Genomic DNA, 130735 nt, shown 5'->3' with positions numbered 1-130735 from the left:
TTATTGGATATCAGACTGTCCTAGGCACTGGGGATACAAAGATCAGTAAAATATGGTCCCTACTGTTCAGAGAGTACAGTGAGGGAAAATAGATATGTAAAAAATTATAATTCTGTACAACTTATGTGCTATTAAAGAAATATTAATGTACTAGAGAGCACAGAAGGAACAACATACACGAAATAGCTCACAAAATTTGGGGTCATCCTCGTGTAGTGGTCATAATATTTTCTATTGTTTTAGGACATTGTGATTTAATACAGTGGGGACATAGACATGAAGTGATAAATTCTACTTTAAAGGTGACATTTGATAGGTAAGATGTCACTGATTGAAGGAGAGGTGAAGAGAGGAAGAGAAAGTTGTCCAAGGATAGAGGTAATCCCCCTTCCCCTAATTTTCAGACCTACACTGTTGAATCCATACCCCTGCTCCTTGGAGTTCAGGTCACTTTCCAAAGAAAAGTAATCGAGACTGTCCTCGCTATTATATGGCGGGGTGGGGGGGGGGGGGTGGAGGGACGCACGGCGGGAGGGAGCGGGAAGAGAAACTTCGGAGTTCATTTCTCTGTGGCCCTAAGTTCAACGATCTTAAAGTGTGTGCTGTGTTCATAGAACGTTCACAGAACGTTACATCTGTGCTTCATGAGAACATAAGGTTTCCGGGGCCGAATGAAGGGAGGCTGCTAAAAAGGAAATGGCTGTGTGGAGCTCAACCAGATTGAAAAATTTTGAAGCCCACGATGATTATACAGACAAAGGGAAACCATCAAAGTTTTTAACAGGTGAGTAATGTGGTCAGATTTTTAGTTTGTAAATCAGTACCTGCCGCCAGTGCGGAAAGTGGGTTGGAATAGAGGAAGAAGTGTCAATCATCAGTTTCTAAGTATTGAAAACAGTCCTGGGAGATGGATGGCCCAATCTAGGGCATTAGGGGTGAAATGGAATGGAGGGGATGGACTCCAGACATTTTTTAAAAAGATTTCACCCTGGGCGTGGTATCCGGTCTGTGAAGTTAGGTGGATGATGCCGCTCTAATGGAAATACGGAAGCCAGGAGAAAAGGAGGGAAATAAAAAGGTAAAGTTCCTTTGAAATATGCTGACTCTGACGGGCTCCTGGGACATCCAGATAGACAGAAGCACTAGGGCGACATAAACCAGGGCCTGGCGTTCAGGAACTTTAAAAAGGCTAGAGAGAACGCTGCTCTGGGCATCACCTGGGTAAAGCGGGCGTCGTCCTGGGAGGGGATGCATTTCCAAGGTATGGGAAAGTGGAGGAAAAGACATGGACGCCTTTGGAAAAGCACCCAATAAGCGAACCGGGATAAAATTCTACAGGTCTTCCCACAGCCTAAAGAACCCAAGCGTTGGTTCCCTTGAAACAGATGCGGGGCGTGTCTTCTCTGCGGGCCGCGGCAGCAGGAAACCACCTCACAACCAAAGTGGATGCAAAGCGAATCCGGCCTCACACCCTGGGCTCCAGGGCCTGTCCCACCCTCAGAGGCAACCTCCAGCACTGCGGACCCCAGCCCAGCAGTGTGTGACCACTCCCCACGCTTGCACCCACCGAGCTTCGTCCGTCGCGCGCCACCTCAAGCCCGAGCCCGGGAGCCAGCAGGCCCACGCGCGCATGCGCGCACCTCCTGGCCGTTGGCGGCGCGGAGCCTGCCGGGACCCCCCCTTCCGGTCACCAAGGCAACTATCTTGACATGCCCTCCACCCTCTTTAATAGAGTCGCTCGTGCTTCCTCCCTGCGAGGCAAAGAACAGAGAGAAAGATAGAGACCCTCGGTTTTCGTTGTTATCGCAGGCCAAGGGTGTCCCTGTTCGTTTAAAAAACTTACTAAAAACTCTCCTGGTGGGAACGCAAAACGGTGGAGACAATTTGGAAAACTTTCCCTGATAAAGAACCACAGTTACTATATGACCCAACAATTGCATGTCACATATTACATATTATACATAGATAATATGAGAGGGAATATAAAACATATGTTGACACAAGAACTTATATGTGAATTTTTATAGTATTGATGTTGATAGTATTATAATAGCCAAAAAGTGGAAACAACTGATAAATGGGTAAATAAAATGTGGTATATCCATACAACGTAATGTTATTTGGCCATAAAAAGGAATGAGGTCCTAATATGTGCTACAACATGGATGACCCTTGGAAATACTATGCAAAGCAAAAGATTTAGCTAGATAGGAAAGGCCAAATACTGTATGATTCCGCTTATGTGCAATGTCCCAAATAGACAAATCTGAGAGAGAGAAAATAGATTAGTGGTTGCCTGGGGCTTATGGGGTGACTGCTAATGGGTATGGGGTTTTTTGTTTTTTTTTTAAATTGTGGTAATATACATAAAACTTACCACTTTAACCATTTTTAAGTGTACAGTTCAGTGATGTTAAGTACATTCACATTGTGAAACCTCACCACGATCCACCTCCAGAACGTTTTCATCTTCCCAAATTGAAACTCGGTCCCCGTTAAACAATAACTCATTTCCCGGCTCCCCACTCTCCCACCTGCCCCTGACAACCAGCATGCTATTTTCTGTCTCTATGAATTTGACTACTCTAGGTACCTCATGGAAGTGGCATCATATAGTACTTGTCCTTTGTGACTGGCTTATTTCACTTGACAAAATGTTTTCAAGGTTCATCCATGTCATAGCACATCAGAACTGCCTCTTAAAGGCTGAATAATATTCCATTTTATCTATATACCACTTTCTGTTTATCCACCCATACAGGGTTTCTTTTCGAGGTGATGAAAACGTTCAAAATTGATTGTGGTGATAGGTGCACAACTCCGAAGAAACCAAAAGCCAGTGGATTTGACACTTCAAATGGGTGAATTCTAAGGTATGTGAATTAAATATCAATAAAGCTGTTAGCAAAAAGCCAAAACTTGTGCTGAGTCCTCCCCCGTTAGTATTACTTGGTACAGTTATGCATGGGGGTGGGGCATTAGGAGGTGGAAGGTTGGACCACATGCCATGGAAAAGTAATTGAAGCCACCCCCTTCAGTATTTAACAGGGTTGACAAAACACCACAGAATTTGTTTCTCTGGGGGGAATAAAATCTATATGAGTGACGAGGTGAGGAAAATATTTTGATGAACTAGAAATCAATTTGCAACAGCAAAGGGCTGTTAAAACTGTCTCGTACTACAATTCTGTGGTCATGAACACTATTGATATTTTAGATGAGAAGAACTAGGCTATGGTCTGCTGATGAATCTTGTGTTTTATGGTAGAATCAATTCTTCAAAAAGGTATTCATATATAGTTTAAAGTTTTGCAGGGGAACCCGTGTCCCCTGCATTGGCAGGCGGGTTCTTAACCACTGCGCCACCAGGGAAGCCCGCCAATCTGTTTTTAATAAGGAAAGCAGCCGCTCCAGTCCTCCTCGGAAACCCTGAGGAGTCTTCTCTTTTCTCCCTTACCAGTCAAATAAGAAGCATTGAAATTTTGATTCTAGACATCACTAGCATTTTCAGAGAGTTTGCAATGTGCAGTAGTGGACTGAATACTTAAAATTTTAAGTGCTTTTCTTATGTCTAACATATTTTAAAGGATTATTAAAAACATAAAAACCTATTAGAAGATTCTACTGGACTTGGTTGATTTAAAACTCCATCATTACTTTGGCATGGAAATGAATTGTTATGGTTAACTGATTAACCAAAACTTATTGATACATTGCTGTAAATACTCAGCATTTTATTATTACAGAATATCACTGAACATCACAAATTTTCAGTGGCAGGTTGAGAATTAGAAGCCCCCCAATAGGTTGAAATTTTAAAGTAGATATCCCATGTGTAAAACTAGTAACTTATGCAAGAAGCAACATTTATTTTTAGGTACACTCATATAGGGCATTTGTTAGGCAGATTCATAAAGATGAATACTTCATAAGTGATAGGTTCACTTTAATTTTTTAACTTGGGGGTGGTTGTGTGGAAGAGGACTGTTTTATGCAAATCAAAGTCCTTTCCCTTTCCATTCTCATCCCCTCTCCCATTTTTTCTTTTTCAGCAGCTACACAGGACCTGCTCTCATGCTTTTTTCTTTTAATTTTTTAGAGTTTTTAGGTTCACAGCAAAACTGAGTAAAAGTTACAGAGAGTTCCCTCTGACTTCCCTTCTTTTTCTAGTTTCCTAAGGTAGGAACTTAGATGATTGATTTTAGATCTTTCTTCCTTTCTAATTTATGCATTCAATGCTATAAATCTCCCTCTAAGCACTACTTTCTTTGTATCCACAAATTTTGATATTTTGTTTTCATTTTCATTTAGTTCAAAGCATTTTAAAATTTCTCTTGATATTTCTTCTTTGATCCATGTATTATTTTTAAGTATGTTGTTTAATCTTCATGTATATAACTGGGACTTTCCAGTTATTTTTTGTTATTGATTTCTAGTTTAATTCCATTGTGGTTTTAGAGCAGACATTATATGATTTCTACACTTTTAAATTTGGTAAACTGTGTTTATGGCCCAGAATTTGATCTATCTTGGTGAATGTTCCATGTGAACTTGAGAAGAATGTGTTATCTGTTATTTTTGGATGAAGCAGTCTACAGAAGTCACTTCTATCCAGTTGATTGATGGTGTTGTTGAGTTCAACTATGTCCTCGCTGATTTTCTGCCTGCTGGATCTGTCCATTTCTGAGAGACGGGTGTTGAAGCATGCCTAATGTAGCTTTATATACCCTGTTGTTAGGTGCATACATATTAAGGATTGTTATGTCTTGGAGAATTGACTCCTTTATCATCATGTTTGTTTTACCTATCTATCTGCGCCGGGTCTTAGTTGCAGCATGTGAGATCTTCGTCGTGGCATGTGGGATCTTTGCTGTGGCACGTGGGATCTATTTCCCTGACCAGGGATCGAACCTGGGCCCCCTGCATTGGGAGTACGGAGTCTTAACCACTGGACCACCAGGGAAGTCCCTAATGTCCTTCTTTATTCCTGATAACCTTCCTTTCTCTGAGTCTACTCTGTCTGAAATCAATATAGTTACTCCTCCTTTCTTTTGATTAGTATAAGCATGCTATATATTTTCTCCATCCATTTACTTTTAATCCATATGTGTCTTTATATTTAAAGTGGATTTCTTATAGACAACATGTCGTTGGGGCTTGTTTTTTGATCCACTCTGAAAAATCTCTGTCTTTTAATTGCTGCATTTAGACCACTTATGTTCAGAGTGACTATTGATATAGTTGGATTAATATCTACCATATTTGTTACTGCTTTCCATTTGTTGCCTTTTTACTCGTTCCTATTTTTGTCTTTTCTTTTTCTGCCTTCTGTGATTTTAATTCATTCCATTTTCTCTCCTTTCTTAGCTGTCAGTTACACTTTTTTCTTTTTTTTAAAATTTATTTATTTATTTATTTATTTATTTATTTATTTATGGCTGTGTTGGGTCTTCGTTTCTGTGCAAGGGCTTTCTCTAGTTGTGGCAAGTGGGGGCCACTCTTCATCACGGTGCGCGGGCCTCTCACTATCGCGACCTCTCTTGTTGCGGAGCACAGGCTCCAGACGCGCAGGCTCAGTAATCGTGGCTCACGGGCCTAGTTGGTCCGCAGCATGTGGGATCCTCCCAGACCAGGGCTCGAACCCATGTCCCCTGCATTGGCAGGCAGATTCTCAACCACTGCGCCACCAGGGAAGCCCCTTTTCTCCTTTTTTAAATTGATTGTCCTAGACTGTAAATATACATTTACAACTAATCAAGGCCCACTTTCAAACGACACTGCTTCATAGTATAGTGAAGTACCTTAGTGTGAATACCTTATAATAACAAAATAATCTTACTTCCTCCTCCTCACTCCTTGTATCATGGTCATTTGTTTTACTTACGTAAAAGTATAAGCAAGCATATTTATATGATATATATGTAAGCATACATAATCAAATACATTGTTGTTATTTCAGTTATCTCTTAGATCAATTAAGAATAAGAAAAAATAAGTTTTTATATTACCTTCACTTATTTCTTCTTGGATTCCTTCTTCCTTTCTTTATGCAGATCTGAGTTTCTGAATTATATTATTTTCCTTCTCTCTAAAGAACTTCTTTTAAACTCTCTTGGAAGGCAGGTCTACTGGCAACAAATTACCTCAATTTTTGTTTGTCTGAGGAAGTCTTTATTTCTCCTTCACCAAGTTGGTGGGGTTTTTTTTCTCTCTCTCTCTCAACACTTTAAATATTTCAGTCCACTCTCTTCTTGCTTGCATGGTTTCTGAGAAGTCAGATGTAATTCGTATCTTTGTTTCCTCTGGCCTCTTCCAGGATTTTTTCTTTGTCTCTGATTTTCTGTAGTTTGAGAATATATGCCTAGCTATAGTTTTATTTTGTTTTGTTGTCTTTGCATTTATCCTGCTTGGTGTTCTCTGAGCTTCCTGGATCTGTGGTTTGGTGTCTGACATTAATTTGGAGAAATTCTGTCATTATCGCTTCAAATATTTCTTCCGTTCTTTTTTCTCTCTCTCTCCTTCTGGTATTCTCATTACATGTATGTTACATCTTTTGTAGTTGTCCCACAAACTGAGTGTCTTTCTCAGTTTTCTTCTTCTCCCCCCGCCCACCCCGTATTAGGTGGGTTAGGATGGCTAGAAGGAACTGGAGTTGGGTATTTCCTTTCCCCCACCTCAGTTAGGCTCTGATAAAACCCTGCCGGTCAGGTTCTGATTAACCCGTTTCTCCTGAGGGCAGGCCTTGTTCAGAACACAGTGCTCTGGCATATTTGAAAATGGTTCATTTTCCCTCCTCCTGCTGGAAGCACAAAGGAATTTTTCTCTAATATTTGTGAGAAGTTGGTTGAGCCCCGGGAGGTAAATCTCACAAAATTGTGGGGATCCCTGTGACTAGGTTCTCCTGGACTTTTGAAGTCTCAGAGTTGTGCACTTAACCCCCAGCAATTTGTCAATACAGCTCAGATCTTCCTACCCCTGCACTGGCTCCTGTGGTGGCTGCCTCTGTTCCAGTAAAGCCACGGATCCCTGTATTTGCCCGTCGGTCTCTCCAGTCTTGGGGGCAGCAGTCAGTCCTGTGTCGTCCACTGTCATCTGTATCCAAGAAAGGTTGTTGATGTTTGTTCAGCTTTTTTTACCTGGCAACTTCTAAGCTCCTTCCATGTGAAGCTGGAAAACAGAAGTCCCTGTCATGCATTCTTGCGTACTTGCATTGCTTGGGTTATGCTATTTCTACCTCTTCACCACTTTAATTTTTCCTTTGGACCAAATTCCTGATTCTCTTCTCTGTCATGTGGTACAATGGCTAAAATACTTAAGATGACAGGATTATGATTTAACTTTTATTTTTGTCTTACATGTAACTGACTTTATTGTCCCTTTTAGTATTTTTCTTTGAGGTTTAATTTGCTGTATATATAGCAAAGTGCACAGCACTCAAGTGTTAAAGTCATAAGAGTTTTGACAAACACAGAGCTTTGCTTCTGATATCTAATTGAAGCACATCACTAGGGGCTATCTTACTAAAGTAAATTACAGAAGTGTCAGTGTGCAGCATCAATGAATCATTAACAAAGTAAGCTGTCATTGAGGCATAAGAGAAAAATTCAACACAGCAAGGCTATATAAACTACTACCTGGAAAGAACCAAAACAACACACTGAGACCAAATTTGACCTTGAGTGGGTCTGTTTTACTGTATATAAGCCTTCTGGATTCCAAGAGTTAACTAATAAAACATAAAAACATTTGAATATTGACAACTCATTGTTGACTTGCCCACAAAGATTTAACTAAAATTGAGTGGAAATCTCTGCTCCCTAATAAGGTAGAAATACTGAAATTTTATTAGAAAAAAAGGATGAATCTGAGATATATTCCTGCAAGAGAATTTACAGCAAAAACTTCAGTCACACTTAAACACAAGATTAGTAAAAACACCAAATGGGCATGGTTCTTACAGTAAGCAGGGTTATGTAGAGTAATGTAATTCTTTGTTTTACACTATTCCCGTAAGAGTCATATGGTGATCCATCATTTTCAGTACTTATTCAGTACATCATTTTCATAACTTATCTGTAGGATCCTTTGATTGGCTACTTCATTGCTATAAATACCACTCTGAATTTATACTTCTATACTTGCTTTTTTTCTTTGTATAATATTGCTTTAAACTATTCTCTACTATCTTGATTTTGGGTAAATTACCAAAAAGTTACCCTTTTGAGACAGCTGTATTTCTTTCTGACTTAAGTACCTCTGTAAAAATGGGCATAATGCAAAGAAATAGTGAAATAAGAAATACTTTTCTGTAGGGGGGGTCCCTTTAAGGAATATGTTTAAAGAATTACAAATGGGTGGTTATATAAAATTGCACCAAAAATGCTAAATAAGTGATATAAATCTCCAACTGGAATGCTTTCAGGGAAATGAGAGAGCAAATGCTCTCAATATTAGGTGAGTGAAGGCGAACAAAAGTGGCAGAGAAGAAACCCAGTCTTTTTATAGCACTAAATCCTTTTGATCATCTAAACAAAGCTATGCAGCACTCCCTGCCCCAAGTCGATTTTATTTACACACAGAACTTGGTATATCTTTTCAAGGTACTCATGCCACTTGAAACTCATCCACGTACACTCTGGGGTTTCATATAAGTGAACAATCTCCTTGGGATACAGAATGATCTGTAAAAACCAACAAAAGTAGAAACTGCTGTTAGAGGTAAGTGGCAGAAAATTCCACTTCAAAAACAGAGCTAACTTCCAAACTACATACATGAGGAAATAAGTTATCAATTTTAACACACTTTATTGAAAATCATGCCAGCACTACTAAAAATGTTCCCACATACAACTCCCACTTTTCATACAGTATGTGATGTACAAAAGAATGAGTCATAAAATATCTGTGTAAAGGTCTGTAATATTATGCCTATGGATATGGATAATCACTATAAAAGTTTCAGGTATGCCAAAAGATACTGGTAATGGTAAATTTTTATAGTGATAAAATTTTATGGTAATAAATATTTCGAATATTTAAATCACTTTTGAAACATTTGCCATTGCTGAAATTATATCCCAACAGTGTTTGTTGGCTCATAAGTTCAAAAATTATTTTGGCATAAAAAACTTTTGAGCAGGGTACCTGCTGCCAGCATCTACGTCAGCTGGCACCTCTCCCCAGGTGTGCCAAATTTTGTAATTTTCAGTGTGTGCTGTGACATGACAATGGTTGGGAAGCCCTACACTGTACCATAGGCAATAAGAGGTATGTGTAACATGAAGAATGTCAGGGCTTCTTCATTTAGATCCTGAGTTTATTTTGGCAATAACCATGAAATGGTTCAACTATTCAAAGGGCAGACCTTTTTCTAAAAGACTTAGCATGGTCTGAGAAAAAAAATAAACTTGAAACTTGGAAGAGATTTTGTTCCCTGAATATTAAACATGTCGGCCTATGATAATCTAGAAATTTCTATGTATGCCCAAATATTTAGTTAAAATTTTATACTTCTCCCCCTTACATATACGAATAATTATTGTTTGTAATGACTATTGTAAGCATCACCAATTTTAATTTAAAATAATGGCAGGGGGCTTCCCTGGTGGCGCAGTGGTTAAGAATCCACCTGCCAATGCAGAGGACACGGGTTCCAGCCGTGGTCCAGGAAGATCCCACATGCTGTGGAGCAACTAAGCCTGTGCGCCACAACTAAGCCTGCGCTCTAGAGCCCACGAGCCACAACTACTGAGCCCGTGTGCCACAACTACTGAAGCCCACGTGCCTAGAGCCCATGCTCCGCAACAAGAGAAGCCACCACAATGAGAAGCCCGTGCACCGCAACGAAGAGTAGCCTCCACTTGATGGAATTAGAGAAAGCCCGCGCGCAGCAACGAAGACCCAACGCAGCCAGAAATAAATAAATAAATTTTAAAAAATAAAAAATAAACAAGATAAAATAATGGCAGGCATTAGATGATCATTAATCTTTTTGCTAGTTTTTATTATACTATATAAGATTTGTATTTCTTGTGATCTGAGAAACATCAATATTCTATTTAAAATTTATTCTTAAAAATATACAATATTGCACTTTAATTTTTGGCAGTTTAATTAAGGAACGGCTGAGTAAAAAAAAAATCATACAAGAAACTACAGTTTTTGTTTTATAATAAGCAAAGAGCTTTGTATAAAAGCAGAACTTACAGTAGTGCCAAATAAACCAAATATTTACAGTGTCGCTATTAAAGTCTTACCTCTAAAGGAAGATTCAGTGTATTGGATGCAAATATTACTAATCTAACAGAAGTACACTCTGCCCCCCCCTCTTCTGCTGAACAATTTTACGCTAAAGGGTATTCGTGTGAAAAGTTTTTGTAATTTCTTTCTCAAGTGAAAACACATGGAAAGTATGCTTGTTCCTGAAGCATCAAAACTGCGTCACTAAACTCTTTCACAGTTTCCTACAAGACCTGAAAAATCTCTAAACTAAGAATCAGAATCCCAAGGTAAGCATGAGTTTTAATTTTTCTGTAGATATTCTTTTTTACAATTACAAGTATACAAGTTAGTTGGTTTTTAGTATGATTTTAAGGTCAGCTTCCTGTACTTTTTCTAAGATACATAAGACACTGACTATGCATCTGCCTAAATTACTTTTAACTTTTGTTACATTGTAGTAAAACTGTATACATTTATACTGACCCATAATTTGCTATTCTACTTTTTAATTCCCAATTAGGTAAATACTCTAGACAGTGCAATATTTTTTACTTATCAACCAATTAGGAAGATAGTTTTGAATAGCTATTTGCAAAAGCAAATACCAAGATTTAGACCTACTTAACAATATATTAAATATTCAAAAGACCAAAAAGAACATAAATAGAATGTATTGGTAATATAAATACATGACACAGAGACATTCATTTTTGGCACCGCCTCAAAAAAAAATCCAGCAGTACTTTATTTCCCTTCAGAGCTTTGGGAATACTTAAAATTTCTAACTATTAAACTTTTACTTTTCCTCCAGAGGAAAAATAATTCACAAATTTGAACTGGTATTTGAAAAGCATAGGATTTCCTTTTGTTACTTCTTAATTTGATCTGCAGAATGAACAGTTACTCAAAGCGTTAGCTAGCAGCCAATGAGTTAACTATGCTTTTATATTTTAATCCTACCAAGAAATGATTATGTCAAACAGTGATTCATTATGGAAAGATATGGTTTCTTCTTAAACAACCATGTACCAATTGCATAGTTGTGATCTGAGAACTCAAAGTAGAGAGCTATGAAGGCATTAATGTATGTTAACTGAACTGAAACAGACTGTTAAATACAGTCTATCTTGGGTAGATGTTAGCATAAACCTAGAGGGAAAAAAAACCAGTCATTAGCAAAAAAGTTTTCTTTAAAAATAGGTTAATGCTAAGAACAGTAGCTTTTAAAATTTCTGTTTAAAAATAAGCTTAATAAACAAGAATACAAATTTTAATTCAAAACTTAGTTCTCTGAAATGCCCTATTTTCTCGCATACAGCAGAAAATACATTTTTCATAGTTTTTAACATTACATGTAAAAATGAGGCACTAGTTAAACATATTTGAATATATTCACACAAACAGGAGTTTCCATCTCATCTGTAGGCTTATATTTGCTCAATGGGTTCTTGATGGCAGACTGCTCACAAAAATAAGTCTTCTGAAGGAGGTGCGTAAGAGAAACCAACAAAGGCGTCGTCAGCCTCCAGTACGCTGGCGTTCACTATGGAATAGTCAGAAGACACACACACGGAATATGGAACTGTTTCTTCTGTAAATGCTGCATCAAAGTTCCTGATATCATCTGGTCCTGCCTAAAACGTCAAAAAGCATACTATTACTCACCTTACCTTTTTTCCCCTTACTTCAGTCCCTCATTAAAGCCCCTTCATGAATTTGTCTATTTTTTCCTGGCAAGTTTAGATGCCTTCCTACTCCATCAGTGTCTTTGAAACATTTCCTGCTCTTCCCTTCCCGACTCTCATTGTTCAGCTCCTTCTTACAGTTAGGGCTCTCGTTGTTGGGTGGGGGGAGGAAAGATAAGGGTGAGGAAGGCTAGCGTGACAGGGTCCTCACCTATGTTAATTTGAATCTTGGGTCTGGCAACTGACGCACTTTCTCTCTACCCATCACCACCTCTAAATTTAGAAAAGGGGCTCAGGGAGGTTTTCAGGAGAAAATTTTGCATCTCCACTTCCATAAAATGCCTGCCCATCCAGTTTCTCAATTCTGGGGAGGTTGAAGCCTTTTGATGAAGAAATGAAGGGACAGTAAGTAAAATTATGAAAGGTGACTCTTGTGCTACAGAGGTCATTCACTGAGCATTCGGCTCTGACACCCTTAGCTCTAGAGACCTAAAGGGACTGGAACCTGGGAAACGAAGCATAGTGGCTACTTAGGCTCGAAGGTAGCGGTCAATCTTCCTTCACGAATCTGATACAAGCTAATGGACTCTCCCCTTCCAATTTATTTACAGATTAAAACTGGGATACAGATTTAGGTGATTTACTCTTAAAGCCCATCTCTGAAGCTCTGCGTTATCTCTATTCTAAGAGGAAGGGAATCCTTAAAATGTTCAAGTCATCAAGTCTAACCGAGGTAAACAGGTTCAGAGCACATACATAAGCCAAGGACACAGTTAGCCTGGTGGTCTACAAACAGCAGAGCAGAGACCAGGGAAATTCAGGATGCTAGATTCTTCCATATGAGAAATTCCCCAACAGAGGAGAAAGAATGCTAGAAATTATACTCATGTATATATAAAAAAGTCATGAGGACTTCCCTGGTGGCGCAGTGGTAAAGAATCCGCCTGCCAATGCAGGGGACGCAGGTTCAATCCCTGCTCCGGGAAGATCCTACATGCTGCAGAGCAACTAAGCCCGTGCGCCACAACTACTGAAAGCCTGCGCACCCTAGAGCCCACGTGCCGCAACTACTGAGCCCACAAGCCACAACTACTGAGGCCCGTGCCCTCTAGGGCCCACGTGCCACAACTACTGAGCCCACGTGTCACAACTACTGAAGCCTGCGTGCCTAGAGCCCGTGCTCTGCAACAAGAGAAGCCACCGCAATGAGAAGCCCGCGCACCACAATGAGAAGCCCGCACACCGCAATGAGAAGTAGCCCCCGCTCGCTGCAACTAGAGAAAGCCTGTGCACAGCAACGAAGACCCAACGCAGCCAAAAAAAAAAAAAAAAAAAAAAAGTCATCAAATTCTCATTTATAACCTTAGAAGCAAGGGCACTGGAACAAGACTAAGGTTTGAATTCTGGCTGTGAAATTTGTTAGCTGTAATTCTTTATATAAACTACCCTATCTCTGTGAGCTTGTTTCCTCTTCTGTAAAATAAGAATACTGCCGTCTACCTGTTAAGTTTACTGTGAGGACTGGATGCGTTAATACATAAAATTCCCAAAATTTGACACGTAGAAGGTGCTTAATAAATGATAAAAAACGTTCCTTCACTGGACTTTATAAACATTCTGTGAACGCCCTGATGGCTCCTGGCCAGTACTGAGGGGGATAAAACTGTACGGCTTACGTTAAGAGTGAGAGAAGACTCTCTCCTCAAAGCACCTGAGCTCGAATTCTAGGTCTGCAATTTTAACTTTAAACTTTCGGCAAGTTATTTAACCTTTTCTGTGCCTAAGTTAACTCATCTGTATTATGTGGAAAATAACGGTACTATTTCGTAGGATTGCTGCCAGGCTTAAGTAGAAGGATACAAGTACTGAGGGCAGCGTAGGAGCTAATTTTTTGATCTTTGTTTATCTGTTAGATGAGAAATGGCAACACGTTAGGGTTTTATCTTGCATTCCTTAAATGTCAGTGAGTTAGAACATCTTTTCATATATTTAAAAAACCATCTGCATTTATTTTTCTGTAATTGAATATTTTGTGTCTTTTGTCCATGTTTCTACTGGTCGTTGGTCTTTCTTCTCAATGACTTATAAGAATGCTTTATGTGTTAGGGAAATTTCTCCCAGTTTCTTATTTGCAGTGTTTTTTTCATGCAGACATTTCTAAATTTTATGTGGTCAAATTTATCAGTTTTTTCCTCTTACAGCTTCTCGGTTGCAGGTCTTGCTTTAAAGTTTAATTAGTTATAGACCAGCAGGGATCCAAACGTGGAGGTGCCTGACTCCTCTGAAGTCAACACTGTTCCATTTTCAGTGTTGCTTAGAAGGGGCCCTAATGCTTTAATGAGCCTGATGACACGTTCATCTGAGGATAACTAAACGGTAAGACTTTCAACATAAGGAGAAAATACAATAATTCTTAAAGGTCCTGGGTTCCTACTGCAAATTCTAGAAATTAGGACAGAAATTATTGCCAATGGAGTCACTTCTGAAACAGTCACTTCTGGATGAGCTACATGAAATAAATCAGTCTACAAATATTGTTACATTTATAGTGTACAATATCACATCTATTAGCTGCTGATTGCAGCTATCAGCAATGTACTGAAACTGACCTTGAATGAAATCTGAGTACACTAAATAATACTTTGCTGAAGTGATTTTCTTATCCTGCTCTAATTTTCCAAAAAAAGTGTTTCACGAGCTTCACAGCAACACCAAAAAACTTTAAATAAAAGAAAAACAAATTCAGCTATGATCCTGCAATCTCAAATCAGTCTTGATTTATATTCTCTTCCCGTCCTTACCTGTTACTTTTACTGCTGTAATCTTATGTCACAAAAATGATAATTACCATGTTTTCATTTAACATTATAAGGATTTTCCAAACATCTACTCATTTTATATTTATTATCGTTATTATCATTTACTTAACAAGAAAAGGCAATAGAGAGTAAGAAAGCATAGAAAAAATAATGACCTTGGGATCAGACACAGATCTGAATCTCAGGTCTGCTACTTTTAACCAGCTACGTGACATCTCTGAGTTTTCATTTCTTCATTTATAAAACATGTATAATAAGAATAGTAATAGCAGTAACTTGGTAGCTTATTTGAGGCATAAATTACATGTTGTAATGCATAAAAAGTATATATGCCTACATATAGGAAGCTATCGTTAGTAACATCATTATTGGCCTTCTGATGATTTATTAATAATCTCCCTATCATTATATATTTATTTCCAAACATTTCAACATTGTTAATCCTTTAAGTAAAATGTTTCCATCAGTAGATTTAACAAGTCAAACATTATTTGACTTTTTTTATATCAATCTAGAAAAAAATTGTGCATTAGTGTTACTTAAAATGTCTGTTGGTTTATAGGTATGAAAATGATACCTCACAGTTACTTTAATTTGCATTTTTTAAAACCTGTTGGGCTTTCTTACACATGCTCTTAAGAAGCACTTCACAATTACTGTTCTGGAAGATATTCTGCTCAATCTAATGTAACTATAATCTTATGGGTCATCTTGAAGTTATCAGTTGTACTAGACATCCTGAGTGACATGTTTCATAAGTATTAGGTACTGATTCAATTTGATTCAGGTTAGATTTTGAGATCTATTCCTACAATTACGATGAGCTACAGTTCTATATTTCACTATTGTAGAAAGAAAGATTTGGATGTAAACATACCACATTAGGATTAAACGGTGGTGGAATCTTCTTTTGTACAAGATCAGTCCAGCTGAGTGATTCAAAAAAAGGATGATTCTGAATTTCAAGCTAGAATAGTAAAGAAACAGATTTTTTACTAATGCTGAAGAATATATTAAGTACTCACTGAAGAATTTTATGAAACCGAACCATTTCTACTTTGTCCCTCAAAAGCTCTTTTTAGGTACATGTTTATGTTATTCAATTTGGCCAAATGGTGTAGTGAAAAGACTCCCAGAGCAGACGTGGGAGAGTTACTCAGAATGACGGACTTAAGTTACATCCTCTTCACAGTCATTGTTTCCTCACAGGTACAGTGGGGTTAACCTTTCTGCCCTAGGTATTTCATAGGTTGTTTCAAGAATCAGTGGAAAATATGGAAATAAAAGTCGTATGAAAAGAATAAAGCACTACATAGGTACAAAGAATTATTATTATTACTGAAAGGGGAGGTAAAGATGTTAAATGAGAGTTTTTTACACAGTGGGGCAGGGGTAAAATCAAGGTGACAAGCTCTACTACCAAAAATGATTCCACTCTGGGTTGCTACTGTCAAAAGTCGGCACAGTATTGATTCTAGCTTTTCTTCCTACAAGGAGCCATGAGAGTGTATAAAAAGTAGGATCCAACCTAGTTTGATGGGTTTAAAAAGACTTCTCAGAGAAAGTGGTATCTGACCAGAGTTCTGGAAGATAAGTAAAAAGTAGGCAGACAAAAAAGAATGAGGGGAGAACATTCCAAGCAGAATACAAAGGGCCTGAGACGGCAAAGAGCTTAGTTTGGTCAAGAAAATGAGAGCCCCATATGGCTGCGGTACAGGAAAGGATTGGGATTGTCACACAAAGAGGATCTTAAGAGGTAAATGGGCTCATCACACTGGGTCTATGCTAGGAATTTTGGATTTTATTCTAGGGTCATGGGACTCCATCAAGGAGTTTTAGGAAGGGGAATGTCACAAATGTGGGGTTTTTTTGTTTGTTTGCTTTTTAAGACGACTCTGACTAATGGGGGAATGGACTGGGGAGTCATGATCAGAAAAAGGAAAACAGCTACTATCGTGGCCAAACAGAAGATGACAATGCTAGGAAAAAAGTGGTAGCAGTGGGAGTAGAGAGAGGTGTCTGGATACGGGAAAGATCTAGGAGGCAAATATACTAGGGTCTGGCTGTTTGCTGAATACGGAAGAAAGGAAGAGAGAAGAGTCAGGAATGACTCTCAGATTTCTGGCCCGAAGAGCACAGAAGGAAGACAGCAGGAGTTCTACTCTGAACACGCTGAACTCTCCAGAATCCACGTGGTGGTGCTGAACAGGCAGGTATTCTTTGAGTTAGAGCTCACTAGAGAGGTCTGGACTGAAGATATAAATGTGAGATGAAGACACAACCAAAGCCATAGGGCCAACTGAGATTGTCCAGGAAGAGAGAGCAACAGAAGAAACAAGGGTCTGGGGCCAACCATAAGGAACTGCAACACTTAAAAGTCAGGGTGAAGAGGAGGAGCTTACAGAAGAGATTCTGCAGGAGGGCCCAGAAATACCGAGGAAAGCACGAGATGAGTGTGTGCTCTTGCAGAAGCCTAGGAGAGGGCTGGAGATTTAAATGCTGCTGAGAATGCAATCTGAGGAACAGAAGTACTCAACAATTCTAGCAGCTACTGTGGGGTAGACTGAGAAGTGAGAAGAGATTGGAAAAGGGAGAATGAATATAGAAACTTTCAACTTGGTTTTCAAGTCGAAAACTTTCAAACTTTTCCCTTGGCTATGAAGGGAGAAAGGGACAGTATTGGAGGATCCAGGACAAAAGAGACCAGTCATCTGTGCGGAAAAAAGCATGCACAGGGTTCCTTGCAAGGGGTCAGGATCCAGTAAAGGCAGAAACTGACCTTTTCCACTATACTAGGAAGAAGGAAACAATTGGGGCCGGTGCAGGTAGGTCTGCAAATCTGACAGCAGGAAGCTGAGTGAGTTCTGCTCTGCTGATTCTATTTTCCCTATAAAATATCAATAGAAGGCAAGAGCATCTGCTAAAAGTGAAGAAGAAAAGGAATCTGGAAATTTGGAGAGAAGGTCTAAAATAGTTAATACAGAGAGTAGGAGCATAAACTGGAGAAGCACTGACGAGACTAATGACTAGACTTCCCAGCACTTCCAATATTCCCAGCTGTGCAACTGTCATCAGCACTGTTCAGCAGCCCAGGGGTGACAGCTGGATTCATCTAGGGGTGCAATTTCTGCCAGTGAATTCAACAAGAGGACCAAGAGACAAGGAGGTATGAAGCATTAGCAAGATTGCCCTGAAACAATGGACTCTGGAGTCCAAGCTAGAGAGAAAACTGGACAGAGCTACCTGCTGCACTGGGGAGTGCAGGAGGGGAAAAGCAGCAGCAGACGAGTTTATTATTCACAGCTCAAGTTCAAGACTGGTATAGAGCCCCCAAAAACTCCTGAGAAATTTTACTGAATTTAAAAGTTCATGTTCCTCAGTAGTTCATGAATTCACTAACGTAACACTGGTAACTGCACTAGCAATTAAATTACCCTGATTTGAAGGAAAAAAAAAAAAAAGCAAACCTGCAGATCCCATAATTATTTCAAGGAGGTGTCACATTTAAATTCTCAGGAAAAAAGTGATTTAATGATAGTTCAAGCAAAAGGTATTACCTCATGCAGTCAGGAGGCACTTAAATTCTTGTTAAACAAAATGATCTAAAAGTTTAGGCAATCAAAAAATGCATGCCACACATTTTTTTTTAGAAGGGGGAGGAAATTCTAATAAATAATAGGGTATGAAAGCTGGATATGAGGGATGAAAAGGACAGGATCAAATTGTTATGAAGATCAAATGACAAAAATGCTTGTACAGGAGCTTTAAACACTGTACAGTTCTATATAAACACTGGTGAAAATTGTTGGAACAAGCATGCTTCTTTTTCATGGTGCTATTCTTTAAGAGCTGCATTCATCCCATTAAATACCACATAAAATAAGGATTTATCTTCAAATTATAAATAAGCTTAATAAAGAGGATACTGGGAAAGATGTACATACGAAGTCTTCTTTGGCACCGAGTCGGTTTTGCCTGTCTTTTTCTAGGAGTTCTTCCAGAATTGACCAGGCTGTAAGGCTCACTCCTGGCCTCAAACTTAGGGGCTTGTGAAGAATATTGTCATACATTTCAGCAACATCTCGGCAATAAAAAGGAGGCTGGTGTGGGGAGGGGGAGAGGAGAAAGTTAGTACTAATTGAATTATGCACAGATGGGGTTAAAATAGTTAGATTTGGCCTTGATGTACAAACAGCAGTCTGGCTGCACAAGTACAGAAAAGCACAGGCCTCTTTGGGCATATGAACATCTACAGTGTGGCCTTCCATGTGAAGAGATTTTAAAACCCAGCGCGCTATAGAGCTTAATACATGTTCACTAAATGAATTAGGGTCAGTTTGTTCAATAACACCTGCAGAGAGGTGTAAACTGTATAAAAGTTGCAATAGGATCTGCTTTAAAGAAAACCACTACCAACTTCATCATTAGGCATAATGATAGAGTTACTGGAAATAGAGATTCAACACAGATCAAACAAATAACTTCTTGAGACTTGGGAATAAACTAATTTAAAAAGATTTCTAGTGGAGATGGAGACCTAAATTGTGGCAGTGACAGTGTCCTGCAGAATTAAAATTCTACTCTCACAGCTTAAAGACCTGAGGTACAGCTCCAACATGAGAATTAGCCAGTTAATTTTTGAGTTACAAGTTTAAAGTAAAAATAATTTTTAAAGTTAAGGGAGTTACAGGCTTGTTATTTTTTTCTTTTGTATAGGAAAGAAAAACTTCATTTTTTAAAATCTAATTTTATTTTTAAATTGTTAATATAAGTCTCATTAATGAAGTATGTGTTTCAAATGTTCCCTTTTGAATCAATTACATTCTATATGCAATGATAATATTTTATACTTTCAAAGTCCTCTAAAGAAATACAAAGGATTCGGAAATATCAGGCTGACGAATACCCAACACTTAAAGAAAGTAAGGTATAAAGTGGTTATCAGGTCTTCTAAGTCACCAGCATAACCAGAAAACTAGATCTTTTAACAAGCAGATCATGGTCAAGGGCAAAGAAGAGACAGCATTGGCTGTCACTAGGAATCTATCATTCAAAGTTAGCAACATGAGACAAAAGATGCTCTAAAACATACCTCAGGGACTGAATTTCACTGAGATTGCCCCCATTTTCAGGGCAAACACACACACACATACACACACAGAGCAAAACAAAAAAGCCAAGACCAGCTCAAGTCTCAGCGGATGGCGGATTTAGCTTAGTGGGAGCAGCAGTGTGGGCGATGACAGCCTGGTCACCATCCTGAGGCTGCTGGCCACTCACGGGCCCATAAAGGGAACCTAAAAACTATTCTGAATGTTTAAAAAAGCCTAAAGAAAAACATGCATTATTCCTGCAAGGATATGTAAGCTAATTAAAGTGCCTGAATTGTCTGCTTTTGGTTGGAATGATATTAACTCAATGTAGTAAAACAATTTAACTTGTTAATCAGAAGCTCTGGCTAATTGTGTCTTTAATTAATAAAAACTGGGGAAACGGATTACACAGCAAACATCACTTTTTTCCAATGAAATATTTAAGACATGATGTTTATGATAAAGGGAATAAAGGGTTCCCAGTAATTAAAAAAAGCAGAGCACCAGTATACTTATTAAATCCTATAAAAACAAAATACGAGGCAAAACCAAAAGGTATTATTATCTTCTGAGAAATAAAATCTTTTTCTTTCCATCTTCTTGAAATTAGGCACAGAATGACTGGAGCAAACTGAATGAAAGTAGGTAATTTTAATGTTACAACTAGGTGTCTATATCTTAAAAATGTAGTGGGATGAGAACATTTGAAGTAGTGATTAGTATGATAGAGAAATAATTATAAAAAATTAGTAAGAAAATGAAAAGTTTTTTTTTTGTGCATATCCCTAATGTGGTTTTGGATTCATTTAACCAGGTTACTACTGTTCTGTTAGTGTTATCTAAGTGTCCACGAGATTATTGAAAGAAAGAGAGAAAACTGAAATCACTTATAACATATTAGAATCATAATGACAGAGTAGAAATACATACCAATCCATACAGCATTTCATACAGAACAGCACCAAGGCACCACCAATCTACAGTATTGTCATAGGGCTGTTTTCTGATTACTTCAGGTGCTAGGTACTAGAGAAAAAATCAAATATTAGAGCAACTCAATAAACAGTTGAAGACAAAATCTAGGAATAATTGAGAAATTTAATAAATTTTAGGTGTAATATCACACTAAATTAAACATGTTATCTAGATTTTCAGTTGGCTGGGTATTCTCATTCTATACCAGGGGTTCTTGGGTGGTGCTACTCTTCAGAATCAATTGGGGTAATTTTCAAAGTACACAGATTCAAGCATTTCTCCCCAGAAACTGTGATGTAGTTAAGACAAATAGAGGACAACAAATGTACAAACTGTAATACTAAGTAGGTAAAGTAGGTATTTTTTTGGGGGTGGGGAGCGGGGGGAGTCTTGCACAAAATTAATTTTAGAAATTCTTCTGGCCATTATTCATAATTGATTCTCCTGAAAAAAGAATTTTTAGTGCGGCAATTACAATTCATTTTTTTCTTTTTATTGAAAGAAAAAAGAATAAATTGCATTCTTATTTAAGAATTACAATAGCAATTCTTTAACATATTATTTAGAAAAGTTGCTTAAGTTATTATATGGCTATTTACATTTCAAATTGTAAAAAATTTAAACATCATGATTTCACACATATAAGATGGTAAATTTGAATTTTAGATTCCAAAATATATATTTCCTCTTCCCACATGAAATATATATAAGGAAATACATTCTTAAGCTTTTTTATGTGATCCAAAGAAATGGCAACATATATAAAAAGGGTTTAATAATTTCTGATCATATTTAGGTTTAGATGACCAAAAAAACTTCTATTTCCCTTCTAAAAATTATAGGACTTAAAGATTTTGTTAACTATTAAATGAATATACATCCACGAAAAATGTTTCTTCATATATAAACCAAAATAGAATTATTACAAATATATACAAGAGCTAGGGTTAGATTAGAGAGAAAAAGGAAGAAAAAATACATTTCAAAGTAAATAGTTGTACTTATAGATACTTTAAGTTTCTCATCTTGATTAGAAATCTGATGTGAGCTATTTTATCACACATTTTTAACATGATATTTGCAATTACGCCACAATCTTCATTACTCTTAATTAATTGCAATTAAGATCACAATTAATATTTTAAAATTAGAACACTTTAAACTAAACGTATGTATGTGTAAAGTTAGAATAACAAGGCTTTCACATAAATTTTAAGGATTATTATTACTGTCTCAAATAGAAAGATACATTTTCTGCTAGTTAAAATGATTAGAGAATAGGATGTTCTGGTTAATAAATTCTGATTTGTAATTTTTTCCCCCATATCCACTGCTTTATTTTCTTCCATTAAACAATTTTTATTATAAAATATTTTAACCATACAAAAAGTATAAAAATATAATAGAAACCAATAGTGCTGCCACCCAAATAAAGGCAATGTTAACATTTTGCCATATTTGCTTTAGCTTATTTCTTTTAAAAAACAGCTTTATTACGATATTCGCATACCATGCCATTCACCCATTTAAAGTATGCAATTCAGTGGCTGTTAATATATTCACAGAGTTGTCCCAACATGACCTCAATTAATTTTTGGACATTTTCATTACTGATTCATGATTTTTTTTTTTTTTTTTTTAAGAATTAGAAATGTAATCAAATGTTTGAAGAAATCTAAGGTAAACTTTTAACATTAAAAACAAGTAAGCAGGGCTTCCCTGGTGGCGCAGTGGTTGAGAATCTGCCTGCCAATGCAGGGGACACGGGTTCGAGCCCTGGTCTGGGAAGATCCCACATGCCGCGGAGCAACTAGGCCCGTGAGCCACAACTACTGAGCCTGCGCGTCTGGAGCCTGTGCTCCGCAACAAGAGAGGCCGCGATAGTGAGAGGCCCGCGCACTGTGATGAAGAGTGGCCTCCACTTGCCACAACTAGAGAAAGCCCTCGCAAAAACAAAAACAACAAAAAAAAAAAAAACAAAAAAAACGGAAAAAAAAAAAAAAAACAAGTAAGCATAATTTACCTTTGTTGGGTTATCTGTGGTATCTCAAAATCACAGTTAAAAAAATATCAACTATCAATAAACTTTAAATGTTCAGAAGGGATGCTTATCAGATATTTCCAGCTGGCTGGAAGCTGAAAATATTTTTACTCTACTTTTCTGATTTCAAATTTTATATATACAATTTGTGATTCATTTTTGCATTTTATACATGGGTACCATGAATGAGACATAGTTCTTACCTCTGGTGTCCCACAAAATGTTGTTGTGGTGTCAGAAATAGCAATTCCTTCTTTACAAAGCCCAAAATCTGTTAAGACAACATGTCCCTGACAAATACAGGGGCAGTAAGATAAAAGAATGCATGGACATAAATTGACACTTATTAAAACTATTGGAATTTGAAATAATCATAGATTAAAAGGAAATTGCAAAAACAGTACAGCGTTCCATGTCCCCTTCCCCCAGCTTCCCCCAATGCTGACATCTTATATAACTGTAGTAGTGTCAAAATCAGGAAACTGACATTGGTATAATACTGATAACTAGACTGACAACTTTATTCAATTTTCGCTATTTTACATGCATGCATTTGTGTGTGTGCGTGTAGCCCTATGCAATAGAGATGTATAGATTCGTGTAACTACCACCACAATCAGACAGAGAACGTCCATTATCCCAAAGGAACAAAGGAACTCTCTCATGCTACCCCTTTATCTTTGAACTCCCCTATTCCCTGAGTCCCTGTCCCCTTGCAACCACTAATCTGTTCTCCATCTCTATAGTTTTGACATTTCGAGAATGTTATCTGATGGAATCATGCAGTGTGGAACCTCTGAGGTGGACTCTTTTCCACTAAGCATAACAACAACAAAAATCATGAACTAGTAAATGGAACGTAATGAAACTTAAAAGCTTTTGCACAGCAAAGGAAACCATAAACAAGACCAAAAGACAACCCTCAGAATGGGAGAAAATATTTGCAAACGAAGCAACTGACAAAGGATTAACCTCCAAAATATACAAGCACCTCACACAGCTCAATGTCAAAAAAATAAACAACTCAATCCAAAAATGGGCAGAAGACCTAGACAGACATTTCTCCAAAGAAGATATAGATTGCCAACAAACACATGAAAGGATGCTCAACATCACTAATCATTAGAGAAATGCAAATCAAAACTACAATGAGGTATCATCTCACACCTGTCAGAATGGCCATCATCAAAAAGTCTACAAACAATAAATGCTGGAGAGGGTGTGGAGAAAAGGGAACCCTCTTGCACTGTTGGTGGGAATGTAAATTGATACAGCCACTATGGAGAACAGTATGGAGGTTCCTTAAAAAACTAAAAATAGAACTACCATACGACCCAGCAATCCCACTACTGGGCATATACCCTGAGAAAACCATAATTCAAAAAGAGTCATGTACCACAATGTTCATTGCAGCACTATTTACAATAGCCAGGACATGGAAGCAACCTGAGTGTCCACTGACAGATGAATGGATAAAGAAGATATGGCACATATATACAATGGAATATTACTCAGCCATAAAAAGAAATGAAATTGAGCTATTTGTAGTGAGGTGGATGGACCTAGAGTCTGTCACAGAGAGTGAAGTAAGTCCAAAAGAAGAAAACAAATACCATATGCTAACACATATATATGGAATCTTAAAAAAAAAAAAAAGGTTCTGAAGAACCTAGGGGCAGGACAGGAATAAAGACGCAGACGTAGAGACCGGACTTGAGGACATGGGGAGGGGGAAGGGTAAGCTGGGATGAAGTGAGAGAGTGGCATGGACATATACACACTACCAAATGTAGAATGGATGGCTGGTGGGAAGCAGCTGCATAGCACAGGGAGATCAGCTTGGTGCTTTGTGACCACCTAGAGGGGTGGGATAGGGAGGGTGGGAGGGAGACGCAAGAGGGAGGGGATATGGGGATACGTGTATATGTATAGCTGATTCATTTTGTTATACAGCAGAAGCTAACGCACCACTGTAATTATACTCCAATAAAGTTGTTGAAAAAAAAAAATCATGAACTAGTAGATTTTTAAAGGACAATACTTACTACTGAATCCAAAAGAATATTTTCTGGTTTCAAGTCTCTATCGAATTAAAAGGAAAGAAAAGGAAAACTGAATATGAACTGAAATAAAATAATAAAAAGACATTTTAGAAGTGAAATTTTTAAATTTTACCTGTACACTATTTTGATGGAGTGCAAATAACCCAATGCACTGGCAATTTCAGCAGCATAAAACCTAGCTCTGTGTTCAGGAAAGGACCGTTCTCTTTGTAAGTGAAAAAACAGCTGTAAAATTGAAAAAAAAAATGAATATTAAGATCATTCACACATAAAGTGAAACAAATATATTCTAATACAAAAACAGGATTTATTTTTGTTACTTTGAACATGAGATAAAAATGCACCAAAGCACAGAACCGTGACTCCCCCTTGCCTATGTCTCCCCTCCACCCAGCAATCATGCTCTCTTCAACCACAAATCTTTTCCTATCCGTGCTTACTGCTCGCTCATCTCCCATTTACCCCTCAACCCTCAGTGTGGCAGTATCCTCACACCACTCCAGGCAACCTCCCTGGAAAAGATTATTAATGGAGACCAACGATTTTGATACTGCCATGTAATTATCTTACTGGACCTTTTTTGACTGTTCTTTCATTTGAAAAAACCAAACGCTATTTAGAGATCGGAAACTAGTGGCTGGAAGATCAAATCTAACCCACAGATATAATTTGTTTGAACCAAAGAATGTTTTCAGAAAAATCTAAAATAACTGGTAACATTTAAAAACTGGGAAATTTTTTTTTTTTGGTTAAGATTTATAGTTTTGGTTTCTTCTGGGGGAAAAAAAAGAGGTGGGGGGAACTCTGCACCATTAAGCCTAAATTCAATATGGTAGCAACTGGCTGGAGCTCACTGGCAGCTGGACTCTCCAGTTCATTTCTTACACTTCCTAATTCTTAATGTATCTCTCACAACCTGTCCTCTAGTCATCAGGTTACCTGCCTAGGCAAAGTTTGCTCTAGGTCCTTACTCTAAGTCTTTGGGCTTCTAAAACAACAATCTCTCGTTGGGGGCTTTCTTCTACCTTGGACAGTTCCATCTCCGCTCCTTTCTGGGCCCTTATGCTGCAGGGATTGACAAGTTGTCTGTCCTAGGTTTCTCCACTGTTATTCTTTCTCTGGATACCCTCCCAGGCAACTTAATCCATTCCAATGATTTTCACCACCACCTCTATGTTGATGTCTCTCGTGTGGACAGCCCTCTGCTTGGAGCTTCTACTGCAAAAATCTGCTGCCTGCTGCTCTTTCTTGAATATTTAACAAGTCAACAAATTCAATTTGTCTAACCCAGAGCCCCTGGTCTTCTCTTACAGACTTACTGCCACTGCTGTATTGTCTCATTTAATGATATCACTTTCTACCCAGCCCTCTAAGCCACGGGAGGCAGCAAGGTAAAGTGGAAATAGATTTTCAAACTGAAAAGCTAGCTGATCAGCCTTGGGTTCAAATCCTAGTTCTCCTCTTTTTGTGTGTAATTCATTTAACTTCTTTGATTTTCAAAGATTGTCCCCAATTTTTTCTTAGCCTCTTCTGAAAGGTGATGGTGAAGATCAGTTACAATAGATCCTGACAGAGTAGATAAATGGGGCTGACCTGGGATTCACCTCTACTGCTCCTTTACCCTTAGTCCCTATATCCAAACAGTGAATAAATTCTTCTGTTTTTATCTCTTATTTATTTATGGAATACTCCCACCTTTTAACCATTACCACTGCTTTTATTAGCTGCAGCTTACTCTATAGTAATACTTTATTTATTGCTCTTCTGATCACATCTGCTAATACACTACTACTGATGAAAATTATCCCAAATGAAAATCTGATCATTCACTAATAACAGCTAACAACCACTGCTTACTAAATCAAAGGTACTATGCTAAAGACTATATGCTTGTGTTATTCAATCCACCCACCTATTTTGAAGTAAGAATTGATGAGGAAGCTGAGAATCCGAAAGGCTTGTTTACATGCCCAGTATCATAAAACTTATTTGTTTATACTCTACCTGACTCCAAAACAGATCTGAAGTAGTATACAAAAATAAATATCACATGTCAAGGTTAAAATGCAAATATGAACATTGGGGGGAAAATAACAGTAATAATAGGAAACACATAATGAAATCACACTCCTCTTGCCTCTGTCCTTTCTCATCTTTATTCCTCTTCTACCTGTTGCCCCATTCAACCCCTGCACCTTAACATTCTCTTTTTTCCCCCCATTATCTTAGTCAACTCTATCTTTTAGAAGACAAGCCTACTTCTTTCCACCTTTGCCATCCAGTTTATGAGCAGTCACTGTGTAATAAGGGCTCAGAAGCAAAGTCCTAAAACAGCATTAACAAACTACAGACAAGCAGGAAATGTGCAGCCAGTATCCCACCTGCAGTTAGATTTCTGCATGACATTTCAAAGACATAGGTGGTACTTAAGAATGGGCTTTGCAGTTGGGATGTCCAGGTTAAGTCCGGGGCCTGACAAGTACTAGAGCATGGTGACACTGAGAAAGTTACTTAACCTCTCTGAGCCTTAATTTCCTTACCTATAAAATGAGTATAAGAGTGTTTATCTCAAAGAGTTGTGATGATAAACTGATATAACACATGTAAAATAATTACAAAGTGCCAGGCCCTCAATAAATTCTCGTTATATGTTAGCACTCACCACATACAAATAAAACAACACCTTCAAGGTGGGAACAATGTGGGGTCATCCACATTCCTGAATCAGGTTGCATGGGGGATTCATAATCCCGCTTCTGAGGAGTCTTAAGGCATATTTGTCGTATATGTAAGAGGCTGAATAATGATTCTTTTTATGACCGTCCCCAAAATGATCTAGGTATGTCTGATCTTTCAGGTTTGCAGAATAGAAATTGGTCTTCTGTGTAGTTCCTTTATTCTACAGATAAGTGTACTATAGTAAGGTTGAAATACACTTCTCTTCTCTCTTTGCTCTGGGATTAAGGGATGGAAGATCCTTTTGTAAAGATATGATAACATTTACCAGTTAAAATAATTTTTAGAGACATTAACAGGTCTGAGATCAAACAAATTAGAAAAGTATGAGGATTAAGAAGCAGAGGAACAGGGGGTGGTCAGCTGCATCGATCCTGGAATCAGACTGAGCTCAATTCCTGGCTCCATACTTACTAACCCACATGGCTCGATCAAGTTACTTAGCTTCTCTGTACCTCAGTTTCTTTGTCTTATGCAACACAATTGTTGTGAAGATAAAATAATATATATAAAGAGCCAGAGTGCTGGGCACATAAGGATGCTCAATACATGTTAACTACTACTGGAATTATTACCTTAACAGCAGCATTTCCCAAAATGTATTTCAATATCCCTCTGATTCAGAGTTTTGGGGAATATTATTAATAGACTTGGTTCAAACAAAAAATGGGACTGTGTGGTAAAAAAAATTTTTTTTTAAATAAATCCAGGCTTTCAGGCATAATTTCTCAAAGTCTTTAACATGCTGAAACACTGTAAATACCACGAAGCACACTGTTAATCACCAAGGGGATATAACAGGAAACATTTTCCAAACTGGCTTCACCACAGAACCCTTTATTACAGGATCATCTCATCTGATTAATAGTTTGCACATTTTGGAAAATGACAGGCTAGAGTAATATTTATATGCAACTATTGAAATGATAATTACCAAAAATTACAAATCAAGTTTCATTCTAATGTTTCAGTATATATTCTTGCTATATAGCTCAGTGACAAAACTACCCATGAAGTCTGTAGCTTCGTATCAAGGTTCTTTTATGAACCTTCCCACCTACACCATAAGCTGCTTAGGAAAAGAGCTTTATGTCTCACTTCTCCACATCCTGCATTGTGCTGATTAGCCAGTGCTTTAAATACTGCTGCTACTCAACAAATAGCTGTTTATACTGGGCTTTGCTTCCAAAACTGATAAGAGAAACTTGAACTCTACTGTTTTTCTAAACATTATCAATACCAGAAAACTAATTATAAAACTCACCTCCCCTCCATTAATAAAATCCAGAACAAAATAAAGCTTTTCAGTTGTTTGGAAAGAATAATGTAATCCAACCAAAAATGGATGTTTCACATTTTTCAAGAGCACATTACGTTCAGCCATAATGTGTTTTTGCTGTTAAAAAAAAAAAAAAAAGTAAAAAATCAGCTTGTATTATACACCAGAAAACAATTCTGTTAACTGAGAAAATGGGTTTAGGAGAAACAAAGCTATTTTATTTTACCTCTTTTCTGTTGAGAACTATCTTTTTCTGTAACACTTTGACAGCATAAAATTTTCCATCCAGTTTCCGTTTTACAAGAAGAACCTGTTATAGTTAAAGATTGTACCTACTATTAGAAATTTCAATGTTTTGATAGGAACAGTTCACTTATCAGTAAGTCAATACTTAAATTTTATAAAAATAAAGTCCACAAAGGACCTAGATAATGTGGTGTTTTTATTTTGAAAATTGAAAATTACTTAATTTATTTCTCCAATTCCACTTTTCCTTAGATATTTTAATAAAACCAAAAAATGTTGATGATTTAAATGGCCAGGCATCATTTCTTTGTCACTTAATGTGCTAATGTTTGAGGTTTTTACTAAATTTAAGTGTCAAAATCTATACTGCTTGAGAACTCTGTGTGTGTGTGTGTGCGTGTGTGTGCACGTGCGCACGTGCCAGCCCTGAGTCCTGAAGAGTGTTTTTAGAAAATACTGAGGCTATAAATTTCATGTCTACATAAAAAAAGGAGAGGAAAATGGTTTCTAGGTGATCAAAATGCATTTTTGTTTTAACATTTGGGTTTCTCTTACAGGTTTCAAATTTAGAAGCACTCAGAACAAGAAGCACCATGTATAGCTGACATTCTATAATGGGCTGGGGTGCATGCAGACACTTCATGGATTTGAAGAAACTTAGAAGATCTTGCCCCAGAAAAAAAGGCAGACATACTCAAAGTTTTACAAACAAATTTTAAGGGATTCAAGACACCCTACAAGTTGTGTAACTATTAGATGATATATTCTAAAACTTTTTGAGATGATCTGCCACTAGTGACAAAGCTGGGCATTACTTTTGAGTACATCTGTGGTCTTCCTCGATAAAACCTGTAACCACAGTCTAATCATGAGAAAAACACCAGGCAAATTCCAAAAGAGGGACACAATATACCTAACCAGTGCTTCTCAAAACCATCAAGGCCCTCAGAAACAAGGAAAGTCTGAGAAACTGTCATAGCCAAGAGAAGCCTAAGGAGACATGACAACTAAATGTAATGTGGTGTCCTGAATGGGACAAAAAAAAGGATATTAGGTAAAAACCAAGGAAATGTGCATAAATGATGGGCTTTAGTTCATAATGGATCAATATTGGCTCACTGATTGGAACGAATGTACCATACTAACGTAAGATGTTACTAAATAGAGCAAACTGATGGTTTGGAAATTCTCTGAACTTTCTCTTTACTTGATTTTTTTTTTTTTTTTTTTGTAAATCTAAAACGGTTCTAAAAAATAAAGTCTATCAATTAAAATGTTTGTTATTCATAAAAAAGGAGTCAAAACATCTTCAGGGTGAAAATGTCCTGAGTTCAATTGTTGGCATCCTTCTCATTTCTCAGGCTTTTGTTCTTTACAATATTTGACTCTGTTGAATGTTCCTTCCTTCTTACATTTTTTCTTTTCTCAACAGCTCCCCACCCCCCTGAACTTCACTTCTCTACTTTGATTGGTTCATCTTCAAGTATATTCTAAGAAAATAATTCAAAGAATGTGGCCATTAGGAGGTACATTGAAGGGTAGACATTTTTTCAGCAGATTGGTAGATTTGGAAAATAGACAGGTGGTTAAGAAACAGATGGGCAAATGGAAAGTGGAACCAAGACCACCCTTTGCAGAAAAGCTTAGAATAAATATGAGATTTCCATTATTTATTTTACTTTATCATGTATATTTTTCTATTTTTCAAATACATTGTGAATCTGTATTTCTGCTTGCTTTTCCTTCTTTTCTGTATTCTGCTTTTCTTTGTTTTATTGTACTTTGTTGGTTTCCAACTATTTTGCAAGATTTAAAATTTTTATTAAACATAACACGTATATAGAAAAACTCATAAACATTACAGCTCGATAAGTTACAAAATGGACACATTATGTAACCACTTCCAGGTTAAAAAAACAAACACTGTCAGTAGCCTGAAGCCTCCCATTTGCCCTATTCCAGAAACTATCCATCCCTGTTCTTCCTCAAAGGTAACCACTATTTCCATTTGCAATAACACAGGTTAGGTTTTGCCTGTTTTTGAATTTTATGTAATTAGAGTCACATAGACAAAGTGGTCTCTGCCTGACTTCTTTCACTCTAAATTATGTAATGTGCGTTCACGTTGTGGCATGCAGCACAGTCTTCATATTTTCATTACTGTGTAGAGTACTGCATTCCACAGATACCACACACAATTTATCCACTCTCTGACATTTAGATTATGAACAATGATGCTTATGAACATTCTGGCACACGCCTTTCCTAGCGCATATGTGCATGAATTACTGGTGGCTACATAGCTTGGAGGAGAACCAATGTGTCACAGGTAATGCATATATTCAGCTTCAATATTTAACACCAGTTTTCACAGCATAAAAAATGGAACATACAGGAACAAATCGAATTAAAGATGTGTCAAAATTCTACACAGAACGGTATAAAACATTATTGAGAAAAGTTAAAGATGAATTAAATTAACAAAGGGATATGCCATGGTGACAGACTGGAAGACTTGATATTGTTAAGATGACAATTCTCCCCAAATTGATCTACAGATTCAATGCGATCCCAATCAAAATCCAACAGAATCTTATGGAACTTGACATGATAATTCTAAAATTTAATATTGATATGCAAAGAGCTAATAAGAACAGTCTCTTGAAGAGGAACAAGGAGGGGAAGACTCGTTCTGTTGGATATCAAGCTACATTTTCAAGACAATGTGGTACTCGTGCAAGGATACACAAATAGATTAATGAAACAAAATATAAAATCTAGAAACAGAAATATAAAACAAAATCTAGAAACAGATTCACGCATATAGACACTGGATATATGATGAAGTCTACCATGCAGAGCAGTAGGGAAAGAACAGCCTTTTCAATAAACTGCGTGGGGTCAGTTGAACATCCATAGGGAAAAAAATGAACTGCGACCCTACACCTCATATTATAAGCAAGAACCAATTACTAGTAGACTCTAGATCTAAACATGAAGTTTCCAAAACATTAATGCTTTTTGTTTTTAACAACAGACTATCTCTAACATTCCAACAGACTGTGAGCAATCTGAGAGCAAGATCTATTTCGAACTTTCTATTGCTTATGTTAGCACAATGCCCAGCATGTAGCAGGTGGCAAATATATATTTGCTGAATTAATGAACACACATGGGTGTAATTTTATGGTCGCAGTTTCTGGTCTCTAGGGAACTCAGGAAAAAAAACTACATCTAGATACCGAAAGCTATGAATACAGCACACTATAATTAAACACGTACATATTTATTTTTACTACAGATTGAAGTATAATGCAAAAAAGAACTTAAATATATTTGATGATTCTGACAACTCCATCTATGATGCTTCTGCCCTTAGGGATTCTTCTTGCTTGGTATGGGCACACTGTCAAGCTACGTGCTTCATCTGACATTCACTGCATGAAGAGAGACAGGGTCCTCAAACCTCCCTTTCCTTCTCCAACTGCTATTTACACAGCTGCTCACTGTTGTCTTTCCGGCCTCAACTTAAATAGCACCTCTTCAAAGAAGCCACCCTTGACCAATTCATCTAAATAGGGATTTTCCTCTCACTGACTATTTTCCTCGGTCTCTTGACTCTAGTCTTCATTTCCTTCATAGCTCCATTGCTACATGTAATTATTTACTTGACTGCATACTTTTAATTGACTATTTCCCCCACTAGGTTGTAAGCATCACAAAGGTATTAACCTTGTTATTTTTGTTCAGTACTATCTAACTAGGCCCCAGAACAGTGCTTGCCACATAGGAGCTCAACAAAATACTTGTTCAACAAATAAATTTTGGGTTAGAATTTGAGTAGATGCTTAGTATCCTAAATTATTCTGTCAGTACTTGAAGGTAGAGAAAGCATCTTAATTCCATAGCCTGCATACCAACAAGCCCCGTGGTCTTGCATATATAAAGCATACATTCCTTAAGTACTTACTTACTGAATGAAAAAATAAAAACACTCTTACCTTGCCAAAGCTGCCTTTTCCAATAACTTTTAAGAAATCAAAGTCTGTTGGTTTAGCACTGAAATAAATGAACAATGACAAGAATTAGCCTCCGAGAAATGGAAAGATGTTAACTTTTCAACATTTTTTAGCACCTCACTCTTTAATAGGTAAATCTTGGGTACACTTCAGCATGATAACGCCAGCTTTCACAGTGGTAGTATCTCATCTTTAATATAAAATAGGTAATAATGAACGGTAATAATATCTACTTTCTGATAAGACATTTTATAATTTTATTTAAGCCTTGTTAAGTTTGGCTTAAGAAGGACTTCAATAATAGTCTCTTTGGGAGAAAAATATCTATCTATCTATCTATCTATCTATCTATCTATCTATCTATCTATCTATCTATCTATCTATCTATCATCTCTCTATCGTTTTGTACTCAGTGTAGCAAACCACTTTTATTAACCATAAACCTCACCAATGCTCTTAATGAGGAAACTGAGTAACTATATAAATTAGTGATACATTGCAAGGACTAAGTAGTCTGGTAATTATTCTGAAAAGGAAGTTACTAGCTGGAATACCTAGTAAAGTCACTAAGAAAATTTTCTGATGGAGAAAAAAGTCATCACAGTGTTTTACATATATATCACTTGTATGTTAAAGATAAAATAACTCTCTACTTATTCTCTTAGATGGTAATGTAGAAAAGCCAGGAGTCCAGAAGGCAGAAGGTTATTTATTTTCACCTCAGGTAAAAACAGCATTGGCTGTACATAGGCAAAAGCACGTGGCTGCAGAAAGATGAACTTAAGCAGCCAGAAGAGCTGTTTTCTTTAACGTGGTATGAATTCCTAAGTTGTACTAGGGAGAGTGAAATGACTCCATTTAGATTTTAAATGTCCTTCAGTTCATTATTGAAAGAAATAGTCAATTCAAACATAAGAGTAACACCAGGCCTGGGTTAAATAATAACAGGTCAAGATTAGGGAGATAAATACTTAACTAAGCTTAGATGTTTCTCTTCTTCAAGAACCTGCTCTTTGGACTAGTTATTTTGTTCTTTAATGATATGCTGAAATACTGAAATAATTTTTTGAACGAACGTAATATAGTGAAAAAACATGCAAATCCCTCAAACAGTAAACACGCCAACCGAGGCTATACCCAAGGCCCCACTGTTAACTGTTGGTGATGAACCCTAATTGAAAGCAAACTTCCATTTTGTGCTGCCTGACAAGCTCAATGCAACGATGATAGAAAAGATGCTCAAAACCAAATTTCCTTTCAGTTACCATCCCGTTTCTTTGCTGTCCTTTGCAGCAAACCCATCAAGTAAGTTGTCTAAACTCACTGTCGGTACCTCCTGTCCCCTCCTGAACCCTTTCCTGTCAGAGTCTTCTACCCACCGCACCACGGAAACTGCTCACAGAGGTCACCAATGACTTATCAGTGGTCCATTCTCAATCTTCATCTTACCTGCCCCATCAGCAACATCAACAGAGTCATTTACTCCCTTTCTTCACCTGCTTTTGTGACACCACATTCCTGGTTTTCCTACCTTACTAATTATTCTTCCTTTAGTCTCCTTTACCATTTCTCCTGTCTATACTCATTTTCTAAGTGGACCAAAAGGGTAAGGGGAAGCACAGTGTCCTGTGATAAAAGATAGAATACTTTAGAATTAATCCAATAAGCCTGTAAGGATAATTACAAGTAAGGATAGCCACACTACACTCCTCTTCCAACCCACAGGAGCTATCACTCATCTGTCAGGGCACTCCTCAAACTGAGCCAAGAAGTAGCCTTGGACTCCTTCTTTGTATTCCAGTGAATTGCTGGAGTTGACACTTAGGATGAAGTCTACATGTGTCACTCCTGGTGTTCCTCAAAATGTTTCCCCTCTGCTCAAGTAAATATGGGACTATGGGAGAAACTGGATAAAGAAAATTTAATAGCCTTTCACATGCTAATTTCCATCAAGACTCCTCTGGAACAAGCTGGCTAACAACTAGGGTTGTAGTTGTGACACTGAGCACCAAGAGAATATCAATTTGGCCTCCACGGATGCTTTTGCCAGAGTACTTCCCAGGTACCTCCCAGGACTTATGGTCCCCTGGGAAATATGGTCTACTGATCTTACACACACACACACCAGGAAAGTAACAGTGGCAAAATAGCCCAACCCAATCAACAATCTGTGGATTAAAAACTCCTCAGAGCTCTACTAAAACAAGGAGAAGCTAGAGCAGTAAATTAGGCAAGCATACGACAGTACTATATTCACTGTAACTATAGCTCTATTTCACAGGCTTCCAGTTAAACTGGTATAATTATGTACATCTGCACATTTGCAAAAAATCTTCCTCAAATCCAGTGAGATTGTTTGAAACAAATTAAACCTACTGAGGATTTCCAGATGGTCCCAGGTTAATGTTCTGTGAGGTAGAGTGTAGCTGTTGGGATGGAAAAAAAAAAAAAAAGAATTTAACATTCTTACTGGAGCGTCAGAAGTTACCGGTTAATGGATATTTTTGAAATAAAATACACATAACCGTACCACAGATATTTGCCATGTTAAAGAAACCTGAAGCCCTAATGCTTAATAAATGTACAGACTTTTGGAAAGATACACAATCAATATAAACAATCATTTTAATGATAAATTTCAAGAGCAGCTATAAGGAAAAAGGTAAGGCAGAAATCAAGGTCAAAGTTGGCAAATGAATGAAGTAAACTGGGGAAAGCTCTTTGGAAGAGCTGGGCATTGAAACCACAATTGAAGAGGAATCATTTTTTACATTAAAAAAAATTGGTTAAAAATAGCTTTTGTTTTTAAATTTTCAAATATTTTTAATAAAGCTATTATTAAAGATAGGAAATGAAAGTATGATGATGATTAAGACTGCAAATGCTGGATTAAAGTTTTAATTTGAGAGGAAGTAAACTTATTTCTAAAGCAAATACATAAAACCAGGAGTGCTTTTCTTCCTAATTCCACCATTGTGATAGTATCAAATTTTTAGATAGGCTTTTCTCTTTACAACAGTTAACAAAGTAAATTTAATCCCTGTTATTAACGTAGAAGCAAATCTTTACTCACCTAATATACCATAAAGCAACTTAACTAATTAAAATTCTAGCTCACTAATAATCAACTAGAAATTTAACTCAAAATCCCAAAAGATTAATCTAATGATCCTTCTACAGTGAGCACTTCTCACAAAAGCCAAATGTAAGTGAATTCTTCTGCACATAAATTCACTATGAAATTCTTTATACATTCAGAGAATTAAATCAGAGATGTCTCAAATATGTACACTTTTACTAGAGCTCTATATAATTATACTTCATATAAGCTATAGATATGAAGTAAGCTTTTAAAAACATCTCTTTAAGTTCATCAGAATTAACAAATTTTATCTAAGCAATTTCTTATTAGAGACATATGTCATATATATTCCCACTTAAATTCATTTGTAACTTATAGACAATCTCCAGAATACAAGTTATTTTTTAAAATAAAGGGCAAAAGATCTAAAGTATATTTCTTATGAAGTAACAACGTCGGCACCAACTTTTTAGCGACAAATCAAATGTATTTCTTACTGACACCTTTACATGAAAAATCTTCATTTAATAAAATTTTAATCCACAGAAGACAGAAATAAAAGGAACCATAACAGTCTAGCTCAAGACAAAAAAATATATATAAACACTCTGGTTCATTAGATGAGATCTGTCCTGTTGTAGCATAATTTTAACATGAAGTAATCTCCCCCTGCTCCCCAGTTTTTCTGATATTATATAACTGACATACAGAACTGTGTAAGTTTAAGATGTATAGCATAATGATTTGACTTATATATATGATTATGTTTAAATATTATAGTATTCTATACAATCTGATAATGTAATCAAACTAAGTTGTAATTTCAATACACTTATTCTTTTAATGAATGTGCAGAGAACTGTATCATTTTCCCATTCAATGAACTTTTCTATAAGATGAAGAAAGTGAAGTAAATAAGTGTGGATTAAACAATAACAAGGATAACCTGTCCCCTGAATTACATTAATATGTAATAAGATTTTATTACTTGGCAACGGTTTTTCTAATGGAGCACATTTCTGAAATAATAATGAAAATTTCTGGGGTATATAAGTAGATAACTTTTTACTCTACCTATTATTTTTAAAGATTACATCTAATCACTAAACTGAAGTTGAGGTATATTTCTTAACAGAATGAACACTAATCAAGAGAATAAGTTTCTTGACTTCTCTTGGTCTCTGTTTTTTTCTCTATAAATAAGGTCCAGATGCCTTCCAAGATATTTTCCAGCTATTAAATTCATTTGATTATCCACTTAGAAGTCCTTAATAAATAGTTACAACTGGGGTGGTGGGAGTGAAGGAATTGGATGAAAGCAGTCAAACGGTACAAACTTCCAGTTATAAGAAAATAAGTACTAGGGATGTAATGTACAACATGACAGATATAATTAACACTGTGTATGTTATATATGAAAGTTGTTAAGAGAATAAATCCTAAGAGTTCTCATCACAGGAAAAACATTTTTTTCTATTTCTTTAATTCTGTATCTATATGAGATGATATCAATAGATATTCACTAAACTTACTGTGGTGATTATTGCATGATGTATGTAAGTCAGATCATAATGCTGTACACCCTAAACTTATGCCAGTGATGTATGTCAATTATACCTCATTAAAACTGGAAGAAAAAATAAATAAAAATAAAACTGATGCATTTCCTAGAAATTTTAATTTAAAAAATAATAAAAATAAACAAATAGTTATAACTGTAAGATGAAGTATGGCTCTTTCTTTTTTTTGAAAAGGTTTTTTTTAATCAGTATTTTAAAACAGGAAAAGATCCTAGTCTAAGTTCCAGATTTTATGGATGAAACGAGAAACAAAGTTCAGATCGAAAGTCAACAGTGGGAGAACAGGAGCCAGAACCCAGGAATTTCTCTTAGTCTGGTTCTTTCTTCAAAAACCATTCTCCTACAGTAAGGCAAGACATTCTTTACATGATCTAAACCTACATACTCTCTACGTGATTAACAAACGAAACATGGAAAATCACGGTTACATAAATTTTACTTTTTAAAATATTTTTTGAATAGTATTAAGATGTTTTTAAAAATCCATAACCTTACCAACAGATGATTTACAAATATTTATAGTACTTTCATATGGTCTTTGCATAACTTCGAAAAACTGTGATCACACTGTGTAAGTTTGCATAAAAAGTTTTAAACCCTGATTTCATTTAATGGTATGTCAAAACTTTAAATATTATCATCTTTAGAAATATTTTTTAAATGTACAATATATAGGGACAACCACTATTTGATTGATGACTATTCAAACTGATTCTAACTTTTCATTTTAAATCATACTAAAATGAACATCTTTGTTCTTTTCTGTGAAGGGTTATTTCATTTGCATCAACTCCTAAGTGACATGAATTACTTTCATGTTTGATACATGTTGCCAAATTGCTTTCCAAAAGAGTTGCATAAATTTTAACACCAGTAACACCCAAGGATGCCCATTTTACCCTACCCTTATTAGTCCTGGCGTATTTTATTTACTTTACATTTTTGTTAATTTGGTAGATTAAAAAACCTCTCATTTAAAACTTTCATTTGCTACTGGTATCAAGGTTGAACATTTTCCCATATATCTGTTTACTAACAGTATTTCTTCATGTCCCTTTTCCTTTCATCTACTGGGGTCCTAAATATCATTCTTTTCAAAAATCCATATGTATGAGCTTTTTTTACATAGACAATATTCCTTCTTATACTTTGTTACATGTTTTCCCAGCTTGTGGCTTCTCTTTTGACCGACTGCACAGATATAAAATTAAAATATCCTTTTACATTGTCCTAAGAGCAACCATGTCACAGACGTAAGAGATAAATCTGTTCTCTTAACTGAGAATCCTCTTAGAGCATCAGAGAAAGAAAATTACTACTTTCCAGTAGTCACATCTATTTTTCAAATGAAGATTTTTAGCTGTGGGACAGTAATGTTTCAACTCATGACATTACCTTTTAAATCACAAAAACAGAACCATGACAAAATTAAAAGACATTATAAAGACAAAAACGTACATCTCTGATTTTCATGTATATATTTAACAATAGTATTAATCAATTTTAAATTATAAAGGTATTATCATATTTATATAACACTTGTAATTATACTTTTAATTGCTACATAATAATCCTGAGTTAAGTTATTGTAATTTACCTTTCTAACATAACTTTCTAAAGTAAATGTTGAAAATATCTTCATAAGAAGGCACAAGCTTATGATATTTATCACAATTAATTAAAAAAACAAGAATATCCTATTCTTTATTCTTTTCGGAAAACGTATTGATTATGTACATATAGCTACAGCAATACAAGTAGTTGATACCAACCAGCACATGTATATTGATTGCTCTACATCTCAAAACCTGACAATGCAGAGGAAGAGGTATTTAATATTCTGGTTGAAAAGGCCAGGCCTTTCCTGCTCGCCAAAATTCAAAACAACAGTGGCAATGGTGATAATCATGATGAAGATATATGATGATCAAAAAGGAAGATGTAAAGCAAAGAAAGCAGAACACAAAACTTCATATATTGTATAATTGTATACAACAAAAAAAAACTTCATATATTGTATATTGTATAATTAAATAAATTAAAAAATTTCCACAAATTAGAGAAGATTAGAAAGAAAATCACTAAAACGTTAAAAATTACTAGGTCTGGTTGCTGATAATATGGGTAATACTTCTAAATTATTTTCAAATTTTTCTTTAATTGACGTATAACTTTTTATTATAAAAAGTACTCATTTTATCAATTTTATAAGAAATAGTGATAAGTAAGAGGTATACACATTTGTTTTTATGTACTCTACAAAGTAGAAAATCTACAATGGATGAAATTACTTTGTTTTAAGTAAATGTGGTCCTAAAGTTGCCAATAATTTCATCTCTGGGGAATGGTATTTTTTTCTGTTAAAAAATACAATTCCTCTTACTACCTTCTGAGTACTTCTTTCATCCTCATCTTCAGATGGATCTGACTGATGTTTTGGACTGTCCATTCGAAGGAATGCTCTGACATCTGGACTAAAAACAAAAATTAACTTTATTATGACTGCATTTCTACAGCTTTTCTTCCTTTTAACATGAAAATAAAAGTAACTATAGTAGCATTTACAGTAAGAAAGTCAAACAAAATCCATTAATAATCATTATTATAAAAGGAATAAGCAAATTAATTTTAAAAATAGGGAATCCAATAAACAAATGGGCAAAGGTATCAAAAGTCGGTTCACAGAATAGAAAACCCAAATGGTAAGGAAATTTATGAAGATGCCTAACTTCACTAATAATCACAAAAAAACAAATTAAAACAACAATGAGATATTACTTTATGTCCACTAGCCAGCAAAATTTAGAAAGACACATAATACCAAAAGTTGGTAGGGATACAGGGAAAGGAACACCCTCATGTATTGCTGGTGAAAATGTAAAATGAGGCAACTTTTCTGAAAAGCAATTTGGCAATATTTGGTTAAACTGAGTATGCATTTTCCCTGAGGCCAGAAATTTCAGTTCTAAGAATAAACCACACACACAAAAAAATTATGTACAGGTTCAGTGAAAGACATGTAACTAGGATACTCATTGCAATATTCTCTACAGGTCTGAATCAGAAGCAAAGCAGCCATCTACCACTAGGGAAATGAGTAAGCAAGCGATGGTAAATGCCTGCAGAGAACAGCAGTCAGCGATCAGAAACAAGGAACCACAGCACAGCACCATTTACGTGTATATATTAAACACTCACAGACACAAAGCAAGAGTCGATAAATAGATAACCAAAGACACACAGCAAACATGTTGAAGTGGGCATCACCAGTGGGGATGAAGAAATGGGTATGAAGCGGGAAAAAATGGACTAAAATAAAAGAGGGGCCTTGCATGGACTAATGACAATCCTGAGGAATGACTAAATCTCTGTATCTGCGGTACCTCCTCCCAAATTGTTCTTTTTTTTTCTTTTTTAAAAGTTGAGATATGTTAATCCCCAAATCCTAATTTATCCTTCCCCTGCCCCCTGCCCTGCTGCTATCCCCTTTGGTAACCACAAGTTTGTTTTCTATGCCTGTGAGTCTATTTCTGTTTTCCAAATAATTTTATTTGTATCATTTTTTTTTTTAGATTCCACATATAAATTATATCATATGATATTTGTCTTTCTCAGTCTGACTTACTTCACTTAATATGATAATGTCTAGGTCCATCCATGTTGCTGCAAGTGGCATTATTTCATTCTTTTTTATGGATGAGTAATATTCTATTATATATACACCAAATCTTCTTTATCCATTCGTCTGTCCATGAACATTTAGGTTGCTTCCATGTCTTGGTTACTGTAAATAGTGCCGCTATGAACACTGGGGTGCATGTATCTTTTCGAATTAGAGTTTTCTCCAGATATATGCCCAGGAGTGGGACTGCAAGATCATATGGTAGCTCTATTTCTAAGGAACCTCCATACTGTTTGGGATTAACATATACACACCACTATATAGAAAAAATAAACAACAAGGACCTACTGTATAGCACAAGGAACTATAGTCAATATTCTATAATAACCTATAATGGGAAAGCATCTGAAAAAGAATATATATATGTATAAATGAACCGCTTTGCTGTATACCTGAAACTAATACAACAGTGTAAACTAACTATACTTCAATTTAAAAAAATGGTTAAAAAAAACTTGAGATATAATTGACATATAACACTGTATCAGTTCCAGGTGTACAACATAATGCTTCTATACCTGTATATATTGTGAAACGATGACCACAATAAGTCTAGTTAACATCCATCACCACACAGTTACACATTTTTTGTGTGTGATGAGAACTTTTAATCTACTCTCTTAGCTACATTCAAATACGCTACCACAGTCCCCATGCTGCACATTACATCCGATGACTTATTTATTTTATAACTGAAAGTTTATACCTTTTGACCACCTTCACCCATTTCGCCTACCCCCCACCTCTGGCAACCACCAATCTGTTCTTTGTATCAATGATTATGAATTTGGGTTTAAGATTTCACATATAAGTGAGTTCATGCAGTACTTGTCTTCCTCTGACTTATTTCACTTAGCACAATGCCTTCAATGTCCACCCACGTTGTCACAAATGGCAAGATTTCCACAATTTTTCTTAATAATTAAATATAAATAATATACATTCATTGTAAGAAATTCAGGCAGACGAAAAATAGTTTTTAAAAAGGGGAGGGGCTGGTGGGAATGTAAAATGGTACAGCCAGTGTAGAAAACAGGTGATTCTTTGAAAAGCTATACACAGTTACTGTATGACCCAGCAATTCCACTCTTCAGTATATACTCAAAAGAAATAAAAACATATGTGCACACAAAAGCTCACACACACACACGTTCATAGCAGCATTATTTATAATAGTCAAAAAGTGGATGAATGGACAAAATGTGGCATATCCATATAATGGAATATTATTCAACTATGAAAACAAATGAAGTACTGATACATGCTACAATATGAATGAACTTCAAAAACATTATGCTAAATGAAAAAAGGAAGATTTAAAACTGTATGATTCCATTTATATGAAATTCCCATAACAGGCAAATCCATAAAAATAGAAAGTAGATTAGTGGTTGCCAAGGGTTGGGGGAAAGGGGAAATTAGAAAATATAGTTTCTTTTTGGGTTGACGTTAATGTTAGCTTAGACTTGGGTGATAGGATAAGATAGTGATGTGGTTGTACAGCATTGCAAGTATACTAAAAACCACTGAATTGTACACTTCAAAAATAGATAAAATGGTGAATTTTATGTTATGTGCATTTTATTTCAAAAAAAAATTTAAAGGTGGGAATCTTCATTCTTAACACCCCTACTATATTTGTTTTTTCTCTGCACAGTTAAGATCATGCTATATTTTAAGTATTTTATTTTACTGTTTTTCACCTAAAAATACAATGTATTCAATACATCAAAAGGACTTTGCCATGTTGGTAAAAATTCTTTGTTAGCAATCACTTTTGATAGATGTATGATAATGTATTAGGACACACTGAAAGTTACTCAGTGGTTCTTTCACTTTAGGATATATATATATATATATATAGAATACATATATATATATGGCTTCCAACTTTTGACTGTACAGCTTTCACTACTATAAATAATGTTGCAAGTGACAATCATTGTGCACAACACTGGAACTGCACAACACTGGAAAATTTACAATTTTCACTACAGATTTTTAAAAAGAAAAATATTTGGTCTGAACTATAAACTATTTTTAGGCTTTAAGTAGTTTGTTAAGCTAATTTCCAGAGAGGTTGTACCAATTTCTACTCTCCTAGCAATACATGAACATCCTGAAGACTTTCTCCAGCCTTGATTAAATGTTAGTTTATATTAGCATCTCTCATAGTCTGGTAAGTGAAAAATAGTATTTTAAAGAGACGGAACTCAATTATATTAGTAATTAGTGAAATGCAAATTAAAGCAACAATAAGATATCACTACCCACTCACCAGAATGGCTAAAATTGAAAAGACTAATGACTAAGTGTTGGTGAGGTGACCCATGTGATCTCACACCGATGGTGGAAGTGGAAATTGGTACAATCACTTTGGGAAACTATTTAGCATTATCCACTAAGATTAAACATATACGTACCCTACAACCAAAAATTCTACTCAAAGATACATCAGAAATGCTTGCACATGTGCAGCAAAAGATATGTTAATGTCAACATTACTCATTAGAGCCAGAAAACAGAAATAACTCAAATGTCGATCAGCAGAATTGTGGTATATTCATGCAATGGGGTCTTATACAGCAATGGAAACGAACAAACTACTGTATAGCTATATGCAATAACACTGGTGACTCTCAATTGTTGAAAACAAGCCAGATATAGACCATGTAATATATGATTCTATTTATATAAAGTTCAGAAACAGGGCACATTAATCTATGCTGCTAAAAATCAGGAGAGTAATGACCTTTGGGAAGGAACAGACATTGAGACGAGGCATGTGAGGGGCTGCAGGGGTGCTGGCAACGTTCAATTCCTTGGCCTGGGGTGGAGAGGGGGGATACTCAGATGTATTCATTTTCTCATAATTTATTAAGCTGTACAATCATGATTTGTGTTCTTTTCTATATGTGTTATAATGCAATGAAGCTAAAATAAGGTGTTTTTGCTTCATTTGCATTTCTTAAATAGTAAAGAAATGCTCAGCTTCTCTGGTAATTAATCAGCCATTTGCATCTCCTCTTTTGTAAACTGTTAATGTGTTTTGTCTTTTTTTTTTTTTTTTGGTGCCTTAAGTGTGTATTATCTGCATGAGCTCTTTTATTAAGTATATTTATCTACTGTCCTTTATCATGGGAAACTTTTTATATTTTTGGTTTTTAATTTCACTTGTAATTTTTGGAGGTCAAAAGTTTTTATTAATCAAATTTGTCATTATTTTACTTTGTAATACATCATTCACTACCAATATCCTCAGAAAACCCTTTTCTATCCAAAGGTCAGAGAAATAATAATATTTTGAGTTTTTAAATGATTTTAAATTCAATTTTAATAAGTTATCTTAAAAATAACCTTTCCTCTATTGAAGTAAAGCTATTTTTGAAGTGCATATCCCACACATAATAAGAATAGACACATAGATGGTGTTCAAGATACACTTGCTGATCGGCTTCTCCTCTTACTCTCTTAAATCTGTACTATTTTATAAACAGTTTGATGTTCAAATGAAGAGTGTGAAAATTAACAAAGTTCCATTAACAGATGAGATCCAGAAAATGTGAAACGTCACTTTTTATTAAAAAGAAAATGTCAGTTAAACATTAAGTTGAAAAAAAAAAACCTCTCAGCTATTTACCTTGGGGTGCTGAAAAATGTCCTCTACCTTAAACGGAATAGTGGTAGTTACAAGGTGTATACGTATGTAAAAATCTATTGGGTAGTATACTTAAAAATTGTGTATTTTATAGTATGATGTTAAAATAATCAAATTGGTTTTAGTTGAATTTCAATACCAAATATAACATCTTTATAATACTACACTTCTAGATCCAAAATGAATACTTAGAATTTAACATATATTGTCAGAGGTTCTGAGTAACACTGTTCAAAATACCAGGAGAAATAATAAACACCACCGCCATTTATTCCACACTTATTCTATGTGAGGCTCTGTCAAAGAATGAGACAAATTCAAGCTCTCAATGTACGAATTTCAAACAAGCCAGTAATATGCCAATTCGAAGTAACCTCAAGTGCATATAACAAGAGTTAAACATTAGAAGGGTAGATCTAAGCTGAAGATAACATAGTATTTGTCCTAGGGAAAAGACATAATGTTTAAAAAATAATTATACAAAGAGCCAAGTAATAACAGGCTCTTTGCTACGGAACACACCAGACATAGGAACCCTGAGTTCAAGGATCCTGCCCAATTCTGTGCTCCTCCACCACCTGCTGGGGGCTCTGAGTGGAAAGTCGGCTGCTCCTCCATGCAGGGGCTAATCCCAGAGCTCCAGCAGGTGCTGGACCTCCCCGTGACCCTCGGCCTATCTGTGAGCATCAGGGGAAATGAAACCCAGAGCACTGGGCAGAAGACCTTGGTCAGAGGAAGTCCAGCTCCAGTATTTTACTAATTTAGTAAATTAAATTAAGTTAAAAAAGGTCAGAGCACCTGCTCAGAAGGTAGAAGCCCTCTATAAACTATAATGAACTATAAAGTGGTAATAATCGTTCTGAGGACAATTGCTAAAAATACAGTCCTTCAGTGTTATGATTCTGAAAAGACTGTTAAAAGGTGTCATGTCTGCATCAATGTCCACAGGCAGCCTTTACATCTACCCAGACAGGTGAGCTGCAGAAACGCTCCCCAGATATTCTCCTTGGTCCTCTTTATTCTTCTTAGAATGTTAATACTTTATACATACTAAACAATATAAGTAACATACATGCACATAACAAATCACAATAAACATAATGAACACCAATGAACCAATTACCAGACTCAAAATGAAAATACATCTCAAACCATGGATCTACCTGTATGTTCCTAGGTATTTCTCATATGACCCACCCTTCCTTATTGCCTTCATAGGAGCTGCTGGCCTACCAGACACACACAGGGCTGGGAAAGCGCCCTCATGTTAAGTGGTTGCCTGGAAGGTTGTGCTGAGAAGGCCTGGAGGCCTTGTCTGGGACGAGAGAACGCTGACCCAGGTCGCACAAGATGTGGTAGCAAGTGTGCCTGGCCCTCGCCAACTCCTTCAGCTTCATCTCCTTTCCGTAAACCTACTATGTGTTCCAGTCATCATGAAATGTTAATACGTGAGCATCCTGAACAACGGCAGGCTCTTTGTAGACTCTGTTACAAGCACTGCTCCCTTGGCCTGGAATGCTCTCCCTAGCTTTTTTCTTGAAAGACTGCACATCCTTTAAGTTCCAAGAAGCCTTCCTTGACACCCACCCACCCCAGGAAGAGTTGGCCACGTTTTTCTCTGTTGTCTTCCAGATTTTTATCATAAAACTTTCTTTGCTTTAATTGCTTGTTTCTACATCTGTTTCTCCCACTTACCTGGAAGCCTATGCCTCTGGAAGGTAAGGATAACACTCATTTCTCTTTTCATTCCCAGTGCACACAGAGGTACATATGAAATGCTTTCTCAATGCACGAATAAATATAACATCAAATAATTAGCAAAATGTTTTAACTGTGCAAATTCCTTTCAAGCTTAATCTACAAAACAAATACAATAGGAAGAAAGAAAATAACTAGGGCCTTGAGTTGATGGAGAGAAAAGAAGATTAAGAATACCAGAGGAAAAATTCTTGAGGAAGATTTCACAAAAATATACAGCACAATAATATTCCACAGAACGTATAAAACCTGTATCAGTAGCTTATTCAATAGTCTTAGGTTGGATTTCAGTGCCTCCTTAGAACACAATGAAAATTACTTACTGGTTGTAAAGTTCTGGATGCCTAACTAAGTTCTGAATGAATTCATTCAGTCCCGCTCTTCTCTGTTTAATAAAATCTGTTAAGAGAGACAATACTATTATGATTATTTATATCAGACTGTAATTATCAAAAATAGTTATACAAGAATAGACAAGCACAAGATAGTGAATTTTGATTAAGAAGTTATTTAATTCATGTTTCTTGATATACAATAAGGAATACTTACAAATATATATTTTTTAAATCTATAAATACAATGATTATAAAATTAAAATAAAGCAGGTAGGACTTCCCTGGTGGCGCAGTGGTTACGAATCCTCCTGCCAATGCAGGGGACATGGGTTCGAGCCCTGGTCCGGGAAGATCCCACATGCCACGGGGCAACTAAGCCCGTGCGTCTCAACTACTGAGCCTACATTCTAGAGCCCGCGAGCCACAACTACTGAGCCCGTGTGCCACAGCTACTGAAGCCTGTGCACATAGAGCCCATGCTCCGCAACAAGAGAAGACACCGCAATGAGAAGCCCGTGAACCGCAATAAAGAGTCGCCCCGGCTCACCACAACTACGCACGCAGCAACGAAGACCCAATGTAGCCAAAAATAAATAAATACATTTATTAAAAGTAAATAAAAAAAAAAATAAAGCAGGTAACATATTCCCCAAAAGAAAATGCTCCAAAAAAATGCCTATTTTAGGTTCTAAACAGACTCACTACAAAACTTGGAGACACTTTGCTTTGTCCAACTCCTCGTGTACTACCAGGTAATGAATAAGAATTAACACTATGACACTGGTGGCTGAAAAATCATGCTAACTTAAAAACAAAAACAAACGAAACCAAGAAATACTGAAATCCTTGCAACTGGAAATGGTGATTAACTGGTTGAGTATTACCAAAACTCTGCTGCTAAAAATAGGTTTTTATTTTGTATAAATCGATTTCTCTTCAAATAGCAGAAGTTAAAATTGAGAAATAAAAGTGATTTTCTATGTGAGTCATTGAAGGCTAGCATCATGCCTTTAAAATTTTTTTTGTAACTTTAGCCCTTAACACAGTGTCTTGGAAGGTACTTAACTGATGTTTGTGAATGAATAAAAAAAATACCAAGCAAATGATTACACATTCTAGCATTCACAGTCTCCAAATTTCATATGCCCCATCCCTTATTTAACTCAATTGTTTTGTTACTTTGTAATTTTATTTTTCAGTAGTAAAGATAATCTTGTTTTGTTTTTAAAACTACCAAAAAGCGTAATTTATATATTGATTGCAAGATCATATCAGCAAAAGGTTTGATATTAAACTATTTAGAATATAGAAGTATAGCTAATTCTGTGTGTACTCTACAGAAAGATCCTTAAAATCAAAATGAAATTTTAACTTTGAAAAGTATAGGCAGAGGGGCTTCCCTGGTGGCGCAGTGGTTGAGAATCTGCCTGCCAATGCAGGGGACACGGGTTCGAGCCCTGGTCTGGGAAGATCCCACATGCCGGGGAGCAACTAGGCCCGTGAGCCACAATTACTGAGCCTGCGCGTCTGGAGCCTGTGCTCCGCAACAAGAGAGGCCGCGATAGTGAGAGGCCCACGCACCGCGATGAAGAGTGGCCCCTGCTTGCCGCAACTAGAGAAAGCCCTCGCACAGAAACGAAGACCCAACACAGCCAGCCAGCAATCAATCAATCAATCAATCAATCAATCAATGTATAGGCAGAAATAACCCTTAAAATCTGCCTCAAGTATGTAAAACTTATCTTACAGAGGTTGGTAACCGCCAACATAAAGTGGAAAAAAAAAAAAAGAAAAGAAAATGACATGCATGGACTTAGAAGCTGCAGCATAAGAACTCAGAAAGATGTATGGAAAAACTCTACATGGTAGCTGTCAAACACGAGGTTAAATTAAAAGGACAATTTCTTTCTTCATGCTCTAACTGTCCCATCTTTGGCCAGTGAAAGCCCCATCAATTGGGCTCCTGTGTCCTTTTGATAAAACCTCAGTATTCTTGTATAGCTTCTTTGCTTTCAGGCAAGAAGTCCTAGGACCATCTTGTATATTTCTTGCCCAGCACCTGGAATTGCCACTTTTCCATGGAACTCTGGTTCCTTTAAGTGGGAAATGGTATTTAGAGATTACAACCTGGATGCTAAGGGTGTTTGCTGCTACTTATTTGTTATTGTTTTCAGGCATTTCCAGTGGAGAGCGCTGGGAAATATGTATTGTTTTAGAAAGAGAAAAATAAATCATGATTTCATACTGTATTCCCAAGTTTAAAATTACAGGATTTTTTACTTAAAATCTTTGATTTTATATTTGTATCTCTTTCCTCTTCTGCTTAAAATTTTGGTTTTCATGACATTAACATAATTACAAAATAACTCTCTATTATCAATGAGACTATTGAATGCAGGATAAAATTTCTTTGTACACTTTTTTTTTTGCCATGAGGAATATAAAGCTGAGTTTCCATGTCATAAAGTCATTTAAAGTAATTATTCTCCATGTGTTTCACCACCAATCAGAATAGTTATATTTTTTCCTTGTTTATTTTCAATTGCTAGAAACTTCAATATTGTTGCATTTGTTTTGGTTTTTAAATTGTTTAGAATATGCAAAGCTGTGCACAAGATTCATCCAGGGAGGTCTAACATCCACCTCTGTTGTCTCCAGTTGGCCTCTCCCTCCTTAAAGTCATCAGTTTTTAGTTTTTGGTTTATTCTTCCATTATTTCCTTTTGAATCTTCACATCCTTTCCTACACAAAAAATATACACTGTCCACATCCACACCTTGTTTTTTCCACTTAACCAGGTATTCTGGAGATCACTCCACAGTAATGCACAATGAGCTTTTTTGTTCCTTTTTACAGCTGTACCGTATTCCAATACTGGAAGGATATTTCAGTTGTTTCCAGTTTTTGCTATGAAAAACAGCATCACAATAAACAGTCTTGTACATACATACATATATCATTTCCGATGCAGTTTATCTTTAGAATAGATCCCTAGAAATGTGATTTCTTGGTCAAAGGGAAATGCATATATAGTTTTGCTAAATATTACCAAATTTCAGAAGGTTTGTACGACTTTGTATTCCCACCAGCAAAATATGAGAATGTCTGTTTAGCCAAAGCCTAATAAAATGAACATCCTACCAATCTTTGGTTTGTTGAGTATGACTTAGATTTGATATCCCCAATGAAAGGCTTTCCAAAAATCTATGACATATAGTCTACTTCGCTGTTGCCAAGTCATATACAACATGCTCAGGATTGATTTCAAAATGTTCTTCAATAAAAATCAATTTTTAGTATCAAATAATTAATCTACCAAACATAAATACCACAGGGCACTGTCTGGTATTTTGCCTTTAACCATGAAGTAGCAATGTTGCAGGTCTTTATCTCTTTGCCTTCTTCCCTGGATAAAATGATTCTGACTTTAGGGTTAAACTAAGGGCTCCACAGAACTCTAAACCAAGTTCAAGCCTCATGTTAATCACTAACATGTAGTTTGAGTCCTCTTAAATGTGTTTCTGTCACTTCAAATTAATTAATTCTCTCATTCACCCAGGCCTGACACTTCAGTTATCTCTGATTCTCTTCTCTATATGTCTCCTTTACCTAAGCAATCACCAAGATTCCTTACAGGTTTTTCATTAAAAGATTTCCTACACGTGGCTCAATTTTTAGCCCCATTTCCACCTGAGTCGCAGCTCTCATCACCTAATTTGAGGACTACTGGAATATTCCCTTAACCAGCCTCCCAGTCTCTATCTTGTCTTCCCTCTGCTGTGCCTACTATACATTATACACTGCTGGCTTCACATCATGTCGCCACTTCGCTCAAATATCTCTAAGATCCCCATGTAGCCCTCCACGATGTTTTTCAACCTATGCTCCACAGACATACTTCACTGCTACACCAACAAAGCAGCTCCGTTTTTATTTGTTCTACACATTACATTTTTCTGCATCAGACTTCACTAGGAAAAAAGTGTTCTACAGCTAAAAACAAAACAAGAGAACAAGAATACAAAAGCCACTGGCCTATAGAATCAATCCATGGAATGTATAATTGGCTTTGCTGTGCCAACTCAATCTTCTCTTTATTAATGGATTCATGTATTCAAGTAACATTTATTGAGAATCTAATATTTACTAGGCACTATAATTAAATATAAAAGATAAAGTATCTACCTTCATAAAATCTACAGCCCGATAAGACAAACTGGCAATAGTAATAAAGTGTGCTAAATTCTCCCAAGAGAAAAAAAATCTGCATAAAATAGGGGAAGTGAAAAAGAATAGGGGAAACGAGAACCCTCTCCAATCCTGAGGTTCAGAAAGTGTAAAAGAATAAAGAGTCTCCAGCTGAGAGGGTTACAGGGGATTCCAGCAGCCTGGGGGGAAAACTCAGTTTTAATTAAAGCAAGAATGTGAAAGAAATAAGAAGACAGAGGATAAAGGAGTTTGTTCATCGTGGGCAGAACTGCACAAGGTACAGTGAAAAGGTCTGGGAGGAAAAGGAATGGTATAAGGTTAGGTTGTAGAGAGGAAGCAAGATAAGCCATTTGAGAGCTCCTACGTAAGGAATCACAGGTCTGATGGGTTACAAGGTTACAAGCAAATTAGTTGAGGAGGTAAGATGGCGGGGAGGGAGGAAACTCGATAGCATGTCAGGATCCACCTGTGGCATAAACAGATGACTTTACGCATAGAATTTCTGGTGGATAGAGACTTCTATCTCTCTATAGGTCGCCATTTGTGTACTGGGTTAATTTCTTTTAGATTCTAGTAAAAAAAAAAAGTTTGAAGTTGAGGCTTCAGACATATATACAGCCTCCAGATTTCTGAGATCCTATGTGTCATTAGGCTCCCCAAGGGTGAACAATAGGACATTTTCTTGGTATACCATTCAGAGGCCTGCAGGGTGCCGTGTACAGAGTACATATTTAGTAAATGTTTCATGGTTAGAAAAGTACTGCACATTATCCTTAATAATCAATAGATTTATCTGAAGCCACACTGCTTGAATTTAACTTCCAAATCTGACTTTTACTAGCTATATGCGACCCTGGGCAAATCATTCAACCTGTGCCTCAGTTTCCTTACCTATAAAAGAGTGATGATAATAATACCCACCTCAAAGGGTTGTTGTGAGGACTGAATGAATTAAAACATATAAAGTGTTTAAAAACAATGGCTGGTACACAGTAAGCACCTTGCTGAGGCATTATTTTCATACAGCATGAGATCCATTAGCTTTGTGAAGTTATACTACTATACAGTGCAATGAATATGTTAACTACTTTTTCAAACTTCAACCATCACTTATGGCTGGTCTATGAAGTTATTGCTTACCTGGATCAAAATTATCACCAAATATTCTCTTGGCAGGAATCTTCAGGGCCATAGCAGGAAATTGTTTCCTTAACTAGAATTGAAAACATAACATTATATGAACTTAATTTTATAGGTCTTCCAGTTATACATGTACCAAAACAGAATACAATCAGATTTTCCAAAAAATCCACCATAAGACATACCTTTAAGTATATCATGATCAAATGTACAATATTAAATTATACCAATAAAATATCATTAGTCTGACTAATCCCATTTTGTCCCAAAAAAACACTTAGTATCTTTGTGACCTGGAATAAGTTACTTAACATCTCTGCGCTTCAGTTTTCTTGTTGGAAAATGGGGATAATCTTCGCACTTACCTTAGTGATTCGTTGTGAGGCTTAAGGAAAATCATTTATGTTAAGTGCTTAGACTAGAACCTGGAGTACAGGTTTTGAATACGTTACTCACCGTTTTGTTACCTCAGGAGATGTGTTTGTGTTCTCCCTAAGTGAACACACTGACAACTGTTTTCTGAGAAAGCTGATGAATTCTGCTTTCAATACCCTCTGCTCTAGCCTTCCTCCTATTAATATTTGTTTCTCAGATTTGCTTATCCCCAGAGAAAGAACAACTTCGTCCTGAAGAAATTAAATTTGGGGCAGTAAAGCCATAAAAATGGGTAAATGCTTATTTCTACTGTAAGCTTGATGTCAAAAAACCACACCTACACAGTCTCACCAATCCTTGCATTCCTCTAGTAAATTTAGATGTTTTAGAAACAACAACCAATCATACACTATGTATACACAAACACACACACACTATATATATACCTCCACTGACAGGAAATACAAATAGGAGAATGTATTAATCACTCTACACCATGAGCATGCTATCAGCAAAATTCAGACTGAAAAATCTGTAGACAAATGACCCTGTTTCTTTCAACAAAAAATTGTAAAAAAAAAAAGGAAAGAGAGGTGGAGGGGAAAACTTAGTGATTAAAAGACACGTCATAAAATCAACTATATTTCAATAAAAATTTTTTTAAAAAGTTAAACAAAAAAATAAACTTATAACAATTTGTTAAAAAAAAAGACACTTCATAGACTTATCACCAGTTTATATGACATTAAGTATTTGACATTAAGGCATTATTGTTAATTATTTTTAGATGTGATAATGATATTGTATGTATATGTTTTAAAGAATCTTTATCTTTTTAAAGATATATACAGAAATATTTACAAATGGAAAGACACGATGTCTGAAATTTGCTTCATAATTACAGTGGGCTGGCTAGGGATAGAGATGAAACAAGTATGGCCGTGTATGGTAATTGCTGGAGATGGATGGCACATTACATTATTTTCTCTATACTAGTCTCTCTACTTCTGTATGTGTTCAACAAGCTTTTAATAAAAAGCTTCCAAATGTAAACTACAGTCATAAATACACATTTAAACTGACAGTTAACATTTTACAGATTGGAAATTTCACTTTTTCTCTTTTCTTTATTCTAAAAGGAGCATAGGGAAAGAATTTGTGTTTTCAAACTTGGAGAAATCCAGTCCAGGTTTAACTTCACTTCTGTAGTTTCAAAGAACACAACTGATACCATTCCCCTGTTTTTTTCTTAGCTCCCCACCACAAAAGGCAGAATTGGAAGGAGTTATATAAAAAGAGAGGAAGACATAGAAAATGGGAAAATAAGAAAAAGATGAAAAAAGGAAGAGAAATACAGGAAATATGAGGGAGATGGATGGTAAAGACTCAACTAACATTAGGGAGAATTTTCCGCAAAAAGCTTAACATGGGTTGCTTGATGGAAAGAGAATTAAAGTGATCATGTGGGAGGAGTGCCCCAAATAAACTTTCCGACTTTACCTTTATAATTAAAGGTACTCAAATATTAACACCTAACTTTCATGACTTAAGGAAACACAGGAAGTTGTGCAGCTAGACAACATTTGATTCATTCTGGCCCATTTAGGAAGTAATTTACCTCTTAATTGAGATATGCTTACATTCCCCCATATTTAAAATATTTTACAAATGATAACCCATAGACATATATCCATCTAACACTATTTTTAAAATCAAGAGACAGGGATAAGAAAACTGAAAAAGTTAACTTTTAAAATATGAAACAGTTTTTTCTGGAGGATGCCTAATAATCCACCATTTTTAAAATAACAACATGAGGAGATTTCTATTTATTGTTAGAGCAGAAGAAATTTAAATTTGTGATTTGACGCCCAAGTGCTTTTTTTCTTAACTGAAGCAAAGCTTGGAACCCAGAGCTGTCTCAATAACCTGGGGTCTCTAATGATCAACACAGGCAGTGTCCTCTGGCCTCCTACGTATGCATAACCTTAAAGGCAATGCTCTCCACAAATACTGGTCCCTGTGTAAGATCTGGCCTGATGTGTTACAATGACCATGGTAGAAACTGTAACTGTAAACACTGGATGAAAAATAATATCTGAACTATGAATACATAAAACAGGTTTTAGTTATTTAAATAACTAATGATCTCTCAGATAACTGTCAGGCTTTTGAAAGTCAATATTCATTTCAGCTGTGTTAGCTACTTAAAATCTGGAACCTTAGACTAATTTCTAACAGAGAATGAAACCATGGAAGGTAGGTAGGCTTATGACAGACTTTCAGACCTAAAGCTTATAGTTGGGCAATTCAACCACAAATAGCATGATGATTAACAATTATTAGAAAGGTAGGTAGAAAGGATTTATTTCTAATCTCCTATGACATTGAAATGTATTTTAAGCTGTACATTTAGTTTTCATATCTTCAATAGTTTATCTGGAACTTCTCAACAGTCCTCTCTCTACCCTTTTTGGTAAGAATTCCAAAGTTAGGATGTTTTGAAGAACCTCTTACCCTTTTCTGCTTATCTGATATATATAAGTATTATTTAATTATCAAATAAATCTCATTTTCCAGTTTTCTCAGGTGTTTTGTTTTAAATAAAAATCTTGTAGACTGACTGTTACTTACAGTGTTGTAAAGCTTATCAAACTCCGCATATCTTCTGAAGACAAACCACTCACTCCTGCCCACTGAAACCAGAACTTTATAAACCTGTGGAAATAAAAAAATAACAAAATAAAATTTGATCACAAAAAAAACCCCATTAGCTATCTACATATGCAAATAACCTGTTTTCATACTCATGAAACTGATATTAGACATTACTATTTATACATGATTCTCCAAGATACAGAAGTATACCAAATGAAACATTTTATCTTGTTGAAAAGTGTTTTATTTTTAAAATGTTATTAAATATTTCCATAGTTTTCAGAGAATAACACAATGAATACCCATGTACTCATTATTTAGATACTCTGAATTCTAACATTTGGCCATTCTTGTTTCAGATTTTATTCCCCAAGAATAAAACATTATAGTTTCAACGGATGCCATTCTGCTCCCTTCTTCCCCAGCAGTAACCATTACCACAAAATGATAAAGTATTTTCAAAAGGAATGACTGGAACACAGTAAACACTAAATTATTAGTTCTCCTTTCAGGGCATCTTTTACATAGTATTTTTCAAACTAAGAATTTATCCTCAGATTTCCTACTACCATCTTAACCTGTGTTTAATATTTTCATATATATATATATATATATATATATATATATACACACATACATAATTTCACATAACCATAGTCAACAACCCTATGAAGTAAGCAGAATAAATATTACAACCCCCATTACGGATGAGGAAATGATGGCCCCCCCAAAGTTAAGTAACTTGCCCAAGTTCACAGACTTGTGAGACTAAAATCTAAATCTTCTAACCCTCCATGCACTAGAACAAGTAACAAATCAACAGTTGTAATACAGAATCAACTCTCATAATTCATCCCACAGATATTCTCAGAATATAATTCAACATACCAATGTACAGAAAACAATTTGGAACCCCAAAGATCTTTTATCATTTCTAAAGAGAAAAATAAGAAGTATCCAGGTATATGTGGAAAGGTTCACTGATGTATGGTTTGGGTTATCAATCTCACTATTTTACAGTGAAGATGAGGGGAAAGAGATATTTACAATACAACTGTCCATAGTCTGTTAGATAACAGAGTAAAACAGGTTTATTTTAGAAGATGGGCATACAAAAATGTATAAACTATCCTTTCCCACAAAAGTCTGGAAAGCTACACTCACCAGTTCATAGTTAGATAATACTGTGAAAAAAGATCTCCCTGATACTGCATATGATTATAATGTAGGAATTCTGCAGTATTGTTGAAGATATGGTCACATTAACAGGTCCCTAGTAAGAGGGGCCCCAGAACGTAAAGCCATACCCCCCTGTGAGAAAGGGATCAGGTCTCACCCGGAAAGTGAAGCAAAGTCATTTTATCAGTTCCCTGGATAAGTGATGAATCACTTAAGCAGAGAGAAGAAGAGCATCCAGGCACCCTACGTGAGCTACAGGGGTAAGAGGATTTCCTGGTGTTAACTAAGAGGACATCAAGTTGTCCTAAAGGAAGCTACTGGGTGTAAGATATCAGAATCGTTTATGACACTGCTCCCATGGGAGAGAGTGCAGAAGTAGAGGAAAAAGAACCTAGTCCGGCTGCTGACAAAAGTTGAGCCATGTTTTTAGGAGGAGACTACAGATTTATCTCCTACAGCATTCAGGATCAGATAGGCCTGGAAGCAGGCCTGCTACCAAAGGATCAGAGACTTAGGTTTATTTGATTACAAGCTTCTTGAACAAACAGCACTGTTTGTGCTGACTTCCCAGTGGGATAAGGTGGCTTCCCATAGATACTCAAGTACAGCTAAGATGAGAACCCAAACCTAGTTCCAGGCCGAAGTAGCTCTGCTGCAACTCTATTTACAGGAGCTAAGATAAAGCCCTGTGAAGTTATTAATTAGCAGGATGATTTATGAACAAGGGCTTATTAAGTTCTAATAAAATACCAATAGGCAAAAACAAAACCTCTTCAAATTTTAAAAAACTCTCATTTGCAAAAAATGCACAAGATTTCACAGAAACAGTACAATAATAACAGTACAATAAATCTTATTAAGTTTTTAAAAAAATATTTCCTTATTGCCTGTCTTGCCCCACTAGAATGTAAGTTCTTTGAGAGCAAGGGCTATATCATTCTTGCTACCCACTGTATTCCCAGTGCCTAGAACAGCCTGGCATAAGACAGAAACTCAAGGACAATTTGTTGAGTGGATAAATGAAAGTATAATTTAGCCTTGGTTTAAGTCATGACATCCTAGAACACAGTGCATTTCTCTGTAAAGTCGTTTAAAAGACACACGAAAACTAGAGTATAAAAATATTACTGAATAGTTAACACAGTGTCTATTTTTGTTCCCCAATAGTACACAGACATGCTGAAGCTGGACAGAGTCTGTGCTGGGTGGGGTCGGGTCTATCTGTGTTGAGTAGAACCAAGTTTCCTGAGGACTGGGGACTGTACTGCAGTGATCAGCAACTAACATGTGAACTTAATCCTACTTTTCATTCAACTTCAATTCAACAAATACTTACTGAACGTCCATCTCTGTTCTAGGTATTGGTGAAACAATAGTGAGGGAAATTCTTGCTTCAAAGAACAAATTCAGGGAAAGCACACATAAATAAACCTAAAGTATGTCAGGTGATGATAACTGCTATTAAAAAACTAAATAGGGCAAGCAGGACAGAGTGTGAAAGGGGCAGAGTGTGAAGGTGTTACTTTATATAGGGTGGTCAGAAAAACCCTCTCTAACAACACGGCAACATCTGAGCATCTGAAGGAAGAAAGTGAACAAAGTGATCTGGATAGAGCCTTGGAGAACTCAGGGGACACCTCTGGGGACAGCTGGTAAGAGTGACGCTATAGGCCTCCTCGACCTTTTCACAGAAGACATGGAAATACCTCTACCACGAAAAACAATAGGACACCTGAGATACCCCACCGCGTGTATTTGCTATGTATGAACTCCCATCAAACTTGGCAGGAGCTAATGCCCTTGAAGGAGAGAATGGTCCAAACGTAAAAAGTAAGGAGAGGGAAGGAAGGAAAACTTCACACACTCCACTATCTTATGCTAAGTATACCGACCTCTTGTTTACCATCAATATGTTTCTAAAACTGGCTTATACGAATATGGAAGAAATGCTGAAGATATTGCTGCAACATCTGAGGAGAGGCAAATGGCCAGACACACACTGCAATCTCTCTGCTCTGGGCTTCTATGCAGGGTGTGGAGGTATGCTTATTAAGGAAGAGAGAACAGAAGACAGAAGGGCTGTTTCCAGCTCCTTGTCTGAGGCTCTGGGAGAAAACCACCATTGGGGGGCCCCACCCCACCTAGTTAAGAAGGCAGAGTGGGGTGGTCCAAGGGTTTAGTTTAACTCCTCAGCTTTCCTCAACTCCCATGTGACATGGACCTGAGCTGAAAGTCACTTGTCATGGCACTCAGCTGGCAGGGGCCGGGTGACCCCCTGGTCAGAGGCCAGGGTAGACCACCTGAGTCAGGAGAAGGTGGAGGGCACGCAGAGCCTCAGTGGGGTCTACAGCCATCACGAGCCAAGGGGAAGCTGAGTCAGCAGTCCGTCACCACGACCCTTGTCAAGCCAACAAAGGACAGATCACAAATCAGTTCATCAACTGCAGATGCCAGCAGTGGCTGCCAACAAAATGCCCAGGGCTGGCAGGTCAACCACAGCTGGATGTTTGCCAGACCAGTCACTCTACACCTGGAATGGTAAAGATCTAGACGATGACAAGAATGCCAAGCCTTCACCAGACTACCATGAGGTCAGTCATCAACTGAACAAACACTGTGAAAGGGGACACCTCTCCTGCCACAAACCATGATGCCAAGTTGGAGAAGGAGTGTGTGTTCAAATAAGAGAAAGAGAGCACAATGAAGACAGCCTGGGCATTTTTACTTAAAAGAACTGCTTAAATTTTAGCTCAAACTGTTGAACAGAATTGGGTTAAATGAATTTCTTCACACTGCTCAGTGGGTGGGGCCTTACAAGGAAGGCCAGATCAGTTACAGACACGATAAATGACATTTTTTTCAGGGAGAGGAGGACAGCAGATCTCTGTATATACTAACGAGACTACTGGAACTAAATACAATACATTTCATTACACTAATTAGAAAAGTGACTATTCTCCAAATAGCGGTCACTGATACACTGACTCAGCCAAATATTCATTGTGCTTATTCTTTATAAAGTCCTACAGTAGATACCATGGTGATAAAAAGTAAAATTAGAAATGGACTTTACCTTTATGGTGAAAAAAGGAGATAGAATACTCATTTAAAAAATTAAATATTTTTAAAATGGAGATAGAAAATGACAAATGTCTTAAGAAAGATACTGTGGAAATTTCAAGACAGTGGTTCTTCACATGGGATCAATGACTTCTGGAGTCCATTGACCCCAAGATGTGATGTGTCACAGAACCACATGTATGCACATTTTCTGGTGAGATGGTCTATCAGACAGTTTCACAAGTTTCTCCAAAGGGAGAGGTAAACAGGCAAAACTCTGCACTAAAAAAGGAAATTGTATTCCATTATAGTACACAGAGAAGACTGTGGAGGATATATCATTTGAAAGATAAGTAAAATCTGCAAAGTCTGGAGAGGCCATTCTAGGTTAAGGAAGAACAGCAGAATTGGAAATATTCTCTATGTTCCATTTTGTTCCATATGCTTTACATTACATACTTACAGTAAACCTCTTCTTTTTCTCTCTGTGTTCATCAGAGCTGGGAATGCTTACACTTGGACAGCTTTCCTTGTAGTCCATGGTATAATCCCTTTGAGTTTACTGCCTCAAAAGGACACCAAAAAGTGAGTCCGAAGAAATAGTCAGCAGAGGACAAACACAATTAGCTAATCCAAAACATAAAACCTCTTGAGGTAATGTTCAAATTCCATCATGCAACCTTAACCAACAGAAAAAAAAAAAAAAAAAATTAGCAAAACGATTTTAAAATACCGTGATTTGCCATTCCTTGCTCACAGAACCCATTTTATGCTTATTCTGGCAGGAATTTACTTTTGATCATAAGTCTCAGCCCAGGTGAGAAACACAGTTTCTGTTATGTCCCTGTCAATAGCTAAGTCACAATCATTTACGTCCCATCTACCTTCTTTTCTACTAAGAAACTCCGGGAGTTTATATACCACGGCTCATATGGACCAAGGGCTAACTCTCAACTAAAAGGACTCTAGTTTGATGGATTTAAGAGCAGCGTTTTTCAAAGGATGGTTTTCAAGCTTTTAGCATCAAGATGAACAGGTGAAGTTTGCTTCAGATTAGGAACCTGTATGGTAAGCTAATTATTTACCCCCCATTTTACAAATGAGGCAACTGTCACACAGACAGGTTAAATGATTTGAACCCAGGCTGTCTGGCTCCAGGGTCCTGACTCTTACCCACTGTGCTAGGCTGCATTTTAACAACTATGGATAATTCTTATGCACTGGACCCCTGGTCAGAGATATTACAGTAGATCTTCATACAAAACAAATCCAATTATGCTAATATTATCATACCACCCATGGACAAAGGGCTCAAGATGTCACACTGATGTCACCTTTGCTACACACAGCAGCCCACAGTCTCCACTGACACCAAATAATACCTTTTAAAGGGTTAGTCTGCCAGGTTCCCTCGGTGATTAATTTCAGGAAGTCACTATGATCTAATAGTTGCAAATAAATTATATTCAAGTAATGATTTCAAATATCTATCAGCAGACATCGAATAATCAGGTATAACGAAATTTAACTGATTACAAAGGTGGTTCCTTTGAGATGATTCAAAGCCTACTTTGTTGGATTTGCCACTGGAAATGCAGTCAGGAAGGATTTATATGCAGTTAAATCAGTTGTTAGAAAACATGGTCCCCTCCTAAGCTTAGGGTGCAGCATCTGTTACAAGTTAGAGTACCCTAAAACCCCACAAGAGCAGCTCCCCGCCCCTCCACTAGACCAGGGCACCATCTTGACAAGAGCCTTGTCCTCCAGGCACAGTGCTCTTCTGCTAAACAATCAGAGCAAGTGGAACCCACAGCTCTGCAAAGGCAGATGAGCCCTGCCCAGGAGCCCCAGGACCCACATCGGCGCATCCTGCTCCATCCGCAGCAGACGTGATGAGAGGGTGAAGGCTATGCTGCTACACTATCCACACCCGTCCCTTGAGAATGTGGGATCCAGGGGGTGGTAGGGCCTGCTGGTACTATATTTACGTACACGCTTGAAAGCCTACTGTGCCTTACCGTGCGTGGTCCAGAGGAGCAGAACTAAAGGAGAACATCACGCCTCAGGCCTTCCCTATGGAACGGACATTAAGATGTGACATTAAGTGGCATCAGGAATAGACGAGGGAGAAAGACCTGGGGGGGAAGGATAAGTTGTCCACACAAGGTGCCCAGGGGACATCTCAGCCTACGTGGACAGCAGGTGGTTAAGTGTAGAGCCCAGCACTCAAGGGGCACACTCAAATCTGGGCCAGAAATACCAGTCTGGCAAGAGTGCTAAATGGTGCCCATTTGCCCTTCCAGATCCAACACCACTCTTCTCCACCCACCACGGCCCAGAAGGCGGGCCTCTGTGGACCTCACACTGAGGCAGCCTGCCTCCTGCCCTTGCCCTCTGGCTTCTGGTTGGGTTCATCCAACGCGAGGCACTAGCAGGAGATGGAAGGGTAAGAGAAGGTATTTAGTCCTCTTCCTCCCTTTCTAACAGGCAGCGGTTTCTCCTCCCAAGGCCACAGTCCCCATCAGGCGACCCCTGTCCCACAGCTACAGTTAAAGGCCTGGGAGTAGTACGGCTTCCAAACACTGTTAGAAGGGGTGCTTCACCACGCCCTGCTGCTGCTGCTTCTGTCACCTCTGCCCACAACAACTTAGTAAATAGTCCCTTTGTTCGAGTCCCTTCAATTACTCAAGTGTGTCACGACTGATGCAGTAACTGCTACCAAGAATGACCCCAGGAAACAGACCCTCAAAAATGGGATGCATGTTTGATGCATCCTGATAACCTTCCTATAGAGGGAGGGGAGGGGAAACTGATAATCTGGCACATAGTGATACCAAGATCACTCAAATTCCATCACAGGATGAAGTATAGGTGGTGAGCAAGGTGCTGTAAGTCCAAGTCGATGATGAAAATGTTGATTTCAAAGACTGTGACATGGGCTGCAGCTGCTTCTGATTGTCTTTGAGAATGTGCACAAAGCAAACAAATTGAAAGTTATGAATTCCCAAACAGATGAGTGGAAAATCTATGGCTGTTATAAAGGAGTCCTTTTTTTCTAATAGCTGCTAATCTGATAGGACTAAGGATCAAGCCACAGTCTGATGATAAGGGCTGCAGAACCAATTAAACATGCAACCCTGCAAAGTCAAATGATCCTAAATCATGGATGCAGGCACTCGGGCAGATACAAACGAGGCTAAGAATGTTGAACTCCACATTCAGCTGAACATGTCTGCTGAAAGCAGCAATTTACAGCCCTCTGAGGAGACCCAGCCTCCTAACCCACCTCCCATAAAACCCTTTCAAGTTGTTTCACAAGGGGATGCCACTTCTCTTCACCACCTACTCCCACTAACCCCTCATGGCCTCCTAATAGGAATTAAGATGCCAAAAGAGCCCAGAAAGAAGTTCAAAGCCTACTGAGAATAGACTATCTTTACACCAAAAAATCTGCAGAGTCTCAACAATTTTACCAGGAGTCTGAGGAGCACATATAGGAGTATACTCACAGGATGTTAGACCAAGGAGGACTAAATATAAGATTACTGTGGCCCTACACACAGCCGCAGATGTATCCCACCAAGCTTTCTCCAGACCTTACCTAAGAGGTACCAGCAGCCATTCACAAGGGTGACTGTCCACTGGGGAAAGAGAAATGCGTAGTCTTTCCAAGGGTTACCGGACACTAGCTCTGAACTGACACTAACCCCAGGAGACCTAAAACGTGGTCCACCAGTCAGAGCACCCATCTCACTCCAGAGAGGAGGTGAGAGATAAAGTCAACCCTGGTATCTCATGGTGGGTCCTATGGGAGCACAGGCCCATCCCGTGGTTATTTCCCTAGTCCTAGAATTTCAGTGGAAATAGATATACTTAGTAACTGGCCAAATCCCTGCACTGATTCCCTGTTCTGCCATAAACACCATTAGGGAAGACAGGGCCGTGAAGAAGCCCTTGGAACGCTCCCCCGTTTCCCCACAAAGAAAGCAAACCAATAACTATACCCCATCCCTGGAGAAGCTCACAACCCAGTACCACTATCAAAAATTTGAAGGATGCAGGGGTGTTGGTTCCTATTACATCCCCGTTTGACATGCCTGCTTACCTAGACCAAAGCCAAAAGACCTTAGAGCATGACTATGGATCACTACAAATTTAATCAGATGGTGATGCCAATCACGCCTGCAATTCCAGATGGGATATTTTTGCTGGAGAAAATAAGCATAACTCCTGACATCTGGTAAGCAGCTACTGACCTGGCAGAGGGTAAGGGGAACGTAAAATAAGTACTAGAAGAAAAAAGGAATGATTACCAACTTGAGCCAAAAGATTAGCTACAGACGCAGAGACTACAGCAGCGTTGTTTTAGTTTTTTTCTGTTACGTTACACAAAGAACACTAGCAGTGCCTCCATGTGGGAGCACGAATGAACTGGCTGCAGTGACTAGAGGACCTTGCGTTTCCCGAGTTAGGAACAGGAGCTTTACGCCCAAAGTGTGAGTGAATACTAACGGACAGAAAGAGGAAGACTGCGTTGGATAGTCTCTATTTTTCTTTTCAGATCCATCTCCACCCTGCTCCACACCCCAGGGCACCAACCTCTAAAGCCTGCACCCCACAGGCTCCCTTGCCCTCTAGCTGCTGGTTGATTTCATCCAGAGAGGCACTGGCAGGACATGGGGGGGAAAGAAAGGGATCAGGAAACATAATTCCTCACCCTGCTCCCTCCTGGGCAGGCTGCTGCTTGGCAGTTGCTGCGTTCCTCTCTGTAAAGCCAAAGCTTCTGTCAGGAGATCCTTTCTCCTTTCTCCTATGACTACAAATTGTACAAATGTACAGTTCTCTACCTTGGGTCCCTGGACACGTTTAAATTATCTGAGCCTTAGTTTCCTAACCTAGGAAGTGAAGCTAGCAACACTCACTTCATATGGTTGTTTTAAGGATTCGAGATGAATGTAAAAAACCCAGCAGTGCACAGGCAGTCAATAAACTGAATCAAATACATAACAACTTGTTTCAAATTTGTTTTTATTCCTTCATTCAACAAACACTTATTAAAGCTTTCATTATGCATTAAGCAACAGAAAGACAAAGATAAAATTCTACCTGCAAGGAACTTACCGAATGGGGTTGAATGAAAAGCAATATAGAACTTTCAATAGTTGGCTAAGTATTATTTTAGATGTATGCATGGTACACTCTGAGAGCACAGAAAAGGGACACAGATGCAGACTGTCATGTATCCTCAGTCTCGCTAAAAATAAAGCCAAGCAGGTATGGGAGCGGAAGTTTGAAAGATATCACACTTGTTTGCCTCAATTTTCTCTGGAAAAAGGAGCTAAAGTCATAGGTTGGAAATGAATATACTGCTGTGAAGAAAAACGTAGAAAGATTAAATCACTTGCCCTAGCTAGTATCCAGCAAATAGGCGACAGAGCTAGGGTTCAAATCAAGTCTGTTCAACTCCAAAATCTATATGTATTAGTTTGCTATACCACATTGTCTCTCCTTAAGAAAGATTTTCCTTTCCTTCAAACTAAATCAAACCGGCAACCTAACAATATTTAACATTTAGTGGCTAAGCAAGATTACAAATCAGACTGTGCTTTACTTGTATTAATCTGATTGCTCCTCACAACAGCCCCACTGAGAGGAAACCTAGGAGAAAATGAAGCATAAAAAGATGAAGTAACCCACTCCAGGTGGTGGAGTCAGGATTTGAACCAGCAGTGGTCTGACTTTAGGACCTTTACCCATTATACCACACTGCCTCTCCAACATATATATGCTCTAAAGAGTCCTCTGGAAAGCAATGAAGAAGGTTCATAGATGTACTTTTAAGTGGTCAGAAGTAAAATTTTGAAAAAGCAACCCTATTACTGTAAATTTAAGGTATATTTATTCAGTAAAACTGAAGCAATTAAAATTCTGCAAAATCATCCAGTGGCCAGGCAGCCCCATAAAACAGAATGAGAAGAGGACTGATACAAGAATCCCACACTAAGAAAGAACAAAAAGCTGTGTTCACGTGGGAATAAAAGTTGGGACTTTTGGGTAGGTTAATAGGTATGCAGGGCTTTTCAAAGAGGAACCAGAAAAGAATTTGCCTTCACTCTGCTGGAGAGTCACAAGATAATCTTGTAGATTGGTTCCCAGGAGCAGCTGGCTTGCCTAGGGGTAGATCACATGGCTCTAAGGAGACGTAGTTCAGATACTAACCCAGAAAGGAAGAACTAACCTTAACATCCAGCTAATGAATTAACTCAGACAAGTCCAACATAACAAAAAGAAGTGGGTCAGATGAGAATAGAACTTTCAGAAGCCAGCTGGATCTTAGGAGTGAGAGTGCTTAGCAAAGATAATGTAACAGCTAGTAAATATTGTATTTATAGTGGTTCTCGACGGGGGAACATTTGGGAATGCCCAGAGACATTTTTGGTTGTCACAGCTTGGGGGGCTGCTAGTGGCTACATGTCAAGGATGATGCTAAGCATCCTACAATGCACAGGACAATCCCTACAACAGAAAATTACCTGGCTCAAAACGTCAATACTGCTGAGGCTGAGAAACTAACATTTACTGAGTACTAACACCAGGCACTGTTTTATGTGTTCACATCTAACACATCACTTACTCCTCACAGAAGTGTCATTATTCCCATTTTACAGATGAAGAAACCTAGGCTATCAGCTCCACATCCTCACACAGCTTTGGGTGGCAGCACTGTGAAGTGAACACGGCTCTGACCCAAGAGCCCAGTGTGAACATGCTGCCTCTCAATTTCCTATGGTACTGCTGCACACACCCCCTTCTTCTAAATCACCTCTGGAGAAACAAGAGATGAAGGGAAGGGAGCACCAAGTGTCCATCAGCAATTGGGTTATAGAAAGAGAGCCACGCATAGGAAAAGCAGCTTTCAACTCGGCCACCAGGAGGGGTCAGTGCAGCACAGACTGTCAGGAGTGCTGCTAAAGACATCACCCATCAACATCTAACCAACAGCTTAGTACAGAGCAGGCTCTGGGGTGGGTGGGGGGGGGGGGTGTCCCACCACAAGGACGATCAAGGGCTAAATTATGAAATAAAGACAATACAAAAAGGGATGCTACCACAGGATTTTTTAAAGCATTAATAGATTTATTTTTTTAATTTGGGGCCTGTAAAAAGTAGAAATATGAAAAAAAAGATGAAATTTCATGATAGAAAACTGTCCAAATTCATGTTATATTAAAATTTTTTTGATAAATATTGATTAAAATAGATAGATATTAGTTAAGGATTTTTTTTTTTTTTAAAGCATTTTCCCCTTCATCACCATGCCCATCTTTTTGTCCATTGTATGCAATTATTGTCCTGGATCTTGTCCGTCTTTGTTTCAGACAGCCAAAAAAAAAAAAATGTTCATAAGAAAGTCAAAAGATTCTTCTGCTTTTCCCTCTAAAATATAAGCAGACACATTCTTAACTCCATTTCCTTCACAATCATGAAGACTGTTTGGTACTGACTAGTGGACCCTACCCAAATTACAAGGTAGATACATTTATAACTATCAGTATCCACTCAACTAACATGGCAGAGAAGGGTCAGTGATTCACATCTAAGCACAAAGGGAAATTAAGAACAATCCTGTTCCAAAAGGAAGGAGCAGGCCTGGAAGAGCTACAGGTTTTCTTCAGCCAGGGGGACAGCACTGGATGCTGTGTGTTTGGAAACAAGGATCCAAAGGAGGGAGCCGACAGAGACAGTCGAGGAAGAGACAAAAGAAAATCTGTGCACGGACTGTGGGCATGGCATGGGGACTGGTATGAGAAATGGGAGATGGGGACTGACCCAAAGAATAAGAAAAAGAATTGGGGGTGGGATGAGGGCAGGAATTATTCCCTAGGAGGGTACAGGTCAAGCAGATAGGTTTCATTTTAAACTATACTAAAAGCACCTTCCCAGGACACTCTTACCCCAAGCTAACTGGTTACTTTATTGAAAGTTTACTGTAACAGTACATAATCTGTATCTGTTTATTTCCCCCTCACAGAATACCAGCTCCAAATATATCTGAAATGTTTCAAGAGAAACAAAGCACATCTTTGTCACATCTGTAAATTAAGTTCATTGCAGAAGAGCTGAAAATTCTATTCTAACAGGATCTGCCAATGGAAGATACATAGTAACCTTTCCACACATATCACATGATGAATCAGTTACAACTTTTCCTGTTTTCCTTCCTTACTCCTATATCCTTTCTCTAATTCCCACCCTACCCCCTCTTTGATTTCTCTCTCATTCTGTAATCACAAAGCAGTCCTAGTTTTTCGTAGGTTTACTGCATCTCTTACTTGAGACATCTTTTATTTATCCTAATTCTCGATAAAGAAAAGTGATATAAGTATCAGAAATAAAATCTGTGCAAAATATCCAATGGGGACACACAATACAGAATAGTCTGCACCCAAACAATTGGATAGGACTGTTCCAGAATCTGGACAAAAGTTATGTGAGTCTGTTTCTGAAACTGGCTGCATTTTATTAAAGACATTTGAGGAAGGGACTGAGTGAGGAGGTGGAAGTAACTGCTGACAGTCCTTTGTTCTCCAATACTAAAATCAAAACTGCCAGGAGAAACAGGAAGGCCTTAAACCTACCGCAACTAACATGCCCCTCTGCTGGTTCCAGAACAACAGGGCAAGGATGTAACTGCAGCAGCAATGCTCTGCTCTACTCTCCTTGGCCTCCCAAGGTCACCACCTTGGGTTCGCCATCACCAGAACGCCTGCCCTACTTCCGGCTTCCCAAGCTTTTCCACTGAGAGGCACACTACCACACAGAACACTTGCAAGGATGATTCCCTGGCGGACTGTGACCACTGGCAGAGAGATGGGTGGATGGCTGACTACACGAGGCAAAAGAAAAGTGAAGGCGGGATTCACATGGAACCACCAGTGGCAAAATACTGCAGGCCACAGGAAGCCTAGGGTAAAGCTGCTTCTGACTGGGGAGGTTGGGAGAATTCAGATTGAGGAGGCATCAAAAAATCCAAAAAACAAAAACCTAACCAAAAAAAACCCCACAAAAAAAACAATCACCATCACATCACACAGAGTCTCTTGGGAGCACCTCCAACCTGGGATCTCTGCTCTATTCTAACCCCCTTCCAATCCATTCTTCCCACAGCAGACACAGTGATTTTTTTAAATCACTGTAAACCTGATAATTTCACGCCTTTGCTTAAGCTCTTTCCAGAATCATCAATTTCTCCCCCTTTACTAGATCAATTCATTACTATACATACTAATATGCTATATCATCTTAATAAAATTCTCTCTAAAAATACAGATTGATTTATTTAACAGATACTTACACAGTGCTTACCATGTATTACAGATATGTAATTAGTCTATGCCCCAACTTTCATTATTTACATGAATGATCCTATCTGATAACACCCTTAACTAAGGCATTTTATAAACAAGGAAAACTCAGTGTAAACACAGGTGTATAACAGGGTGATTATGTATAACAGTGTGATAAAGGATACTTTACTTCAAAGCAAATATTTGCTTTCAAGATTCTTCTTCTGACAGTAAAACTTCACTGGTTAGCACATTACAAGAAATTTCCCGGGCTTCCCTGGTGGCGCAGTGGTTGAGAATCTGCCTGCCAATGCAGGGGACACGGGTTCGAGCCCTGGTCTGGGAAGATCCCACATGCCACGGAGCAGCTCGGCCCGTGAGCCACAATTACTGAGCCTGCGCGTCTGGAGCCTGTGCTCCGCAACAAGAGAGGCCACGATAGTGAAAGGTCCGCGCACCGCAATGAAGAGTGGCCCCCGCTTGCCGAAACTAGAGAAAGCCCTCGCACAGAAACGAAGACCCAACACAAGCCATAAATAAAAAATAAACAAATAAATAAAAATTAAAAAAAAAAAAAATTTCCCAAAGGACAAAATTTACAACCAATTACAAATTCAAATTATCATACACTTTAAATATAAGCTGTAGTATGTTAGCTTTAAATCCTGACCTTACGTTAGCTGTTGTCAGTAAAGATAATATGCAGAATTTTACCTTAAAGTTTTAACATTTCAAAAATTAGGACTTAATCAAATATGGGCGGAAGATCTAAATAGACATCTCTCCAAAGAAGACATACAGATGGCCAAAAAGCACATGAAAAGATGTTCAACATCACTAATTATTAGAGAAATGTAAATCAAAGCTACAATGAGGTATCACATTACACCGGTCAGAATGTCCATCATCAAAAAATCTACAAACAATAAATGCTGGAGAGGGTGTGGAGAAAAGGGAACCCTCCTACACCATTGGTGGGAATGTAAATTGGTACAACCATTATGGAGAACAGAATGGAGGTTCCTTAAAAAACTAAATGCAGAACTATCATATGATCCAGCAATCCCACTCCTGGGCATATATCTGGAGAAAACCACAATTCGAAAAGATACACGCACCCCAATGTTCACTGCAGCACTATTTACAATAGCCAAGACATGGAAGCAACCTAAATGTCCATCAAAAGAGGAGTGGATAAAGAAGATGTGGTACATTTATACAATGGAATATTACTCAGCCATAAAAAAAGAATGAAATAATGCCATTTACAGCAACATGGATGGACCTAGAGATTGTTATACTGAGTGAAGTAAGTCAGACACAGACAAATATATGATATTGCTTACATGTGGAATCTAAAAATGGTACAAATGAACTTATATACAAAACAGAAATAGAGTCACAGATGTAAAAAACAAGGCTATGGCTACCAGCGGGGAAAGAGAGGGGGGATAAATTGAGAGACTGAAATTGATATATACACAGTACTATATATAAAATTGATAACTAATAAGTACCTACAGGGAACTCTACTCATTACTCTGTAATGACCTATATGGGAAAATAATCTATAAGAGTGGATATATGTGTATGTATAACTGATTCACTTTGCTGAACACCTGAAACTAACACAACATTGTACATTAACTATACTCCAATAAAAATTATTTTTAAAAACCCACAAAAATTAGGACTTATATACATACATTTTTTCCCTACCAACTCTTTCCGGTCAACAGAAACTGCAGATTCATCCCAGGAATGGTAAAATAAATTTAGATGATACTTGTAAGAAAATAAATTAGGCTAATGGGTGCCCTAGAATGGGAAAACCCCAGTTGAGGTTTGGGAGGCAAAAGAGAAGAAAAGAGAGAATTAAATTGCAGAAGTGTCTACACAAGTTCCTGAAACAAGTTTTAATCTACTAGAAAAAAATCACAAGTAAAATAAAAGCATTCACTCAACTGGAATATGTGCAAGGGTATGTTTATAATGAAATGAAGCAAAATATATTAAACCAAATGCTGATAGAAGACTTAATAAAACTGAAAGCTTCAACAAGAGACAAATTCAAGCATCTTATATCTATCACCTTTCTCTGAAGAGTTAAAAGCTTCTGGCATTTATCTTCTCCATATATCCAGAAAATAAATGACGAAAGAAGTACAAACATTTTATTAAACAATGAAGGGAAAGAAGGTAAACTATTCTCCACAGATCAGAAAAAGGAAGAGAACGTTCAGTCTTACCAGCTCAGAAAACAAAGGGAGACAGTATTATTCGTGCCTAGAGATGCAGAAACAAAATATAGCTTAGGAATAATTCCTCACAAGAAAATCCAAAGCTGCAGATGGCTCCATGAAGTCTGTCTTGTCCTATCGGTTTTCTGAGTGAGTTTATGTGTTTTTTAAAATTTATTTATTTATTTATTTTTTGGCTGCGTTGGGTCTTTGTTGCTGGCCCGGGCTTTCTCTAGTTGCGGCGAGCAGGGGCTACTCTTTGTTGCGGTGCGCGGGCTTCTCATTGCGGTGGCTTCTCTTGTTGCGGAGCACGGGCTCTAGGCGCGCAGGCTTCAGCAGTTGTGGCTCACAGGCTGTACAGCACAGGCTCAGTAGTTGAGGCCCACGGGCTTAGATGCTCCCCGGCATGTGGGATCTTCCTGGACCAGGGCTCGAACCCGTGTCCCCTGCATTGGCAGGCGGATTCTTAACCACTGTGCCACCAGGGAAGCCCTGTGTATTTTTTTTAAACTTGTGCCTGTCCACCTTCGTGGATGTTGGGTTTGTTGCTCTCCCTATACTTACTCCCTTCTAAAATCCAGACCTCAGTAACTTCATTGGAATCTTTTTAGGACTGAATTTCACCTGCCTTCTTCCTGAAGTGTCCATATTGTAGAAATGATGGTTGAGGCTCAATATTTAATGACTTAAAGACCCATTAAGGAGAACTTCAAGTTCACTTTTATTTAAAAAACAGATAAGTGGGTGCATATCTTATTTTTCCTCAAAAAAGTAACTGGAATTTGTGTGTGCATGCTTTCTGTCCTCCAGGAGCTTATTCGTAGCAAACAAGAAAAGACAAATGCCCAAAGAATTACAATTCAAGGTAGAGTGTGATAAATTCTTTAAAAGGCATGAAAAGTCACTAGAATTCAGAGGAAGGAAATACCACATCCAACTGAACTTATCTAGGTATTTGGGGTAGTGGTAACATGTAAGGGAGGTTTTGAAGCCTGGACACTCAAAAACAGAAAGAGCAGCAAAAGTTCTCGGTACAAACAGGTTAACAGTCATTAGTCCAATTTGTCTGAATTCCTGCCTACCTGGGGGAAAAGACGGACTCATTCACAAAAAGAGAAAGAGAGAAACTGTCATGAAGGCAACCTTGGGATTTTACAGGGTATTACCATTAAAGCCTTATTTTACTTTCACATTTACAAGCATAAGTTGGAAATCACTTTTCTTATATACAGGAGATGGAGACTGGAAAAGTGGATTTGAGATCATGTTGCAGAGAACTCTGAATGCCAGACTTCTCACTCTGGATTTTATTCTGCAGATGAGAATGAGAAGGCAAACGAAAAGGGAGCTGGTAGAGCTGTAGGTGTAGAGGAGGAAATGAAATGGAGGCGTGCTTGAAGAAATGGGAACTTGGCAACAACTGGAATGGCAGGTTTGCAAAAAACTGACAGAAGTCAGTAGCTATTTGCACACGGAGTGCCAGGTAGAAGGAGGACTTAATGTTGCCTCAAGGTTTTATTCCTGGGTAACAGGAGAAATAACCAGAAGTGGGGAGAGGGTGGAGCAGGGTAAAATGAATTGTGAATTGGCTTAAGTACTTACTAGCCCCAGTTGGAAATGTCTGCATGTGACACACTCTGGTGCCAGGCATTGTTTCCAGGCCCTTAGGGTACAGCAGTGAACACAACAGGCAAGCACCCTGCCCCCATGGAACTTACCATCTAGTGGCAGACAAGAGATAATAGACAAAAAGATAAATAGACAAATACATATTATAGGAAGGGTAGGGTTGTATGGCATTTTAAATAGGAGGGTCTGACTGAGATAGTAACATCTGAACAAACACCTACAGGTGAGGGAGTGGCCTCTAAACGGGGCCAGGGAAGAGTCAGCAACTAACAGACCAATATCCTATTTCCTTGGGCTAGCATTCCGTGCCTATCTTACCCAATCAAGAAAACTTCACCGATAACACAATGATAACAAACTGCCTAGAAGGTCAATTTGTTTATACTGGCTGTTTACATTCCCTACATGAGAGAAAAGGACTGCATAAAACAACAAAACCAAAGCACTGTTAGAACATGTTTGTACAAAGCTTAAGAAGACAATCCTCTTGTTCTCAAAGCAATCATTGATGTAGCAACTTTCAGACTTGTGATTTAAATCAAAGGTGCTGAAGAATGATTATGAATCATGCAGTTAAGCTACCAAGCAGGATGTTGCTGAGAGAAAAATTATTCACAGCACCATAAAACTGTCAAAAATAATAATAGTACTATTATCAACACAAGAAGTAATATCATCCTTCGCTTTTATTATTTGTTGCTCAGCAGAGCTGAATTCTGGTCTAAGCCCTGCCATTTATTGGTTTTGGGTCTTTGGGCCTCAGCCTTATCTATAAAGGGCAGCCCATCTGATTTTCCAGATTCCTTTCAATTCTGAGTTTCCATGTGGCAGCTTATGATTCTTATGATGTTTATTTAGTTTATGTATTTGGGTACTCTGGTTTACCTCATTTTGCAATAATATTACAAATAAGCACCCATCCAAAATAGTACAACTTACAAGTTCTGTATAAAGTGATATGAACTTCTTTTTAAGCACCAGAGCTTGGTGCTTAAAATGAGGCTACACTCACTGGAAAAGTGCTGCCTTTCTTCATGCCTCTTTCAGAACAACCTTCAAGACTGAGGTTTCTCTATCATTTGAGAGTGGCTTTGATTTGGAGCAAGGTAGATGTATCACGTCTCTAGTACGACATAAAAGTAATGAGACCTTTTCCAGTGGGACTCAGTCTTTGAAAACTGTTCCAAAGGAATCCCCAAGCAACAGCTCTGCAGAAGGTTTTTCTTTCTGCAGCTTTCAAGATTAATGCCCATCTGACTGCATAATAAAGAAAACAGCCAAAGTTATTGTGGACTATGAGGCAGACACTAAGTAGTAACTCATTTAATCCTCATAAAAATCCTATAAGGCTGCATCTCTTCTTATTCTCATTTTTCACATGCAGAAGCAAAGTCATAGAGAAGTTAAGCAAATTGCCCAAGTTTTCACAATTAATAAGTAGATTCAAAGCCTGCTCGCTTAATCTCCACAATCCACTGCCTGTGTAAACCCTGGTGTCCTTGTTTAAATAACAGTCCCATTACCAGTCGCACTCTTCCTGCAATCTGAATAATAACACGAAGTCAAAATAAAGCCGCATCGTAAGTTCACTACCAAGTTTCTCCTCCAGTCCTGAACCACGAAACAGAAATGTATTTTAAAGAATACAAAGTCTCTGGAGTACCTGAGGTCTCTCGAGATTTGTGTGGTGCGTGGAGGCGGGGTTCGTCCCGGAACTAATGAGGTGAACAAGTGCTGCGAAAGTAAAGCCCGACCCGGTCTCCCTCACTCGTGGGGCTCACGCCACGCGGCCGCCAGCCAGCGCCCTGCGCTCCTACTCCGCGCGGAAGTGGCACCGGGGCCCGTCCGGCCAAACCACCCCTGCCTCAGGCGCGCGCCCGCGGGATCCCTCCACCTGGCCCACGCGGCGCCGGGCCCCCTGCCCATACTTACCTTCGGGGACCCACGCCCGGCGTGTGGCGAGCGGGAAGCGCCGCCACAGCTACGCCACACTCCACCGGGTTCCTCGCCGCGCCTCACGCCCCCAGCGGCGCCCGCCGCGCTCCCTGCCCGTGTCCGACCTCCGGGCCCCGCCCCGCGCGGCAGGGCCCGCCCCCACCAATCAACGGCGCCGTCTGGGCCGCTGGCCCCGCCCAAAGCGTGGGGGCAGGGCTTTTGCTCACTCAGCTCCGCCCCCGGCTCGCTCCGGGGGCTGTGCTTCCGAGAGGAGCTGTATAGGCAGGGTGCCGCCGGGAACGGGCTGGGGGGTGTGTGACCCCCCCCCCCGAGGGAGGAAGGGCGGGATGCAAGCAGAGGGAAGGGGTAAAGGGAGAGAGACAGCCGTTGGGGTAAGTAGAAGAAAGGCTTGGGAAGGGGAAGAGAAGCCACTCTCCCCGGGTTCCAGCTAAGGTGTAGGACTGGGTGAGACATCTTAAAATAACAGAGTTCACTTACTCAGGGCATTGACTAATCTCATTTTATCTTCGGGCAGGGCAGGAGTCACAAACGAATTCTGGGTTCCATGCGTGAGAAGTCACAGGGAATGGGGTTTAGAGGGGCAAAGAAAGGAAGTAATTCCTTTACTGATCTCCACCACACAGCCTCTTTGTTTTAAATATTGTGGAAAGGACTCCCAGTAAGAATCCTCACTCCAGACTTAAATAAACGTTAATCATTCCCTCTCCCGTCAAACAGCTCCCCTCAGACAACCTTTCAAGAGAGCAGACCTGAGTTTGGCATTAATGCCCATAGTGTACGACTACAAGGTTTGCGACGGCGTGTATGGACAGAGAAGAAAATCAGACTACTGGAAAGGAATTAACTATTAATTTATTTGATTTGGGAAGGTGAAAAACGATTTGAGGAATCAAGTCAATAACTAATTGAATTATGGTGGGGAAAACACAAGACTCACTTTGCCAGCAAGCAGGATTGATACACAGTAACCTTTGCTAGAAGAATTTCAGAAAATAATGCCAGGAGGCCAGCCTAGCTGTGTGGCCTGAAGGAAAGTCACAATAAGGAAGTCCTCAATTTCCTTATCTGTAAAATGAAGAGATTAGGCCAGGTGCCCTCATGATCTCTAAAGGCCCTTCCTCACTCCACATCCTGCCAGATTCAACAATTAAAGGAGGAGGACCACAGGGAAAGCGCTGTCCAGTCAGAAGCCACACAGAGAAATTGGGAATTTTTAGAAAAAGCCTCAGGGATCTCTGGTATCATTTCATTCAAGCTCTCCTCTCTGACTTTTCTATTTGTAATAATAATAACACTCTACACCTAGCTCAAAACTTCAGGCTCTTCTTCCCACTCAATCCTCACATTTAGTCACTAGGTCTTTGGTTTTCTCCATTACAGGGTCTCTTCAATGACCCTTCTCATTTTCACTGTCATCTCTGTGCAAAGTACAAATTCAAAGAACTCAGAATCTTGCATCTGACCCTTACCTACTTTTTCTACCTAATCTCCAACCACTCTCTGTGTACACATTTGTCTGACAGACTGTCTCCTCACTGTACAGTATCCACAACATACAGCCAACACTCCTGCCGCTGCCGCTGCAACCTTACAGCCACTGCTTCTCCACTCAGAATACCTCTCCTCAGTCCTAGCTACCTGTCGGGACAATGATAGCTCAGCTCAGGGACCTCTCTATGCAATAAAACTGCTATAATGCTTAGAATCTGTACTGCTCCACTTGGCACTTAGCAAGAACTACCTTGTTTTGTTTTCTCTCTTATTTATCATATTTATCTTCAAAACTAAACCATAAGCTACTCACTGGATGTGCCCAGGTTCCAGACAATCCAGGAAGAAAAAGCTATTTTCAATATCTCAAAAACCCTAAAAGAAATTATATATTCATCAGCAATTAGGCTATTCAGGTTACCCACAACAGCAAGATTCTCTGTTTTTGTCTGAAATTTTACAACACTGAAGTAACACCAATTACTTCAAGTGAACCAAAGCTTTGATGGATAGTTATATGTGACTGATTCAAAAAACAGGAAAATAAATTATCACTAAATAAGACTTGTTTTGAAGACTAAATCTTTGAGATTCATGGAGGTACATAAAAATAAAAAGTAACCTACCCATTCTTTGTCACCCCATTGCCCAAACAGGTGATAAACCCATAGTAAGTGCTTAAAAATATATTCATCAGACTATGGTTATTTTCCGTTTTCCTTAAGTCCCCTCTTTCCCTTGCTGTAATTAAAATACTGGTCATAGGAAAGGGGAATCGCAGGAGAGCCCAGCAGATTCCCTGAGCTGAGGAGACGGAGCTGTGAGAACAAGATGGTTGCAGTTCACAGGACAAAGTATGGGAGACATAACAACAGAGAATCCCAGAGATCTGCAAAGGGTCCTCCTCGAGAATTCAACAGAGTTGATAAGTGCATGCATGTGAGGAAACTACCCAAGGCTGAGGAAAGAACAAACCATTGAAAGCATTAGAAGGAACAGTAATGGGCACTCACAGAAGGACAGGAATAGTGGCTGTTCACACCAGGCTGACTAGAAAACCTCCCAATTCAATGAGGAGAGTACTCAGAAAGGTCTTGCCTTAGTACTGGAGAGCAATTAGCCCTAGACTAAATGCTGCTTGGATGCCACCCAAAAAATAAAAGATCTGAAAGGATCAAACTATTTTAAAGCAATTTAACTGCATCTGAAGTTAAAATTCAAACATATTTACAGGAATACAAAAATATTCAGCACCCAACAAGATAAAATTCACAATATCTGCCATTCAATCAAATATTACAAGGCACAGCAAGAGGTGGGAAAATATGACCCATAATGAGGAGAAAAACCAATCACTAAAACTAACCAACAACTGACACAGATGTTAGAACTAGCAGACAAGGACATTAAAACAGTTATTATAATGGTAATATACTTAAAAAATTAAGTAGAGACAAGGAAGGTAAAAAATTTCTAAATCCAACTTCTACAGATGAAAACAATTTCTGAGGTGAATAATACATTGGGTGGGATTAACAGAAGAGTAGACACTGAAAAGGAAAGGATTGGTGAGCTTGAAGACACACAACAGAAACTTTCCAAAATGAACTATACAGAAAAAAAGAAAAGAGAATCAATGAGCCATGGGACAAGTTCAAGCAGCCAAATATACTTGTAATTAGAGTCCCTGAAGGAGAGGGTTGGGGAAGGAGATCAGAAAAGACGTGTGAAGAAATATGACTGGTATTTTTCAAAATTTGATGAAAATTATAAACCCACAGATTTGACAAGCTCAATTAACCTAAACACTAGGAACATGAAGAAAACTATACCAAGACATTTCATAATGAAACTATTAAAAACTTGTCAGTGATAAAGCAAAAATCTTAACAGCAGCCAGAGGAAAAAAGGCAGACTATGTATGGAGGAACAAAGGTAAAAATGACAGCAGATTTCTTGTAAGGAATAGTTCAAGGAAAAGATAGTGGAGCAACATCTTTGAAATACTGAACAACAAAATTGTAAGCCTAGAATTCTATACCCAGCAAAAACATCTTTCAAAACTGAAGGAAATACAAAGATTTTTTTCAGACATATTAAAAAAAAAAAAAGCTGAAGAATTCATAACCAGCAGACCCACACTACAAGAAATGTTAAAGCAAGTCCATCAGACAGAAGGAAAATGATTCCAGGTTTCTGGAAATATAGATGTGCACTAGGAATGAAGAACACTGGGAATACAGGTTTCCCCTGCTATCCAAAAGTAGAGTCTTCCTATGAAAGCTTTCATAGCCCAAAATGGTGTAAAACGAAGTCAAAACAATATTTAAAAAGAACAACACTGAACGACTTAAACTACCTGATATTATAAAGACATAATAAAGCTATAGTAATCAAGACAATGTGATCATTAGAACACACAAATAGATAATTACAACAGAATAGACAGTGAAATAGAGCTTTGTGACCTTAGAAAGAGAAATTGCCCGAAGTATCACAACCACTCAAAAATAAGAAGAAGACTTAAATCCAGGTCTTCAACTTTAATTCCTGAGCTCTCTTCACTGTCACTGCCTTTCTCATCCAAGCTCATGTCTTCAATTTTCATCTCCATACAGTTGGACACAATACATTTACCTGAAGCATGACCTCTTTCCCAACTCTAGTTCCAAATTTCCAACTACCTGCTAAATATCTCCCCGCCAAAATAAATAAATTCATGGTTTTCCCTTCAAGCATATTCTATTAATATTACCTCCTAATTAGTACCTAATTCTATTAATAGTACCTCCTTTTACCCAGTCACACAAGTTCAAAACCTTGGATTCTTCTTGGACTTCTCCCTAGATCTTCCCTCCCTTTCCCATTTAGGTTCTCAGAGCCTTTGATAATTTTGTTTTCTTTTTTTTTTTTCTTTTTTTCTTTGTTTTGGCCACACCATGTGGCTCGTGGGATCTTAGTTCCCCAACCGGGGATCAAACCCGGGACCACAGCTGTGAAAGCACCGAGTCTTAACCACCGGACCACCAAGGAATTCCCGATAATTTTGTTTTCTTAGGCTAGAATAGGCTAACTCCTCATCATTCAGGTCTTAATTAAACAGCTGTCCCTTAGACAGCCCTCTCCTATCTAAAGTAGGCCTTCCTCTGTTATCTCTATCATAGTAGCTTGTTCATTTCCTTCATACAGCATTGATCACAGCTTGCTCTTTATTTCACTGTTTACTGTTCCCCTGTTCCGGCCCCATTAGAGTGCAAGGTCTATGAAAGCAAAATAACATATCCATTTGTTCACTATAGCATCCTTAGTGCCTAGAGCATATAATAATGTGGTGCAAATCATTAAGTGAATGAAGAGATTTGTTTCAAGTCTGACTCCACAATCTCTCTGGCATTTGTCCCTCTTCACTCCCACAATTTAGGTCCAAGCCATTCTGTTGTGCTAATTTTCTAATGGTCTCCTAGTGTCCTCTCTTGTTCTTTTCCTATTCATGTTGTAAAATGCTGTCTAAGGAGAATTCTCGTCATGTCATTTTCTCTGTTCAAAATTCTATAATAATTTTAATGTAATCTCTATCAAAACTCCAACAGCCTTGTTTTGCAGGAATGGAAAAACCGATCCTCAAATTCATATAGATTTTCAAAGGGCCCTATATAGCCAAAACAATATTGAATAAGAACAAGGTCTCACACTTCCTGATTTCAAAATTTATCACAAAGCTATAATAATCAAAACAGTGTGGTTCTAGCATAAGGATAGATCTGTAGACCACTGGGATAGAATTGAGTTAATAAATAGACCTATACATCTATAGCCCACTAATTTTCAACAAGGGTGCCAAGATCATTCAATGGGAAAAGGATAGTCTCTTCAAATGGTGCTTGGCCAACTGGGTATTCACACGCAAAGGAATGAAACTGGACTCCTACTTCACAACATATACAAAAATTAACTGAAGATGGATCAATGACCTAAAAGAGTTAAAACTATAAAACTCTTAGATGGAAACACAGGGATGAATTTTCACAACCTTGGATTTGGCAATGGATTCTTAGATATGACACCAAAAGCAGGAGCAATAAAAGAAAAAATAGATAAATTGGACTTCACCAAAATTAAAAATTTTTGTGAATCAAAGGTCATTATCAGGAAATTAAAATGACAACCTATAGAGTGAGAGAATATAACTGCAAATCATATATCTGATAAGAGTCTAATATCCAGAGTAAAGAACTTGTACAACTCAACAACAAAAAGATAAATAACACAATTAAAAAGTGGGTAAAGGACCTGAATAGACATTTCTCCCAAGAAGATATATAAATGGCCAAAAAGGACATAAAAAGATGTTCAACATCATTAGTCATTAGGGAAATGCAAATCAAAACCACAAAGAGATACCACTTCACATGCACTAGGATAGCAATAATCAAAAAAGTAGAAACTAAGTACTGGTGAGGATGTGGAGAAATTAAAACCCTCATACATTGTTGCTAGGAAAGTAAAATGGTGCAGCTTCTGTGGAAAACAATTTGGCAGTTGTTCAAAAAGTTAAACATAGAATTACCATATGACTCAGCAATTTCACACCTAGATATATACCCCAAAGAACTGAAAACAGGTACCCAAATAAATATTTATACGTGTATGTGAATAGCAGCATTATTCACAACAGCCAAAAGATGGAAACAACCAAATGCCCATCAACATAGACAAATTGTGATACAAATACTCAATGGAATACTATTCAGTCATAAAAAGGAATGAAGTGCTGATGCATGCTACAATGTGGATGAACCTCAAAAACACTGTGCTAAGTGAAAGAAGTTAGACATGAGAGTTTACATCCTGAATGAATCCACTTACATGAAATATTCAGAATAGGTAGATTCAAAGAAACAGAAAGCAGATTGGTAGTTGTTAGGGGCTGAGGGGATGAGAGAATGGGCAATAACTGTTCAATGGATATGGGGTTTAATTTGGGGGTGACAATAACGTTTGGTTTTTTTTAAATTTTTATTGGAGTATAGTTGATTTACAATGTTGTGTTAGTTTCAGGTGTACAGCAAAGTGAATCAGTTATACATATGCATATATCCACTTTTTTTTTTTTAAGATTATTTTCCCGTATGGGCCATTACAGAGTATTGAGTAGAGTTCCCTGTGCTATACAGCAGGGTCTTATTAGTTATCTATATTATATATAGTAGTGTGTATATGTCAATCCCAATCTCCCTATTTATCCCTCCCTCCCCTTATCCCCTGGTAACCATAAGTTTGTTTCCTACATCCATGACTCTACTTCTGTTTTGTAAATAAGTTTATTTGTACCCTTTTTTTAAGATTCCACATATAAGTGATATCATATATTTGTCCTTCTCTGTCTGACTTCACTCAGTATGACAATCTCTAGGTCCATCCGTGTTGCTGCAAATGGCATTTTTCGTTCTTTTTTATGGCTGAGTAATATTCCATTGTATATATGTACCACATCTTCTTTATCCATTCCTCTCTTGATGGACATTTACTTTGCTTCAATGTCCTGGCTATTGTAAATAGTGCTGCAATGAACATCGAAGTGCATGTATCTTTTCAAATTATGGTTTTCTCTGAGTATATGCCCAGGAGTGGGATTGCTGGGTCATATGGTAGTTCTATTTTTAGTTTTTTAAGGACTGAGGATGACAATTATGTCTGAAACTAGACAGAAGTAGCGGTTGCACAACACTGTTATCAATAAATATACTAAATATCACTGAATTGTGCACTTTAAAATGGTTAACTTTATGTTATATGAATTTCACCTTAATTTTTAAAAAAACACCTTAACAATGATGACTGAATAAGATCTTATCGGCCTAGACTCCTAGATCCTCTATATTCTGACCATAATATGACCTTATTTCCCCTTCATGTACCCGGTGCTCCAAGCAAAATGAGCCCTTTCCTTTACATGCAACACAGACTTCATTTCTCTGCATATATAAGTCCAACTGATCTTTCAAGGCATTATTCAACTATAACTCCTTTAAGATTTTCTCATTCTTTTTGTGGGGATACTCTCTTTCCTGTAAGTTTTTATGAGCATTTTATCTGCACCTCTTGTTTTCTAACTCAGAGTATTTATTTATATCTATATATCCTCTATTAGCCAGTAATTTCCAGCAAGATCCATATGTGATTCATCCTCTTATTCCCAGGCTCCTTAGGATACTCTTACACAAAGCAGACACCTAAAAAGTTATTGAAGGAAAAAGATGAATAGAAAATGAATTTCTGCATATGAATCCTCTTGGCTTTCATTATAGGACTAGAGATGTATTTTTCTGTGAATATATTTGACTCTAGAATGTCTAAAACACTTTGAAAATCACATGGGGTAATATTACAATTTCCTGATGAAATGGTTATAAAAATATTTCTGAACACTAATATAACTAGAATTATTTGTATCCTTGACAATAATTGCTAATGTTAACAGTACAAGTCATAATAAAAATAGCTAACAGTTCTATAGCACATATGTGCCACACTCTCCAAGCACTTTATATATACTGATCCTCACAATAAGCCTATCAGCTATATAAAATTATCACCCCATTTTACAGGTGAAGAAACACCTACAAAGTCAAAAAACATGTCCAAATGTCACTTAGCTAGTAATTGGTAGGCTTGGGATTAGAACCCAGGTACTTTGGTTCCAGAGTCTATGCTCTTAACCACTATGCTCTATCACCTCTCTACAATAAGTTTTACTGTGCATAATAAAATGTCTTTGAAAGGTCAATGAGTGTCCAAGAAAACATTTCCTAATATTCCAGAGCAGATTAATGTGAAACTTTCACTGTTTTCCCAGACTCTGTGTTTGAAATTTTGAGATGACTAATAACTTTTAGAAATAAACTTGATTTCACTGAACTGAAAGTATACTGACTAAGAAACAAAGTTGAAGCAGGAACACAATGTAACACAATTAAAGATATAATAACGAATGAACTATAATAAAGGAACACAGTGAAAGTATAAGTACAACAATGGGACTGTAGACCTGAAATATAAAGGAGCCTGAAAATTTCATAAAGAAAGTCTTCTGATAATATAATTTTTTAAATGTGAATTTCTGTATCTCAAATTCCAATATAATTCTTATGTAAAACAGTGCTTATGTATCTTTTTGCTTGAAGCATGTTGGTTTACATACATATTAATGTTATAGTGAAGGGACCTAACTCTATAAAAGAGAATTAGTAGCCTATGATGTAATTATATTCAAGTCTCATACAGCAGTGGACCAAAGAAAATAAAATTTGATATACAACAGTCAGAGGTTGTTCATCTTAGAGAGGAAATATAATCTTTGAATTTGACATCCAATTAAATCATTTTCTCAACCCTCAAAAGTCTTTTCTATTAATCTTGTATGCAGAAAATCATCTTATTAATGATGTACTGAGTAATTTTATTTGACACTGGAATTTGGAATAGGCCTTTGGGTTTAAATTTGTCTGAAATGATTTATATGATATGGTCAGTAACTTTTAATCCATGATTAATTACACATATTTCGTTTAAAATGCTGCCTAATTCAGATTCCATTAATTGACACAGAGATTACAAGGACATTTTTATGCATTCCTTTGTATGCTAAGGGGGGAAATTATTTTCCACCTTATTTTCATGATTCAATAGACTATGTCATAAATAGGTAAAGTTTTTTTGTTTTTTTCCAGTATGGATCCCAGAGTTCAGCACTAACAGCTTCATTCATATGAATTTACCTTCTAAGATTTTATTGTAAGTTCACCTTTTACCTAATTAAAACACTTGCAAGCTCTCTTCCTTTGTAATTTTTCTCTATTCATATCAAATTTACATCATAATAACCTATCTTTTAATAATAGAGTAACAGAAACATTAAAAAGGTGATGCAACATCCCAAGTCATTTATAGACAATAAGGAAAAAAGGGAAGAAGAGAAAGACGACTATTCCTGATCCTAATTCCTTGGTCTGATATCATGATTTATAAATTACTAATTATTGATTTAGCTAATATCTGCATTAATTGAAGACTAACATTTTATTTGGCAAAGAGTATAATAAAAATTCAATTTAATTTAGTAAGTACTGATTACCTAAGATGCACACTGCTCTCCATTGGGCCCTATGTATAGTACATTAAGTGTATAAAATTTAAAAAACTTTTAATCCCACCATCTATTGTTGATAGAACAAGAAATGTTATTAAATATATAAGTTATAGAGTGACCAATGGAGTACTTAAAAACGGTAACCTTACTACAGTGATGGGAGGAGGGCATGCTGAGTGAGCTCAAGTCTCATTATTATATGTAATTGTAGTTCAAAGATAATGTTCAAAGTTGACAAAAATCAAGAAAGGTATATGTTCATTATTTAGAGATATGCAGGGAAATATAATAGCAAGTAAAAGCAGAGAAGATTAAAAATGGCTCCTTCTCAAAATTAACCAAAGAGACCTAACTAAGCTGATTAGAGGAATTACTTCAAGTGACTTCAAAACAAAGCACATTTCTAGTAGGATAAACCCTGAGGATAAAAGAAACAAACAAAAATCTTAAACTCTATTCAAGTAATCATATTGGTGGGATAAATAAAATGAGTAATTATCTTCGTGTCTTTAAGAACCAAGAATTTTGTTGTGGGAGAAAAGAGGTATAGATGGTTTTTTTAAAAAAACCAAAAAATCTATAGTACTGAATTTCAGTTGGAAGTAACATTATATTTTGTATTTTACCTGTAATATATACATATATATGTATCAATATTACCCAGCTCTGGCATAGAAAAGGCCAAAGACTATATACGTGTTTGCTTTCTTCATGGTATTTTATTGTGTATATACAGTCTAATTAATTTAGCTAGCTTCCCATTGATCAATGTATAGCATTTTCAATTCCTCTGCTATTCCAATGTTGTTGTCAATATCCTTACATATCCATTACCATTGGCAAAAAAAAAAAAAAATTTTTAGATACATGCATATATTTCATGTCTAAGGAAACAGTCCTATTAATGATGTAAGAAATACCCATACATTAAAAATTTAACCAGTCCATGATGATTTAGTTTTAAACTGAATGGTATACGCCAGGAGTGTCCAAAGTATAGTCTATGGACCCCTGGAAGGTGCTAAGATCCTTTCAAGGGGTCTGTGAGGTCAAGCTATTTTCATAATAACACTAAGATGTTATTTGCCTTTTTCACTGTGTTGACATTTGCACTGATGGTGCAAAAGCAATATAGTAGCTAGAACTGCTGATGCCCCTGCATGAATCAAGGCAGTCACACTGCTGTACTAGCATGCACTGCATTCTCTACTGTCATTCATTTGCAGTTTAAAAAGAGAAAAAAGCCAAGTTCATTTAAGGATGTCCTTGACAGCGCAGTAAAAATTATTAATTTTATTAAATCTCAACCTTTGAGTACATTTCTCTGTGACAAAATGGGAAGTATGCATAAAGCACTCTGCTGTACACCAAAGTCTAATGATGGTCTGGAGAGAAAGCCAGTCCCTGCATGATTGTTGGAGTTCAAAAAGCTGAACTAGCTGCTTTTACATAGAACACCGTTTTTACTCAAAGGGACAACTGACAAACGATAATATTTGCCAAACTTGGGTACTTGGCAGACATTTTCTTGGAAATGAACAAAGTAAGCCTATCACATCAAGGAAAACAACTCAATGTATTTGTTGGCAATAATAAAAATTCAAGCTCTCAAATAAAACTTAGAGTTTTGGAAAATTTGTTTCTGCCACTATGAGCTTGACTGCTTCTCTCCTCTGAAAGATTTTTCTGATGCACTTGGTTGGTGATACTAACAAATATGATTTTAAAACTATTGTTAAAATGAAATGTGTCAACATTTGGAAGATCTGCATAAATCAATCAGTAAACCATATTTTCCAAATGACTAATGCATGAAGTTACAAAACCACGCATGCATCAAAGATCTATTCAAAATCTAAGAGGACTGTAGTGGGTGGAATGGTGGCCCCCAAAAGGATCACGAGATGAGATCATCCGGATCATCCACGTGAGCCCTAAATCCAATGGCAACTGTCCTTAAAAGAGACAGAAGAGAAGACACTGAGACACACGGAGGAGAAGGTCCTGTGAAGACGGAGGCAGACGAACACCAGAGGTAAGGAACGACTGTCCCCTAGAGTCCTTGGAGGGAGAATAGCCTGTTGATACCTTGATTTCAGACTTCTAGCCTGCAAACTGTGAGATATTAAATTTCTGTTATTTTAAGCCACCCAGTTTGTGTTAATTTGTTACAGCAGCCCTAGGAAATGAATACAATGACCATTGGATTTTAATGTAACTGAGTACAAGTTTATTGACATGGATTCAGAGCCCACACTACAGATCTTGAAGAAACTACCACTTGGCAACTCTTGGTATAGTATCAAAGAAGAATCTCCACATTTTTCTGAAAAGTCTACTAAAATATCCCTGCTTTTTCTCACTACATATTTTTGTGAGGCCTGATTTTTACACATACTTCAATCAAAACAACATATTGTAACAGTTTGAATGAGGAAGCAGGTATAAGGGTCCAGCTGTCTCCTATCAAGTCAGATACTAAAAAGATTTGAAATGTGTAAAATGATGCTAATCTAATTTTTTAGTTTTGGGAAAAACTTATTTTTCATTAAAAATATGTGTTTAATATGTAATGGGAATATCTTTAAAATTTTTTTTAAATTTCTCAGTTTTAACTTCTTATATAGTAGATATTGATAACCCACATAAATACTAACTCCTTGGGCTCTTCAATAATTTTTAAGAGTGTAAGTGGTTCTGAGACCTTCCTGTGAAAACCACTGATTTATACAATCAGCAAAAGAGGACAAACTAGGGGCCTGAGTAGTCAGAGAGGTATCAAGTATGTAAGATTTTGGCTATTTTGAACTACATATTGGATTTTCAGGGGCAGGAGGAAGGCTGAGAAAGGTCCTTTTGTCAAAAGAACCCTGTGAGTATGTAATGCACCTAGAAACAGGTCTATGCATGATAAGGCCAGGAGAGAGTGGGCCATCAATAAATATGTAATTTTACATATCCAGATTAGTATTATCTTTTTTTTTTAATTATTTTATTTTTGGGTCTTCATTGCTGTGCACAGGCTTTCTCTAGTTGCAGCGAGCAGGGGCTACTCTTTGTTGCGGTGGCTTCTCTTGTTGTGGAGCACAGGCTCTAGGCACTCGGGCTTCAGTAGTTGTGGCACGTGGGCTCAGTAGTTGTGGCTCACGGGCTCTAGAGCACAGGCTCAGTAGTTGTGGCGCATGGGCTTAGTTGCTCCGTGGCATGTGGGATCTTCCCGGACCAGGGCTCGAACCCGTGTCCCCTGCATTGGCAGGCATATTCTTAACCACTGAGCCACCAGGGAAGCCCAAGTATTATCATTTTAAAACAGTAGATGCATGACTCTGTTTAAGAACTCTTCATTTACCTTTGGAAATATGTAACTTGAAAAGATGTTTGGTTTTGTAAATGTGGGTGACATGCTAGTCTCCTTATTCCTTATGCTCCAAGTAGATGGAGTGAGTCCTTTTAAATACCGAACTAGCCAACCGCAGTCCTCCCCGAGTCTCCCTACGTTCACTCCACCTGAACCTTCACACAGCTACTTTTTGCTTGGTGTATTAGTCAGCTAGGGCTGCCATAACAAAGTACCACAGATGGGGTGGCTTAAACAACAGAGATTTATTTTCTCACAATTCTGGAGGCTAGAAGTCCAAGATCAAGGTGTCTGCAGGGTTGGTGGCTTCTGAGGCCTCTCTCCATGGCTTGCAGACAGATATCTTCTCCCCGTGTCTTCACATAGTCCTCGCTCTGTGTGTGTCTGTGTCCTAATTTCTTCTTCTTATAAGGACACCAGCCATATTGGGTTAGGGCCCACCCTAATGATCTCATTTAGCCTTAATTACCTCTTTAAAAATAGTCTATCTTCAAATACACTCACATTCTGAGGTCCTGGGGGTTAGGACTTCAACATATGAATTGGGCGGGATACATTTCAGTCCACAAAACTTGGCTAACTCCTACTCACCCTTTGGGAATCAGCCTGAATCATACTTCCTCAGAGAAGCTGTCCTTGACTCTGGACTTATGTTAGGGCCCTTGTTACACTTAAATAGCATCCAATACTTACCCTACATATCATTTATCACACAAATGTAATTAAACACATGGTATAATTGTTTTATTACTGTCTCTCCTGCCAAACTCTAAGCACTGCAGGGCAGGGACTGTGCGTGCCTGACATCCCAGGGTTGCTCAGTGAGTGAGTCAGGGAATGCTGTGTGTCACAGCATAAAGCATTTCATCAGTGAAAGCTCCAGGTCTACAAGGCTGCCTGGGAAGCATTCTGAGTACTGAGGCAGCTGCCATCCATAATGTACCAGCAAATCAGTAATCTTGGTGGTAAAGTCTCGCTGGCTTTTAATCCCACTGGAGCGCTAGGGTAAGGGGCTACAGACTTAACTCTAGCTCTGGCTCAGTCATTAACTAGCAATATAAAATATGAGGCAATGTTCCTTCACTTTGCTTTATCTCTCATTCCTCATCTGTAAATGCAGAAATTATCTAAAGTCAAAACCTGTCACAATTTACACAGAAAATCCATGATCGTTGAATATCCCAAAGATACAAACCAACTCTGCCCCATGCTACTGGGGGCCCTGTCTGCTTTTGATGGGAAGGTCAACCCCAACTTTTAACAGCCAATTCTACTGAAGCTCTGGGAGACCCATCTCCAGGCTTCTGAAGTTTTCTCTCACGCTAATCAAACAAAGCTTTAAAGAGTCACTACCACTTTCCAAAGCTTCAGGGCCTCCAAGGAGTCGGAGGAGTTCAGGGGGTTGTAAGGGCATTTGAAGTCTAGGACCACAATTAATAACAGTCTTGCAACTTGGTTAGGAATTTAGAAGTGATATCTACGACTTCTAGGGGAAAACGCATTTGAATTCAAAAAACCAGAATACAAATGAATGGCTAGAATACTTCTGGAGTATGGACAAGGGGTAGGATCACATTCTTTCCTTTTATTTTATTTTGAAGTCAGGAAAGTATGTAATGTGCGGAAAAGAAAAGTCTCAGCAATTTATAGTCTTTAGCTGTCCTCTCCTACACATTCCCTAACCATGTATCTTGACTACCCATGTGACTCACGTGGGGATAATAACACCACAGAGGTGGTTGTGTCACGTGAAGTCACATGTGGAAATGTATTAAGTGCAGAGGTAAAGAGCGAAGGGCTCCATAGAACCTACAGAATTCTGGCTTCTGCCTCTTAGGAACTATGTAACCTTGGGCGGGTATTAATTTCTTTGTGCCTCAGTTTCCTCATCTGTAAAATGGAGATAATAACAGTAGCTATCTCTTGTGGTTGTTGTGATAAGTTTGTAAGATACTTAGTGCTTGGAACAAAGGAAGCATTGAGTAAGCATTAGCTATTTCCTTTAATGCTTTGTAATTCTCAGAGCTTTTCCACATTCGACCATCTCAGAAACCTGTGATTTCCCACTCTCCTCAACCCTCTCACCCCTCTTTCTTCTCTCCCTCCCTCAGCACTGTCCCAGTCTCACTGAAAACAGAGAGAACACCAGACTTTACCTCTTTCAACACCCCTATGTCCCTGAACCGCTGTAGTAGGAGCACCTGGGGTTTCTTCCCCAGGCCCTGCAGCAGCGTCCCCTTATCTTTCTAGAAAAAGCTACTTGTGTTTCTCTAAAAAACAAATGCTGCACACTTTCTCTGCCTAAAATGTCCCCCCCTCTCCTCCCCACCCCCTGGGGAGTTGGAGTTGGGGTAACTCCTACTCCTTCTCTGGATTCATTACACCGTCTCCATGACAACTTTCTGACCATCTTCTGCAAATTGGAGAGTGTCCCCTTTTGTGTTCCCATAGCCCTTTACATTTACATCCTAAAAGATCACATTATATTGCAATTCTCTCTTTGCATGTCTATTTTTTTACAACCTCAGAAACTAGCACAGAGCTGAGCCATGCAGAGTAACCAATTGCTCCTGTTTGCCTGGGACTGTCCTGGTTTTAACATTGAAAGTCCTGCATCCCAGGAAACCCTGCAGTCCCAGGTGGTCACCCTACTTCACACTCACCAAGTTTTACTGAATTAACACAGCCCACACTTGCTGTCTTCTCTTCCTCTTCCACTGTTCACTCTTCCACCCAGTGTCATCAGCTTCCACCCTCCACCTCCCCAAACTGCTTTGATACATAGCACAGTACTCTCCTCATGGCCAAATCTACTAACACTTTATAGTCCCTCGTGGACTGACCTCTCAATAAATAAGATTTAATAACCAGAGATTATTCATATGGTATACCTGTTTTTTCTTATAGGAAAGCAAGCCGGTATTAAAATATCCACATTTACAATGGAATACTACTCAGCCATAAAAAATAATGAAATAATGCCACTTGCAGCAACATGGATGGACTTAGAGATTATCATACTAAGTGAAGTAAATCAGAAAGAGAAAGACAAATACCATATAGCTTATGTGTGGAATCTAAAATATGACACAAATGAACTTATCTACGAAACAGAAACAGACTCACAGATACAGAAAACAAACTTATGGTTACCAAAAGGGAAGGGGGGCAGGGATAAATTAGGAGTTTGGGATTATCAGATACAAACTAATATATATAAAATAAACAACAAGGACCTATTGAATAGAACAGGGAACTCTATTCAATATCTTGTAATAAACTATAATGAAAAAGAATATATATATAGGTATAACTGAATCACTTTGCTGTACACAAGAAACTAACACAACATTGTAAATCAATTATACTTCAGTTAAAAAATAGTAATAATAAAGTAAAAAATAAAATATCCACATTTATTGTTTGAGTATATGTGGAGTCAAGGCACCATCTTATATGTTGTTTACATAGTTCTAAATGTCATGCCACACTTATGATTATATAAAAATAATCACACACAAAAAAGATCAATGATTGTTAAATGTTTTCTAAATAAGAAGTTTCCAGAAGTCATGACTCATGGAATTAAAAAAATTTTTTTGAAGTAGTAAGAAAAGCAGTTCTCATTTTTCATGAAATCCAAACAAGAAAACAGGATGGTATTTTAGGAAGCTCATAATTAATGATTTTTCTTTTTCTTTTAAGCTCTGAAAATATAAGTATAAAAATGACCTATAAAAATGAATAAGTAAAGAAGTACTTAAATTTATTGAGTATTCATTTTGAATCAAAGAGCAAGATTTTTTAAATATCTTAATAGTGGAGGCTTTCCCTCACCCCTTCTTAAGACTAAATGTGAACCAACCCTTATCAAAGAAAGATGCCTAGGAATTGCCTATGTGCATATTCCTCTCTCCCACTGAACTCTGCCTACTTCTATGAGGGCAAGATTGGATCTTGTTTCTTACTGCATCTCTAGCACTTAGATAAACAGGTGGCCGGCCCAAGCAAGGGCAAAAATAAATGTCTTAAGTAGGGAAGTAGGGAGGAAGGGAAGAAATCTAAAAGAAGGTGAATTTTAGACAGTTGTAAAACAAGGACTTTTCAGAAGAGAGGGCATTACATCAGAAATGCACAAAATTTCATTTGTAAAACATTCCCAGATGTATACAAAGGAAAGCACTGGCAATAAACACTAATTGTAAAGTTGACCATTATGATAGCTATTACTGATTCATCTCTTCTTGAATTTGTATAATTTCCAATATCACAGTGAAAAATTACTTCAGCATCTTAGAGTCCATCTTACTTCCAAACAGTAGAAGATGTACTGGGAATCAAAACAGGCTGAATGAATAGAAAATTCCTTTTTTTGTCCAAAATCAAGAAGTCTGAAGGCAATTTTTTCACTTTCCATATTCAGACATTTACACATACACACACACACACACACACCAAAAACTACTTCCAGGCAGTGGCTGATATTCAGTTATTCAGTTGACATACACCAGTACAGTCATCCTGTTTTGTACATATTCAATAAAAGTTAGCCATTATTATTAATATTATACTCTGACTTCTGAAATTGACTATCTATATTTTTATCTTATATTTATATATCTATATCTCCATTCCTATGTATAAGCATATCTAAATAATCTGGAATGCCTCACTTCCTGGCCGTTCTGAATAAATCAATTATCTATAAATAATTTCAAAAGCAAACAATTTTCCTAGAAAAATGCTAAAATTGATACAAAATTATCAAACCACTGATTTGAAATAAATTATCTCAATCTCAAATCCTCCTTAAATTCAAAGAAAAGCAAATGGATTTTTCATGAAATTCAGAGATTAAGCAATTTGCCTTGCAATTCCACTTTTGCTCATGTGCAATAAGGAACATGTATAAGAAGTCAGTGTTTGTACTAGCCAAAAAACTAGCAATGACCCAAAAGTCCATCAAGAGAATAGATAACTAAATTGTGGAACAGTCATATAATGAGATATTATATGGAAGTGAAAATTAATGAACTACATCTGCATACATCAACATGGGTGAATGTCATCAATGTTACTTTTACTATGTTAAAAGTAAGTATCAGGAGAAATTATTCCATTTGTATAAGTTTCAAAAATGAAAAAAATTCAACGATTAGGGAAAAATACAAATGTTGCAAAAACTAGTTTTATAAAAAGTCAAGGGAATAATAAATACAAAGTTCTGTCATGGTTACTTGGGGGGTGGAGGGAGGTGAACTGAATTGGGGAAGGGCACATGGGGAATCTAATGTATTGCTAATATTCTGTTTCTTAAACTGGGTGATAGATACATGAGTATTTGTTTGGTTGTTATTCTCTATACTATGTACATATGCTATGAAGTGTCTCTTATATGTGTTTAAAAATATGTTAAAAAAGGAATGAACAGTTTATAAAAAATATTTTAAATAATCCAAATCTAAGTCCACTATATCCCTAGAATATTAAATCTTTTATTTTTTTTAATAAAAAATGCATACATGGAGATTTTTAGTTTAATAAAAAATGGATCTATCTATAAAGCTATATAGTATTTACCTTCAAAATTTAGAATAAGTCTTCCAAATGCAAGGAACAGCCCAGTAATAAAAATAATTTTTCTAACAGATGAAAAAAATCAAATTTTGCCAATTTAGTTATATGGTGACCAAAGGTAACTAATTTCAGAAAGTATATTAAAAAATAATATTCTGAATAATACAAAATGGATCCATCCCTTACTCCATATTTTCTTCACCATTCTCTCATATGAGCGTTCATGCAACTAGAATAACTAGGGAGAGTATCACTGGAAATAATTAATAGCAAAGTCAGAAGTCCCTAATGGCCAACTCTGACATGATGGGTTTCAAATTGATGAGTCTACCATCTTTGTAAAAGTAACCCAGACAAACTGATGACAATAGTATGGAGGCAGTTTTCACAATTAAAATTAATGAGCGTGCTCCTTCTACTTGTCAGAGTAGAGAGTTTATTGACCTTAAAATCAGTGGTGTTAGAGGAAAATGCAAGTCAGGGCAGGGCTGGACTGATCCTACAGGTCCCTAGCGTGAGTGGGCATTAAGTCAGGTCCAAGAGGATCGTGATTCTCGTGATGCCAGTAACAGTCTGGACAAAACATGCCCCACAGGCAGGATGAGCCCAGCATATTTATAGTACAGTAACAATAAAAAGGAAGAATCTATCAAGGCTTGACATATTTATAAATTTTCCTTGGTAATACCCAAAGCCTGAGTAGCTTGGCGACTAAATTATTCCCAAAATTTGCAGTTCCCTCCAGCAGCTCACCATTGTTTTTATAGGTTGCTAATTCAGCACAGACGGGATCAACTCTTTAGAAAGCTCTGAGCATAAATAAATACTACTTTAGTGGCAGTGTTTTTCTGAATTTACCAAAACTATCTCCAAATTAAATCTCCTAAGAATTAGTAAAAGAAAGGATCTGTATTATATAACTTCCAACTGGTAGTTTTGACTCAGCAGAACATCCTGAGTAAGTAGGATGAAAGTAGGAGGAAAAGGCCCTGTGCTAGATGCTTTACATACCTTAACAGAACGAGCTACCATTGATGGAGGCAAGCCCCGTGCTAAGGACTTCACACATGCATTCTCTCATGGAATCCCTATAAGGAAACCTTATGAACCCCATTTTACAGATGGGGAAAATGAAACATTAAGTAATTTGTTCAAATTCACGTAGCAATTGGCAGTGCTGGCACTCAAGTCCAACAATTATGCTTGTGTTCTACCTGCCATGCTATGCTGTAAAACAGACTGCATTAATTTTTGATAAAGACTGAGCAAATCAAACAGATTTTTAAAAAACTGAATTGCTAAGTGGGTAAAAGTTCAAAAGATAAGAGGCTTTTTAGCTTTATCCTAAAACAGCACACATGTCAAAGAATTTTAAAATAACACATAATACCATTCTTCCATAACATGGCACCATACTGGATCTCAGTCTTCCCCAGCTCTCTTTCCAGTCTAGACCTGGACTTTCTAAAACAGGCATTCTGTACCCTTTACTCAAAAAAACTGTATGGCTGTTTAAACTACTTGAAGATAGTCTTTTATTTGTAAGCAATTACTCTGTAAGAAATTTTACTGAAGTCACTGAGATGGAAAACCCATGGTCATATGCTCAAAAAGAAAAGGAACATTAAAATGAGGTTAGGGAATAAAACAGTCTATTTTAAAAGTAAACTTCACACCTTAATATCATGAAAACTAACAACTTTCACAAAGATTCCGCATGCTTCGTATTATGAATCATCTCCTAATGTCATACTCTGGATATCTGAATTGGCCGTGAGAGACCAACAAAGACTGGCCTGTTAAAATCTAAATTTTCTTATTTTTTTGAAATAGGAAACCATAAAAGGTAATCTAAAAATCTATATAGCATTCTTTCTATGCTCTCTGGAAAACAGCATGCCAATGAATACTTACACAAAGATTTCATCTTCATAAACGCATTAACATTGATTAATTAGGTCTCAACATCCCCATGTTGGAGAAACATCAGCATATCCCCTCCATTTTTAATGATGTATACAGAGGAACTTGTGAACTGAAAAGTTCAGGAAAGAATTTCTTGTTTTAAAATGTTGGCATAAAGATGTTTCACCTCTTCCTCTCAGAAGTCACCTCAAAACAGGGTAAACACAAAACACAACAAAAATGCCATCCTACATGAAGCAGAAAGCCTGTGGATGAGTGGGAAATGGGTGCAGTGGCAGAAGGTGAAACCTGAGAGCCTGAGAGGGGACACTAGGTAGGAGCCAGCTGACCTAACCTTTAGGTCCCGAGAAGCAGCTCAGGCTTTGGGGCAACAGGCAGGAGATGAGAGGCTTCTTATCTGGGAAAACTGTATGGTCCTGAGAAAAGAGGGGCTGCTGATGAAATCTGTGATGGTCTCTACCTTTAATAAGTTCTACCAAGATACACAGAACTTTTATTCTGTTTTTAATATATTCTTTTAGTGTCTTACTCTTAAATAATTATCAGGCACTTAAGGAAACCTCTAACATAAAGGACCAACATTAAAAAAAATTAAAAACTAGACTACATTAAAAACAGAAAATAGAATGCTAGGAGTAGACAAAAGGTTTTCATCTACCAAAAAAATCAAAAACAAAAAAAAAACACTTCATAGAGACAAAAGATCTTATATGAATGAAAGATTTTTTTAATAAAATAATCTTAAAAAGCACAATTAGAGAATAATAAAGAGCTCTTGGAAAGTGATAATGACAGCAAAACCAAAAAATTCAATGGAAAGGTTGGAAGAAAGTTGAGGGATTCTTACGGAAAGTAAAACAAAAATACCAAGAGATGGACAACAGGAAAACAGGTAATAAATTTAGAGACCAATCCAAAAGATCATAACCAATCAAAGATCTACAAAGAGAAAACAGTGATAATGAAATTAGCGAAGAATTTTTCTTCTGAGACATGAACAACACAAATTCCAGATTTAAAAGGTACATTGAAAAAAAATAAAATAGGGACTTCCTTGGTGGCACAGTGGTTAAGAATCTGCCTGCCAATGCGGGGGACATGGGTTCGAGCCCTGGCCCAGGAAGATACCACATGCCGCGGAGCAACTAAGCCTGTGCGCCACAACTACTGAGCCTGTGCTCAAGGGCCTGCGAGCCACAACTACTGAGCCTGCATGCCACAACTACTGAAGCCCGCACACCTAGAGCCTGTGCTCCACAACAAGAGAAGCCACCGCAATGAGAAGCCCGCGCACCGCAACGAAGAGTAGCCCCCGCTCGCCGCAACTAGAGAAAGCCCGCGCACAGCAACAAAGACCCAATGCACCCAAAAGAAATAAATTAAATAAATAAATTAAAAAAAATAAATAAATAAAATAAAATAAAATAAAATAAAAAAATAAATAAATAAAAGGTACATTGAGGGGGGACTTCCCTGGCAGTCCAGTGGTTAAGACTCTGCATTTCCATTGCAGGGGGTGCAGGGTCGATCCCTGGTAGGGGAACTAGGATCCCACAGGCCACAGGGCATGGCCAAAAAAAAAGGTACATTGAGTACCCAGCACAATGGCTGAAGAGAGGTACCTCCTAAGGCAGATCATTGTAAAATTTCATTACAGAAGGTACCAAAAGATCTTAAGAGCTTCCAGAAAGGAAAAAGAAGATCACACACAAAAGTTCAGGAATACGAATGGCATGGCTTCTTAACACCAACCGTGGAAACTAGAAGACAGTGGAGCAATGCGTTTAAAAGTTTGAGGGAAAACAATTTTCAACCAGAGTTCTATAGCCCGCCAAACTATCACTCAATTGTGAAGGGAGAATACAGGCATTTTCAGATGATTTCATGTACTCTTTTTCAGCAAGCTATTGGACTATGTGCTCTACCAAAATAACAGAATAAACCAAAAAAGAGGCAGCAAGGGATCCAGCCCAGGTAAGAGAGGCAAAGAGAATTCCCAGAATGACAGCTGTGCGGTAGCAGTCCAGATGGGAACTAGAGTACAGAGGACTCCTAGGGGAAATGTCCAGAGGGGAAAATGGAGATTCCAATCTGCTAGACTGAACTGTATGGGAAATTCTATGTCAAGGCTGCTTCCTAGGATTTAGGAAGAATTAGAGAAAAGTTCAAAGAAAATCAACACTTATGATGAACAAAACACCCTAGATACTATATATAAAGTGGAGAGATTGGAGAATATTTAGAGCCTGAGTGAAATATCCCTGTCCTACAGTAATATATAATCTAATTGGAGAGCTAATTCATAGATAAGATGTGAACCAGTGTTTTTCAAGCTTTTTTGACCAAGAAATAGTTCTTAGTATGATGAGCCAGCACACTCATATATATCTATTACTGCAACAAAAGTACCACAGAACAAAAGCATTACCTCTTCTTATATACAACGTATTTTGACATTTTCTCTTCTGGTCTATTTTATTCCAGGTTTTAAATAATGGTCACACCCCACTAAATTGGCTTCACGAGTCTCTAATTGGTTGCAACCCACATTTTTAAAGCACTGCAAGAGACTATGGTATGTTTTATTAAAAAGAAATAAGCAACACTCTAGAAGGAGTAGAGAACTGGAGGAGGCAAGAAAGATAATAAGAAATCAGAGACTTGATAGAAGAAGTGTGTGAACCGAGCTTTCTAGAAAGCATCATAGTTTGACGAGCAGTGAAAGGGAAGAAGGTTATGCCAGGTGAAGGGAAGGTAATAAAGACTTAAAATCAGGAAAACATAGGATGTGCTAAAGGTATGGCAGAGCAAAGGCTAAGTCTGGATGAAGGAGAGAAGCAGAAAATAGAGATAGAGAGGTAGGTTGGAGACTAATCACAAAAGGCTTGAACACTGTGCTAAGGAGTCATGTCATTCTAACTGCAATGGAGATCCAAGTGGGGGATCCAAGGAAGTGCTCCAAGCACTGGGGAGGCTGGTGGCAGGGTGGGAAGGTGAAGATGAGAGTGGGGGGAGAAGTGTGCTAGCAAACTGCAGGGATGTCTATACCATCTCAGTACGACATTAATTTTACATGCATAAAGATTACGTAAATTAAAAACATGATATGTGACTAGAAGCAGCGCAGTCAGCAAAACAAAAAGGAGCTTATTCTACTCATTCTGATTTGTTTTCCTCAAAGAAGAAGCAAGTCTCTGATAGGACAAAGAGATATCCTTTCTTTTCACTCATGATCTACTATAGTAATAAAGATAGCTCCTTGTACTGTACCTGAGTTCCAGCCTTAGGAACGTTCTCTCACTTTCTTGAGCATGTCAGGCTCTCTTCCTACTAGATTTCTGCACCTGCTGTTCCTTCAGCCTGTAATGCACAGTCCATCAACTGCCATCAAGCTGAATATCACTGAGCCTATGAAGCCCTCCCTGATCCCCCAGCTGGGTTAGGTGCCCTTGCTGTGGGCTCCTAGAGGGGCACTTTACACCCTATATCATAATTATTAATCTTCACAATTAGACCAGAATCTCCATGAGGGCAAAGATTATGTTGATTTTGATTATCACCAAAGCCCCATTCAATGGTACAGTGCCTTGCCCGTAGTGAGCATTCAATAAATATTTAATGAATACAAAGTTTTCGTTTAGTTTACTAACATATAACTTTAAAGTCTATACGCTGATGCTAAAGCCTAGATTTGAAAAGTCAAAATCTGCTCCAAGGAAGAACAACCAATCAAAACTTCCTGCCTACTCTGCCTGTGAAGTAAACTGATCTAACTGCACGGACTGATTCTGTAGAAGCATTGCCCAAAATTAGGCTGAATAGGTAAGATGGGGTGAGGAGTTTGGACTTGAGCTAATAAAGAGCTATTGTAGGTTAAGAAAGGTAGGCATGCAATTAAAAAAGGGCTTTAAGAAGATTAGTCTCTCCTGGTATGCGGAATAGAATGAGGGTTATTTTTTTCCTCCATTTTTTTTTTAGCTTGTTTTTAAAGATGTGAGCAGATGACCAGAATGACATGAGCATCAACTACAAAGGCTCAGTTTGCACAGATGAAGTTTAGTATTCATTCATGCAACAAAGATTTTTTTGAGGCTCTACTATGTTTTAAGAGCTGTGCTATATTACAATCAAATAACTTTATATACTCTAACCTGACATTTAATGAAATAAATAAAAATTATTGAGCGCCAAGTCACAGTAATGTCAGCATTCTGGTGTAGTAAGGGGAGTCTTCCTAAAATGGCTGAACTTATTATTTTCATAGAACCAATTCACATTTTTCTAACTCTTTTCTTACTTTGTTGGTGCTCCTGTGTCAATAAATAATGTTAATGACAACTATGACTCCCCCCTCTGGAATAAGCAGAAGCCCTGTTGAGGGTGTCCCAGGGCACCCAAGACTTCCTTGTGGGCTGCAGGAGATATTTCCAAGACAACAGAGTGTTAGGATAGAAGTATCCAGAGGTTACAGTGGAAGGACAGGGTAGAGGTCAGTGCTTAATTTTGGGGAGGCAGTGTAGGGAGGAAAATGAAGGTTAAGGAAGATGCCCTAAAGGAGGTGGCTCTTGAGCTCAGTACCACTGACAATTAGGCAACTTAGTGAACAACAGACGGACACACGGGTGCATTAGCATAGTGTGCGTGGAAGTAATTACTATTATTGGAGCTTTGGAGCTGAGAGCATGAGTCTGACAATGCCAGTAGATAAGAAGAGGTTAGAGGATCGCCGTAAGCCTGACAAGCCATGCTAAAGACCTTGACTTGATATTACAAGAAATGAAGGAGGTATTTATATGTAGGAATGACAACAGTCAGATCTTCACTTTAGGCCACTTTGAAAGCAATATGGAGAATGAATGGAGGGGGGCAGAAAAATTTCTCAAGAGGGGGCCACTGAAAAAGGCAGAAGATGATGAGGGCCCCAAGAGGCTATAGCAGACTTAGAACAGATGGGACAGACTTGAGAAATATCCAGGCGATAAAATCAGGAAGACTTTGTAAATGACAGGATGTAGGCAGTAAGGGAGACAAAGTCTAGAATGCCTCTCAAGTTTCTGGGTGGATGGTGATGCCATAAATTGAACAGGGATGATAAAAGGAAGACGAAATTGGTGAAAAATGGGGGTAGGGCATCAAGAGGAGAGTAGATATATTTGGTTTTACATATGTTGAATTTGAACTACCTGCAGGGTAGCACTATGGGAAGCTGCTTATCTAGTAGTAGGCAACAGACATATCAGTCTGAAGGGCAAAGTATAAAGGTCAGGACAGGAATCATGGACTTGGGAGTCGTCAGCACAAGAGGCATGTAAACCAGGAAGAGTAACTTTAATCACCCATAGAGAGCGAGTGTAGCTCAAAGAAGGCAATGGGCTGAAGTCAGACACCTGGAGACACATTGGGGGCATGGCGTTATCACCTTGATCATCTCTAAAGAATCCTTTCTCCAGATTCTCCAGACCTCCTCCCTTAGGAGGAGCTTAATGACTGTGAGTCCAAAGGAAGACCACAGCTTCTTAGGACTTAATGAAGGAGAAGCTGTGGTCTTCCTTTGAAGTAATTAACAAAAAAAGAAAGTTAAGGCCATAAAATTTTATCCATTCAGAATGTTATCAATTACTGATATTTACTGAGTTACCTACCATATCACAAGCACTGTGTTAAGTGCTTTACAAGCATTATTTATTTCAAACCCTATGAGTTATGTCCTATTACTATGCCTATTCTACAGGTGAAGAAACTAATTTATAAGTGATGAATGAACACCTGGGTGAATCCAGACCCCCATTCTTAACCACTATTAGTATAATCTCTCACAGGAGCTGAAAATAGATGAGTCACCAGAGGCAACCTGCTACTTCTATACACAACAATGCCTGTCGATGACATTCATTCCATTTTATAACATACATATTTTAAATAAATATTTTATTTTTACATATGATTACACTAAAGCTTGACTAAAGGGTCTATTAAATGCCACAGTCCAAAGACTCATTCTGCTTTAATTATAAGGGAAACATAAAAATTGAAACCTGAGTGGTAAACTTTAATGACAGACATTAAAATAAAAGAAAATTGCTTTTTAAGCTGAAAATGTTAAGTCTGTAGCTAACTACCTCAGATGAAATGAGAAAGTACTCCTTGCTTTTTCACAAGGAAAAGTAAGTCTGAAAGTCAATACTACCCACTAAAATAGGGCTAGATCAGGTGGGTCCTAGAAAGGCTTAAGAGCAAATGCTGACCAGGGTAGAGCAGAATTACCCTACAAATACCTAGCCTTCGACACAATCACTTACCCCAAACCTTTTCCAAGTGGCCCAAGCTTTATATTTTAATGATTAGAAAGTGCATGAGAAGAGACTTCCATTGAACATATACACCATCCTTTTCATTAAGGATTTGGGGAATCTGTCGTTTTAGGAGAGCTGTACACCTGACAGATCCTCCCATTTCTGTACATACTTACACAATAAACCATAATGACTCATTACCAACATCCTCAGTGTTTCGCAACTTGTTTTCCACTTTTCCCTCCTTTTAAAACTGAACTTAAGGCAATGTACACAGAATTATGGTAAATGAACTTTAATAGTAAGAGTTTAAAATTTAAAAAAAGAAAAACCTACAGGACACTTAGATGACTTGCCTCCTGGTTTTCCCATGAAACCTCAAATGGATATTTAAAGTGTATTCTTTTAATAGAGGCGGAAAAAAATTTAGTTCTCATAACTTTAATAATTTTTAAACAAGGTATACGACTATGATATTGTGATTTATATTAAGATTAGATACAGATATTGATATATTTCGTCCATCTGTTTCTGGCACAGAACTAAAACCCTTAGAATTTCCTAAGTGATAAGAGAAATAAAGGTGAAATAGGTATTTTTGTTATTCATATAATAAGCCTCTTTCAGTCACACCTAACTTTATGTTAACGCAGTGACTCTTAGAAAGCCCCTAGGTAATTTAAGGCTGGGAACTGGTTGCTAGGGCAACCAATCTGATTAGTTAGAAGGTTGGAGCTTTTAGTTTCCCCCACCTCTGGGGAGGGGAGAGGGGCTGGAGGTTGAACCAATTATCAATGGTCAATGAGTTAATCAACCACACCTACATAACGAAGCCTCCATAAAAACCCAGAAGGAGAGGCTGGGAGAGCTTCCAAGTTGGTGCACCTGGAGGTGTGGAGAGAGTGGCACACCTGGAAGTGCCCTTGTACTTTCCCACATACCCTCCCCTAAGCATCTCTGCCATCTGGCTGTTCCTGAGTTAGATCCTTTTATAATAAACTGGTAATCTAGTAAGTAAGCTGTTTTCCTGAGTACTGAGAGCCACTCTAGCAAATTAATTGAAACCAAGGAAGAAGTCGTGCGAAATCGATTTATAGCCCTTGGTCAGAAGCCCAGGTAACAACCTGGACTTGCGATTGGCAGTTAAAAGGTAGGGGTGCAGTTATACAGAATTGAGCCCTTAACCTGTGGGATCTCCAAGTAGACAGTGTCAGCACTGAGTTAAATTGTAGGACACCCAGCTGGTGTCTCAGAATTGCCTGGTGTGGGAAAAACTACCACACATTTGGGAACCAGAATACAGAAGTGTCAGAGTATTGCATGCAGTGAGTGTAAAGGAAAACAAGAAAGTTTTGATTTGATTTTGATTCCATACAGCATTATTAAAGCTAGGCATTGGCTTCATTTAAAAGCAAAGGTGGGACTTCCCCGGGGGTCCAATGGTCCAGACTTTGCGCTTCCAATGCAGGGGGTGCAGGTTCGATCCCTGTTTGGGGAACTAAGATCCCACATGCCATGCAGCGCAGCCAAAAAAAAAAAAAAAAGGTGACCAACCACAACAATTCATTCTCTGTCACACCATACGTCAACATTTCAAAATGGTAAAAATGCTTCTAAAACCTACGTTATCATTAATTTTTTTAATTAAAAATCACACAGACCCAGAAGACAAATATAACAAAAAGCAGCAATAGTTTCTCCAACAGCCTCTCATGATCTTAGCCACACTCCCAACCTACTTTTCACTATGATTCCTGCAGTGAATTCCACCAGTACATTTAGAATTTTTGCAAATTAAGTTAGAAGTACTTGTTCACCTCGATTCATCTCTGTGAATGGCTGTGTGGAACTCTAAATTTAAGTACAACTGCATTACTGTTCTCTGATTAGTGCAGAATAATTCTTGGATTCATGGCAATGCCAGGCTAAATGACACTGCAAAGAAACCCTTTGTTTTCAAATAAATCAGTGGTTGGCTTTAGATAATGCTCTAAAGAATCTTATTCATGTAGTGTACCCTAGTTAAAATTGTAAAAGTTGAGAACAAAAACAAAAACTTCCACCTCTATTAAAAGAATAATCTTTATTTAAAGCTTTTTTTTCTATATGAATTTAATAGAACCATAGAATTTAAGAGGTAGAAGAACTTTCGGTAATTTACAGTCAAAGAAAATAAAGTCACTTGCTAAGGATCACTTCACAAGTTAGTGGCAGATCTAACACTATAACCTAGGCCTTCTAAATTCCCTAGTCTAGGCTACTAAATATTATAGAATGTTATGGACAAGTTAATAACAGCCAAAGTTTATCAAGTTCCTACTTTGTGCCCTTATCTATGGCAGGCATTTTCACATCTATCATCTCTTCCCTAAGTCAGCTAAAAGATTTAAAAAGACTTAATAGAAGAATCACATCCACTCCTTTGGACATTCAGTGTTGCCAAAAGAGAATATGCCACATGAACTAAATGGAAAGAGGTAATTCAATTACTGCAATGACTATACTACTGAATAGGCTGTGTTCCAACAACACACTTCACTCTCAGGAATTTCCCTCCCAGAGGTAGTTAAAGATTTAGAAAGCCTAGGAATGCATTTCTGGGTACCGGCCTCTCTGACAAGGACCAATAAAGACTTCTGCAGCTACCTCCTCCTCCTTCTACTTCTATACTTTTTCCACTATCACATTCTTTTTGATTCTTCTGTAGTTGTTGTTTGTTCTCCAATTAATGCTTTCTCCTGAACTGCTGTTCCCCGTAACCCCCTGCCACCATAGCCTAGAAATGATGTAGCATTTCTCCTCTACGTTCTGACTCGTTCCTTTTATCTACCTAGGCCAAATGGCCTTCCAAAATGGTCACTGTTAGAAGACAGGATTCATTAAATGAGGGATCACTCTTACTACAAATAGTTTTTTTTTTTTAAAACAACACTAAAATGTGGGTTTTTTTTATAATTTCAAAACAATAGTTTATTTTTTAAATACAGAATAATTTCTATTCGTGCTACAAGGCAAAGTCAAATATTGTCTTTACAAACACATGGTGCTAAAATGCCCAAGTATTTTTAGTTGAGGAAAATAATTTACTGGTATTCATATGTAGAAACATTTTAAATTGCCTCTGCTAACTGGATCTCACATGGCCTCTCTACCATTGCAAATTTTGAAATGTGTATTTCATAGAATTCTTGGAGGTACGGATCAAATAATGTTACCATGAAAAACAAGAAAGAAAATTTAACCATTCACCAATTCTGGTTACCATGAAGATGTAGTACTATTTGTTACTTTTTTTGGAGCTGTCATCTCAACCACACATTAGCAAATAAACTTTTAATTCCTAACAAATAAGTTGATCAAACAGGAATGTTCATTTATTTGAGATGAGTGTCAATACAGTTTCAAAAACATTCCAGAGCACTTTACTAGCAAATCCTATCACATATAGACAAAAGAATCATGGACCTAAGAAAACAGCACTGAACTAAAGTTACATTTAAATTTAAAATTTGAAAGTAAATAATTTTCTAATTTAATTCTGTTTAAATAGCCCACTAAAACAACATTATAAGTTTGCATTTGAGTCTTTTATTTTGATAGCAAGTTTTCATACTTACACCAATATGAAACATTAAAATAATGTTTAAAAATATTAAGAGGAACAACCAGGCAGAAGATTAATAAGGAAAGAGAAGATGTGAACAACACCATAAATCAACTGGACCTAATAGATATCTCTGGAACATTCCTCCCAACAAAAGCAAAATACACATTCTTCTCAAGTGCACATAAAGCATTCTCTAGGATAGTCTATATATTAGGCTATGAGAAGGCCTCATTAAATTTACAAGGACAGAAATCATACAAAGTATGTTCTTAGAAAACAATGGATTTAAATTAGAGAGCAATAAATTATTAGAGAAATGCAAATCAAAACTACAGTGAGGTACCACCTCACACCGGTCAGAATGGCCATCATTAAAAAGTCTACAAATAACAAATGCTGGAGAGGGTGTGGAGAAAAGGAAACCCTCCTACACTGTTGGTGGGAATGTAAGTTGGTGTCGCCACTGTGGAATACAGTATGGAGGTTCCTCAGAAAACTAAAAATAGAATTACCATATGATCCTGCAATTCCACTCCTGGGTGTATATCCAGACAAAACTTTAATTCAAAAAGATACATGCAACCCTATGTTCATAGCAGCACTATTCACAATAGCCAAGACATGGAAACAACCTAAATGTCCATTGACAGATGAATGGTCAAAGAAGATGTGGTACGTGTATACAATGGAATACTACTCAGACATAAAAAAGAACAAAATAATGCCATTTGCAGCAACATGGATGCAACTAGAGATTATCATACTAAGTGAAGTAAGTCAGAAGGAGAAAGACAAATACCATATGATATCACTTACATGTGGAATCTAAAATATGACACAAATGAACCTATCTATAAAATGGAAACAAAATCAGGGACATAGAGAATAGACTAATGGTTGCCAAGGGGGAGGAGGGTGGGAGAGTGTTGGATTGGGAGTTTGGGATTAGCAGATGCAAACTGGTATATATAAAATGGATAAAAAACAAGGTCCTACTGTACAGCACAGGAACTATATTCAATATCCCGTGATAAACCATAATGGAAAAGAATATGAAAAAGAATGTATTTATATGTATAACTGAGTCACTTTGTTGTACAGCAGTAATTAATACAAAATTGTAATTCAACTATACTTCAATAAAACATAAATTTTTTAAAAATTAGGGAGCAATAACAAAAGGAAATTTGGTAAATTCACAAATATGTGGAAATTAACACACTCTTAAGTAACCAATGAGTCAAAGAAAAAAAAATCACAAGAGAAATTAGGAAATACTTTCAAATGAATAAAAATGAAAACATAACACACCAAAAATTCCAGAATTCAGTTAATGTAATGTTTGGAGGGAATTTTATAGCCATGAATGCCTATATCAAAGGAAAAAAAAAATTTCAGAATAACAGCCTAACCTTCCCCCTTAAGAAACTAGAAAAAGAAGAGAGCTAAACCCAAAGCAAGCAGAAGGAAGAAAGTCATAATGATTAGAGCAGAAATCAATGAAAGAGAATAGAAAAACAATAGAGAAAATCACTGGAAACAAAAGTTGCTTCTTTGGAAAAAATTTAACAAAATTGGTAAACCTTTACCTAGACTGATCGAGAATAAAAAAGACTCATTACTAAATAAGGAATGAAAGAGGGAACAACACTACCAACCTCACAGGAGTAAAAAGAATTTTAAAAGAATACTATGAACAACTGTATACCAACAAATTAGATAAACAGATGAAATGAACAAATTTGTAGGAAGAAAAAAGCTACTGAAACTAAGTCAAGAAGAAGTAGAACCTATCTGAGTATATACATAACAAGTAAAGAGACTGAATTAGTAATCTGAAAAAAAATTAAAAAGTCCCACAAAGAAAAGCCCAGGTCCAAATGGCTTCACTGGTGAATTCTACCAAATATTTGAAGAAGAATTAATATAAATCATTCACAAAATCTCCACCCCCCCCCCCGCAAAAAAAAAGAAAAGGAAGGAACTAACAAGGCCAGTATTATCCTGATACCAAAACCAAATGAAGATATCACAAAAATAGAAAGTTATAGGTCAATATAGGTGCAAAAATCCTCAATAAAATACCAGCAAATCAAATCGAGCAACATATAAAAAGGATTACATACCATGACCAAATATGATTTATCCCAGGAATGCAAAGTTGGTTTATCATCTGAAAACTAATCAATGTAATACACTGTATTAACAGAATAAAGGACAAAAACCACACAATCATCTCAATAGATGCAGAAAAGGCATTTGACAAAATCTAACACTCTTTAATTATAAAAGCATAACAAACTTCAAACAGAAGAGAATTTCCTCCAACTAATAAGGGGCATCTACAAATAAACCACAGTTAACATCACATGTAATGGTGAAAGACTGAATGCTCCTCCCCTGAGATCAGAAATAAGACAAACATATCAGCTCTCTTCACTTCTCTTTAACACTGAAGGTTCTAGCCAGAGCAACTAGGCAAGAAAAAAAAAATTATAAAAGCCTTTCAGATTGATAAGGAAGACTAAAGCTATCTCTATGAGCAGATGATATGATCTTATATACAGCTGTCTCTTGGTATCCATGAGGGACTGGTTCCAGGAGCCCCTGCAGATACTGAAATTGGATGCTAAAGTCCCTTATATAAAATGGAATAGTACATGAATACAGTCCACCCTCTGTATCTGGGGATGTGAAACTCCCAAATATGGAGGGCTGACTGCGTAAAAAAATCCTAATGAATCCGCCAAAAAACTATTCAAACTAATAAATAAGTTCAGCAAGAATGAAGAATACAAGATCAATATTCAAAAATTGTTGTACTAATATAATGTTATATAAATTACACTCGATTAAAAAATCAATTGTATTTCTATACAGGAGTATGAGTAAACATTAAATGAATTAAAAAAACAATTCCACTAACAATAGCATCAAAAAGAATAAGATACTTAGGAATAAATTTTAACAAAAGAAGTGTAAGACTTGTACACGGAAAACTACAAAACATTGTTAAAAGAAATTATAGAAGGCCTTAATAAATGGAAAAACAACCAATGTTCATGGATCTGAAGACTAAAATATTGTTAAGATGGCAATACTCTCCAAACTGATCTACAGATTCAATGCAATCCCTATCAAAATTCCTTGCCATTTTTTCATAAATTGACAAGCTGATCCTAAAATTCATATGGAAATGCATTTGACCCAAAATAAGAGAGTAATCTTGAAAGAGAACAAAGTTGGAGGACTCACACTTTCTGGTTCCAAAACTTACTACAAAGCCACACTAAGCTAAGATAACACAGCATGGCACTGGCATTAAGACAGAGCTTTCCACTTATATGCAGAATCTAAAAAATAAAATAAATGAATGAATACAAAAAAACAGAAACAGTCTCATAGATACAGAGAACAAACTAGTGGTTACCAGTGGGAGAGGAGTGGGGGGGGAGGGGAAAGATAGGGGAAAGGAATTAAGAGGTACAAACTACTAGGTATAAAATAAATAAGATACAGGATGTAATATAACAAATATTTTATAATAACTTTAAATGAAATACAATCTATAAAAGTACTGAATTACTATGTTGTACACCTGAAACTAATATAACATTGTAAATGAACTATACTTGAAAAAAAATTTTTTTTTAAAGATAGATAGAATAGACTAAAACTGAGAGTACAGAAATAAAGTTTTACATTTATGGCCAATTGATTTTCGACATGGATGCCAAGATAGAACAACTGAATATCCATGTGCAAAAGAATGAAGCTGGACCCCTACCTCACACCATAACGAAAAATTAACTCAAAACAGATCAACGATCTAAAAGTAAGAAATAAAACTATAAAGCTCTTAGAAGAAAACATAGTAGTAAATCTTTGTGACCTTGGGTTAGGCAATAATTTCTTAGATGAATGGCATGACACCAAAAGCACAAGTGACAGAAGAATAAATTAACTGGACTTCATCAAAATTAAAAACTTTAGTGCTTCAAGGGAAACCATAAGGAAAGTGAAAGAGAAAATCCACAAAATGGAAGAAATATTTGTAAATCATATAATGTGCATCCAGAAAATGTAGAGAACTCTTACAATTCAGCAAAAAAAGACAAATAACCCAATTAAAAAATATCTGAAAAGACATTTCTCCAAAGAAGGTTACAAATGATCAACAAGCACATGAAAGATGCTCAATATCATTAGTCATTAAGAAAATGAAAATCAAAACCTCAATGAGATACCACTTCACACCCACTAAAATGACTAAAGTCCAAAAAGACAGACAATAAGTGTTGGTGAGGATCTGGAGAAATTTGAACCCTCTTACCCTACTGGTGGGATTGTAAAATAGTGCAGACACTGGAAAACAGTTTGGCAATTCCTCAAAAAGCTAAACTGAGTTACACATGACCCAGCAATTCTGCTGCTAGCTATACACCCAAGAGAAATGAAAGCAGATGTCCATACAAAAACCTGCACATGAATATTCACAGCAGCATTATTAATAACTGCCAAAAAGTGGAAACAACCCAACTGTCCATTAATAGATGAATGAATAAGCAAAATATGGTACACTGATAAAATGGAATTTTTTAAGCAATAAAAAGACATGAAGTACTACATGCTACAATGTGGATGGACCTTAAAAACATTATGCCAAGTGAAATAAACCAGTCACAAAAGACCACATATCATAAGATTCCACGTTGTTGTTTTTTTTTTTTTTTTGATCGCGGCTCGAGGGATCTTAGTTCCCTGACCAGGGACTGAACTCCGGCCATAACAGTGAAAGTGCCGAGTCTTAACCACTGGACTGCCAGGGAATTCCCATAAGATTCCACTTTTTATGAAATATCCAGAATAGGCAAATCTATATATACAGAAAGTAGATTCATCATTGCCAGAGGCTGGGGGGAGATGGGAACAGGTAGACGGGCAATGAGGGATGAATGACTGCTGATGAGTCCAGGGTTTCTTTGGGGGATGATGAAAACGTTCTGGAATTAGACAGTGATGATGCCTGCACAATTCTGTGACTAAACCACTGACTTGTACACTTTAAAAAGATGAATTTAATGGCATATCAGTTAAGTCTCAATAAAGCTGCTTTTCTCTTTAATGTATTAAGTGTAAGAGACTCCACTGTACGCTATGGGTTTATTCTGTCTTCTCCATTCACTTTCTGTGACATTTTAAACTTTTCTAGTCATTTGAATTTCCTCAGTATCTTTCTCACAATCTTTGCCCAGAACATAAATATATTTTATTACATAACAGAATCATAGGAATTCAGACCTAAAATGTTCTTTCATTCCTACTTAGTTAATAAGAGCTCATCCCACTATCTGCCAAGACACAATATACTTGCGTTAGCTAATACCCAACAAAAATCAGCAAAATGATAGACTGTACCGGCTGATGCCTCTATTTCCAAGGATTAATATAAACAGGGCTGGTTATCACCATTAAGGGATTTCAGAATATGACAACAGCATTTGTCAGTGTTGGCAAAGTTCATTGGACACTGCTTGCTAACAGAAGGAATTTGACAGCTCTGCAGATAAAACATAAGACATTCAAATTCTACAGGTTCAGAAAATTTAACATATCCAGCAATTAAATTTAGAATTTTAAGCTCTTTTCTATTAGGGAAGAAATATACGATATTTAAAACATTTTCAGTCAGCTTCCTTCCTGAAGCCTGGCAGCAGTTTCTGGATTAAAACATTAGTATCATTTCAGAACCATAAAGTAAAAATGAAAGGCCAGTTTTCAAAACTCATTTAACCATGGCCTCATCAGCAGATGGTAATCAGAGTTACCTGTAAATCAATTCTGCCTGTTCTTTCTGATGAGGGGCTTTGAGGGGAGTCAGCCTTTACCCCCTTCTCAAAGGCACAGGGGACCCCCTGGTAAAGCCAGGTAGACCTGATCAGATCAGCTCTGCCCCGTGTTGGCCACACAGTGCCACCTTCAAAGCCTCACTAAACCCTAATTTGCTCATCTGTAAAATGAAACTACCACCTACACCACGGAGTTATTATGAGTATTTAATAAAATAAAGTCTCTAAAGCACCCGGCACATGGTAGGTACAAAATAAATGTTAGACCTCTTTGCTCTTCAAAAACTACAAAAATCGTGCTGAACGAAACTATTTGGTTTAGCATGTACTGAAAAGAGCAGAATTATCTGAAAACTAAAAGTAAACCAACCTTTATTTTCTAAAAGCACCAAACTCATATAGTTTTAAGTAGGGGAATTATAAACATGATGATAAGATACAAGATACCTTGGTGGGGGGCGGAGGGGGGGAATCAACTAACTTTACACTAATTATACTGGTATTATCTAACAGTTTTATTAGGAAAAACTGAATATCCAGTTGGTAGAATACTGCAGACAATTTCAGTTAAATAGTTCTTCGAATAAGCCAACAATAACTCAAGGTTTGGCCATATTTGCAGTATCAGAATTTCCCAAGGGAAGGCTTCATAATGAATTTAGTCACAGCACTTGAGAGCTCTGATGAAGTGGAAAAAAGCCAGGTCAAGATGCCTGCAAAATACTACTAATCCTTTGAGACTAAACTACACATGCATTCTTAAAAAACAAACAAACGAACAAACTTTACTAAAGACATATGGAAAAGGGACAACAGAAATATATAGATCTAATTTTTTTAAAGTCAAGGAACCCACAGACATAATTTTTAAAACTATTTTTACAGTGGTTTATATATTCACCTGGTTAAAAAACAAAGAAAATATAAAAGAGACTCAGTGAAAAGTCTGTTCCCACTCCTGTCCCCATCCACCCAGTTCTCATTACCCAATCCCCAAAATAGACAGAAACACTGTTAATCTCTTAGGTATCCTTATTTATGCTTGGACAAAGCGAAAATATATTTTTTCTTATTCTTCTACACAGAAGTAGCAACTTATATATATCATTCTACATCTCAAAGGCAAAATTTTATCCTAAAATGTTCCAGTGAAAGTGTGAAAATGAATAAAGGAAACCTCATTTAAAATAGAAGCAAAAATAAACAAATGGGACTACATCAAACTAAAAAGCTTTTGCACAGGACAGGAAACTATCAACAAAATGAAAAGGCTGCCTACTGAATAGGAGGAAATATTTGCAAATGATATATCTGATAAGGGGTTAATATCCAAAATATACAAAGAACTCATACAGCTCAACATCAAAAAACAAACAACCCAATTAAAAAATGGGCAGAGGACCCAAACAGACACTTTTATAAAGATGACATACACATAGCCAAGAGGCACATGAAAGGATACACAACATCACTAATCATCAGTGAAATGCAAATCAAAACTGCAATGAGATTCTACCTTACCCCTATTAAAATGGCTATCATCAAAAAGACAACAAATAGGGACTTCCCTGGTGGCGCAGTGGTTAAGAATCTGCCTGCCAATGCAGGGGACATGGGTTCAAGCCCTGGTCCAGGAAGATCCCACATGCTGCAGAGCAACTAAGCCCACGCCACAACTACTGAGCCTGCGCTCTAGAGCCCACAAGCCACAACTACTGAGCCTGCACGCCACAACTACTGAAGCCCGCACGCCTAGAGCCCGTGTTCCGCAACAAGAGAAGCCACCGCAATGAGAAGCCCGCACACCACAATGAAGAGTAGTCTCCACTCGCCACGATTAGAGAAAGCCCGCATGCAGCAACGCAGCCAAAAATAAATAAAATTAAAAAAAAAAAAAAGAAAGAAATGATGTTAATGTTAGTAGGGATTTGAAATAAAGGAAATCTATGGCAGAGACAAAAATCAAGGGGGAAAAGGGGCATAGTCTTATAAATCTCTTAAAAACTCTTCTCTGCTAAAATATTGGAGAATCTTAACTTCCATTAAATAAAAAAAATCATTTCCTACAGACAAAAAAATAAATTAAACCAAATATTCATGAGAAGACAGAGTGGGGGTAAAAGGAGATGAATTAGAAAAAAGAAAGGTACTGATGTCAAAATGGGCTAAAAAAATGTAAACTATGCACAACTATGTACACTTAGAACTATAAAACCAAGAACCATTTTTTAAAAATTATAGTATAATCTTAACTTCTGAGTGTTTACTAACAGTGGTCCAGGTTCAAATAAGCAAATAATACAGTGCTTTCATGTTTAAGCCATCATCAATTTTAGTACCATGTTGTTTGGAAGCAGAATAAAAATGTCTTTTCAAAACCTTTTTCATTCATGTTTATGAAAAAATAGGCCTTTACTCTCAGGGTAACCTAAGTAGCTATTGCCTTGGTACTGAGCTCCTCATAATGTTTGGCCCAAGCACCTTTACAGGTGAGCTGAAGTTGGTATGAAGTCAGCTACCTGGGCTTGATCTCCAACATGTACCTCTTGAGAGAGTCCCCAAGGACACCCTAATATTCCTGCAGCCAGCATTGTTTCTTCTCTAATTCCCAAGGATGGAAGTCTGATCTACATGTGCTTCTCACCAATGCCTTTCTCTGCTGATGAAAGTCTGGAAGAAAAGGGTTTGGAACCTTGATACACCATTTCTCAAAGACTGCTAACCTCTGGTCTAAGATAACCTTCTTAGTCTTCAACTTACTTAAAAACAAAGAGATTGTTTTTAAACCAGAGATCTAGAACTTCAGATGTATTTTCTGAAGGAATCAGTGATTTTATCTAGAAGTGAGCTTTCAAGACCAAAACACACTCTACTCAATCTAACATCTTCAATGGGGGAAAAAAATAGCATAAAACAATGCTACTGCAGTGACATGAACCAAAAAATATATACATAAACGGTTTTAAATTTTATCATACATGCCAATGCTTAAGGAAAAACAGCTTATTTAGAGGCGAGGAGGTGGGTGGAGACTTCTGTGGAAATCTTGAAAGGAATTAGTGGGTATTCTCAACCACTAGTTCTTTATAATATCTACCTTTCAAACTCCAAAACTAAAAGCTTTCCTTTTCCTTATTAAAGGCTTGTTCTTAACTGTATCACCATGATTAGTATCTTTTTTGCTCATGACCAAAATGAAGAGAGTGTGATGGAGAAAGGACAGAGAGAAATTTTCTTAAAGCAAAAGCTGGAAGAAGAGGAAAAAAGAACAAGGTTAAAAGGGGGACTAAGCTCTCAGAAAGTGGAGGAAAGCCACAAAAGGTTATAGGAGAAAAGTGTGGGCAACAGCCTGTGCACATGTGCTGTGGGAGAAAAAAAAGGGCGTGGAGAGATTAGCCCAGACAGATGTTGTCTGGAAAAACTGGTGGGGTAAGTAACTTGAGAGTTGTATGCAAGAAATTATACTAAATCAAGTGTTACTAACTCTGAGATAGCCTATAAGAGGATCACAAGAAACTTCAAGGTCACCTTTTCCTACCATTGGAGGGAGCTTTCTTAAACCAATTACTCCAAACTATGTACTTATCATCAGGAGACTATTTCAAAACATCTGAAGTTCAACTGCTCTAATTTTTAACTGAATTCAACACTTTTTCCTTCGTTCAGGTCCATTATTTCTGCTTTTCCTTTAGTGATCATAATCTATGATATATGAATATTCTATCATTTCTCTTCTTAAATATCTTATATTTTAGATGTACTTAAAATAGAATATTGACTGACCTCCATCAAAAGGATATATGCTTTTTGCTGATTTGAATGGATTTGTCCATCCACACACCCTCACCTCATCCCCTTTATGAGCAGTAGTATAAATTTCCAGTAGTGCTATCCAGATTTGGGGAATGGCAGGTGGCCAGGAAATATAGTAAAATAACTGGTTCAAAAGTGCCTGGAATCTATGATGTTGGTTGACTAAATAAACATGATTCTCTAACCAACAAAGCAAGCCCGCATAAGAGAAAAATTTTAATGTCATTGGAAATATGGATATGCACACACAAATGAAAGTTTAGAAGGAAGGATATACTCTAAAATGCTAATAGTGATTATTGAGTGGTAGGTTTACTGATGATTCTTATTTTCTCTTTTCTTCTTTTAATTTTTCTTAAAAATATTACTTTGGTGATTTAAATATTTTTTAAAAGATACAAAAGAACATATAGATAATAGAAATACAAAATGGATAAATTATTAACTACAAAGTGGAATACTATGCAGCTGTCAAAACCAATGATGTAGCACTATAGATGTCCATGATAAAGTGTTAAATAAGAGATATAAGGACAATTTGTGTAGAATGAGTCCCATTTTTTAAAACGTCATGTATATTTGCAGATACACAAATTTATATAAGCATGGAGCAAAGTCCAGAAGGATATAAAAGCCCAGCAGTGGTTACCTTCATAGGTAAGATTACAGTGGAGAGGATTTATTTTTTAGTTCATACACTTCTCAATTGCTTGAATTTAAGGCATACCTTTTTAATTAAAAATAATATTTAGAAAACATGAGATAAAAGTAAAATTAAAATGAGAAAAACGATGACGTATCGTGTTTTCTTAGGAAACTAAGAATATGATTCCTATATTTCCTTTTAGCTGGTCGTATATATAATATATATGTGCCTTAGATTATATAGTCTGTATCTTGGTCCTATATATATATATTTGTTTGTATGTGTGGATGCTGAGTTGGAAAACAGATTAAGTTAACTTTGATCTATTTTTATTTTATTTTATTTTACTTTTTTTAACATCTTTATTGGATTATAACTGCTTTACAATGGTGTGTTAGTTTCTGCTTTATAACAAAGTGAATCAGTTATACATATATCCCCATATCTCTTCCCTCTTGCGTCTCCCTCTCTCCCACCCTCCCTATCCCACACCTCTAGGTGGTCACAAAGCACCGAGCTGATCTCCCTGTGCTATGTGGCTGCTTCCCACTAGCTATCTATTTTACCTTTGGTAGTGTATATATGTCCATGCCACTCTCTCACTTTGTCCCATCTTACCCTTCCCCCTCCCCATATCCTCAAGTCCATTCTCTAGTAGGTCTGCGTCTTTATTCCCATCTTGTCCCTAGGTTCTTCGTGACCATTTTTTTTGTTGTTTTTTAGATTCCATATATATGTGTTAGCATATGGCATTTGTTTTTCTCTTTCTGACTTACTTCACTCTGTATGACAGACTCTAGGTCCGTCCATCTCACTACAAATAACTCAATTTCATTGCTTTTTATGGCTGAGTAATATTCCATTGTATATATGTGCCACATCTTCTTTATCCATTCACCTGTTGATGGACACTTAGGTTGATTCCATGTCCTGGCTATTGTAAATAGAGCTACAATGAACATTGTGGTACATGACTCTTTTTGAATTATGGTTTTCTCAGGGTATATGCCCAGTAGTGGGATTGCTGGGTCGTATGGTAGTTCTATTTTTAGTTTTTTAAGGAACCTCCATACTGTTCTCCATAGTGGCTGTATCAATTTACATTCCCACCAACAGTGCAAGAGGGTTCCCTTTTCTCCACACCCTCTCCAGCATTTATTGTTTGTAGATTTCTTGATGATGGCCATTCTGACCGGTGTGAGATGATATCTCATTGTAGTTTTGATTTGCATTTCTCTAATGATTAATGACGTTGAGCATTCTTTCATGTGTTTGTTGGCAATCCGTATATCTTCTTTGGAGAAATGTCTATTTAGGTCTTCTGCCCATTTTTGGATTGGGGTGTTTGTTTTTTGATATTGAGCTGCATGAGCTGCTTGTAAATTTTGAAGATTAGTCCTTTGTCAGTTGCTTCATTTGCATATATTTTCTCCCATTCTGAGGGTTGTCTTTTCGTCTTGTTTATGGTTTCCTTTGTTGTGCAAAAGCTTTTAAGTTTCATTAGGTCCCATTTGTTTATTTTTGTTTTTATTTCCATTTCTCTAGGAGATGGGTCAAAAAGGATCTTGCTGTGATTTATGTCTTAGAGTGTTCTGCCTATGTTTTCCTCTAAGAGTTTGATAGTGTCTGGCCTTACTATTTTTATTTTAAAAACAGGGAGGTAAATAACTAGAGTAATAAAGTTCCTTCTCATTTTTCAGCTCAAGCAAGCAATCAATCAGTTCCTTAGTGAAGCCCCACTGTACTTGAGGACTTTTCATCCAGCAGTCTGTAGATTGGCTAGTCCACCAGTGAGCCTAATTTTGTATACGAATATACTATATATGAAGTTCATTTTACCTACAGGAAAAAAAATGTTTGGTATAGACTGGCATAGCAAATACATCAGGACTCTGAATGGAAGAAATGAACCCAAACCACATTCATTACTAGATGCTTTGTAAACATAATGTCATTTATTTAAAATCACAAAACAGTGAAAAGAATGACATCATTATCTCAACATTATAGGCATTCTCAAAAAACAGCAAGCCTTTAAAAAGGTACAAAATCCAAGCCTTTACTCAATCGAAAGCCTATCAAATCATCCCTACTCTCAAGTTAAAAGCCACTAAACCAGCTCTCTACATTTTAATTATCTGCAAACAAACTCATTTTGCAGCCTGAAGAAACAGCTGCCTATAATGACATTTCTACACGTGGTGGTACAAAGGAATCCTGCCCGCCAATATCATATACCAAGAGATGTTTCTATGATCCCATATAGGTGACCCCATATATGTCTTCCCTATATTCACGGCCCGGTGGAAGGAGGCAGAGCAGCCCTCTGCATGAATCCTCCACCATGAGATCGCACTAACATCTCTTACTTCACTCACACATCTCCCATTTTCCATCTTACATAGTATCAATCTCTTACCCTACAACAATTCCCCTTACATAATAACCCTTCTTTCACTCACCCCCAACGCCCACCCAAGGAAAACAGATTTTGGTGTTGAATAATATCAACAGAAGAAATAGTGGCTACAAAGAGAAGAACTAAGGCAGGTTTTCAGGACCCATAGGAAACAGGAAAGGCCCTGAGAAATTGGACAAGGGCAAGAATATTGTACACTGCCCTAATTCCCTTTGAAAACTCCCTGGCTCAGCTTCAGACAGGCAATAACATTTGACTGGTTGATGCTCTGAGTTAGCCTCCGATATCGGATTTCCATGTTGTCTTCTTCAGCAATGACAATTAACGCAAAGTTAGTATGGAGTTAAAATTACTTTGACATGAACTACAAGATGTAGAATCGGCACCACCTTTCTCCATGAAATGTTTTAAAAAGTGAAATAAGAACAAAGATTCCACTATAAGGAATGCAATAGGTAAAGGAAAACAGAGACACTGAGTCCCTTAAGATAATGTGGGAGCTGTTTCTGTCAGGAATAACGTGTTACATAATTTGAGTTTCATGAATCAGCAGTTTAGTCAGTAATTTACATGAATTTTTTTAAAAGAGGAAAAAAAAAAAACCAACCCTGAGGATTGGAAAAGGTAAAGTGGTTTCTGAAACAAGGCAGGTTTCAAAAGTATTTTATTCCACCCCCATGCAGAAGAAGGCTGACAAGCAGATGACTCGGTCTGGCTTCATTATGGGTTTCCTACCGTCTAGTATCCCTCATGGGAAGGGCCACTCCATCTCTCGTTTTTCTCGATAGCCCTTCCCAATTCCTCCCACTAGGTAATGGCCATATTGACCTCTCTCACTGAAGGTTATCCATCTGGAGGTAACATACTTCAGGATACAGAGAGTTATATTTGAAGGATAAAAAGTTGAGGGATTTTTTGTTGTTGGTTTTTAAAAGACCCTTTATATTAAAGTAATTGCAATACTTCAAAAAACACAGTAGTGATGTCAGACACTTCAAAAAAAATTACAATACCTATGGTCATTGTATGTGAACTTGATCATAAATCTAGGTAGCTGAATCATTTCACTTACATTGAAAACCTACAGTGATTTGTAGTCCTTAAAAATGACCTTAACTGAGCAGGGAGAGACAAGAAAGCTGTCAACACAAACATGAAATCTATGTGCCCAACCTAAACTCTCGCCAATTCAGAGGAAAAAAGTAGGATGCTTGAGAAAGGGAAAAAAATAACAAACCTATTTGTTTTTTCAAAAACCAGAGATGAGGGACTTCCCTTGTGGTCCAGCGGTTAAGACTCCACGCTCCCAAAGCAGGGGGCCCAGGTTCGATCCCTCATCAGGGAACTAGATCCCGCATGCTGCAACTAGAAGATCCTGCATGCTGCAAGGAAGATCCTGCATACTGCAACTAAGACCCCACGCAGCCAAATAAATTAAAATTAAATTTAAAAATTTAAATTAAAATTAAATAAAACAAACAGAGATGCTAAATCCCAAGAAATGAGTCCAAAGGGCATTCCATCTCATCCCTTTTGTAGAAAATATGTTGTAGCAGATACTGTTTGAAATAAGAGAAACATTGGAATAGGCCTGGCAATCTCTTAGGCACAAATCAACTATGGGGTTTGAGAGGCATAATGTTTTGAAATAGCAAGAAATCTGAAGTCATTGGGAATCATTTATTCCACAAATGTTTATTACAGGCTGGCATGTGCCAGACACTGTCCACACACCTGCTCTCCATCCAAGCTCTGCCTCTTACCAGCTGTGCCATCCTGGCTAAAGCATTTTAATATTTCTATGCCTCAGTTTCTTCATCTGTAAAAACAGGAATAAAAAATGGCTATCAACCTCACAAGGACCCTCTGAAGAGCAAATAAGTATACCTGGAAGGACTTTGTAAACCATGAAAGTGTTAGTTGTCATTCGGCTGAATTGAATTCATGAATGTCTGTGTGCCATAAATTATATCAGAGGAAAGTGAGCCTTCCTGCTTCCAGGAGACACTTCATAATCTTATTAAATAAAGCTTAGAGTGTCATTTAATCATCTCCCTGGAAATTTAAATATATGAAACAGAGAGAGAAAGCTAGTATGACGTGCAGATTTTGACATTAGATTCATAATCACCATAATGACAAGAACCGTGTTTGTTTTATTCACCATTTTGGGTCTCAATCTGGCCATCAGGCCAAGGCACTCATTTGAAGAGGACACTTAATCCTGGAAAATATTCTCTCTACATATCTGCAAATCACAAAATGGTTACCTAGAAGGTTGATCCATCAACTCAATGTTACCTGCAGCAAATGGCAGTAAAATTACAAAGCATTATTTGTTACATTGACGTGTTCAAACAAAAATGTTCTATTTTATGGTACATTTCAAGTTCAATCTGACCCTCAAATATAAGCTACAGTCAAATCAATTGTCAAACATATCGGGAAGGAAACAAAATTAGCCTCAGTGCAGTGGCACTTGAAGAAAGGGGGAAGTTCTGGTCTCTCCAGAGTTAGCTAAGGATGGGCACTATGGCAGATGAGAAAGACCATGTTATGGAAGATGCTAGGGATGTGGCCAGAGATCTGCAAGGAAGAGGTGTCACTCCCGTGGCTCCAGACTCCCTTCCCCCAGGGAGTGGAGGGGTGGTGGCTTGCTTACAGGATTGGAAGCAGAGAGGGCCAGAAGGCACACCCAGTCCTAAAATATGCCTGAAACTTCCTCTAATGGTTCTAGCTCTTGCAATGACATTCAGGGAACTGAAGTATGCATAGCCTCTTCATTGTTAGAACTGCTATAATTTAACATTTTGAGTTAATATTTATAAAGCACTTAGAAAGAGCCTAACACATGTAAGAGCTATCTACGTGTTTGATAAATAAATAAAGCACTTCCCAGATTGGCCAGGTGAATTATCAACCTAGTGACGAAGTAGAGAATCAAAATACACAACGGTCTACTATTTTTTTTACCTTGATAAAGATTTAGAAACTGTCGTGCTCTGTATTTATTCCTGCACCTCAAGTGTACCCTACAGAGTCTTGTGCAGAACTGAAATTCTAATCATGGTTCAGAGATCACTGCAAAATTAAATAATGAAAGAGTTTAAGTCTCAAGAGATGAATTCTCTTTTCTATCTTTCCAAGTAACCACCACTGAAAAGGACAGAATCTAAAAATCTCAAAGCATTTCTAGATGGCACATACCAATGCTAATGTGGGAATCAATAGAGCCAGATGCACTTTAAAAGGCATAGAAGGGATTCAAATCACAGAGAACGTAAAGGGCAGCCACGCACGGAAAGTCGCAGACTACAGGTCCGCTGACAACAGGTTAATGATTTCCATGCCCTCCGCTCCCGAGGTCTCCTCCATCCCGGATGCTCACAGATGACCTGCATCCACTCCTGACCTCAGGTTGTGGCGTGGGTGGGATCTCCCACCCCCCGGTTCCCGGCTCCTCTACGCTCCGAAGCCGCTCACGGGTTAACAACATCCGCCCCCCAAGACACCACTCGGGCGTTTAGGAATCGGAAGGCAGAATCTGAGTTCACCTCGAGGAAACAAAGACCACAAACTCTCAGAGCCGAAGGCTGGGCCGGGGGGTATGGCTCTTCCCCTCCGACCAACTCGGAGGTTCCCGGGCTGAGGGAGGGGGCGCTGCCAGGGGACCCGGGAAAGTCACGTTTGCTCCGGGAAGAGGCAGCAGGCGAGGCCCGGGCACCCCTCGCCCCGCCCCGTCTCACCTGACAGAGGGGGCCGACTGCGGCCCGGACGCGCGCGGACCCTGCCGCCCGCCCACCCGCCTCGGGTCCCGGCGGCTCCGCACCTACCCGGCTCCGCGGTGCTGCCTCCCCGCGCGGCGGGCGCGGAGCCGAGCGCACTCGCGCTTCCTCCTTCCCGGCAGGGCCGCCGGGCGGTGGCGCTTCCTCCCTGACGCGTCACGGCGGCCGGCTCCTCCCGCAGGGTGCGCGGGGCCGCCGGGGAGAGCTGGGCGGCCGGCCGTGCTCCGGGTTAGGCGCCTGCTCCCGGCGGCCGGGCGGCTGGCGCCGGGAAGGAGCCGCAGGCTGAGCGGTGCCCCCGCCGCGGAGACCCGCTGTCCTCCCGCCTCCCCGGGAACCCGCGCGAGAGCCCCGGCGCAGCGCGAGGTCCGGCCCCCGCCTCCCCGTGGGCGCAAAGTTCAGAGGACTCCGCGGAATCCCGCCTAGAGGCTCAGACTCTTCGTTTGTGTCCCGCTGCTCAGCTTATAGTGACCAATGCCCGGGGGCCCAAGAGCGGCGTGGGCCCTAGCGCCCGGGCTCGGCGGGGGAGCTTGACCCTGGCGCGCACGGAGCAGGACCGCCGGACGCCCGGAGGGACAAGAGCCACCCGGGAGTGGCCTGGTGGGCATGTGATGGGGTGTAAACTGGACACTCAGAGAGGTGAATAAGTATCCAGATAATTAAGGGGAACAACTGTGCTTCATTTAGCATTCTCTGAACAGTTCTACTTTTTCATCAGCAGAGTTTTGGCCTATGTAAGACAGGAGAGCGCTTTCACAGATTGGCAGATCCTTTGTACAGAGAAACTTCCTTTCCACACCTCTTTTTGGATCCTCTGTGTGTGTGTGTGTGTGTCTCTGTATGTGTCTGTGTGTGTGTGTGTGTGTGTGTGTGTGTGTGTGTCTGTGTGTCTGTGTGTATTGGCATTCCCATTTAATCTCCAAGTCAGCTGAGGGCACACTGTACAGCTTCTTATTACTCTGGCTATTCTTTAAATATAGAAGTTGCATTTTAGAGCCAAATTTATCTTTTTTTTCCAGATAGGGTGAAGAGAGGTACAGAATGTGTGCGCGATTAAATGGGTGTGGAGTGAAGTGGTCAAGATTTTGTAGTAGAGTGTTTTTTGGTTTTGCCCCACAACCAGTTAGGTTTTATCAGATGTCACTTGAAGATAGACTCAAACAACTATTTAAAGAATCCCACGTGCATATCGTATTTCAGATTTTGAGTCAATGACCTATACTTTAGCTCATATGATTCTAGAGAACTTGCCACAAATCTATGAACAAACGAACTAATAAAGGTAATTAGAAGAACTGATTTATGTGTGGCTTCCCTAAATTCAGGGGACATTTCCTTATATTTAAAATATTCAAAAATTTAGTCTCACAGAAAAGGTAAGAATATTCATTTCTGATGTCAGTTAACATTGTATGGTCTCCTTCTTAAAGAAAATGGTTTTTGAATCAAATACTTTTATACTTCAAAACATAATAATCCTACAAAACTTTCTAAACAGTGATACTCAGTGGCATACAGAAATGGATATAAAATACAGTGGATTCTAAAATCCAGTAGATACTAATCAACACATTGCCAGTGGTCCTTTATATGTTTTTACCGTGATCCATACAAAGCAATCGGCACAATAAAGCACAGAGAAGCTAGAGAAGTTCCTCTCTTGTAACAAAATCAATAAGTGATCAGTGATATCTCTTAATTAAAGCCATAGTCACAGTGCTGAAAAATTTCTCAGACAAAAGGAACTTTTGTGACAATGAACTCCAAGTGGAATCATATCATTCTCACTTCAGAGACAAATACCTGGCTATCACCACTTTTCAACTTCTTTTTTCTTTTGTTTGAAAAACAAACATCTGGGAACCATTATATTTCCAAGATAAATTTGTCCTCCTGCCGTGAAGAATACACACAGACACACACACACACTCCAACTCCCACAAATGCTTCAAGACAGAAAAGTTGGCAGGTGACGTTCAACTGATAAAACGTTGGGTATTTTGCCTTTATAATCTGAGAGCTGCAATTTAATAGCTTGATTTCTCAGGACACTAGAGGTCATAAATACATTCACAAACTATTGAAGGGTTTTTTCATTTAAAATTAAAGGACACACTTTAAGGCTGATCATTTAGATTAATCATATTCACCTATAGATATAGATCATATCTCCTTTTTCCTTTATGTTTCCAATTTCTTTTTACACTGTAAAGGTTGTTGAATGTTCAGCAATATCTAGTTGATGTTTATGCCTTTATAAAAGGTTTCATGTAAATTCATGTAAGTACATTTTTTAAATAGAGAAAGTTTTTTGTTAGACTCTGGATTCCAATATTTTGTTTGAAAATATGATTCAGTTCATGCAGATTGGGCAAATATTGTGTTCATCTGTTATATCTATAATGTAGACATTATGAGCACAAGCTTTGGAATCGGACAGACCCAAATTTAAGTTGTGGCTCTGCCACTTTCTACTTCCGACAAATTATTTCACCTCTGCAAGCAAAGGTTTTGTCAGGAACGTAAGGATGATAACAGTATTTTTTTCTCCTCAGTAAAACAGATAGTAATAGTGCTTATCTCATGAAATTGCTATGAGGATCAAATGAACCTAGTAGAATGGCTGGAACATATTATCAGTTGATTGCTATTGTCATCATCGTTATTCTTAGCTCTAACACAGATATAAAAATGCCAGTATTTCATATTTCATTTGCACTACTATAAAGAATGGTCAGTTTTTAGAGTTTTGGGATTTTTGTAGAAGTCCTAAAAGTAACAGGAAAAAATCATAAAAGAAATACTAAGATATAGTTATGTTCAGAAGTTTAGATAACTGGACTGTCAATACTGTAAACTATTGACCCAAACATTACAAAAAAAAACCCAAAACAAAAACAAAAAACTAACCAGGTTATACAGTATTTCTTTTTAAATAATATGTTACGATGAGATGAGTGCCTGTTTTTTTTCTTTTTTAAAGTGAGTTCTGGTTTATGATCATTTTTTTAAATTTTATTTATTTTTGGCTGCATTGGGTCTTCGTTGCTGCACACGGGCTTTCTCCAGTTGCGGCGAGCGGGGGCTACTCTTCGTTGCATTGCACGGGCTTCTCATTGCGGTGGCTTCTCTTGTTGCAGAGCACAGGCTCTAGGTGCGCAGGCTTTGGTAGTTGTGGCACGCTGGCTCAGTATTTGTGGTTTGTGGGCTCTAGAGTGCAGGCTCAATAGTTGTGGCACACGGGCTTAGTTGCTCCACAACATGTGGGATCTTCCTGGACCAGGGATCTAACCTGTGTCCTCTGCATTGGCAGGAGGATTCTTAACCACTGCGCCACCAGGGAAGTCCCAAGTGCCTGGTTTTCATCCTCTTTTCAAAATGGAAAACATTTTCTCTAATATGGTGCCTGATATGGAACCATCATGATTTTTTATTTCATAGTAAAGTTCTCTGTTATTTGTAATTGTTTTATTGTAACTTTGGAAGAGTTGAGGAGCATAACAGTACAAGATTATCACTTCCCTTAGGGAAAAAAATTTGATAAAATAGGTAGTCACAGGACCTGAATGACTCTATTCATAAGTTGGCTGGAAATAGAAGTGAGGGCCAGTATTCACTAGAATATTTGTTTTATAGCAGAAAAATCACTAAGACTAGAGAAGTAAGAGTAATGCTACCACCTACATGATTACAAAAGGAAAGGTGTTTTTGATTCATGTTATTTGCATAGTTTTTATAGCACCTTTTCTTTCATTCTACTACAGACTCACCTACTTAAGTGGGTCAGACATCATGAGTTGTTGCTATAGTTTCCAGCTATGTTTATCCATTGATATACCAACCGTAATATCCCACAACTTCAGAAAAGAGAAAGCCATTTTTATTGGGAAAGTAGTTTAAGGCATAGTCCTAGCCATGAATTGGCTCAGAAAATAATTAACAAGAAAAGCCTGCTGTAAAAATAGGTGAGAATATGAGAGTTAAAGTGACCAATTTATTGAATTTTCTGAGCAAAGCAATTTAATAAAGCAACGCAAAGTATAGTTATAATAACTCGGATCCTCACGGGAACTGAAACAGACCGGTTTCTACTGCCTTAGCACAAAGCAGAATTACCCTGTTTCCTTGATCTGGAAAACGGTTCAGAGCATGCTCATTTTGTGTGTTGCCTGTGGGAGTGGCTCAAAGCTCAACATCTTTCTTGGGCCAAGTTAGCCATGTTCAAACTCAAAACTGAAATGCCTGAAGTTCAGGTGTGTTTTGTAATAAAGAGAAAACTCTATTTTAAAGCAAGACTCTATTAGGGTCAAATATAAGGCTTTTCAGATCACAGAACTTTCTTACTTTCTATATTAGACTCATGAGAAAAACCAAGGGGAAGTGTTAGGAGATCAAACCGCCTAAACTGCTAGCATCAGCTTTTTGATTAAAAAGCTGCTAGAAATTGCTTTAAATCTTGCTAAGAACATTCCATTATCTGAAGTAAAACTATTATCCTTCCCTATTAAGGAAATCTCATTATCTTCCGATCTAGTTATTAGGAGCATCAAGAACAAAATGAAAATTGCCCCTTTTTTCTTTCTCATTTTCCCTCTTTGTTTTTTTCTGCCTCTTGTTTGGACAGTCTGTTACGTACATAAACTGTGTCTGTTGTGAGTTGACAGCAGCTTATTTACATAAGTCCTGTCAGCAGTTACTCTGTCCCTCAGAGAATCATATTAGGCCTTTGAGCTCAAACCTACTGGGTAGACTTTGAAGATAATAATTATTTTAGTTAATTATCAGTATAGAATAATAGCTTTTCTTAAACACCATTCATTTGGTGACTCAGTTATTTACTGTCAATTATGTGCAGTTAATGACTGAACCCGTCTCAGAGGGCAAAGTCTTAATAGCCTTTGGCTTAAAGAGGTGCATTGCTGTTATTTCCTCATCTAGTTCCCTAAGGTATCTGTGTCTGGCTCAACCAGATATGTCAAAGGCTTAAATGGAACTTAAGGGCCTATAACTCTTCATATACCAGAACACCCTTAAATTCCCTAGGTTTTCTAGAATAAACAGCTTCAGTTCTTTTAACTTTTTCTACACCTCTTTTTCTTTCTCTCTTTTTTTAATGTTTTACATCTCTCGTACAACTTCTTTCCAAATTCTCCACATTCTTTTTTAGATGAGATGCCCATTATGAGACATGGAATCTTCTTTGAAACGATTGGGTAAGTCCTTAGTGTAGTGAGAGCATTCTCTCAGCTCTTCAATTCATACTCCTATAATGCAACTTAGAATTATTCTTACATTTAAAATTATATTTCATCATTAGACTTTAAAATCGGAACTCTAAATGCTTGTTTAGCATACTTACACTTCTCAAATTATATTTAAGAGGTTATTTTGATTATCCTATTGAACTCCTCTGCACCTGTTTTACCAAAACTATTTTTCCTGGATGATTTTTAATTTTATCACATTTGTTAAGACAAAAGACATCCAAAGTGGAGGGTACAAATCCTAGGAGTACTCAAGACAATTTACTACAGTTGAGAACTGTGTTTAACAGATCTTCCTCAACTTACGATGGGGTTACATCCCCAATAAATCTAAGATAAGTTGAAAGTATTCTAAAATGCATTTAATACACCCTACCTACTAGATATCATAGCTTAGCCATGCCTAGCTTAAACCTGTTCAGAATCCTTACATTAGCCTACCGTTGGGTAAAATCCTCTAACACAAAGTCTAATTTATAATAAAGTGTTGGATATCCCATGTAATTCATTGAATACTGTACCAAAAGTGAAAAATGGAATAGTTGTCTGGGTCCAGAATGGTTGGAAGTATATGGGTTGTTTATCCTCCTGATTGCCTGGCTGACCAGGAGCTGCCGCTATCCAGCATCACGAGAGAAGATCATAACAGCATATCCCTAGCCCAGGAAAAGATAAAAAGTCAAAATTTGGAGTTCAGTTTCTACTGAATTCATATTGCTTTCACACCATCGTGAAGTTGAAAAATCGTAAGGTGAACCATTGTAAGTCACGGACCGTCTGTATTTGTTTTACCTAAAAAGGAAGAAATTAAGCTTTATTATTCAACATACGCACTGCCACTGGCACGCTCATACAGTCCTTTGTCAGTCATCCGTATGCGCTGCGAGGTGTCCTGAGAAGGGTGCGCTTCCACTTGAAGGGAAACCTTCATTCATCCATCATCAGTGTAATGCAGTTTTGTGTGGTATAGGAAGTCATTGATGTGATTAATTTTGTAAAAACAAATCCTTTCAATAGAATCTATATAATATTTTGTACTGAGATGGGGAGTAATTGTGGAAACTCTTTATCTTCCATCAAAGTATTCAAGATGCTTGGGCTTAAAAGCACAGCTCCTGGATACACACAGCCTGGTTCTGACCATAGTCTGCCATCACCAACCACGTAACTCTGGGCAAGTTACTTCACATCTCTGGGGTTCAATTTCTTCATCTGTAAAATGGATATCATCATAGTATCTACTGCACTGGGTTGTACTGAGGGTGAAGTGAGTTTACATATATATATAAATCTACCACCAAAATAAGCTTTACATAAGCACTAGTTATTATTACTTACAAGAGCAGTTAAATATCAAGATGAATGATGCATTTTTCCTCTGACAAAAATACAAGGGATCCAAATTTCCCTACCTTTTCTGTGAGAATTACTTTCCTTTCAAGGTAAAGTTTTAGCAATGAGTGAGAGAGTAACTTTATCCAGCCTCGCCTTTAAGTGTATGTGTGTTTTGACAGAAATACTCTGGGGAGAAGATTTTGAAAATGATATTTGGAAAAATGTAATTTTGTTGCAAAACACAGTGTGTGTGTCCTATTAAAACTAATATATGCACCGTTAAAAATTTTGGAAACAATTTTTTATTTGTTTGAATATTTTCCAAATAATGGATTTCAGTGAGTCTTAAATTCATCTGTTGAAAAGATAAAATTCTTTTAAATCACAGGCACACCTCTGAGATATTGCAGGTCCACTTCCAGACCACTGCAATGAAGCAAATATTGCAATAAAGTGAGTCACAAATTTTTTAGTTTCCCAGTGCATATAAAAGTTATGTTTAGGGGCTTCCCTGGTGGCGCAGTGGTTGAGACTCTGCCTGCTAATGCAGGGCACACGGGTTCGAGCCCTGGTCTGGGAAGATCCCACATGCCGCGGAGCAACTAGGCCCGTGAGTCACAACTACTAAGCCTGCGCGTCTGGAGCCTGTGCTCCGCAGCAAGAGAGGCCGCGATAGTGAGAGGCCCGCGCACCGCGATGAAGAGTGGCCCCCGCTCGCCGCAGCTAGAGGAAGCTCTCGCACAGAAACGAAGACCCAACACAGCCATAAATAAATAAATAAATAAATAAATAATAATTTAAAACGTGCTAATAATTTTTAAAAAAAGTTATGTTTACACTCTACTGTAGTACATTAAGTGTGCAATAGCATTATATCTAAAAAAAAAGTACATACCTTAATTAAAACAAGACTTTATTTCTAAAAAATGCTAGCCATCATCTGAACTTTCAGTGAGCCGTAATCTTTTTGCAATAGGAACATCAAAGATCACTGATCACAGATCACCATAACAAGAACAAGTTTGAAATATTGCAAGAATTACCCAAATGTGACACAGAGCCACAAAGTGAGCAAATGCTATTGGAAAAATGGTGCCAATAGACAGGCTCAACACAGGGTTGCCACAAACCTTCAAGCTGTAAAAAGTGCCGTATCTGCAAAGTGCAATAAAGTGAAGCACAATAAAATGAGGTATGCCTGTAGTTTGCAAGAATTGCTGATTGATAGCAGGCAAAATGGAAATTTAGTAGTCAAACTTCAATATAAACCTTTGTAGAACTGGTTGATGAGATCGAAAAAGAAAATGAGTACTTTAATAGATACAGTCAACAATAATGCATTTCTTCCATTTAAATCTAAATATCTTCTTGAAATATCTTTTCCAGTTATGATAGCTATTAAAATGTAGTATTAGAATAATCTAATCTTAGGACCAGATCTGCAAATCACTATATCATGAAGAGTTAAGCCAAGAATTTTAAAAAGGAATAACATACCAAGTAACAAAACATCAAGTGAAAGCAAAAGGCTCTTATACTATTAATAAAATACCATTAAATTATTTAACTATATTGATTATTTCATATTTTTAAATTTGGGGTTTATATTGTACGATGTGTACAATCTATTGCTATAGGTCACAATTACATAATTTATACAGGGGTGTGCATGCAGAAACATTCTTAAGGATGGGGTGCATATTCAAAAAGCAAGTTGTTGGTTTACCTTTCACCATTCCTACTCCTTGGTTTGGTGTCATCTAAGAATTTAATGCCTTTTGCTCTCTTCCTTCTTCATTCAATAACTATTTGTTTAGTGCCTAGTGTGTGCCAGGTACTGTGCTAGGTTCAGGGAGGTAGAAATTAAAAAGATAATCCCCACCCAGATCAGTAGTTTAAATCATTTATGAAATGTATAAAAGGACCTATTCCCACGACTAAACACCACACTATCACCTGCTTCTCAACTCCTTCCCACACCTCCAAACATGGCCTTTACATAGGTAATGATCCACTGTGGATGGGGACTTGAATTTGAAACTTGTCATTTGAACACCTACTTAGTTTTTATGTAGTTTAAGTAAACCATTTATGACTTATTTTCTCTTCTAGATATCTGCAAGGTGCTTTTAAGGCAATCTTATGTAAATATAAATATTAC

At 37.5% G+C, this 130735-nt stretch overlaps 1 protein-coding gene and 1 non-coding gene across 11 annotated transcripts; both read right to left on the bottom strand.

The window, feature by feature from the left end:
- Positions 1–4890: 4890 nt before the first annotated feature.
- TRNAG-CCC (transfer RNA glycine (anticodon CCC)) lies at positions 4891–4963 on the bottom strand. The gene has a single exon. It is a non-coding gene; the product is annotated as a tRNA-Gly (tRNA).
- A 6109-nt stretch (positions 4964–11072) lies between these two features.
- On the bottom strand, positions 11073–122288 carry SGK3 (serum/glucocorticoid regulated kinase family member 3). Of its 10 annotated transcripts, none has more exons than XM_061172156.1 (17): positions 122027–122288; positions 60357–60455; positions 55631–55714; positions 52622–52694; positions 47261–47336; positions 40226–40313; positions 35554–35603; positions 33160–33217; positions 29139–29222; positions 28898–29029; positions 25010–25122; positions 24880–24916; positions 23038–23124; positions 20749–20844; positions 18670–18825; positions 15603–15692; positions 11073–11855 (listed from the first exon to the last, which is right to left on the bottom strand). In XM_061172156.1, exons 2-17 carry the CDS (start codon positions 60432–60434, stop codon positions 11685–11687), a joined length of 1473 nt encoding a protein of 490 aa, XP_061028139.1. In that variant the 5' UTR covers positions 60435–60455; positions 122027–122288; the 3' UTR covers positions 11073–11684. The 10 variants fall into 10 exon arrangements, with proteins under 10 accessions (XP_061028139.1, XP_061028140.1, XP_061028142.1 ...); XM_061172157.1 differs by lacking the exon at positions 122027–122288 and adding an exon at positions 61912–61967 and having other exon boundaries at positions 60357–60459; XM_061172159.1 differs by lacking the exon at positions 15603–15692.
- Between the last annotated feature and the right edge of the window lie 8447 nt (positions 122289–130735).

Source organism: Eubalaena glacialis, chromosome 17 (assembly GCF_028564815.1).
Source record: "Eubalaena glacialis isolate mEubGla1 chromosome 17, mEubGla1.1.hap2.+ XY, whole genome shotgun sequence".
Lineage (NCBI taxonomy): Eukaryota > Metazoa > Chordata > Mammalia > Artiodactyla > Balaenidae > Eubalaena > Eubalaena glacialis.
Note: the sequence above shows the minus strand (reverse complement) of the source record. Positions and strands in the feature narration are given on the sequence as shown.

Excerpts from the sequence above, each read along its gene's own strand:
- SGK3 (XM_061172156.1), bottom strand. The coding sequence starts at position 60,434 with ATGGACTACAAGGAAAGCTGTCCAAGTGTAAGCATTCCCAGCTCTGAT. Across the intron at positions 40,314-47,260 it reads CATCCAGAACTTTACAACCA|TCCAGATGTCAGAGCATTCC; the intron begins GTAAGTAATTTT and ends TTTTGTTTTTAG. Across the intron at positions 15,693-18,669 it reads TCGGTGCCAAAGAAGACTTC|CTTGAAATTCAGAATCATCC; the intron begins GTATGTACATCT and ends TTACTATTCTAG.